Source organism: Thamnophis sirtalis, unplaced genomic scaffold, assembly GCF_051295495.1.
Source record: "Thamnophis sirtalis isolate CommonGarterSnake01/CBP01778 unplaced genomic scaffold, rThaSir2_p1.2 scaffold_2, whole genome shotgun sequence".
Classification (NCBI taxonomy): Eukaryota; Metazoa; Chordata; class Lepidosauria; order Squamata; family Natricidae; genus Thamnophis; species Thamnophis sirtalis.
The window spans coordinates 105,442,637-105,586,815 of record NW_028261382.1 but is presented as its reverse complement, the minus strand read 5'-3'; the positions used below and the strand labels follow the sequence as shown (position 1 = coordinate 105,586,815).

The window sequence follows — 144,179 nt, the reverse complement described above, 5'->3', positions numbered from 1 at the left end:
AGAGAGACAAAAAATGTGAGAGATAGAATGCATTAGAGAGAGTAAAAAGAGAGAGAAAGAAAGAGAGAGAAAGAAAGAGAGGCAAACAAAGAGAGAAAGACAAAAATACGATGTGACAGAGAATGTGTGAAAGAGAGGAAGAGGAGGAGGGGAAGGGGGGAGAGGAAAGGCAAAGGGAAGGTAACTAATGGAAAGACAATATTCCTAATTGGACATCCCATCATGATGAAGAAGAGTGTTTACAACCAATCAAGACACGTTCTGTCCTCCTTGCAGCTATCGGTATAAGCACCACCGGTACAATTTCCCCCCTTGGTTTCTTTACCCTTGCCAAACAGGATAAATGTTATTCTGAATTCCATGCAGGGGAAGACTAGCAACCTGATAATGAGGCTGGAAGAGGAACTGAATAATGCATAGTCCACAGCAGCAGAACTGAACGACCAAGGCAGGGGCCTAGGAGGGCAGGAACAATTAAGTTGCAGGCATAGCAAAAAAGTAAAGTTGTATTCCCTGGTTGATTTTTGCCCTTCTTCTTTCTCCTTCTCGTTCTGCTTCCAAATTCTGTTCTACTGCAAACTTGTTCAGGGTTAATCATCTGAAGAAGACTGGGGGGACAAAGAAGATCCTGCCAACATCTACGTTGGTGAACAAGGCAGCCTTTTAGCATTCAAGCTAAGTAATCCATGTCATATCGTTTTTATGAACGAGAAGAGATGGTCTTTGGCAGAAGTCTCCTCGTTGGACCAATAGGGCAGGTTACATCCTGCTCTCTAAGTACAGCACAAAGAAGTTTGTAAAGTTTTTCTCCCCCCTCCCCCCATTTTAACTTGAATAAAACTATTATCTCTCCAGAACAAGGATCAGCTGGTTATTAAATTTGGAAAGGTGGGGTTTCAATTCAAGACATTGATCCTTGATAAATGTTGTGGCCCGTCAGTGGTCAGCAGAGCTGGCAGCAGATTCAGACAGTGAGGAGGTTGTGGAGGAACATGGGCCAGTCCTGGAGTCTGGGGAAGGCTCTGATGAGGGCTCTGTGTCGGAGGCAGAGAGGGGGCCAGGGCCGTATGCCAGTTATCAGCTGCCTTCTGAGTCAGACATCAGTGAGGCAGAAGAACAGCTGGAGCCTGTTCCCAGTGTGCGTATGCACAGAGTTGTCAGATTAAGGGAACAGTTAAAGAACAGGGGTTGACTTGGGAGTAAGGCCACATGATGAATGGCCCCTCCCGGAGGAAATAAAAGAGGAGCGAAAGGGGAGTGGAGTTTGCAGGAGACAATTACATCTCCTGTAACAATCTCCAAAGAAACATCCATGTTCAGAGAGCCATGGTGGAGCAGTGGGTAAGAATGCAATATTGAAGGCTAATTTTGCTGATTTCCAACTGGCAGCATTTTGACAGTTCAAGTCTCAGCGACTCAAGGTTGACTCAGCCTTCCATCCTTCTGAAGTTGGTAAAATGAGGATCCAGATTGTTGGGAGCAATATGCCAACTCAGAGAGCTGCCAAGCACTGTGAAGCAGCATATAAATAACAACAACTTGCATAGAATAAAAGAGTCGGAAGGGATCTTGTAGATCATCTAGCCAACCCACTGCACAAACAGGAGACCCTACACCATTGCTGACAAGTGGTAGTCCAATCTCTTCTTGAAAGCCTTCAGTGATGAGGGATGAAAACCCTCTGAATTGGTGTGGAAGTAGGAATGGATTTCCAGAGGGGAAAAAAATGCAGACTACAGGAACCATTTGCACAACTCAGATGACTGCAATGCGCTCTACATGGGGCAGCCTTTGAAGAGTATTCGGAGACTACAACTCGTCCAGAATGCAGCCGCGCGAGCGATTGTGGGTGCACCTCGGTACACCCACGTTACACCTATCCTCCGCGAGCTGCACTGGCTACCGATCGGTCTCTGGATACGCTTCAAAGTGCTAGTCATAACTTATAAAGCCCTTCATGGTATTGGACCTGGGTACTTGAGAGACCGCCTGCTGCCAATTACCTCCCATAGACCCGTTAGATCGCACAGGGTCGGCCTCCTCCGGGTTCCGTCTACCAGCCAATGCCATCTGGCTACCACCCGGGGGAGGGCCTTCTCTGTAGCAGCTCCGGCCCTTTGGAATGAACTCCCCGCAGAGATTCGGACCTTCACCTCTCTCCAGGCCTTCCGGAAAGCCGTCAAAACCTGGCTGTGCCGGCAGGCCTGGGGTTGATGAGTTCCCCTCCCCTCTCGACTGGTATGGCTGTATGACTCTTGTGTATTTTAATTACGTTTATTGTGTTTGTATCCCCTTTTCCCCTTTTGAGTTGTTCGCCGCCCTGAGTCCCTCCCGGAGAAGGGCGGCATACAAATAAACTAAATCTTAATCTTAATCTTAATGACCCTGAGGACAGAGATAAATCTCCAAGTGGCCTCAATGACCCTCTAAAAGGATGCAAATGATCATCTGTTGCAAGAAGTATCAATCCTTCCATTCCCCACCATCCAGTCAGAGCTGAAGAAGCTTCTGGGATGAGAAGCGAAACATCTTCAGATGAAGAAACAAGGAAGTCCAGTTGCCTCTTGGGAAAAAAAAGCACCTTTGGGACAACCAGGACCAGGATGACGGAGAATCTCCACAGACATAAGAGCTGATTCTTTTCCTGAAGGAGCTAATGGCATAAATTTAGGCAGGAAGCCAAACAGATGAGAAGGAAAATAGAAGTTTGAGACTGCATCTAAATTGAGGCGGTGGAAACTTTTGAGATGTGCTTCTTTTTGTTTCCTGCTCAAGAAGATGCATCAAATTGAAGGTGCTAAACAATGACAGTCACAGATTTGGGAGCCACATGATTTTCCTTCATCTGCCTCAACATTGCAGAAGACAGAAGAGCTTTGTGTATTTGCTTATTTGCTCTGTTTCTGGGCCAAAAACGGTGTGACAATGTCCCTGCTACTGTATTATATGGGCTGTGTATCATATTACAAATAATAATGAGGAAACACCTGAGATTCTCCCAATTCCATCTCCCTTCTTCATCATTAGAAATTGGGGAATGGCATTAAATCATGTTTTAAACGTGGCAGGGAGGGCCCTATCTTTATCAAGCAATAATTGCACGTAGGAGGAAAAAAATTGCCTAGTTCGGTGACTCAAAAATGAATGCATCAGATTAACAGAGCTGGAAGGGACCTTGTAGGTCATCTAGTCCAACCCACCACTGAAACAGGAGACCCTACAACATTTCTGACAAATGATAGTCCAATCTCTTCTTGAAAGCCTTCAGTGATGAAGCTCCCACAACTTCCGAAGGCAACTTGTGTTCCATGGGTCAATTGTTCTCACTGTCTGGATTTTTTTCCCCTTATTTCTAGGTTGAATCTCTCCTTGATCACTTTCCCGACATGATTCCTTGCTGGCCTTTAGATACTTTCGATGACAGCCTCTCAAGTATTGCAACTCTGCTATCATGTCACCTCTGGTCCTTCTCTTCACTAGAGTCTAAGTACTATTGCTAGTTTGAGTAATGAAACATCTGCAAGGAAACAGTGGAAGGTCTGAGAGCACCAGGGACCCCACCGTTCAACTCTGAGCTACAAATCTGCTCTTCTATTAGTTATACAAGCCACACAGCCAAGCTAGCACTGATGATGTTACCTAGTTGGATAATGAAACATCTGCAAGAAAACATCCACGCTCAGAGAGCACCAGGGAACTCACAGTTCATCCCTGAGTTACAAATACTCTCTTCTACTAGTTACAGAAATGGATGCAGTGGCTCAGTGGCTAAGACGCTGAGCTTGCCGATCAGAAAAGTCGGCAGTTCGGTGGTTCAAATCCCTAGCACCGCATAACGGAGTGAGCTCCCGTTACTTGTCCCAGTTTCTGCCAACCTAGCAGTTCGAAAGCACGTAAAAATGCAAGTAGAAAAATAGGAACCACCTTTGGTGGGAAGGTATCAGCGTTCCGTGCACCTTCGGCATTTAGTCATGCCGGCCACATGACCACAGAGATGTCTTCAGACAGCGCTGGCTCATCGGGAACAGAGTCGGGAACAACTAGCACATATGTGCCAGAGGAACCTTTATCTTTACCTATTAATTACACAAGAGGCAGCTGAAAGAATTTCCCCCTGAACACAGAATCTGCTGTCAATGATGTTAAGAAAACTCCGGGATGAGCATCTTGCAGATGTGTCTTACCTCTGGTTCTGCTCCGCTTGGTGTCTTGATCTTGCCTGACAAGCTGTTTTCGGAAGCGTTGCGAGCTTTCGCTTCTAGAGAATGATTAAAGGAACAAAAGAAAAGAGGAAAAAAATGGAAAAAGAGCAAATCGTGCTTGGGAGAAAAGCCATTTCTGACGATCCGAGCAATAAAACGTAAAAGAGGATAGAAAAGGACCTGTGGCATATGCACACAGCTTCCCCATCGATGTCACCAATAATGGGCCTGTCACTTAATTTATTGCAGGACTGTGCTGTTGCTAGAGGATATATGATCATCTATCCTCACGTTCTCCGCTGTGTATTAGAGGAATGCGATTGTTGCTCATGAATTAAACGAAGGCATTGATTACAGAGCCCTTTCCCAAAGAAGAAAACAGTTTCTCGCCGGAGGTGTAAACGTCAGCACCACGGTCAGCTCTGTGAATCGTTGGGCTAATGCAATATTAAAGGAAGAACAATCTGTGCTGTCATAAAAACGTCTAGTTTGCTGCACTTGCAATCCTCAGAGAGTGCCATGAATTTTGCCTTTTTCCCCCTTTTTTAAAAATTGCATAGTCAGGCAGAAGACTAAGTAGATCCGGAAAGGATCTTACTAGCGAGGTACTAATACCACTCTATAAACCCCTAATAAGACCTCACCTAGAGTTCTGCATCCAGTTTTGGTCGCCAGACTATAAAATACATGTTGAGACTCTAGAAAGAGTGCGGAGAAGAGCAACCAGGATGATTAGGGGACTGGAGGCTAAAACATATGAAGAACAGTTACAGGAACTGGGCATGGCTGGTCTAGTCAAGAGAAGGACCAGGGGAGACATGATAGCAGTCTTCCAATATTTGAAGGGGAGGGGGTCAAGCTATTTTCCAAAGCACCTGAAGGCCAGACAAGGAATCATGGATGAAAACTAACCAAGGAGAGATTCAACCTAGAAACAAGGAGGAACTTTCTGACAATGAGAACAATCAACCAATGGAACAGAAGTTGCCTTCGGAAGTTGTGGGAGCTTCATCACTTGAGACTTTCAAGAAGAGATCGTTTGTCAGAAATGGTGTAGGGTCTCCTGTTTCAGCTGTGGGTTGGACTAGATGACCTACAAGGTCCCTTCCAACTCTGTTAATCTGATGCATTCATTTTTGAGTCACTGAGCTAGGCAATTTTTTTCTCCTACATGCAATTGTTGCTTGATAAAGATAGGGCCCTGCCTGCCTGCCACGTTTAAAACATAATTTAATGCCATCCCCCAATTTCTAATGATGAAGAAGGAAGACATCTTCAGATGAAGAAAGAGGGAAGTCCAGTTGTCTCCTGGAAAAAGAAAGCACCTTTGGGACATGGAGCAGGCCTGTGATCTGATTTTCTTACTTGACTTCCCTTGGCCTGCCTGCCTAGGTTGTAACTTTCTGCAGATTCCCTGGAATCGGTTCTTGTGGAAGCTTCTGTCAAGCAGGCAGATGACAGACGGGCTGATGCTTGGAGCCTGTTTTGTTGCATCAGTAGCAAAGATGCAATGAACACTCATCATCACTTTTTATGAGGCGCTTGTCCTGAAAATGATGGCACTGGAGAATGACTAGCGGCACTAAATTGCATACTGTATACATCTCCTCCGCCCATTTCCCTGCAACAGAACAACAGTTGGCTCAGCTTGTGCCATTTCTGTAGGCTTTCCTGGCTGGGAAAGGAGCCAGGTGCTTAGAGATGATGAACTGGCATTTGCTACAGAAAAGCCATTGAATCTGGAAAACACCTACCGACAACAGGACTCCTGTCCACCGTTGCTAACGAATCTGAACAGTGTCGTTTTTTAATAGACTCTCATTCATTATTTTTATTGTCTGACTCAATAAAGGCAGGCAAAGTCCCCAGGATTTCATTCCTCCATCAAAGCTCCTTGGAAAAGACGAAGCAAAATGCATCCGAGCCAGGAGCCAAATTTGCTTGGAGGTTGGGCCATCGCCAGGGTGGAAACAGCCAGGCATCCTTCAATCTGTCCAAAAAGTCTTGTTTGTTTTCAATGTGATAGTATCAGGGATGATCCTATGTAGGAAGGCCATGGACTATCCCACATAGACATAAATACCATCTGTCATGCCCCCCAGCATATAATTTTTATATACTGTGGTTGCTCTCTAGCCCCAAAGCGAAAGTTAGAATATTTTGGATGTGGGATGCGATACCCGGAAAAATATGCCGTATTTCACTTAATACTCCAAGGAAAGTTTGAAGGCAGATGAGATCCAGGCAGAAGAAGAACATCATGGCTTCAAAATCTAAGGGGACCGGCTTGGACAAAACTCAGCAGCACTGTTTTGTGTGGCTGTTGATAAAAATAGGATCGCCGACATGATCGCCAACATCTGGTGATGGATATGGAGGAAGGAGGAGGAGGAGGAGGAGGAGGAGGAGGAGGAGGAGGAGGAGGAGGAGGAGGAGAAGAAGAAGAAGAAGAAGAAGAAGAAGAAGAAGAAGAAGAAGAAGAAGAAGAAGAAGAAGAAGAAGAAACAAAAGGAGGGGGGATGGGGGAGGAGGAGAAACAGGAGGACGTGGCCAATATAGTAATCTATTAAACAATACACACAAATTAAACTTTAATTTGTTATGTTCCTGGGGGTCGAAAGCAGGTTAGTAAAGGGATGTGGTTGGTTTGTGGGAGGCTGTGAGTGACTTCTGTTTCTCTCTCTCCCTCCCTCCCTCCCTCCCTCCCCCCTCTCTCTATTTCTCTTCCCCTCCCTCCATCTCTCTCTCTCTCCTCCCCTCCATCTCTCTCTCTCTCTCTCCCTCCCGCCCTCCATCTCCCCCCCTCTCTGTCTGGAGGCCTGCTAGGGAGGACAAAAATGGGCCTGTTTTGGGCCTCCTGAGGCTTCCGTGTGTCCCGTTTTTGGCCTCCCCAGCCTCCAGAAGGTGGGTGGGAGCCAGCAGGTAGGTGGGACGATGTGGGTGAGGCAGACTCATGGTTCCGCGCTGGCTGGATTAATGGCTTCGGTGGGCCGTGTCCGGCCCCCAGGCCTTAGTTTGAGGACCCATGGTACAAACCAAGAAAATTGTGTATTGAAGGTTTCTTGGGATATTTGGTCAAACCAAAACTCATAAATCTAGTATTTCTGGTCCAATATTTGGAGGGAAGTAGAGGGAAGAATTTATTATTGAAAAGCACACAACACAGAATCATAAGACTCAAGCAGGAGGCCTTATACCATCTCAGTCAAAAAGTTGTCCAGTCTATTTTGGAAAGCCATTCTGTCAATTAATTGACCTTACAGTCACAAAATTTCTCCTTACTTCTAGGTTCGACCTCTCTTTAATAAGCTTCCACCCAGTAACTATTAATCTCACCACAGGGGCAGATTCTTGTCCAGGCTCAGAAGCTAAGCAGGGTTGAGCCTATTTAATACTAGGATGAGGTATCTCCAGGGAACATGAAGTTTATAAGCTAGGGAAGGCAAAAAATATCCTGTTGTAGATAAAGGCAGACCAGATGCATACCTTTACCGAGAGAAATCAGAACCAGAATCCGATATAGAGCTTGAAGGGACCTCGGAGGTCTTCTAGTCCAGCCACCTGCTCAAGCAAGAGATCCTAGACCATTTCAAACAAGTGCCTGTCCAGTCGCTTCTTAAAAATCTCCAGAGATGGAGCACCCACAACTTTAATACAATACAATACAATACAATACAATACAATACAATACAATACAATACAATACAAGAGTTGGAAGGGACCTTGGAGGTCCTCTAGTCCAACCCCCTACCTAGGCAGGAAACTCTATACCATTTCAGACAAATGGCTATCCAACATCTTCTTAAAAACTTCCAGTGTTGGGGCATTCACAACTTCTGGAGGCAAGGTGTTCCACTGATTAATTGTTCTAACTGTCAAGAAATTCCTCCTAGGTTCTAAGTTGCTTCTCTCCTTGATTAGTTTCCACCCATTGCTTCTTGTTCTATCCTCAGGTTCTTTGGAGAATAGCTTGACTCCCTCTTCTTCTTTGTGTCAACCCACTGAGATATTGGAAGACTGCTATCATATCTCCCCTAGTCTTTCTTTTCATTAAACTAGACATCCCCAGTTTCTGCAACCATTCTTCATATCTTTTAGCCTCCAGTCCCCTAATCATCTTGGTTGCTCTTCTCTGTACTCCACATCTTGTCTACATCATGGTGACCAAAACTGAATGCAGTATTCCAAGTGTGGCCTTACCAAGGCATTATAAAGTGGTATTAAGACTTCACGTGATCTTGATTCTATCCCTCTGTTTATGCAGCCTAGAACTGTGTTGGCTTTTTTGGCAGCTGCTGCACACGGCTGGCTCCTATTTAAATGGTTGTCCACTAGGACTCCAAGATCCCTTTCACAGTTACTACTGTTGAGCAAAGTACCACCTATACTGTACCTGTGCATTTCCTTTTTGTTGCCTAAATGTAGAACTTTACTCTTTTCACCATTGAATTTCATTTTATTAGATAGTGCCCAATGTTCCAGTTTGTCAAGATCCTTCAGTATCTTGAGCCTGTCTTCTGGAGTGTTGGCTATTCCTGCCAGCTTGGTGTCACCTGCAAATTTGATGAGTTCCCCATTTACTCCCTCATCCAAATCATTGATGAAGATGTTGAAGAGTACTGGGCCCAAAACAGAGCCTTGGGATATTCCACTGCATACTTCCCTCCATGAAGATGCAGTTCCATTGAGGACTACACGTTGAGTGCAGTTGGTCAGCCAGTTACGAATCCATCTGGTGGTGATGCTGTCTAACCCACATTCTTCTACTTTATCTAGTAGTAGGTTATGGTCTGCCTTATCAAATGCCTTACTGAAGTCCAAGTAAACTATATCGACGGCATTCCTCTGGTCCACTAATTTTGTCACATTATTAAAGAATGCAATAAGATTAGTCTGGCATGATCTGTTTTTGACAAACCCATGTTGGCTTTTGGCTATTACTTTGTTTGCTTCTGGGGGGTTCGCTAATTCGTTGTTTGATTATCTAGTTCAAATATTCCATGTGCTTATTGATTAGGGTTAGCCAAATAATCAGAATAAAATTTCTTATTCTGTAAAAGTCGCTTTGAAACGATGAGATCAGATTTTTTACAAAGAATACCGGAGGATCCATTTGAAAACCATAACTACTCTGATTTATTTATTTATTTTTAAATGCTGCATTTTAATTTTTTTAGTCCGTGATCCTGATTTACGAAGGAATATTTTTGCAGCAATAATGACATGTATATAATGCCTCTTTTTCTAAATATCTATATTTTCCTATTCACTAAACGTGTCCATAGGTTTGATTGATCTTAATGCTTCCTTTAAAAAGATAAAAGAAATATTGCTATAGTATATGCCAAATGGCCATTTCCCCCCATTAATTCCATCAATACTTTGCTAGTATAAATGCCACGTTCAACATACTTTGTTTATTTCTTGTCAAAACTGAACTCATTTCTTGCACTACAAATTTACTTGCATGGTAAATATATTATGTTTCTGGGGGTGGGGGGGAACAGTAACTGGCAGGACATTGCATTAAAATGCATAAGCATGAACAAATCGTGCAGTTCTTTGTACCTTATATTCTTCAGTCAATGCACGCCTGAAAACTTGGCCACCTTTGAAATATATCAATGCAGTCACTGAGTTGGTAAGTTGATACGAGTTCCAATGGGATAAAGATGAGAAGAAAGCAACAGAACTAAAGGAACTACCGATTTTATTTTATTTTATTTTTAGAATGCAGAAATTCAGGGATGGGAATGGGGGAAGTGGAAAAAAATTGATGACATACTCATGGCTGCCACTTTGCCTTTTTTTTCTTTTTCAATCTCCCCACTGGGGATAGCAAGGAATCTTTTAAATTTCAATTGATGAGAATTCTGCAGAGGTCCTCAACCCTATGGGCCCACACCTGGACCACGAGCCCTTCAGAACTAGGCTGCAGAAGCAGTGGGCAAGTGTGTGTGTGTGCATCCCTTCCCCCCCCCCCCCCACTTAAACAAGCAACAGGTGAGCGCAGGTTGGAAAGAAATGCCCATCTGGGTTCAGTTCCAAGTGGAAAGAAAGACACTGGAAATATGATGGCTGCTTCGAAAGTTTTTAATGATGGAGAGGACCACATGGTTTGAGGTCTTGTGGGGGAGGGGGAGAGAGAAGGGAAGAGATGCTTAGAGTCCCCTGGTTTTATGCCCTCTCTGGGATTTAGAGCCGAGGTGGCGCAGTGGTTAAATGCAGCACTGCAGGCTACTTCAGCTGACTGCAGTTCTGCAGTTCGGCTGTTCAAATCTCACCGGCTCAAGGTTGACTCAGCCTTCTATCCTTCCGAGGTGGGTAAAATGAGGACCCGGATTGTTGGGGGCAATACGCTGACTCTGTAAACCTCTTAGAGAGGGCTGAAAGCCCTATGAAGCGGTATATAAGTCTAACTGCTATTGCTATTGCTTTTGAATTTAAGCTTGTATTCTGATAGGTTGTCAAATTCCCATGTGCCCATGCAGGGGTAGCTTTGTAGGTTGTCCGTGTCCCAGGCTTGGTTGAGCCTTGCTGGGTGATGATGTAATGAAGGTGCTTTGGGCAATTCCTATTATGGCTCTGTAGATCTTTGTTATGTAGAATAGACTGGCTCAGGCCTTAATGGTCCATTGACAAAGGTGGGGGGCTGAATTTCTGCCTCACTTTTAGGGGAAATATTCTGCCCTTTTAAATATTTCCCAAAATGTCTCATTTTCCTAGGAGAAAGGCGGGTGCTCACTTCCTACATGCATACATGCCTACTCCATTTGCACGAGCATTAGATGTGTATGCCCACTGCTTGCATAATGGAGCTGCACGCATATTGTTGGCAATTCACATGGAATTGTCCCCTCTCCCCTGCCATCCGCCTGTCCACAAAGCCGGAAAGATTGGGGAACTCTGGTATAGTGTATCCGTACAGCAAGTTCAAGGGGTGGGTGGGGAGTAAAACAACAAAACACGCCGTGGCAAATGGTTCATTAGCAGGAACCATACAAAACCTGGTGGGCAGGTGCAATACAGGCACCTTTGCTTGGATGATCAGATTAACCTCCGTAACTATTTTGGGAACATCTGCAGGATTATCGTGTCGGCATTTCTTTCTTTCTTTTTGCAAGCAGGCTGGGAAAGCTTTAATACAATGCAGGCTGCTACAGCATGTATTTTCTCATGTAGAAGGTGTTGCTTTTGTTGCTTGCTTATTTTGGAAAGACCGGCTTTTTCTTTTTTTATTATTATTATTATTTATGTGCAAACATACAAAATACACACACACACACACACACACACACACACAGAACTTAGACATACACTACATTTACACAGTACACTATTATCCTTGTGTATTGTGTTAGCTTGTTGTGGCCCAGCAGGAGCCGTTGGAGCTGCCACCAGACTCCGACAGTGAGGGACCCTATGAGTCAGCTCTGGAGGATATGGAGGACCCTGGACAGGGGTCCGACTCTGAGCAGGGCACAGAGAGACTGGTTGGCCACCAGGTGGTGCCTGAGCCTTGGACCAGTGGGGAGGAGACAAGGGAGAGTGATCCAGAAGCCAGCAGTGAGTTGTTCCTGGATGCACGCCATCGAAGAGCTACTCGGCGTCAGGAACAATTACGCAATTACAGGTCAGCTAGGGGTCATTAGGCTCCTCTCCAGACTATATAAAAGACTGCTGGTGCACACGGGTCTCTTGCAGAAGTCAACGCAGGATTGAATGTCGGAGGACAGTACTGGGAGCTTGGCAGGCTGGATTGCTGCCGAGCTTTATCTGTGTTTATTGTTTGTCTGAGTTGCTGCCAAGGTCCTTATCTGTTTGTTATGTTTGGCTTTCAGCCACCGAGGTCTTTGTGCCTGTTATTAAAGGACATTCCAGTTAAGCTTGTCTCAGCTTTCGTTACTGGACGGAGGAGGGGGTCAGAACATAGCTGTACTGTGGTTCTGATGGCCTCTAACTCTGTGACTAATATCTGAAGGTTCAATGCTAGGGCATTGTCTTTTCAACCTAATCAGATGCTTTGCAGGGCAGCTAAGCCAAATTTAGAAAGCTGGCACTTCATTCCATTGACAGCTCACAAGGACTCCTTTGGGCATATTTTCCCATTCATTCTAGCTGTGTCTCCGGTAATGACTTGATTGTCCACCCATGGTGCCATTTTTGGAGATCATCTTGAAGAAGATGCAATTTTCTACTCTAATCATTTATGCTTAGGGGGTGCTGACAGCACTGATAGACATAAACACTGTCCGTGCATACCCTTGCGCATTCAGAGAGGGAAACTTCCTTAAAGGTTTACAAATATGGAACATGGTTGCCTCAGAAGAGATAAGGGACTTTTTCGCCACTCCCCCTTCTAGAAGAATGAAATATTTTGAGGAATATTTTTAAAAAGGCAGAATGTTATATTTTCAAAAGGGAGAAATGGAGAAACATGTTTTTTTAGAGGCAGAAAGCAACCCCCACTTTCCTTAATAGGCCACAGCAGATGTCAGCACTTAAGAGATAAAGAGCCTATTGAGAGGTACCGTATTTTTCGGAGTATAAAATGTACCTTTCTCCCTCAAAAAAGAAGCTGAAAATCTGGATGTGTTTTATACACTGAATACAGCAATTTTTTGCATCCTGAAACCCCGCCCTCTTCTCCAAAATGGTCGTGCATAGCTTTTAGGAGGCTTTCAGAGAGCTTCTGGGAGCTGGGGAGCGCAGAAATGAGTGAAAAACGGGCAGATGTTTGCTCAATTTCCCCCCCAACCCCCAGGAGCCCTCTATAAGCCTCCTAAAGGCTATCCATGTCCTGTTTTTGACAAGAAATGGGCCCATTTTCATGAAAAACAGGCCATTTTTTGCTCGTTTGGGGGGCACCCCCCAGGAGCACTCTACAAGTCTCCTAAAGGCTAGTCATGCCCTCTCTTTTTTTGGAAAAAAAAACCCAGGCCTGTTTTCATGAAAAACAAGCCATTTTTGGAAGCTCTGCAGAGTGCAAAAACTTTTTTTTATTTGCCTCTTCAAAACCTTGGTGCATGTTATACTCCGAAAAATATGGTAGGTAGCTCTATTCATGAGCAAAAACCCTTACCCAAGAGCCAAAACAGGACGGAAGCCACTAAGTCACAAGAGGAATTGCCCTATAACCTTTCGGAGCAGTCCAAACTTCAACCAAACTTAGCTCAGACTAACACCAAGCCTTTGTATTTCCTCTTTGCCTATAGAGCCAGCTATGACCCCTACATAACCCTACATGACGCCATAGGAATCTGGCAGCAGCCAATAGAATAAATGTTCTTGCACAGGAACAGGAAGCTCAAGTGCAAAGCCCAAGAGAAGGTATAAAAGCCAGTCGCTCTCAATTCCTTTTTGTCAGCTGCTCCAGAACCGTGTGCTTGGTGGTTCTGTTCATCGTTAAACCTTCTTTCCAATCAGCCTCCATCTTTCCAGTGTCTTTCTCCCAGCTTGGAACTGAACTGGATGGATATTTCTTCCAACATGGCAGCTAGGATGACTATCATTCAATCTCTTCTTTCATGACAATTTTTTAGGTTGAAGTGAATGGTTCAAAGGCAGGTTAAAGTTTGGCAAACTTAAAGTTTTGATGGGCAGCGATTGCCTGCTCTGGACAGGACTTCTGTGTCTGGCACTGTGTTCTGCCGCTGAATCCTCAGAATCCTACGGAGGCAGATCATGTGGGAGTGGTTCAATTGCCTAGCGTGCCTCCTGTATACCGTCCAAGTCTCACTGGCATACATCAAGGTAGTTAGCACCACCACTGTCTGACACATTGGCCAGTAGCCTGACAAATGCAGAGCTTGCCTTGGCAATTCTGCAGTTTGCCTCAATGTCAATAGTCACTGTACGGGAGAGGGTGCTGGCAAGGTATGTAAATTGATCCACTGCTTGCAGCTTTTGTCCCTTCGCTGCAATGGTGGGCTCTTGGTGTTGGGCTTTCGGAGCTGGCTGATGTATCACTTCGGACTTCTTTATGTTGATAAGGAGGCCGAAGCTGTCAGGGTACATACCAACAACAAAGCAATAAGTCACAGATCATAAATCATAAGACACAATCATAAATCATAAGATACAAACATAAATCATAAGATACAATCATAAATCATAAGATACAATCATAAATCATAAGATACAATCATAAATCATAAGATACAATCATAAATCATAAGATACCAACAGGAGAAGGTAGTAGGAAAAATGAAAAGGTGAGAAAAGATGAGAAGATGAGAAACTTGAGAAGATGAGAAGGATAATAGCACAGCCATACTGCAAAATAGTTTTAGGCATAAGAGGCTGCTGAGGGAATTAGGTGTTTAGTAGAACAATGACATGGGGGGGATCTACCTTTGTGTCTAGTTGTTTTCGTGTGCAAGGCCCTGTAGTGCACAACTTCAGTGAGATTATTTTATGTGCAAAGATGAAAAGATCTGGGATTATCTATAATGGAAGAATGGTTGGTGAAGAGCGTAGAACTTGCAAAGATGGAGAAATTGACTTATTTGGTTAAGGAAATGACAGTATCTATGTTTATTGCTCATTTGAAAGCCCTTCTCATTTGAAAATATCTTTTCTTTTAATGACCCCGTAATTCCTTACATCGGGGTGGAGTTGGGGCAACTGAATGGAGCTGAGAGTTTACTGGCCAGATGCCCTTCCTGTCGCCAATGCAGAGTTCACAACAGATAATTACTCATTGTACCCAGAGAGAGAAATACCTGCCTCTACCTAGGATCGAACTCACAGCCTCCTGAGTGTGAGGGGAGAGCTCCACCTCCAGGCCACTGCACCATTCAAAAAGCCCTTATGGATGTTTTGCGTAAAACAGGAAAAAATATTTTGTCTAATCTATGGTTTTGAGGATTATATAAATTATCAAAAGAAAAGAGACACAATATAACTTTAAAGAAAAGGATATACAGTGGTATCATGGTACTCAACACATTTTGTGGCATGAAATGTTTGTCCCCGGTACTCATCATTTGTTAGTACTCAACGCACAAGCTAGAACGTATCAATGTCAGCTGCCTTGTGACTCACTACATTATTCCTTAGAGGAAAAAAATGTTTGTTACTCCTCATTTTTGATACTAGGCTAGCTTGATTGCTCAACAGTGAGACATGGTGAAGCAGGCATATCTGTGCCTGCATTTTCTACGTCGCCTGAGAAAAGCTGATCTTCCTCCCCCTGTCCTTACCACTTTCTATAGCAGGACGATCAAGAGCCACTTGTCGTATTGCATTACTGTCTGGTTTGGAAGCATTACTGCTTCAGACAGGGGCAGAGAGTGGTGAGGACAGCAGAAATAATTATTGGTCGTTCACTCCCTTCTATCCAGGACATAGCCTATAAGCCATGCTTGAGGAGAGTCTGTGAGATTGTCTGGGATGATACACATCGTCTTCACCACCTGTTTCCCTTGTTACCTTCCGGGAGGAAGCTTCGTGGTATCCAAAGCAAAACATCCAGATTCAGTCTTAGTTTAGTTCCATGCAGCATCAACCTTGTGAATTCTCAAGTTTCTGCTTTCCGCTACGTATTCAAGATGGACAGTGATTAATATGTGTGTGTATGACAGCAGGCAACAAAATTTCATTTTTAATGTGGGCCAGTATACTCACAATAGAAAATGACAATAAAGTTTATCTTATGTTATCTTATCTTCAGAGGTGGGTTCCTACCGGCCCAGTTCGGCCCGGTTCGGCCCGGTTCAGCCCGGTTTGGCTGAGCAGGTAGTAACTCGGCCTGCCACACCCCTGTACTGGTTCTATCAACCACAACGCCATCCTGATTTTCAGTTCTGCGCATACACAGAACAATCTTTGTTGCAAAAATGTAATTTTTCCCCTTTTCTAATGTTGTCCGCATACATCTTTTTAGGTGCAAATTTTTTGCATGCCGAACTGGCAGTAATGCCAACAGCAACCCACCCTTGCTGCTCTTCTCTTCTCTTCTCATCTCATCTTATCTCATTTAACTTCATCTCATCTCATCATCTTATCTTATCTTGCCTTACCTTATCGTCTCTTATTTCTTATCTCTCACCTCACCTCACTTCACCCTATCCCATCCCATTCCATCTTATCTTAATCATCCTCGTGCTTCTCAGAACCAATTAACAACGAATACCACTGTGTCTACAACTGTGCTTATAATTACTAAGAAGAAGATTAGAGTCGCTTTTTAAAATCTTTTTTCTTTCTTCTGTATTTCGCCTCTATCTGTTTTCAGTTTGGTTTTTTTTCTTTTTCTTTTTTTCCTTCCTTCTTTGTTTTGGCTGGTATTAATTTTTTTACTTTTGTTTTTAAAGACTTCCAATAAGGAAAGGCATCTAAAAAAGAACTGTACAGCAGAAACGACATTAAAGTTTTCTAATTCAATAATTCAATTTAGTTTCTGCGTTAAATCACTCTGATTATACACCCAAACACATCAGCTCTTCAGCAATTCCGTGCTCTTATTCACTGAGCCACAACATATATTTATCTGTGACTGCCTTGCAAGATTGGGCCAATTTATGATTTTCAGCCAATTGGAATTATAATAGCAAGTCTGACAGTTCCTGTAAAATATATGGTATCACTGTACGTGAGATACAAATAACAATCTTCACAGTGATGAATTCTCAGTTTTCCTATCACCTTAGTGCATTACTTATCTCTATCATTTATTGACTTTTATTCTTCTCTTTATACATGATAATAGTAGGAAATCATCCTGGCCTAGATCTGTAGTTAAGGGATCTGAAACTGTCAGGTATAGCTTTGCTATCCAAACCTCCATTCATAGGTACGGTTTTTCTTCTGTGATGGAGCACAAATCCTGAATAGGATTCATACCTCACAGGGCGTCTGCCAGGACTCTCTGTATAAATTAGATGTTAGTTGCAAAGTCGTGTCCGATCCATTGTGACCCCATGGACAGCGTTCCTACAGGCCTTCCTGTCCTCTACTATCCCCTGGAGTCTATTAAGCTCACACCGACTGCTTCGGTGACTCCATCCACCCAACTCATTCTCTGTCGTCCCCTTCTTCTTTTGCCCTCAATCTTTCCCAGCATCAGGCTCTTCTCCAGAGAGTCCTTCCTTCTCATTAGATGGCCAAAGTCTTTGTTTCATCTTCAGGATCTGGCCTTCTAAAGAACAGCAGGTTTGATCTCCTCTAGGACTGACCGATTGGATCGCCTTGCAGTCCAAGGGACTCGCAGGAGTCTTCTCCAGCACCAGAGTTCAAAGGCCTCCATTCTTTGGCGCTCAGCCTTTCTTATGGTCCAACTTTCACAGCCATACATTGCAACTGGGAAAACCATAAACTTGACTGTTCTGACCCCCCTCGTCCCACACCAACACACTCTGAGCCAAAGATAAGTTACGGCATTTAATTAATAGACAGACAGGTCCTTGGCAGCAAACCGGCACAGACAAGCTTGAGCAGCAATCCAGCACAGATAAGCCGTGGCAGCAATCCAGCCTGCCAAGCTCACAAAAAATGTTCTCCAACATTCGTTCCTGCGTTGACTTCTGCAAGAGGGGCGTGTGCACAAGCAATCTTTTTATAGTCTGGAGAGGAGCCTAATGACCACCAGCTGAGTGCAATTACCTCCTGTAACTGCACAACTGTTCCTGATGCCTATTACCTCTTCAGTGCCGGGCACCCAGGAACAACTCACTGCTGGCGTCTGGCTCACTCTCCCTTGTCTCCTCCCCACTGGTCCAAGGCTCAGGCGCCTGCTGGTGGTCAACCAGCCTCTCTGCACCCTGCTCGGAGTTGGAACCCTGTCCAGGGTCCTCCACATCCTCCAGAGCCGACTCATAGGGCCCCTCATGGAGTCTGGTGGCAGCTCCAACGGCTCCTGCTGGGCCACAACACTTGACTATACACATTTTTGTTGGCAGGGTGATGTCTCTTCTTTTTAGGATGCTGTCTAGATTTTCCATAGCTTTCCTCCCCAAGCTTCTACATTTCTTGGCTGCAGTCCCCATCTGCAGTGATCTTGGATCTTGTGTAAATACAGAGGCCTAATATCAAAATCACTTGTAATGTTAGTACTGCTTTATGAAACTTTAGTAAGACCACACCTGGAATCCAATTTTGGTCACCACGTTACAAAAAAAGTTGTTGAGACTTTGGAAAAAGTGCAAAGAAGAGTAACGAAGATGATTAAGAGACTGGAAACTAGCAGTGACATGATAGCAGCATTCCAGTATTTTAGGGGCTGCCAGAAAGAAGAGGGGGATCAACCTATTTTCCATAGAACCAAAGGATAGGACAGGAAACAATGGAGAGAAACTAATCAAGGAGAATAGCAACCTGGAATTAAGGAGAAACTTCCTAACAGGGAGGACAATTAACCAGTGGAACAGCATGCCACCAGAAATCGTGGGTGCTCCATTAATGGAAACTTTTAAAAAGAATCTGGACAGGGACTTGTCTGAAATGGGATGGGTTGGACTAGAAGGTCCCTTCCCACTCTTATTCTGTTATTTTTTTGTTTAGTCCCATTACAGCAGCCTATCCCATCTAATCAAGGAGAGAAGGCATCCATCAGAATAGAGCTGGAAGGAGGCAAAAACAGATCGCGTGACCCCAGGACACCGCAACCGTCATAAATTTGAGCCAGTTGCCAAGTGAATTTTGATCACGTGACCATGGGGATGCTGCAATGTAGAATGAATTATTCCCATTATTCATAAAGTGCGAATGATGGTCATACGTCAGGGTTTTTTTTTTCAGTTGTAACTTTGAATGGCCACCAAATGAACTGTTGTAAGTCGAGGACGGCCTGTAATGATTATGACGGCATCTGTGAATTCAAGGGGCTCAGAAACATGCGACTGTCTTAGAAAGGAGAAAAGGCAACACTCAGTCGCAAACGCCGAGACAGTCTGATCTGTGCAGATGGTCTTTAGATGCCTGAGCTATTTTTAAAGCCTTTAAGAATTACTCATCTATGTTTAACTCTGAGAAAGGAGTGGGGGAGGGACTCCTTTTGCAAGATGTCTCAGATGTTCATGTCAGCCAGGCAGCCTAGAGGCTGGAAAATGTTAAAAAAAAAAAAGGCTGTTCAGCCAGCTTCCCCATCCATCCATTCACCATGGCATCAAGCGAGGGGAACCAACATTGGCAGCAGGACTCACCAGTGATAGGAGAACTGTGATCTTGGTTGGTTGGGTCTGAAGACACAAGTGGCCATTTTAAGCAGATAACTGTGGTGGTGGTGGTGGTGGTGGTGGTGGTGTGTGTGTGTGTGTGTTTATCTCTATCTACATCTACATTTATCACTATATATATATATATATATATATATATATATATATATGTGTGTGTGTGTGTGTGTGTGTGTGTGTGTGTGTGTGTGTGTGTGTGTGTGTGTGTGTGTGTGTATGTATATGTATATGTATATGTATATGTATATGTATATGTATATGTATATGTATATGTATATGTATATGTATATGTATATGCATGCATGCATGCATGCATGCATGCATGCATGCATGCATGCATACATACATACATACATACATACATACATACATACATACATACATATATATATATATATATATATATATATATATATATATATATATATGTTATATTTGTGCTGATAAATAAATAAAGTCCTATATAAATAAAATCAGCACAAATATAACAAATGTAATAAAAAGGCAACAGTAAAAAAAATATTGGGTTTCTGTCTGGATGGTCTCTTGTGACGAGCCGAAGGACAGAGAATGGAAGTAGTGATCTTCCTCCCATAAATGGGGCTTACCAGGGGTTGTGACACTATATATATAGTGTCACAACTCCTGGTAAGCCCCAATTATGGGAGGAAGCTAACTGCTTCCATCATCTGTCAATCCATCAACTAGTCTCCCTTTATCAGCACAAATAAAACACACACACACACACATACACACACACACACACACACACAAACACACACAAACACACACACACACACATATATTCTATATGGAGAAATTTCCTGATAGTGAGAACAATTAATCAGTGGAACAGAAGTTGCCTCCAGAAGTTGTGGATGCCCCAACACGGGAAGTCCTTAAGAAGATGTTGGATAGCCATTTGTCTGAAACGGTATAGAATTTCCTGGCTAGGCAGTGAGTTGGACTAGAAGATCTCCAAGGTCCCTTCCAACTCTGCTATTGCATTGCATTGTATTGTGTTGTATTGTATTGTATTGTATTGTATATCTATGCATATATGTCTGTCTCTGTCTGTCTCTCTCTCTCTCACTGTACCCCCCTCTCTCTCTCTTTCTCTCTCTTTCTCTCTCTCTCTCTCTCACTCGATCCATATCCCTATCCCTATCCCTATCTCTAGCTATCTCTGTCTCTGTCTCTGTCTCTGTCTTTATCGCTATATCTATCTATCTATCTATCTATCTATCTATCTATCTATCTATCTATCTATCTATCTATCTCTATGTTTATTTGATATATACCCAAAGAAGAGGGGGTCAACCTCTTCTCCAAAACACCTGAGGGCAGGACAAGAAGCAATGGGTGGAAGTTAATCAAGGAGAGAACAAGCCTAGAACTAAGGAGAAATTTCTTGAAAGAATAAGTAATGAGTTGCCTCCAAAAGTTGTGGGTACTTCCAACACTGGAGGATTTTAAGAACAGATTGGACAACCATTTGTTGGAAATCTTACAGGGTTTCCTGCCTTGAGCAGGGGATTGGACTAGAAGACCTCCAAGGTCCTTTCCAGCTCTCTTCTGATCTGATATTCCAAATGGGATTGCCCAGCATTGATTTACAGTGTTCTAACATAACTTTAAAAGGGACATGGTGGCTCAGTGGCTCTGAGCATGTTCAGTGGTTCGAGTCCCTAGCACCATGTAACGGAGTGAGCCCCTGTTACTTGTCACAGCTTCTGCCAACCTACAGTACTTCGAAAGCACACAAAAATGCAAGTAGAAAAAATAGGAACCACCTTTGGTGAGAAGGTAACAGTGTTGACCATGACCATGAAGACATCTTCGGACAGCGCTGGCTCTTCGGCTTTGAAACGGAGATGAGCACCGCCCCCTAGAGATGGAAATGGCTAGCACACATGTGCGGGGGGGACCTTCAACCTATTGGCATCTCACTCTTGGTATCTGCATGGGCAACATATATAAAACCGCCTTCTCTGTTCCGCCTTCAGAAACGCCTCTCCGCTATTGTAATATAAAACTTCAGGAACCACTGATGCAGTGCTTGTTGTCCAAGGTGATTCTTGTTTTATAGAATCCAGAGGATTAGGAACCGTTAAGTCGTTGTACATTGCCTTGAGTAAGTGTAGCTTCCAAAATCAGATTACAACTAGGGAAGGTACATTGTGTTTCAAGCATAGCCTTGTCAGCCAGAAAGGGGTGGTTGGGGGGAATTGAAAAAGAATAAAAAAAAACTGATCAGTTCTTGGAAGAAGGTTTCCACCCTTCTTGGAAAAGGCAAGGAAGAAGCTGAACATCGTAGCATAGGAGGAGGTGGAAATTCATTGGTCCCCTTTTAAAGCCAGATAGGACACAAACAAAGAAGATTTATTGTAGGGGGAAAAAGGTTAATGGAACAAACATTTTTTTCCCTCCCATTGATTTGAGCTGCCTCTGTATCACTGTCATTCAGAGTCTGAAAAAAAAACCACCTTCTTTGAGTTGCACAAAAGATCCCTTCTGCTTATATGTCCTAATTTATACTATTGTCACTCATGGGAGGCGGAAGGGAGAGCAAGGCTGGGGAACAGAGAAGAGGAGGAGGAGGAAAAGAAGGGGTAAGAGGAAGGAGAGGGGGAGGAAGAGGAGGACAGGAGGAGGGAGAAGGAGGAAGAGGGGAAGGGCAGGAGAAGCAGAAGGGGACAGGGGGAGGAGGAGGAGAAGGAAGGGAGGAGGAGGGGAATGAGAAGGAGGAGGAGGAGAAGAGAGGAGGAGGGGAGAAGGAGATAGAGACAGAGAAGGGGAAGGGGAAGGAGGAGAAAGGGGAGAAGGGGAAGGGGGAGGTAGAGGAGGAGGAGGAGAAGGAGAAGGAGAAGAAGAAGAAGAAGAAGAAGAAGAAGAAGAAGAAGAAGAAGAAGAAGAAGAAGAAGAAGAAGAAGAAGAAAGATGAGGGAGAGAAGGGGAAGGAGAAGCAGGAAGAGGAGGAAGAGGAAGGGGAGGAGGAGGAAGGGGAGAAGAAGAAGAAGAAGAAGAAGAAGAAGAAGAAGAAGAAGAAGAGGAGGAGGAGGAGGAGGAGGAGGAGGAGAAGGAGAAGGAGAAGAAGAAGAAGAAGAAGAAGAAGAAGAAGAAGAAGAAGAAGAAGAAGAAGAAGAAGAAGAAGAAGAAGAAGAAGAAGAAGAAGAAGAAGAAGAAGAAGAAAGGGGAGGGAGAGAAGGGGAAGGAGAAGGAGGAAGAGAAGGAGGAGGAGAGGAAGAGGAAGGAGGAGGGAGGTGGTGGTGGAGGAGGAGAAAGTAAGACTGGTAGTAGCAGAATATGAAAACAAATGAAAGACATCTTTTTTTAAATGAGGATAAATACCTGAAGAAACTTATGTCCCTGCTGATTGCAGCCTGCAGGGCTGTTACATTTTACAGTTTTCAGACAACAGTTATAAAAGGAAAAATATCAATAACTGGCACTGTACTCATGACACTCCTCTGATGGTTGAAAACACACATGATCTCCCAGCTCTAATAACAAAAGTCAAGGAGCACAATGGGGGGGGAACATGGGACAACAACGAAAGACAAAGAACCGAAACGAATGACAACAGGCACAACAACTTGCCTTAGGAAGGACAAGGAGGAAATTGGGATGGTAAATGGCTTCTGCTTTTGAGGATCAGCTGTTAACAGTAAAAGAAGAAGAAGAAATACATCCCCCACCAGCACTTGGTTGAGCAGCCATGAAGACCTTGGAAAAGGCATGGAGGTGTTGTCAGATCCCCCAGCGGCAAAAGTGTCAATGGTGGATGGATCCCCCAGCGGCAAAAGTGTCAACGGTGGTCTCAGAGTATCGAGACTGCATGTTGTAACTCAGAGTTTGTTGCAGCAATCACATCCAGAAAGCACGCACAGGTAATTGATTCAGCAGGATTCATTAACTTCTTTATATACATAGCAACAGAGAGAGGCATATATACAAGACCCATGCTCGTTCTTCCAATGTGGTAGAGAGAAGAGAGTGTAAGTAGGTACAAACACAGGCAGAGGAGAGAACAGTTTCAGTTCAGAGCAGCAGACTAGTTGAGAGCTCAGCACTGACTCAGAGCTCCAGAGCTAAGCCACGCCCAGGCTCCAAACTGCTTCAGCTCCCATTGGCCGACCGTGTTATTAAGCCTATTCCAGTTCATGAATAAATCGACACTGGCATATGTCTATGCTTACAAAGATTGGACAACCGTTTTTTCCATGGCAGTAAAAATTTCGACTTTGAAGTGGTAGGACAGGAAAAGGATTGACGCTATTGAACATTGGTGTTGGAGAAGACTTTTGTGAGTACTGTGGACAGGCAGGAAAGCAAACACATGAAATGTAGAACAAATTACTCTGAAGTTTTCATTCAAGGCCTACATGATTGTTCGAACCTACTCTGTGGGTGTGGCCTCCTTTGTGGGAGTGGCTTACTGCCCATGTGACCAGATGGGAATGGCTTGCCACCCATGTGACCGGATATGAAGATGCCGACGACACTTGTCAGAACCACCTTAAATTACCTCACACACAGCCCTGGCATGCATAAGAATATGATGTAAACTTGTTTTTTAAAAGGCATCTTTGGTTTGCGTTAAAACAACTTCAACACACGCAATGTTCTGATTGCACCACAAACGCAGTAGTCCTCCTTACCTTTCACAGAGACACTGAGTTTTATAAATATGAGCATGATAGTGTAGAATAATCATATCCAAGGACCAGTGGTGGGTTTCAAAAAATTTTGGAACCTCTTCTCTAGGTGTGGCCTGCTTTCCATTGGTGGAACCTCTTCTAACCGGTTCGGTAGATTTGACGAACCGGTTCTACCGAATAGGTGCGAACACCTCTGCCTTATTGTTATCTTTGTGGACCGTTCTGCTTCCCAAAATGTTATGTGTGGCCTTCGACCCTTGAAAGATTGTCAGCTTCTGCTGTGAAGAAAATAAGGATAGGAAATGCATCAGTAAATAAGATTCTCCATGAAAGAATTCTGAACCCCAGGGTGCTAAGTTTTTCATGGCCTTTAAACCTTCGTGCAGCAGAAATGTTTTGATAATAATCATAATGCCTCTGCTTGGGTCCCCAGTTCCCAATCTCCGCTAATGGAGATAGTAACCCTTCCCAGTAGATTGTGAAAATAAATTAGCTAATGGTTTTACAAGGGCACAGTATTAATTATTAAGTCAGGCTGCTGATAAAGAAAACTTCGATACTTTTTCCCTGCCTCGGATATTCTCGTTGCCTTCCACACAGAGTTGGAACGTAAAGTAGAATCTGAGGGGAAAAGAAGGACCTGGATATCTATGGGACTGTCTTCTGCCACATACCTCCCAGCGTCCGATAAGATCTCACAGGGTGGGCCTTCTCCGGGTGCCGTCAACTAGACAATGTCGTTTGGCGGCTCCTCAGGGGAGGGCCTTCTCTGTAGCTGCCCCGGCCCTATGGAACGATCTACCCCCAGAGATCCGGACCCTCCCCACTCTCTCGGCCTTCCGAAAGTCTATTAAGACCTGGCTTTTCGGGCAGGCCTGGGGCTGTTGACCTCTTAAATGAGGTCCAGCCCCACGAAGGTTGAGTGCATGTTGTGCCTTTTTAACTGCCTTGTCTCTCTATTTTTTTTAAACTTTTAGTATTCTTTTAAATTGTTTTTTTTATATATATGCCGCCCTGAGTCCTTCGTGATTGGGCGGCATATAAATTTATTAAACATTAAACATTAGGAAGAAGGGATTCACAAACTGAACGAACAGAAACTAGAAATGTTTGGTTTCGAGGTCCAATATTGATTGATTGATTGATTGATTGATTGATTGATTGATTGATCAATTGATGTCAGGCTCAAAAGAACAAGGCCACACCTTAACCTCCAATTAAACTGATTTATTGCTCAAGTCTAGACACAGGAATCTAGTCAACTAATGATTAGCGCTATTTCGGTGCTAGATAAAGGTTAACGGAAGTGAAGATGGGTTGGACATCGTCCGTTTGTGTCTATGTACTGATTCTAGGATTATTCCTCTTTTGATTCCACCTGTTGTGGCCTGTCGGCCGCCAGTCTCTCCAGCAGCTGAATCAGAGGAGGGGGAAGCGTGGGAGTCAGGATCAGCGTCAAGGCAACCTGAGAGCTCCAAGGGGGAAGAGGGAATGGAGCTGGCAGAGAGACAGACAGATGCAGAGCCTGGGCCGACCGTCAGCCCTCAGATGGAAAATCAACAGCCCCCAGATCTGATGAGGAAGAGGAGGAACAGCTGGGTCCAGTGCCTGACTCGCCGCTGTGCAGAAGGCTGAGGAGAGGAGAGCAGTGGAAATCTATGGGCCGGTCCTTAGGAAGAAAGAGCCACCGCTGCTAGTGAAGCCCCACCCTAGCTCTGGGGATCAAAGGCAGGGAGCGGAGATGAATAAGTGTGGCAGATCCAACATCTTCTTAAAGACTTCCAGTGTTGGGGCATTCACAACTTCTGGAGACAAGTTGTTCCACTGATTAATTGTTCTAACTATCAGGAAATTTCTCCTCAGTTCTAAGTTGCTTCTCTCCTGGATTAGTTTCCACACATTGCTTCTTGTCCTGCCCTCAGGTGCTTTGGAGAATAGCTTGACTCCCTCTTCTTTGTGGCAACCCCTGAGATATTGGAAGGCTGCTATCATGTCTCCCCTGGTCCTTCTTTTCATTAATGTCCTTCTCATTAAATTAAATAAGAAAAAGTCTCCTTTGAGTCAAACTTTACTTCTAGAGTCTTTGGGGACAGATCCCTGTGTGTTTCTTGGCGGATGCTAGAGGAGTGATTTGGCACTGTTTTCTTCCGTGTTTCTCTGGTTGTCTCCCATTCAAGTGTTAATTATGCCCACCTCTGCTTAGCTACTTAATTCAAGCAAGGACATCCAGGTGCTTCAACTTCCTTAAAAGGTTTATTTTAGGTAACTTCTCAAGCAGCTTGATTAGGGATAGAAAACTAATTGTACGTAATGCATTTTCCTTTGGCATCCATTCGCCCTCGTGTCAGTTTTGCATAGAGTTTGGAGGGTGTTTTTTTTATTAAAAAAAATACTAATTGAGATGTACCTTCAAAAATGCATCTTTAAAAAGTTCATTGAAGCCCTACTTGAGTAGCAAGCTGTATCAATGCATTGGGGAAGCACAAAGGGCAACAGATAACTCAATTCCAGTTGACATATCAGCCTGAGAGCTATAAAACGGATGATCTGACATTGGAATGTATCAAAGGCCAAATGCCTTAAAGAACTCGGAACTTGGATAATTCAGACCCACATAATTACTGAGTCATTCGTGTGCCGGTCCTCAAGCTAACATCAATAATTTGAGAAACAACGCTGCCACAGTGTTTACTGATTGTTACGTGGGGTAGATATGTTAGTGATCATGTTTTATATCCTTGAGTATGTCAAATTAACTAACTATCCCAGCAGCTACTTTCATAACATTTTATTATTTTACTAGCTGGATACCCATGCTATGATCAGCCTCGATAAATTGACACAGTTTGAAAATTGATGAGAAGTTATGATCAGCCTCTTCTCTCCCCTTTTCTCCGTCAGGCTGGCCCCACGGAAGCCTCTCCTATCTTATCCCCTTCTCTCCCTCAGTCTAACTCCTTAGCATCAAAGGTGGGGAGGGGGAGTAGAATGTCTAAACTCCCAGCCCTCAGGCCAGATGAGTCATGTGCTGGCCACACCCATGCCCAAGTGGCAGTTGGAACAGAATTCTTTTCATGTGGGGAGGGGGAGTAGAACATCTAACTCCTTAGCCTCAGAGTGTGTTAATAATAATATAAGAAATACTCATGATCTGATGGTCATTTGGAAAAATCTTTTCTTAGTGAGCACCTAGAAGCCAGGATGAACATATGTGCTAAATTTCAGGTTTGTAGACTTTACGGTTCTGGAGATTTTGTGATGGTATGTGAGTGGTATTTTGCTTTTATATATATAGATTTTATGTTATTATTACAAGTTTATATGGCTGCTCAACTCATACATGGGTGATGCTGGGTGGCTTATATAATTTCATTTTATCCTGATATCAGTCTTCCAATATCTGAGGGGCTGCCACAAAGAAGAGGGGGGTCAAGCTATTCTCCAAAGCACCTGAGGGCAGGACAAGAAGCAATGGGTGGAAACTAATCAAGGACAGAATCAACTTAAAACTAAGGAGAAATTTCTAAGGAGAAATAACATTGTGAGGGCTATGGAGAGTATGCACAAAAGTTTTGTAACCAAAGATAAACAATTTTATACAGAATATAATATAAAGATGTACTACTACTGGATGGTTTTAGGATGATGTAATGAAATGCCATAATATAAATTTATTCTAAATTTAGACCATCTCACATAAAAGGAAGTAATAATAGTTACTAAACATTTGTTAAACATTTATAGTCAAATAAATGTTTAACAACGACAATAATTGTATACATATGTATTAGATTGATAATATGAGATTCTATATAAATTGTAAGTGAAGACTATGGTGAGGAAGCACAAACGTTTTGTAACCAATCGACATACTGTAGGTAACTGGAAGATGGTTTTATGTTAGTCTGTGTTTGTTTGTTTAAAAATAAAATAAATATTTTTTTTTTAAAAAAAGAATAGCTTTGTTGGATATATCATATTGGCACGGCCCTGGTGAAAACTCACTCAAAATTTCATTTTAATGTATGCAGATTATTGTACATTAAAAGTGACAAAAAAAATATTATTCTATTCTATTCTTCTGCATTCCTATTCTATTTTGCATTTCTGTTCTGTTCTGTTCTACTCTACTCTATTCTGTATTCCTAATCTATTCTGCATTTCTCTTCTGTTCTATTCTATTCTGCATTCCTATTCTATTCTGTATTTCTATTCCGTTCTATTCTGTTCTGTTCTACTCTACTCTCTAAGTAGCCTTTAATACCATTAACCATGGTTGATGTGTACACTCTGGTAGGACTGAACCTCAAGGAAAGCGTTTTTTATTTCAATTAGTTTTCAATTTCAATCAATTTTCAATTTTCAAACTCATTTGATTAACCTCCATGTGAATAATGCTATGAGTCCCTAAAAGGCAAAGAGATGAAAACCACATTTCTTCACTCCAGATCGGAGTTCTCTAGCATTAAAATCCCCTTTTTTCCCCTTTTGTTTTTCTTTTTATCTCTGTAGATTTCTCTATTCCCTTCGTGCCACAAAGACTGGACTGACTGTGGGGTTTAGGAAGAGACTGCCTTCTATTTTCTTGCTGGTTTTTATTTTTCAGAATGATTCATTCAGCCTAGCTTTTATCTCATTAGACTTACTCTGTCAACTGAGGTTAATTCCTGCAGGGACTTGGGAAAAGTGTTGGCATTTTTGCTGCTAACCGGGAGATAAAAAAATGCACTCTCTTTTAGTCCCCCCAAAAAACCCCAAAGGAGTTTCAAAGCACCTGATTCTCTCGCCTTTTGGTGGGAAAGGAGATAGAATAAGCTAGTTCATGATACAATCCAATCTTGCGAATGATTTAACCATGTCCAGGTGTATCTGTCAGGGCTCTGACAGATGCCCTAATTAAATCATGAGCCTCAAGCCGGGCCCATTTTTCACTCATTTCTGCCCTCCCCAGCCCCTAGGAGCTCTCTGAAAGCCTCCTAAAGGCTACGCATGGCCATTTTTGCAAAGGGGGCGGAGTTTCAGGAGGCAAAAAAATGCTGTATTTAGTGTATAAGATGCACCCAGATTTTCAGCCTCTTTTTGAGGGAAAAAGGTGCGTCTTATACTCCAAAAATACAGTAAGTATAAGGAGGGTGAGTTGAAATCTGCTGTATTTTTAGCATCCAGAAATGCCTGTCAGACAAATTTAAACATCTCACTTTTAAGCATGAAAAAAGGCATTGGACTAGAAATATAATTTGTTTCATCATCTATTGCTGTAGATATGACGTTTTAGCAGGCCCAACTTCCTTGGTTTATTTGTCAAGCTTACATGCCCAGCAAAGAACATAAAACATGGAATAATTGGGTTGGAAGGGACCTTGGAGGTCTTCTAGTCCAGGGGTCGCCAAACTTTTGGACCTCAGGGACCACTAAATTTATAATTTTAAATCCCGTGGACCACCAATATGAATTTTTTGAAAAGATAAATAGTATTTAGTGCATTATAAAAAATGCAAATAATTTTTTCTGCGGACCACCAAAGTTTTCTCGCGGACCACCGGTTGATGACTGCTGTTGTAGTCCAACTCCCTGCCTATCTGCAGGTGACCCTATACCCATGATGGCAAACCTATGGCCCGCAGGTCAGATTCACTTAGCAGCCATGTTACCAATTTAACAAGCGCTGTTGTGGTCCGCCAGTGGCCAGCAGAGCTGGTGGCAGAGTCGGACAGTGAGGAGGTTGGGGAGGAACCTGGGCCAGTCCTGGAGTCTGGGGAAGGCTCTGATGAGGGCTCTGCATTGGAAGCAGAGATGGGGCCAGAGCCGTCTGACAGTTATCAGCTGCCTTCGGAGTCAGATGTCAGTGAGGCAGAAGAACAGCTGGAGCCTGTTCCCAGTGTGCCCATGCACAGAGCTGCCAGATGAAGGGAACAGCTAAAGAACAAGGGTAGACTTGGGAGTAAGGCCACATGTGGACGATGAATGGCCCCTCCCATAGGGAATAAAAGAGGAGCGAATGGGGAGTGGAGTTTGCAGGAGACAATTCGTTCATTCCTGCATTCTTGCCAAGTATTGCGGCGTCCGAAAGATATCGGCCTGGCCGCTCTCCAAGCCTGATCAAGGTCGGTAATTGTAAACTATCTTGAAAGACTGTGGGAGAAGAAAGACTTTGCTCGAGTGGAATTCACTGTAAACTAAATAAAAGAACGAGGAGTTGGCTTCGTGCTGCTGGGGAAGCCTAGTTCAGAACAGCTGCAGTGCTTCACTTAGCAACAATAAAAGGTGGTAAAATGGGGCAAAACTCACTTAACACATTTTCAGCAAGAGAAAATTGAGGCTCCACTGTGCAAGTTGAGAACTGCCTGTATCTAATTAGGGGCAGCTTCATATCCATGAAGCTACAAAGCTTCATATATTTGGTTACGAAAACAATCGTAAGGGGTATCTTTAAAAATGCAGGAGTGTGTTGTCTCCTCAATCTTACTCTGAATCACTCACGGAGAGCCGCTGGAGGAGGCTATGATTTTTCACTCCTTGCACCCCTCAGCTTTGTCATGTAGATCTCATCGTAACATTTTCATTACTCCAAAGAAAATAGTTAATATTTCTTTCCCCAGCATCTATTCTTGGTACCACACTGGGACATTGCCATGGCAACAGCGATAATCTGGAATTAAAGGCACGCTTGATGTTTCTTATTCTGGATGTTCAGAAGATTATTTTTATTCACTCTTCCAGCTGTAGGCAAAATTCTACCGTACAATTTCGGGTCAAAGTCAATGAGATGCGAACTGTACACACCTTGCCACAAAGCGGACAACATCCAGTCGAAAATAGCCAGAATAGAAGGAATAACAGAGTTGGAAAGGGACCTTGGAGGTCTTCTAGTCCAACCACTGGCTCAGGCCTATATCCATCAGGGTGACTCTATGGCGGAACGCGGAGCCATAGAGGTGGCGCAGTGGTTAAATGCAGCACTGCAGGCTACTTCAGCTGACTGCAGTTCTGCAGTTCGGCTGTTCAAATCCCACCGGCTCAGGGTTGACTCAGCCTTCCATCCTTCCGAGGTGGGTAAAATGAGGACCCGGATTGTTGTTGGGGGCAATATGCTGACTCTGTAAACTGCTTAGAGAGGGCTGAAAGCTCTATGAAGCGGTATATAAGTCTAACTGCTATTGCTATATTTGCCGGCATGGCAGCCTTCAGCTCTGGCGCACAAGTGCACACCGGTCAGCTAATTTTCAGCCTTCCAGAGGGCTGGGGGAGGCCATTTCCCCCCTCCCCAGGCTTCAGGAAAGCCTTCAGAGCCTGGAGAGGGGGGAAAACAGTGCAAACCAGACAGAGGTGGGTTCCTACCAGTTCGCACCAGTTCGGTAGAACCGGTTCATCAAATCTACCGAACCCGTTAGAAGAGGTTCCACCAGAAAGCAGGCCACACCTACAGAAGAGGTTCCAAAAAATTTTGAAACCCACCACTGACAGACACAGAGAGAGAGAGAGAGAGACTCACACAGAGAGAGAAAGAGAAAGAAAGGAAGAAAGAAAGAAAAGAAAAAAGAAAGAAAAAGTGAGAGAGAGATGAAAGAAAAAAAGGAAAAAGGGACAGAGATAAAAGGAAGGAGGGGGAGAGAGAGAGAGAGAGAGAGAGAGAGAGAGAGAGAGAGAGAGAACACATGGCCGGCAAGCCACTCCCACCAGGTCACATGGCTGGCAAGCCACTCCCACAAAGGAGGTCACACACACAGAGTAGGTTCCAAAAATTTTTGAAACCCATCACTGACACACACACACACACACACACACACACAGAGACTCACACAGAGAGAGAAAGAGAAAGAAAGGAAGAAAGAAAAAAAGAAGAAAGAAAGAAAAAGTGAGAGAGAGATGAAAGAAAAAAAGGAAAAAGGGACAGAGAGATAAAAGGAAGGAGAGAGAGAGAGAGAGAGAGAACACATGGCCGGCAAGCCACTCCCACCAGGTCACATGGCTGGCAAGCCACTCCCACAAAGGAGGCCACACCCACAGAGTAGGTTCGAAAAAAATTTGAAACCCACCACTGCAACCAGAAGTTCATAAACGATCCGTTTCCGCCTTCCAGAGGGTCTCCGTGGGCTGGAGAAAACTCCCTCCCCTTGTGTGTGGGGGTCACCTATGCATGCACGGGGTTGGGAGGGGGAACGCATGCATGTGCAGGTGGGTGGGGCACACGCATGCACACACACCGTTTTGGCACGCCTTTAGAAATAGGTTAGCCATCACTGCCTTATATCATTTCAGGTAAATGGTTGTCCAATCTCTTCTGAACAACTTCCATTGATGGAGCTTTCACAACGTCTAGAGGCCAGTTGTTCCACTGATTAATTGTTCTGTCTGTCAGGAAATTTATCTTTAGTTCTAGGTTGTTTCTCGCCCTGATTAGTTTCCATCTCTTGTTTCTTGTCCTGCCTTCAGGTGCTTTGGAGAATAGTTTGACTCCCTCCTCTTTGTGGCAACCCCTGAGATATTGGAACACTGCTGCCATGTCTCCCCTGGTCCTTCTTTCTATTAAACTAGACATACCCAGTTCCTGCAACCGTTCTTCGTATGTTTTAGCCTCCAGTCCTTTAATCATCTTTGTTGCTCTTCTCTGCACTCTTTCCAGAGTCTCCACATCTTTTTTTTTTACATTGTGGCAGCCAAACGTAGATGCATTATTCCAAGTGTGGTCCGTTTTCTGAACCAAGGAAATCTGAATTCTACTCAGGAAACCACACCAATTGCACCAATTCAGTACGAAGCTACATACGTATTCCATTCCTAACCGCATATTTGAATTTACAAAATTGGGCAACGCGTGCTTTTAACCTATTGTAGAGAACTCTGCGAGGCTGGAGGTCAGTAATTTTTAGTAACCCTTTCGTTTTTTTCTTGGTTTTTTTTCCTACCCTTTTACCTGAGTCATCGGAAAGCTGATGGAAGCGACATTATCTTGGCGATGCACTTTGTTATCCTGTCAGGTTCTTCTTCCTTATTCACTTCTGATATAATCTAACAAGACCACATGACCTGAGCTCCCTTGTCAAAGAAAACATTGAAATGAAGCAATTAACATTCTTCCGACGCCCCCCCCACAAAAGGTCTCTGAATAGCATGTCTGACATTTAGGGTTTGGACTTGGGAGTTGTGTTGTGGCCCAGCAGGATCCGGTGGAGCTGCTGATGGACGCGGATAGCGAGGAACCCTATGAGTCGGCTATGGAAGATGTGGAGGACCTGGGCAGGGTTCAGACTCAAGAGCAGAGACCAGAGAGGCTGGTTGCCTACCAAGAGGCACCTGAGGCATGGAGCAGTGGAGAAGAATTAAGGGAGTTTGTTCCTGACGCAAGATTACGACGGGCACAGAAGCAACAGCAACAGCTGCTTCAGAGACAAGCTCCACAGAGATCTTTAAGCCAGGTGGTTGTGGCGAAAAACTGTTCAACATGCAAAGCAGAAGCATGTTGTTTTAAGTCATGTGTTTGTTTTTGTTGATGTGTTTATGTCTTTTAAATAAAAATTAAAAAAAAAAGACTTCAACTCATTCCGTTCCCACCGAAGGGGGAAAAAAACACACACACACACCCCAAATTTGCTCCTGGCTTCTGTACCTTTTGCCTCTGAGGCTCTCCGTCTCTCCACCGTGACTGCCCTTTCAGCGATTCTTTCTCTTCTAACCCTGTAATCAGACACTGACACTAATATTCAACCTGTTCGGTTCCTGCAAGAACAAAATATCCCCCCCCCCCTCCCAAAAGAACTTCTGTACTTTCTGTCATTGGTCACGGAAGTCTGGAATGATTCATACTTGTCCAACTTATGTTTTTCTACGAATAAAATGCCAAACCATCTAAGGGAAGATTTTCTGTGGCCAGGGAAAAGGACTTATCCTGGTACCATAAAGGCACAAGGCGGCAGATCCTAAAGAAGTACAGTATTAAAAAAAACAACCCCCAAAAGAAGGGTGTAACTCAATGGTGGGTTCAAAAATTTTTGGAACCTACTGTGTGGGTGTGGCCGCCTTTGTGGGAGTGGCTTGCCGGCCATGTGACCTGGTGGGAGTGGCTTGCCGGCCATGTGTTCTCTCTCTCTCTCTCTCTCTCTCTCTCTCTCTCTCTCTCTCTCTTTCTTTTTCCTTCCTTTTGTCTCTCTGTCCCTTTTTTCTTTTCTTCTTTCATCTCTCTCTCACTCTTGCTTTCTTTTTTCTTTCTTTCTTTTTTCTTTCTTTTTTCTTCCTTTCTTTCTCTTTCTCTCTCTCTCTCTGTGTCAGTCTGTCAGTCTGCCTGTCTGTCTGTCTGTCTGTGGCAGTGGTGGGTTTCAAAATTTTTTGGAACCTCTTCTGTAGGTGTGGCCTGCTTTCCGGGTCCACTGGTGGAACCTCTTCTGGTTTGGTAGATTTGACGAACTGGTTCTACCGAATAGGTGCGAACTGGTAGGAACCCACCTCTGGTGTAACTAGAACAGGCCATGGAGATATATCTCAATCATCCAGGTCATGGTTATCCGAGAAGAGCTTTTTCAAAAGGCAATTGGACTTCCTTGGTTTTTCTCCTTGAAAACATGTCACTTCTCATCCGAGAAGCTTCTTCCGTTCTAACTGACTGAAGCAGGGAATGGAAACAATGCAAAGAATCCTTCCATTCCACACCAGTCAGCTAGAACGGAAGAAGCTTCTTGGATGAGAAGTGAAATGTTTTCAAGGGGGAAAAAAAACCATGAAAGTTGCACTTTTGGAATATCTGGGAATTACAAAGGTTGGGAAACACCTTCAGCACTTCCTGTCATTGTTCACTGAAGTCTGGAACGATTCGTACTTGTCCAACTTACAGTATATTCTTTCTATGAATAAAATGCAAAACCATCTGAGGGAGGATTTTGGGTGGCAAGGAAAAAGGACTTGTCCTGGTACCATAAAGGCACAAGTTGGCTGATCCTAAAGTAATAGCAATAGCAGTTAGACTTATATACCGCTTCATAGGGCTTTCAGCCCTCTCTAAGCGGTTTACAGAGTCAGCATATTGTCCCCAACAACAATCTGGGTCCTCATTTTACCCACCTCGGAAGGATGGAAGGCTGAGTCAACCCTGAGCCAGTGAGATTTGAACAGCCGAACTGCAGAACTGCAGTCAGCTGAAGTAGCCTGCAGTGCTGCATTTAACCACTGCGCCACCTTGGCGTACCAAGTACAGTACCACCATCACCCCCCAAAGAAAAGAAGGGTATAACTAGCATAGACTTGAGGGACTACCACATCCCTTGAGATCTAAGTGCTATTTCAACTGCTGCTGGTAGGGAATGACTGAGCTAATGGCTTCCATTTGGGAGATATTATATTGAGGCAGCCTTAAGTACCTGGGGGTGCAGAAAACTACCCATCCAATTCGATATAGCAGGTTGGGCATGCTGCAGATCCTCTCAGCCAAAGACTGTGGGAACTGGAAGCAGGGCCTTTTTTGCAGGGCCCCTGCTGTGTGGAATATTTCCCTCAGAGATTAGAATATCCCTAACCCTGTTGCCCTTTCATAAGGCTTTAAAATCCTGGCTCAGGCAAGAAACCCTATACTATTTCAGGCAAATGACTCTTCAGTCCAGTGGTGGGATTCATTTTTTTTTTACTACCGGTTCTGTGGGCGTGGCTTGGTGGGCGTGGTATGGCTTGGTGGGCGTGGCAGGGGAAGGATATGCAAAATCTCCATTCCCTCCCCTCTCCAGGGAAGGTTACTTCAAAATCCCCCTTCCCTCCCGATCAGCCGGGACTCGGGAGGCAGAGAATAGATGGGGGCGAGGCCAGCCAGAGGTGCTATTTACCGGTTCTCTGAACTACTCAAAATTTCCGCTACCGGTTCTCCGAATTTGGAGATTCTCTGAACCCGCCCTAACGTTAACTATAGGTTCTCCTGAGCCCAGGTGACCCCGTGGCAGCCCACCCTTGGAAATAAGGCCTTCTGGCTTTAGGTTGTTGACATCTGCTTTAAATAATTTGTTCTCGGACAGAGAAAGATGTAAGATAATTCTGGATAAAGTACCTTTTTCCCCCCCAAGCATTGCTGTGGATTACAGTTTGCACAAACACAAGTAGAGCAACTTATATGCATTTTTGCAGTAGGTTCCGTGAAACATTCCCCAAGTGACCTTTATTTTATTTCAGAATAAATGTGATTGAAACAGGCAGGGTCAAAATGCGTATCATCCTATGTGGAAATGTGTCCCGACACATTAAAAACACACACCAAAAAAATGGGATACATAAGGCTTAATTTTAATTCGGTTTCTGCAGATCTCTTCCATCGGAAAGTATATTGCCAAAAGCAATGTTAATTTGCATGAGAAAATGTGTCCTAAATGAGAGATTGCTTTGCCTTTTAGCTCCCCTAAGGTATCCTGTTCATATTAGAATCCCTGGCTCAATTGGGAGCCATGCCATTTTTGTTTCTGCATCTCTGTTGACACACGGAAAATAAGGAAGATTATTTCCGAGGACAAGATTATTTCGAATGCCATGACATGAATGTCAAAAAGCTTTCAGGGGACATTGATATGTACATGTGATGGATGACAGCAAGTCGGTTAATATAAGGGCTGGGCAGATGAATTGACAGTTGTCATTTTTAAGCTCAAGTGCAACTTTCTCTGCACTGTGCCACTCACTCCACTCGGCCAGTCCGTCCATTGATCTTGTTAAGAAAAAAAATATCTCTGGTTTTATGAACAAGGTACCACATTGGGAGAGTTGTTCTGACAGAGGCTTCCCAAGAGCATGAAGCAAACTCCTTGTCCATACAAAAAACCCTTTTATTAATCTACTGTGAATTCTGCTCATTCACATCCAGCAAAAGTCTTTCAAGGGAGGATTTATAGTCACAGACCTTATCTGCCTCGGAGAGCTGATAGGCCGATATCTGCAAAACTTGGCAAGGAGTCTCAGAGAGTCAAGAAACCAATTAAGCGAACTAATGGTCTCCTGCAAACTCCACTCCCCTTTCGCTCCTCTTTTATTTCCTCTGGGAGGGGCCATTCATCATCCACCTGTGGCCTTACTCCCAAGTCAACCCCTGTTCTTTAGCTGTTCCCTTCATCTGGCAACTCTGTGCATGCTTGTAACAGGCTCCAGATGTTCATCTGCCTCACTTATGTCTGACTCTGAAGGTATGGTAACTGGCATACGGCTCTGGCCCCCTCTCTGCCTCCGACACAGAGCCTCATCAGAGCCTTCCCCATACTCCAGGACTGGCCCATGTTCCTCCCCAACCGCTTCACAGTCCAATGTGCTGCCAGCTCCACTGGCTGCTGGTGGGGAAAAACAATAGTTGTTGGAATCATTCAAACACTAGAAGAGGTTTCCATAGGATGTGACCAAAAGAAAATCAAGATGATACCCATAATAGAACAGCCAAGTGTCTATTGATATGCCCTTGAAAATAGGCCAAGCTTCAATTATATACATCCTGATCTTTTCAGTATCACCTTGTAGACATCCTTGAGCAAAGAGGTGCTGAACCATTGGATATCAATGTTTGTATTACCCAGGTCAAGATTTGTCAAAGAGTTGGGGTGGCAGATGTTCCTCCTTACTGTCAAGATTTGGAGCGGACTTTTGCTGTTGCAACCATTATCCCTTCTAGGCTTGCCAATGAAGCAGGGGGGAAGTTGGAATGTAGGCTCCAGACATCAAGAAGATGAGCGTGGGAGCCAAGGACACTTCAGCAGGTGTTTGCCAAAGCCAAAGACTTTTTCTCATAACAATACAATGAGACTCAATTGGACAATATGACCTCGACTAATAAGGAGAGGGAGAATCCTTTACTTTAATTGTGCAGGTTTGCATGAGAATTAACTAGATCTGGTTTTGCCCTCCTCAGTCATGAAATGATGTACTCAATAAATTTTTGCATTCAGAGATTGGATCATCTCAACTGTGCTTGCTTTGATTGGGTTCATCCATTGGAACGTCAACACTTACCTTCACTCCATATTTCAGGGGGCTCCAACCTTGTCAACTTTATTGTCCACAATTCAATTCCATGCTGGCTGAGGAATTCTGGGAGCTGTTTTTCTTTGAAGACATTTCGCTTCTCATCCAAGAAGCTTCTTCAGCTCTGATGCCAGAATGTATCCATCTTCTGACCAGCAACCTTTGAGTTGCAGGGGTACATATCACTACGTTAGTATGTAACAAACTTCATGGCACAAGTGTCTGTCCAGATTCTCCGTCATCCAAATCATGGTTGTCCCAAAGTTGCTTTTTTTCAAGAGACAACTGAATTGTCTTTGAAGATGATTTGCTTCTCATCCAAGAAACTTCTTCTTGATGAGAAACATCTTCAGAGAAAAGCCAGAAAGGCCAGGGACCTCTTGAAAAAGCACCTTTGGGACAATCGTGCCACAAGCACCTCTTCAAAAAGAGTAACATTTTTGTGTGTCTCTCTGTTTGTGTATGTGTTTTCATCTGTGTGTGTGCAGATGAAATGCATCATTTTCTCCCAACAGAAGAGTATATATTTTAAAGCAGAACATCCTTGCGATACACACTTCCTCTTTCGCATCCCTGTTTATAAAATAAGCCCATATGCATTTGAAAACGTGCCATAAGATTTTAATGAAAAAATTAGAAAAAGTGCATTTATTTTTACAACACTACAGTATGTGATTCTCTCTCTGCATTGGTTTTTTTTTCTCTTGTTTTGTAAAGACATTGTAAAATATATACAGGGTTGCTTAGTGCATTCGTTACAAGAGAAAAGAGAAGGAAAAGGAAAAAAAAGAGAAACGAAAAGAAAATATCCAATCTCTTGCATAAATTACAGATATTTTACAGGGGTTTACTGTCAACTCGGACTTTGTAAACATTGGTCTGGTACAGTTTCCTTTCTTCAAATAAGCTGAAAATACATTGTTGTCTGCTCATCTGCCCAGGAAGTCATTCTGCTGAATCAAGTATGGCATTGGAAGGCCATGTGTTAGGTCGAGATCTCCCACAGTAGAGATGACCAAGAAAAGAATTGAAACCAAGACACAAGAATTCGTTGGGATCAACATAGTAACACAATTCAACTGGTTGCAACTTGATACACTTCACCCAACTCTTAGTTCATTGACAGCAGATTTAGTCATTCAAATCATTTTATCCACGTAGATCAGGTTTTTTGTCAACCTCACCAACTTTAAGACGGTGGACCTCAACTCCCAGTATTCCCCAGTCAGCATTGCTGGCTGAGGAATTCTGGGTGTTGAAGTCCACCCATCTTAAAGTTGCCACGGTTGAGAAACATTGATGTAGATCATTCACAATAAAAACCAACCAAGAATGTTATGGCATCTCAAAGACTCGTCTTTTAATTGGGTTCTAGCATGCCACGGCCTAGGGATTATATGCAGAACTCCTCGGACATTTTGGAAGTTTCATTGAAATTTCTCTTCCCTTTCTTTGTATGTCACACTTCAATCAGGAACATTCATATTTAAAATTAAATATTTCATTTATTTATTTTTTGATTCACATTCAACCTCTCTTTTAGAAACTCAAGGCAGCACAGCTAGCACATTTTTATCTGAGTCCCCTTCAGGGAAAAGGGCGGCATAGAAATATAATAAATTCAATTCAATTCAATCTAATTTTTTCTCCCCCAAAATGAGAACACTAGCTGCTGGATTTTTAACAAATCAGTGCTTGCAAAAGAGGACTGTCAGGCCTGCAGCCATCTTTTCTTTTGGATCTTTGGCCTGCCACACTTTCTATTAATCTACTATGCATTTTCTATTATGGGAAAATGGGAGGGGGGGATTGTACAGGGTTAGATGCTATGTAGCCATAACAACATTCTTTCTAGAAAGCCAAGGTCATCCTTTGTCTTTGCACCTCTGCACCTGATCAGAACTGGATGGGGGGAACTGCAAGCATGACAGTGGAAGATTGGACCATGTGATGGACTTGTGGGTGTGGGGGCAAGATCTTGAACTTTCAACTGGGGGGGGGAAACCAGGAAGCTTTCAGATTCGGATTTTCCCCAGATGTGCCAACATGGCTCTCTTAATAAATTGGAAATTTGAGAAATACTTTGCCTTGGACTCTGATTTACTCTTGGATGCTATTTGGAACCCTGACACAGACAATGTTTCCTGCAGCAGTCCAATTTTGCAAAATTGTTATTACCATTAAGGAAGCTAATAATTTTGATTTTTTTTAAAAAAAATATGTTTTGCATTAGTGTTTCTCAAAACTTGGCAACTTTAAGACATGCTGGCTGGAGAATTCTACAGGTTGGAAGTCCACATGTCTTAAAATTGTTTAGTTCAAGAAACAATGATTTATTTAAATGTTTATTTTCGCCATGCTCTGAATAGGAGTAATTAGTACCTACTTTCCTTCTTTTTCATGTTTTATTTTGTCTCTCTTCTATTGCTTGTTATTTTCCTTTTTTTTCCCCCTCTGCTGCGTTTTATTTCAGTTAGCTTCCATGGCTCATGATGGAATTCCTAGTCCACATCCTGTTCCATCACTACAACACACAATTCCTTTGAAGCAACAGTTTGCATGGAATTCGGGAGCATGCTGTGGTTACCATGCTTCAACTGTAGTAAGTTCTTGATTTAACAGACCCTGATTTAGTGGACTTTGAATTGACAAAATTTACCTGTACAGTATATGCTTTTGAACATCCCCAAAAAAATTCCTTCCACTTTGCCAGACAAAAAATGCAGAGGTAAAACTCCAGAATCATTTTTTATGCCTGGGTGAAATGTGTCATCATCTTCACTTAATGACCTCATAACCCCTTGCAGGATGGAGTCTGGGCAACCGAATTGTGTTTACTGGCCAGATGCCCTTCCTGACACCAATGCGGAGTTACATTCAGCAGATATATTCTCATTATGCCCAGAGAGAGAAATACCTGCCTCTACCTAGGATCGAACTCACAGCCTCCTGGTTGTGAGGCAAGAGTTCCACCTCTAGGCCATGTGTGAAATGTATAAAACGTATAAAATACACCTGTTTTAAAGCCAATTCAGATATCAAAGGCATTCTCTTTTCACAGACACCTTTCCATGCCCTTCTTGATTAAATCAAAAAGTTTTCTACACATACTTTCTGATACTTTTGGAATTGACATCAGGCAAAATTGTATTTTTCACACTTCTGGCTTTAGTACCCAATTATTCATGTCATGTGGAGTCGGAAGTCTTTTAGATGCCATGAGATTACACCCCATATTTGCTGTGCAAATTGCAAAAGCAGGGTTGTGTTTGACATGGGGAAACCATTCTAAATATCTCTCCAAAACGTGAGTCTCTAAATGTTACAGAGGCAGAATTCTGTTCATTTCTGTTTTCTCTCTGTTTTTTTTTTCTTTCTTTTCTTTTCTAAGCTCATTTCCACCAGATTTCTGCATCTGTTTTAAGGCGGTTTTGAAAAATCCATAGGACGCTTTATACTCATTTTCAAAGTCATATAGGCAATAGGTTCATTGATTCCTTTTCCTGATACAACATTTTCCCCTGGTAAATAAAATTTGGTACACCTTTTTTTTGAACTAGATTGCAAAATTTAGAAAAAGTCAGTACAACTGTATTGATTCCCATCAATACAGAAATAACGATGGGATATGTTTGTATTGACATATGAAATAGCTTACCTGGACTTAGCCAAAAAGTCAACAAGCAATTAAATCCACTTCTATCCAAAGTTCAGCTAACTCCATCACCTCCTCATTTGTGTTATTGGCTCATATGGTAATATTTCCAACCTATCTTTCCCCAGCCTGGTGCCCTTCCAGATATATAAGGGTAACAAGCTCTAGAATTCGTAGCCAACATGCATGGAAGCTTGCAGAATACAGAGGTTTCATGAAAACGTTGACACATGCATTATGACATCTGAACACATCTGGAAGATACCGATTTAGAGGAAGGTTGTTTTAACCCCTAAATTTACCTGCATTGTGTTGCAGGCAGGAAAGTCCACATCAGCATTTCCGTGGATGGTGGATGGTGTCCGCACGCTCCAGAATGGAGGTGACACCTTTTGTTCAGGATTGGGGGGTTCTTTCAAACGCAAAACTTGCCACAAACTTCGATATCTTTCACTGGATCAACATGGGAAATCCTTTTATCTCTGCTTCTCCTGGGTAGAACGGGGCGCTGAGACAAGAGATGGCAAACCAGTAATTGGGAGCCCTGCTGGATAATTTAATCCAGTCAATAAATTTCAGTAGATTTAATGGGTTCACCGTCTGATGTGTCAGAAGCAACCCGAAGTTGTGTGGCGTCTTAAAACATTAAAAATTGCTGTTTATGAAATGAGCTCTGGACTTCAGGCCACCGATATTTATCCTGGGAAGTCGGAACAGGTCGCTCAACCTCAATGTCAATACATTCACAATGCCCATCTATTTTCCTGTTTAAGCTTTCTTTCTCCGTTAAAAAATATCACTTATTTGTTTTGTTTTAAAGTTGGTTTGTTGCAAAGGAAAACATTGGCCTCGTCTTTATTTCTAAGAAAGTCTCCAGATGCCCAATGGGTATTACAAGCATTCTTTTAAAAACCCAGATTTTAGTTTGGAAATATTACTGTGTTTCCCCCAAAATAAGACAGGGTCTTATTTTCTTTTGACCCCCGAAATTAGCGCTTGGCCTTATTTTCGGGGAGGTCTTATTATTTTTGAGATGCAGGAGGCAGCGAGCGTGGTCACCTCATGGCTGCTGCTGTGTTGCAATATTTTCAGGGAGGGCTTATTTTAGCACATGCGCTCAAATGGCTGATTGGGCTTATTATCTGGGGAGGTCTTATTTTCAGGGAAACAGAGTATCACCTATTTGGAGGGGGACAAGAAAGAGAAATAGCCTGATGATTGAAAGGATAAGGCAGGGAATCCATGCTTTGTAAAAACTGATGGTGTCAAAATGGCAGCCATTTTGTGAATGGAAGGGCACACAATACAGGTAGTCCTCGAGTTATAACAACTCATTCAGTGACCATTCAAAGTGACAACGGCACTGAAAAAAAGTGATTGTTGACTGTTTTTCACACTTACGACTGTTGGAGCATTCCCCACCGGTCATGTGATGACTCATGTTTATGACAGTTGCAGTGTCCCAGGGGGGTCAGATGATCCGCTTTTGCAACCTTCTGATGAACAAAGTCAAGGGGGAATCCAGATTCACTTAAGTTAACAAATGCAATGTTTCACATAACAACTGCAGCGAGAAAAGTCGTCAAATGGGGCAGACTCAGTTAGGAAATGTTTCACTTAGCAGCATCGATTTTGGGCTCGATTGTGGTCGTAACTCGAGGACAACCTGTATGTTCATCCAAACATCCAAATAGATGAGAGAGAGAAAGAGAGACAGAGAGAGAGACAGAAAGACAGAAAGACAGAGAGAAAGAGACAGGAGAGAGAGACAGAGAGAGACAGAGACAGAGAGAGACAGAGACAGAGAGAGAGAGAGTATTTAAGGTGCCACAAGACCAATTGGTTCTTCCATTCATTTGTCTATCTGGATTCTGTGATGACTCCACTTGCCCTATTTAATGACAGGAAAATAGAGTGAACCCCATTGTTTGTTGGGTAAGGATGACATGAAAGAGCCTCAACCCAACAACTGCATCAACACAAAAACCATCTCAGCTTTCTCCAACTTGGTGCCTTTCAACTCTAACTATTCCAGTGTGGAATTTAGTTTGGACATCCTAAAGGGGAATTCCGGAGTGTTACCACCACCACCACCCCAATCAAATAAAGGAATAGATTGGAAAGGTGATATCTAACACATCCCTGCTCAGTGCAAGAATCCAAATGCAAGAATCCCTAATAGGTCCAGTCTCTGTTCTACATCTCCAACGTGTGACCCAATCTGAATCCAACAGATCACAAAGACGCTAGATTTTTTTAAAAAACCACCCAGTCTCCCACCCTGGTTTATCAACAATGGTTCAGGATGAAGAATAGTGAATTGATTAATCAAGAATTCCTTGAAAAAGAGCTTGGCCATATCGATCCTTCCTCCTCTCCAGCATGGAGAGCATTCTTACATATTTTGGTCACCTGGAGTAAAAACTAAGGCTTGTCAGTGCGCCCATTAGTGGCATGTGCTCTTTTAACTGCCTTCTCACCAGACAATTTTTTGGAAGGTAGAAAGTTGTACATCTAATATTTAAGACTTTAAGAGCCTGAGTCAAGGATAATCTAGTAGCTAGATTTTTTTCTTTCTTTCACTGGAATTACGAGATAGGTCAACCGTGAATGGCTTTTTTTGTATAGAAAACTAGACTATAACAAAGGACGGGACAACCGGTCAAATATGAACTCTCACCTCCTCAGTTCAGTGGACAACCTAGTGTTGTGGCCTGTCGGTCACTCGCTCCTGTAGCAGCAGAATCAGAGGAGGAGGACGAGGAGGCCTGGCAGTCAGGGTCAGCCTCAAGGCAAGCTGAGAGCTCCGAGGGGAAAAAGGGAGTGGAGCGGTCAGAGAGAGAGAGGCAGACAGACAGAGGCAGAGCATGGGTCAGCCCTCAGATGGAGAGTCAACAGCCCCCAGTTCTGGAGCAGAGGTGGGTTCCTACCAGTTCACACTGGTTGGTAGAACCGGTTTGTCAAATCTACCGAACCGGTTAGAAGAGGTTCCACCAGTGGACCCGGAAAGCAGGCCACACCTACAGAAGAGGTTCCAAAAAATTTTGAAACACACCACTGATCTGGAGGTGGCTGATGAGAAAGAAGAGGAACAGTTGAGTCCAGTGCCTGACACGCAGATGTGCAGAAGGCAGAGGAGAGGAGAGCAGTGGAAATCTATGGGACGGTCCTTGGGATGGAAGAGTCACTGCTGCTAGCAAAGCCCCACCCTAGCTCTGGGGATCAAAGGCAGGGGGCAGAGACAGATGTTTCTTGCAAGCAGGCAAATTGCTGGGAGGCAGAGGCAGATATTTTTCCCTTATTTTCCTCCCCAAAAGCTAGGTGCGTCTTATACTTCGGAGTGTCTTATACTCTGAAAAATACGGTAAATACATCTGTTGTGTTGACAGTACAGGAGCACACTGGCTCCAGTGGTTAGGACACTGGATAGGGGGTTAGCAAGCCTGCACTTGAGACCCAAGAGCTGCCATGTGGTGGGGCTCAGCTCTTGTCCTTTGCTCCAGCTATCCCAGGGACATGAAAGGAAACCTCAACTGAGCATCTTTGGGGCAATGGTGTTGCCACCAGCTAATCCTTTGAACCCAGAAGTGTCTCGGAGCTTCTGACACGAGTGCAGTAGTACTGACAGCAGAAATGTAATATGTTGTGGCCCATCGGCAGCCAGCAGAGCTGGCAGCAGAATCAGACAGTGAGGAGGTTGGGGAGGAACATGGGCTAGTCCTGGGGGTTGAGGAAAGCTCAGACGAGGACTCTGTTGGAGGCAGAGAGGGAGCTAGACAGCAGTGAGGCAGAAGAACATTGGAGCCTATTCCCAGTGAGCTACCAGAACACAAGAAAACAAGAAAACTTAAGAGTAAAGCCACTCCTTGGAGGTGATTGGCCTCTCCCATAGGAAATAAAAGAGGAACAAATGGGGAGTGGGCTTTTGCAGGAAACAATAAGTTCATTTGGTCCGGAAAGTTCTGTTTGTGATTATAAGAGAGACTGTGTCAAGTTTTGCTTTGCCCTGTGTTTGGAAACTAATTATCTGGCAGCGCTCCAAATGAGATAAGGTGCGTGTGGATAAACATTCCTTTGAAGGACTGTTTGCTAAAGCCTTGCTGACTGTGAATGAAAGGAATTCACAGTCATGTAAATAAAAGAGGTTTTGTCGGGATTAAGACTTTGCTTCTTGCTTTCTAAGGAAGCCTGGGTCACAACAAAATCACTCCTATTTCCTGATAAAGAAGAAAATTTACAGTCCAAAAAGTTTTTCATCAACCTTTGATCAAGAATGGAACTTCCCCCAATTTGGCGAAGAGGATTGAAAGACCATTTGTGGGAGTCCTGTTTTTCTATGCCTCAGCTGGGCAAATTCATAATAAGCCCCAGATCAGAATCCAAATGAATTTTTAAAAAAAGCAGAATTCAATTTGAAGAATTCTGTTGGGAAATTCATCGGCCTGCTTGGCCTGCGGTGAAACCTTAATGAATTCCAATCGTTACTTCAAAATGCTCCTCTAATAACATAAATTAGCATAGACGAGCTTTTAAGCATCACATGTAGGGGTTCTTTTTAATGCCTGACCGTGGCTTGTTTTCTCACCCTAATTCACACAAAACAGGTTGTATTTCTCTGCTATTCACAGCCTTCCTGCTTTCTGTAATAATTAAGATTTGGGCAAGAAACCCTAAGACAATTGCTAACATTCCAAGACAGTGAAGCCAGAAGAAAGACAGTTGAACCAACAGTCAGGAAGAAGAATCACTCAAGAAACTGTCATTGCAGCTTCTTCACTAGAACAGAATCACAGAGTTGGAAGGGACCTCGGAGGTCTTCTAGTCCAACCCCCTGCTCAGGCAGGAAACCCTTCAGACAAATGATTGTCCAATCACTTTGCCGTGTTGGAGCATTCACTGAGCAGTGGCTAGAAGGCAGCACTGCAAGCTACTTCTGCTGACCGCTGGCTGCGCTGCAGTTTGGCAGTTCAAATCTCACCAGTTCAAGGTTGACTTAGCCTCCCATCCTTCCGAGGTCAGTAAAATTGAGGACCCAGATTGTTGGGGGCAAGAGGCTGACTCTGTAAACTGCTTAGAGAGGGCTGTAAAGCACTGTAAAGCAGTATATAAGTTTAAGTGCCACTGCTATTCGAACTTCTGGAGGCAAGCTAAAGAATTCAACTCAATTCAATCCAAATAGAGCTGGAAGGGACCTTGGAGGTCTTCTAATCCAGCCCCCTGCTTAAGCAGGAGACGCTATATCATTTCAGACAAGTGACTGTCCAGTCTCTTCTTAAAATTCAGTGATGAAGCACCCACAACTTTTGAAGGAAAGCCGTTCCACTGGTTAATTGTCCTCATTGTTAGAAAGTTTATCCTTAATTCCAGTGAAAAGGGCAGATGGGTTTCTTAGTTAGCCATTAGATTTGCCTCTTCCCAAATATTTTGATCAGTCATCAATCAATCAATCAGAACAGAGCTGGAAAGGACCTTGAAGGTCTTCTAGTCCAACCTTCTTCTCAAGCAGGACACACCCTATGCTATTTCAGACTATTGGCTGTCCAGCCTCTTCTTAACATCCTGCAGTGATGAAGCACCCACAACTTCTGAAGGCAAGCCATTCCACTGATTAATTATTCTATCAGGAAGTTTCTCCTTAGTTCTAGGTTGCTTCTCTCCTTGATTAGTTTCTATCCATCGCTTCTTGTCCTGCCTTCAGGTGATTTGGAGAATAGGAATGAATAGAGTGAGCTGGAAGGGACCTTAGAGGTCTCCTAATCCAGACCCCCTGCTCAAGCAGGAGACCCTATACCATTTCAGATAAGTGTCTAGTCTCTTCTTAAAAACCTCCAGTGATGGAGCACCAGTGGTGGGATTCAGCCAGTTCGCACCTATTCGGGAGAACCGGTTGGTAACTTTCTAAACAGTTCGGAGAACCAGTTGTTGGAAGAAATCTCATTTTGGTTTTTTTCCCCTTTACAGGGCTAATCCTGTAAGGAAGGCAGGAAGGAGACATTCTGGTGTTATTTCTAGCCTCATCTTGATTGCCCTGCTTACAGAAACTGCCTCTCCGGTTAACCCTTAGTACATTGTAACAGCTAAGGTGAAGCGCCCATCAACATGAGTGATGTTGACTTGGCCACGCCCACCCAGTCACATGACCACCAAGCCCCACCTACCCTGCTGGTCATTAGGGCAGAGGACCGGTTGTTAAATTATTTGAGTCCCACCACTGTGGAGCACCCACAAAGTCTGAATTCACAACAATCCCTTCGATCGATTAATTGTTCTATCAGGAAGTTTATCCTTAGTTCTAGGTTGCTTCGTTCCTTGATTAGTTTCTATCCATTGCTTCTTTTTCCTGCCTTCTGGTGATTTGGAGAATAGGTCGACTCCCTCTTCTTTGTGGCAACCCCTGAGATATTGGAACTTTGACCTCTCCATAGCTACAACATTGAACTTTTGATAGACATATTCCAACCCGCTGTTCTCTAGCCACATTTCCCCAAGCCTGTAGATGAGCAGGAATCGAGGTGCAGGAAGGAGGGAGGGGGATACATCTCGGCGTTTATTTTTAGTTACCGTAACCATTCAATCCAGTCAGAAAAAGCAGCAGTGCTAAATCCCATCTGACTCCTTGAGCGAATTCTGCTTCCTCAAACAGAGCTAAGACAGGCGAGGGATTGCAATGCTGAATATTAATTATTGAGGGGACTGCACCATTCATCTTTCTTTGGATTCTCTTTTCTTTAAAAAAAAAATCTTTTAAAAACCCCACCACAGTATGTAGGTGTTGACATATAGGTTTGGGCCTCCGAGGTAGGAAAAGGTTGACAAGGCAATTAAGTAAAAACGGAATGCCCTGGGATTAGATCTTGTTAATCAGAATGCCCATTTATCACCAGCCAAAGAGGAGGAGAGAGGAGGAGGGGAGGGGACCTGAATGAGAGATGAACTGAGAAATAAATTCGGTGGGTATTTTCCCCCAAAACCACTGAAAGCCAGCGCGGAATAGATGGGGGCCAGATTTGAGCCGCCTGGGTTCCATACGATTTGTCAACTGGATGTGTTAATCCACTCATGGATTATCATGGCTGAATGGGATGGCCAAATTCACACGGTAGTGTAACTATCTTGCCCACTGGGATTGGCTTGAGCCAGCAGAGTAGATATGGCGTGGACCCTGTCAGTCAAGGAATTCTCATCGGGTCCAGAAAAAGGGCCTTTTCTGCTGTGGCCCCTGCCCTTTGAGATTATCTATCTATCTATCTATCTATCTATCTATCTATCTATCTATCTATCTATCTATCTATCTATCTATCTATCTATCTATCTATCTATCTATATATCCATATCCATATCCATATCCATATCCATATCCATAGCATCTATATCTATCTATATCTATATCTATCTATATATCTATCATCTATCATCCATCCATCCATCCATCCATCATCGTCTGTCTATCTGTCTGTCTGTCTGTCTGTCTGTCTATCTATCTATCTATCTATCTATCTATCTATCTATCTATCTATCTATCTATCTATCATCTATCATCCAGCATCCATCCATCATCTGTCTGTCTGTCTGTCTGTCTATCTATCATTTATCATCCAGCATCCATCCAGCATCTGTCTGTCTGTCTGTCTGTCTGTCTGTCTGTCTGTCTATCTATCTATCTATCTATCTATCTATCTATCTATCTATCTATCTATCATCATCATCTATCATCCAGCATCCATCCATCCATCCATCCATCCATCCATCCATCCATGTATCTATCATCTATATATCTGTCTGTCTGTCTGTCTGTCTGTCTGTCTGTCTGTCTATCTATCTATCTATCTATCTATCTATCTATCTATCTATCTATCTATCAATCATCTATCTGAGGGGGCCTTGGTGCTCTCTGAGCTTTCTTGTTTTCTTGCAGACATTGTGGTTTGCCAAAGAATCACAGAAGCTTTGTTTGTTATAATCAAAGTTTCGTTTTTCCGTATTCTGACGTTGCTTTGTTCCTTCGGATGTGCTGTAAATCATTTTCTCTGATTGCTATAATCAACTCTTTGGAGACGGAGCAATATTTCTAATCAAATTTGAGGCATCGGCTTCAATAATCAACTTAGCATATCCGCTGCCATCCTGTAATAGAAACTCCACTGTATTGTATGCTTTAATTGCACTTTAATTATTTGCAAATCCCACTCAGAGGAATTGGAGGAACTTTTTTTTAACTTTAATTTAGCGAACAAATCATAAAAGTAAATAACAAAAGGAATCCCATGGCACCCTCAATCATTAATTAATTTTATGCACCTCTCAAAATCTCATGAAGTTTTAGCTCCTCTAATTTTCAAGGTTATGGGTATTTTGTTTTGTTTTTTTAAAAATGATGCTGCCAAAAAAAGGGATTTCTGTTCTTCATCATCCTAAAATGAAGCTGTGTTACATATACCTTGCTGAAATCAGTAACGTGTTGATTGATGTTTCCAAGGTGCTTTGGACATCAAAACAGTATTAAAATATACATTTTTAAAGTCCATAATATTACTGGAAGACGTGTATTCCAGCATCTCCAGAAGTTGTGAATGCTCCAACACTGGAAGTTTTTAAGAAGAGATTGGACAACCATTTGTCTGAAATGGTATAGGTTTCCTCCCTGAGCAGAGGGATGGACTAGAAGACCTCCAAGGTCCCTTCCAACTCTATTATTCTGTATTCTATTATCTCTTTCTAAATGGCTTGCCATTGTGGAGATGTTTAATGTCTTTATTCAGATATTAATATAAACACAATAAAAGAGACATGATAGCAGTGTTCCAATATCTCAGGGGCTTCCACAAAGAAGAGGGAGTCAAACTATTCTCCAAGGCACCTGAGGGTAGAACAAGACGCAATGGGTGGAAATTAATCAAGGAGAGAAGCAACTTAGAACTGAGGAGAAATTTCCTGACCGTTAGAAAAATTAATCAGTGGAACAACTTGCCTCCAGAAGTTGTGAATGCCCCAACACTGGAAGTCTTTAAGAAGATGTTGGATAGCCATTTGTCTGGAACGGAATAGGGTTTCCTGCCTAGGCAGGGGGTTGGACTAGAAGACCTCCAAGGTCCCTTCCAACTCTGCTATTGTATTGTAATGTATCGTAAAAGAAAAATCTATTGTAAATTTCAGATTTCTACTATATCTTTTATCATTCTTCTCTTTTATCTTTTATCATTGTTCTATGGGCCTCTCTTTTCATACTACAGACAGTCCTCAACTTATAACAGTTCATTCAGTGACCGTCAAAAGTTACAATGGCACTAAAAAAGGGTCTCAGGATTGTTTTTTCACATTTATGACCATTGCAGTATCCCCCTCAGTCATGTGACCAAAACTCAGACCCTTGGCAACTGGCAACTCATATTTATGACGGTGGCAATATTCCGGGATCGTGTGATCACTTTTTGTGACCTTCTGACAAACAAAATCAATGGAGAAGCCATATTCCCTTAACAACCCCGTGACTAACTCAGTGGTAGTCAACCTGGTCCCTACCAGGCTTCCCTGAAGGCTCCGAAGGGCGAAAAACGACCTTTGAGCAACCTGGAAGTGACTTCCGGTGTGTCCATAGGGCCGGTTTTAGTCCTCCAGAGCCTTCAGGGGCGTTCAGGAGGCTCCCCCGAAGGCTTCAGAGGGGGAAAAACAACCGTACAAGCTACCCTGGCAAATGGCTCCGCGTGCCACCTGTGCCACACATGCCATAGATTCACCACCATGGGTATAGGTCAGGGGTGGGTTTCGACCGGTTCGCACCGGTCCCTGCGATCCGGTTGGTCGCCGAACCCGGAAGTAAGTAACTTCCGGGAACGGCGAAGCCCCCCCCCCCGCTCGCACTCGCACACCCGCCCCCTCTCCTTACCCGGTTTTTACGAATTCTGCGCTTCCACGCATGCGCAGAACGCATACAGCGCCTGCGCGATCCTCCAGGAGCAGCTGGAGCATCGCGCAGATGCTAGTGCGCATGCGCGCACCACGTGCGTGCGCGAGGACGCCGCGTGCGTGCGCGAGGACGCTGCCGGCCTCGTTCCAACCGAACCGGTTGGAACGGGGCGAGAAACCCACCCCTGGTATAGGTTCTCCTGCTCGAGTAAGGGGCTGGACTAGAAGACTTCCAAGGTCCCTTCCAGATCTATTCTATTCTATTCTATTCTAACAGCAATGCTGGACTTCTTCAGACTAAGGAAGATCTTCAGAAGGAAACACATTTCTAGATGAAATTTGGGAAACGTTTTTTGAGGAGGGTTGTCAAAAGATCCCCCCTTTAGAACCTAATCTCTGTAGGGAAATGTTTCTTGCTGAGATTTTTTTCCAATCAGTTGCTTGCACATAAGAAGTAAGAGGAAGCTTAGCTAGTAATATCCTCAGCACATGGTGCTCTGCGTGTAGTTGTGGAACAAGGCGACTGTGTGAACAGAGAACCTGAGGATCACAAGGTAGTCTAATGTGAACCAGGACTTATTTTCCAAATATCTACAAGTAAGGCCTACTCTCTCTCTCACGCGTCTCTTACATTTCTACACCAGAGGTGTCAAACTCCTGGCCCGCGGGCCGGATCTGGCCCGCCGGGTGTTCAGATCTGGCCCATGGGACCGCCCTGGAAACAGTGAAGGATTGGCCCATGGTGCCTCTGCCAGTGAAAACAGGGCTCCGGCGGGCTGCGTGTGGCCCTCGCAAGCTCCGTTTTCACTGGCAGAGGGTTGCAGGAGGCTGTCGCAGCTGAAAACGGAGCTCGGGAGCCCATTTTCGCGAACAGAGCACTCGGACCACCACAGGTGCCCCTGACATGAGTGATGTCAAGCTGGCCATGCCCAGACGACCCCCCCCCCCCCCGGTCAAACACAACCCTGATGTGGCCCTCAATGAAATTGAGTTTGACACCCCTATTCTACAGCATTCAATTTGATAGATGCCTTTATCCTGGTCAGTACAACCTGATTCATAAGTATTTAGGTGATCAGGCCTCAGGGAGACTAATTAATAGCACTTAGTGCACCCAGAACTATGGTTTATGAGGAGCTACCATGGAGAAACCCCTCGTAAACTAGTTTATGGCTGCACGGGTTGAGTGATCCTGTTGTAGACATACTGAATTACCCACCTAAACAAGAACAGGGATTCCTGCAGAGACCCAGGGGGGAAGCCTCATCTTGTGGGTTGTTTATTTAGGACTCACGTTTTTCCTTCCTACGTTCTTTTGTTTCTCACTGCACCCTGACAATCTTCTCGGGATGGGGATCTTTGGATCATGACAAAGTCTCCTCGGAGGTATATTTTTGTGAAGGGAATTCCAACGAGAGTCCGGCGTTATGCTCATCTAGTTAAAGCAACTCCATGTAAAATCAATCGTTGGAAGCAGAATCGTTCTGGCAATTGCCTATATTAACTGAGCCAGGGAAGGAGGGAAAGAAGGAAAGAAGGTGAATAGGAGGAGAGAGGGAGGAAGGAAGGAAGGAAGGAAGGAAGGAAGGAAGGAAGGAAGGAAGGAAGGAAGATGAATAGGAGGAAGTCGGAGGGGGGAATGTGAATAGGAGGGGAGAAGGAAGGAGGGAGGGAAGAAGATGGATGGGAAGATGGAGGGAGGGAAAGGAAGGAAGGAAGGAAGGAAGGAAGGAAGATGACTAGGAGGATGGAGGGAAGACACCCCTACTCCTAGAAGAATGAAATATTTTGAGTACTATTAAAAAGGAATAATATTATATTTCCCTGGATGAGAAATGGAGAAGCATATTCTTGGAAAGCAGACCCCACCTTTCTTAATAGACCTCAGCAGATGTCAGCACTTAAGAGATGAAGAGATAGCTAGCTCTATTCATAAGCATTAGCCCTCAGCCACAATAGGTATTGCCCAATGAACCCCTTCATTGCATCAGCCAAACTTCCACCAAGCTTGTCTCAGACAACCTGCAGAGCTAGCTAGGATCCCTACCACAGCCAATAGAATACATGTTCTTGCACGGGAACAGGAAGCTCAAGTTCAGAACTCAAAGAAGGTGGTATAAATACCCCTCACTCTCAACTCTGTGCGGTCAGCTGCCCAGAACCATGTGCTTGGTGGCTACGCTTCACCATTAAACCTTCTTTCCAATCAGCCTCCAGCCTCCATTTTGTCTCCAGTGCCTTTCTCCCTGCTTGGAACTGAATCAGATGGATATTTCTTCCAATAGAAGGAAGGAAGGAAGGAAGGAAGGAAGGAAGGAAGGGAGGGAGGGAGGGAGGGAGGGAGGGAGGGAGGGAGGAAACTTGGCCTACATGCATATCTTTAGCAAGTCAAAGCACAAAGCATTGGGGAATCCTTCCTGAGACCAAGTAGCATTTTTTTCCCTACTAGTATTAGAATTCATATCAGTTTCTATTTTTATTAAAAACAAGGGGTACCCTGTCTTCTTTTGCGAGGAAATAAAAAAATATTCATCCACTTCCGTGTACCAGTCTTGTTCAAGCATTCCCAGATAGAATTCCTGTGCACGCAGGTACAGCTTGTTCACCGACAAACACACAAAAAAACACCCTGCAGGCACACTCAGGGCATTCGCACCGAGGAAAATTAACACCGAAACCCGACGTTTTTTTTTAACCCAGTGGTTCCCAAACTTGGCAACTTTAAGACTTGTGGACTTCAACTCCCAGCAGAGCTGGCTGGAGAATTCTGGGTGTTGAAGTCCACAAGTCTTAAAGTTGCCAAGTTTTGGGAACCACTGTTTTAACCCAAAGGCGAAATAAATAAGACACACCCACCCCTTCCAATAAATAAATAAATAAATAAACACCCATCCGTTCTGACCGTTTCTAAAATCGCGCCTACATACACACACCGAGAGCTGTACAAAGCCTGGCGGATATTGGATACACCAACGGAAAGTGAAAAGAAAAATCATTTTAGAAAATCCATACTTGGCTTCCATTCGAGCAGTTTCTTCCATCATCGTTTTCCTCCCGTATGTTCATAACGCATATCCGTTTTTACAAAATGCATGCTTGTATTTTTTTTTCCAAATATATATATGTATATATTTATATATTTTTCCGTAAGGATTTGACCTGGCAAGCAAAAAAAGTATCCTTCCTTTTTCCTGCCTTGTTCTCAAAGAAGAAATTCTTTGTAAAAAAAAAGTTAATACGGTCTAATACATTTCTAGCGTTTAAAAAAAAAACAGAAAGAGAGAACTGACAATGGTTCGCTCGGTATATGGGACCATTTATGGTGCATGCTTGATTCAGCAAAATAAAAAAAGAAGAATAGAAAGAAATCGAGGAAAACTGATTTCTGTTTTAACCTCTTTCTAACCGCCTCCGGTTTTCTTCCTTTTAATTTCCCTCTTTTGGATCCAAAAAGCAGGCCAGGAAAAAGTAAAACAATTTCCCCAAAGGAAGAAGAGATAGAAAATCAAATCGACATAATACCTGATGCTTCGATAGAGATACCGTTTGTTAGTGGCATGACACTAGCAGTGGAATTGTGCGCGTGCACCCGTAACCCACACACTCAACACTCGCATACACAGCCCCAGCTCACATACATCACGACCTGCTCGTGAAGGAGAAGAAAGAGGTTTTGGGGTTTTGTTTTTGTTTTTTAGGTCAAGCGTGCCAAAGGGCACGAGAAAGCTCACAGGTGCGTAACTTTGGAATTGAAATACCCACTTCCCATCACCTCAAAATCTCGGATCGCGGAGGGAAGGTTAAATTGTAAGGCATTAATTTTTGCTGGAAAATAAAAGTCTAGGTCCATGCTTCGTGCGCCAGAGCTGAGTTCAGAGGAGTGCTCTCCTTCCCTTGAATATGTAGTTTTCTCTCTCTCTCTCTCTCTCTCTCTCTCTCTCGAATTTAAGCTAACCTCGCTCTGGTTCACTCGAGGAATTGTTTTTTTGTTTTAGAAAATAATAATCTTAGGAAACAAACATCACCCATCCGCCCCCACCCACCCCCCACAAAACCCCGCCAAGGAAATGCCTTTCAGATAGATTTGCGCCGTCTCATCAACCTGTGATGGTCCGTAAAGCTGTGCAATCCAGGGGAGATCGAACTGATGGGGGAGGGAAAGAGGCTGTTTTTTAATGTGCTTGGTGAGATCTCCTCGATCTTGTAGGAGATGGAGTGAAAGTATTGGAGGTTCAGCTTGGAGCTGAAGGAATTTTGGTGGGAAACCACCCGGCTGGTGTATTCGTGGGACCTGTAACACATGCAGGAACAATCGGACTGAAGATCCGTCACCTCGGCCTTGTACCGCGGGCGGCCATGTTGAGAGTCTTCTTGAATGTGGACCACCATGCTGCTCCGGTTTCCCGCCATGGAGGCCCTCTCCTCGGCCTCCCGCCTCTCTTCTTCGATGTTCATGAACAACCTGAGGACAACCAGATTGAGAAAGGCTCCGATGACAGTTAACCCCACCAGGATGTACATAAAGCTAAAGGCCACGTAGAGCGGCTTCCTCTGAAGGGCTCCTTTCGTCTGAAGGGCCACGTAGTCCCCGAACCCGATTGTAGTCAATGTGATGAAACAGTAGTAGAAGGCCTGGAAGAAAGTCCACTCTTCGCAGTGAGAGAAGGCAGCTGCTCCGATGCAGAGAGTCCCGATACAGGAGAAGAAGCCGACGGCCACCATGTTCTCCATGGAGACGTCGGTGGTCCTCATCCGGCAACACTTTTTCATCCGTTGCAAGAGGTACTTGACAAATGTGTTCATGCGTTCGCCAAGGCTCTGGAACATGACAAGGGTGAGTGGGATGCCCAAGGCAGCGTAGCACATGCAGAAGGCCTTCCCCGCATTCGTCCCAGGGGCGGCGTGGCCATAACCTGTAGAAACAAAAGGACAACATGTATAAGTGACGGAAGAGAGGGACAGGGATGATTGCAATCAGGGGTGGGCCAGAAGGATGAGGGTGACTAGAGCCCTTGAGGTATGAGGAAAGTACGGAATGTTTGGGGCTCTTTGTAGGGTTGGAAAGAAGTGTTCCGATATCTCAGGGGTTTCCACAAAGAAGAGGGAGTCAAACTATTCTCCATGGCACCTGAGGGTAGAACAAGAATCAATGGGTGGAAACTAATCAAGGAGAGAAGCAACCTAGAATTGAGGATAAATTTCCTGACAATTAGAACAATTAATCAGTGGAACAGAAGTTGCCTCCAGAAGTTTGAATGCCCCAACATTGGAAGTCTTTAAGAAGATGTTGGATAGCCATTTGTCTGAAATGATATAAGGTTTCCTGCCTAGGCAGGGGGTTGGACTAGAAGCCCCCTTTGTTACTCTTCTCTAATAATCCAGGTAGCAGTTTCCACATGCCAGTGGAGGCTTAGTTATGGTAATTCAAGTTTTATTTATTTATGAAATTTATTTGCGGCTCATGACTCTGGGAAGCTTACAACATAATTCCCGCCCCTGCCCCCCAGAAATTATAGCCAAATATGACTTGTCTATGGAGATTCTTGGTCATCCAGGTCATGGTTGTCCCAAAAGTCATTTTTCAAGAGCTAACTGGACTTCCTGGTTTTTCTTTGAAGACATTTTGCTTCTCGTCCAATAAGCTCTGAAGAAACCTCTTGGATGAGAAGTGAAACATCTTCAGAGAAAAGCCAGAAAGTCCAGATGGCTCTTGAAAAAGCACCTTTGGGACAAGTATAATTTGCTTTGGTCAATGCAATGTAAAACTATTTTTGACTCGAACCAAAGAACTCCCTTGAAAAAGTTCTCCAAGAAACAGCTTCTTGCAGGCATACAAAGTTTGACTGTCCCAACCTCTAGATTTTCTCTTTCTGTCCCGTAGCTGAGCTGATTTCCACCAAATCTTCTCTAAAAGTGAATTTCAGGGCAAAGGAAATGCTGTTTGGAACATATATTTTATTTGTAAAATTTCCTATGATTTCTTTTATTGATTACGTGCTAAGAGGTTATTGTCAACTCTTAATGACCACAGAGGTACATTCTCTCCAATATTCATTACAGCAGGGGTGTCAAACTCAATTTCATTGAGGGCCACATCAGGGCTGTGGTTGACCTCAGGGGGGAGCGTGGCCAACTGGGTGGGTGTGGCCAACTGGGTGGGAGTGACCAGCTTGACGCCACTCCCCCAAAGTGGTGGCATGTTTCCTCTTCCCATTGGGTAGACTGGGCCAAAGCAAAATGGGCCGGCCCCTTACATTTTCCAGGACAGCCCTGTGGGCCGGATCTGACCACACCATGGGCCACATCTGGCCACGGCCCTTGTGTTTGACAGCCCTGATTTACAGACTGCTTTTCTGCAAGGGTATGCTTAAAGCGGTGGACAATTTACAGCAAATAAATCAAGTGTCGTTTTCATTTTTCACTGGGAGATTGGATGATCACCAAGTTCCAGTTTTTCACACTGTATGACTCTGAAACAAAAATTAATTGTGAAACTTACTACCAGCGAGGAGACTGTAGAAGATGCCAACAGCTGGCTGACTTTCCCCATGCTTAGAAGCCAAGTAAGATCAGATCTGTTTAGTAGTTTGGAAATATTAGGACAGCACTCTACAGTGGGAAGAGACAAAACCAGTGATGGGATTCAGCCGGTTCGCACCTATTTGGGAGAACCAGTTGTTAACTTCCTAAGCAGTTCGGAGAATTGGTTGTTGAAAGAAATCTCCTTTTGGTTTTTTCCACTTTACAGGGCTAATCCTGCAAGGAAGGCAGGAGGGAAACATTCTGGTGTTGTTTCTAGCCTCCTCTTTATTGACCTGCTTACAGAAACTGCCTCTCTGGTTAACCCTTATTACATTGTAGCAGCTAAGGTGAAGCGTCCATCGACCTGAGTGACGTTGAGCTGGCCATACCCACACGATCACATGACCACTAAACCATGCATACCCAGCTGGTCATTATGGCTGTTAAATTATTTGAATCCCACCACTGGACAAAACTACCCCCGGAAGAAGAGAATAACAAATAATTTCTTCATTATCACCAAGAAAAACTGGGCCGTTGTCTTCAGGCACTCATTAAGGATCAAAGTGAACTCAAGCACATGTTTATCTTTAGGACAATAAGGCACCACCAGTTACAAACTCCGAATGTCCCTTTAAAGAAACCTATAAATAGCTGGCTTAAAAACCTCTGAGGTAGGAACAATTATTCCAACTGTTATTCTTGGGAAGACTACAAAGTGCATGATATGAGCAAAACACAAGTGTGTTTTGTAAGCTGTAAACTGAGCAAAAAAAATTGAACACAGTAGAATTACAAAGGGAGCCAACTTATTTTGATGTGAGCAGTGGTGGGTTTCAAATTTTTTTACAACCTCTTCTGTAGGTGTGGCCTGCTTTGTGGGAGTGGCTTGCCAGCCATGTGACTGGTGGGAGTGGCTTGCCAGCCATGTGACTGGGTGGGCATGGCCAACTTGTAAAATGTGGTGAAACTCATTTAACAACGCTCTTGCTTAGCAACCAAAATGTTGATTCAGAAACTCTGGCATTTGAAGCACGCAAGTCTTAAAGCTGTCAAGTTACAAGACCCTTGCACCCCTAACCCTTTAGAAAAAAAACCCAGGGGTGTTCAAACTTGACAGCTTTAAGACTTGTGGACTTCAACTCCCAGAATTCCTCCTCCAGTCATGTTGGCTCGGGAACTCTGGCATTGAAGTGTGCAAGTCTTAAAGCTGTCAAGTTACAAGACCCTTGCACCCCTAACCCTTTAGAAAAAAATCCCAGGGATGTTCAAACTTGACAGCTTTAAGACTTGTGGACTTCAACTCCCAGAATTCCTCCTCTCGCTCTTCATCTTGATGATGTGCAGACGGGCGGGGGGAGGGAGCTGGAACCGGTTCTAAACATTGCTAGTTGCTTCAGGTTTGATGTTCTCCTACTTCGAAATAATGCATTGGCGTTTGATCAATCTGAGATGTAAATAAAATAAAAACTCATTAAAAAAAAAACCAAGCCATCCATGCATTTTGGCTCAATGGAGAGGAATTGACAGTGCTTTCCCCTTAGGAATTCGTGGAATTCCATTTGCAGAACAAGACAATTTGAAGTGGCATGAGATCATCTGCCTTGACATCATCATGCATATTTGTCGATCAAATGCCTCCATCTAAATGTTGGCCTGGGTGGCCAAGCCAACTCTGAGAAAAACATAAGTAGAACTGATGTGATTAAGAACATCATTAAGAATACACTTCAAGGCACATTTCCACAAGGGGCCAATTGGACCGAGCTCCAGGTGCCTTTTTCCCCCCACCCCCCAAAAATATGGGAGGGGTTGGATGAAAGCAGAAGCTAATGAGGTCAGGATTATATATTCAGTATCTCATGTCTTGTCTTGTCTCATCTAAGTCTGCCCTGATACAGCCCAGTAACTATGAAAGGAATTCACATGAGTCTGAACATCAGGAAGGAATGTGAGGCTGGATTCACATCGCATGGCAGGCAAGATCTGAATGGAGCTGACAGGTTAGTAGAGCAACATCTAACCAAGGATGGTGATTTGGGGGGGGGGAAGCGAATACTCAGGCTTTGAATGACAGGCTACTGGGAAATCTCTGAGTGGTAGGCCAGACTACGAAGTCAACATCTCAAAGTAAGAAGATAAGAATTAATGACTTCCATGTTATGGCCAAGAAAACTACAAAGACTTGGTAGCTGAGTTTTGACGTCAGCTGGCGTTGAGCTGAACTCAATAGCTTTTATCGTTGTGGTCCAGCATACAGGTGCTCTTGACTTGTGGGCAGTTGCTTAGCAACCATTCAAAGTTACAATGGACCTCCCCAGGTGATACTTCTGGCCCAACTGTCAAGGCTCCAGCTAACAGGTCCCACAGATCAGAACTCTGAGACTTGGCTCCTTCTCAAAGATCTTCTTTATTGAGAACATCATATCAGCACAGCTTCAAAGGAAAACTAACTCTGAATCTTTCCCGCCATTACAGTATAATGAGACTAGGAAATAAGCCCATCCCCAAGTGTTACAGGTCATGTTGGCCAATTCCCAAGTGTTACAGGTCATGTTGGCCAATTGGGTTAATTGGCAGGCTCTCCAAGCACTCCTTCCCCAACCTTATCCGTTGCCAGCAGAGATGACCTTGATTCTCACAAGAAAGCTCTCTGTTGTATCTAGTAAGGCATTCCAACCTCCTTCTCGACTTCCCTCTCTGTGTGGCAACTGAGGAACAGAAAGATGGCTGCTGCCAGGTTCAGTTCGAAGTTGACACCAGTTCCAACGACTACCCTCATTACCCTGCAGACACCTGATTTGGGGCACTTGATAACTGGTCCATATTTTACAAACTATCATGAGCAGGTTCTTCCTCCAAGATAGTTGGAGTTTTCAATTGACTCACCTGTAACCTGAACTTAATAATGGGGAGGAACATAATAGTGATGGTGAGCATAGCAATGATTGGGCACTATCTAATAAAATGAAATGCAATGGTGAAAAGAGTAAGGTTCTACATTTAGGCAAGAAAAATGAAATGCACAGGTACAGTATAGGTGGTACCTTGCTCAATAGTAGTAACTATGAGAGGGATCTTGGAATCCTAATGGACAAGCATTTTAAGTATGAGTCAGCAGTGTTCAGCCAAAAAAGCCAACACAGTTCTAGGCTACATAAACAGAGGGACAGAATCAAGATCACATGAAGTGTTAATACCACTTTATAAGGCCTTGGTAAGACCACACTTGGAATACGGCATCCAGTTTTGGTCTCCACGATGTAGAAAAGATGTGGAGACTCTGGGAAGAGAGCAGAGAAGAGCAACAAAGATGATTAGGGGACTGGAGGCTAAAACATATGAAGAACTGTTGCAGGAACTGAGTATGTCTAGTTTAATAGAAAGAAGGACTAGGGGAGACATGATAGCAGTGTTCCAATATCTCAGGGGTTGCCACAAATAAAAGAGAGTCAAACTATTCTCCAAGGCGCCTGAGGGTAGAACAAGAAGCAATGGGTGGAAACTAATCAAGGAGAGAAGCAACCTAGAACTGAGGAGAAATTTCCTGACAGTTAGAACAATTAATCAGTGGAACAGCTTGCCTCCAGAAGTTGTGAATGCCCCAACACTGGAAATCTTTAAGAAGATGCTGGATAGCCATTTGTCTGGAACGGCATAGGGTTTCCTGCCTAGACAGTGGGTTGGACTAGAAGACCTCCAAGGTCCCTTCCAACTCTGCTATTGTATTGTATTGTATTAATGATAATGATAGAAGGAAAACAAACTCTACCGCATCATCTCCTTGCCCTAGCAGCTTTGAGAGCTGCAGTCAGAGAACAGCAGCCCTGTCTTCCTTTTAAGGAGATTAAAAGAAAAGCATCAATCTTATGATTTAATGATCAATTTCATTAAAAACAAGGGAAAGGATAACCTTCTTGTAGCTTGCATTGCCAAATGCCCCATTACAATAGAATCGAATAAGGCATTTAGTGTTGATAAATATCCAAACTGTGTCTCCAATAGAATTCTAAGGTGGGGGGGGGGATCTCAGACACAGATCTGACGGGTGGGATCTGGGCTCCAATAGCTTGAGAGAGCATAATCCAGTGATGGCTAAACTTTTTATTGTTGGGTGCCAAAAACTTGAGCATGCACACTCAATAGAGCATGTGTGCCTGCCAGCACCCACATTGCAAAGCGTGCTCCACATGTGCATGTATGCACAACCCTCCGCGCCCCCCCCCCCCCACATGTACCACACTGCCGGTGCAGTGCTCACCACCAAGATAGCAATAGCAATAGCAGTTAGACTTATATACCGCTTCATAGGGCTTTCAGCCCTCTCTAAGTGGTTTACAGAGTCAGCATATTGCCCCCAACAATCCGGGTCCTCATTTCACCCACCTCGGAAGGATGGAAGGCTGAGTCAACCTTGAAGGCCAAGGGAAAGCCGTTTTTGCCCTCCCCAGACTCCAGCAAAGCCTCCAGAGCCTGGGGAGGGAGAAAAATGGGCCTACCAGGCCTACCGGAAGTTCTGAAACAGACCACTTCCAGCCTCCAGAGGGCTTCCAGGAGGCTGGGGGGGGGATTTTCGCCCTCCCCACACTCCAGGAAATCCTCCAGTGTCTGGGGAGGGAGAAAAATGAGCCTACCGGGCATGCGCAAGTATGCGCATGCAATAATGTACACATGTGTGCCAGCAGCCATAATGCAAAGCATGCACAACCCCCCTCCACACATGGGCTGCACTGCCGGTGCACTTCTCACCACCAAGCCGAGCTTGGTATTTCCTCAAGGGGGCTGGGGAAGGCTGTATTTGCCAGGAAAGCCTCCAGAGCCAGAGGAAGGCAAAATATAGGCCTATCAGAAGTTTGGAAACTGATCATTTCTGGCTTCCAGAGGGCCTCTTTACGGCCGAGGGAGATTGTCTTCACCAGGCTCTGGAAGCTCTCCTGGAGCCTAAGGAGGGTGAAAACAGCCCGGCACTCGGAAGAGACTGAAAATCAGCTGGCCAACATGCACATGCACGCTGGAGCTGAGATAGCGCAACGGCTTGCATGCCCGCAGAGATGGGTCCACGTGCCCACCAGAGGTATGCATGCCACAGGTTCAGCATCATGGGCATAAACCACACAAGACTTCAGTTAGCGCTGAAATGATAAATTTTGAATACATAAGTCAGAAGTAGGTTAGGTCTCCTCCGGATTCCATCTGCCAGCCAATGTCGGCTGGCGACTCCCCGGGGGAGAGCCTTCTCTGTTGCAGCTCCGGCCCTCTGGAACGAGCTCCCTGTTGAGATCCGGACCCTTACTACCCTCCCGGCCTTCCGCAAAGCCACCAAGTCCTGGCTGTTCCAGCAGACCGGGGGGGGGGGGATCTGAGAAACATCTACCTCCACGGAAATTGTGAATGTTGGTTTTGTTTTTAATATGTTGTCTTTGTCTCGTTTTCCCCCTTTCCCTTGTCTTTTGTGAGCCGCCCGGAGTCCTCCGGGAGTGGGCGGCATACAAGACAAATAAATAGATAGATAGATAGATAGATAGATAGATAGATAGATAGATAGATAGATAGATAGATAGATAGATAGATGATTGATAGATAGATAGATAGATAGATAGATAGATAGATAGATAGATAGATAGATAGATAGATAGATAAAGTCACTGAGACCATTAGGAGACACGTCCCCAAAATAAAGTCATAAAGGAATTGGAATTCGTGGAAACAAAGGTATCTGAACACAAATCCAGGAACACACAATTCTGAGTTTGCCTGTGAGATAACGAGATGGCTGGGTGGAGTCATTGAAGCAGTCGTCGTGAGCTTAAATGGACTGCAGAGGATGGTAGAGGACAGGAAGGCCTGGAGGAACGTTGTCCATGGGGTCGCAATGGGTCGGACATGACTTCACAACCAACAACAACGACAAGCCTTGTACTTCCTGCACATTCAGGTAGCACACTGTCCATTCAAATTTCCTCTCCCTGAAGGCACTCTTCTTCTCTTGCAGTCATAAAAGTGTGCATCTTCACTCCTAACACAGTTCCTCTGGAACCAAAACGGGCTGTTTTTTTTCCACACACGCCAAAATTGATGACATGCACACAGGATCATCAAGGAGTCCTTTAAGTAGAAATAATTGCAATCTTTCCCAAGGAATGGAATGTTTTTTCCACACTTTGCCTTAAGGTTGGATACATCCAAAAAACGAAACATTCTCTCTCTCTTTTTTTTAAAAAGGAATGAAATCTGAAAATTTTCATGCAAAGGCATGAAATGTTTTAACACCTTTTGCCTCCTTGAGAGTGGAGCTGCTTCTCAAAGTCATTTCTCTGCCTCTCTTTTGCTTCCTTTGACCTTGTGCTGATCTTCAGTCCTGGGGTGAGGCATCTGTTTTGGTATACAAGCTTGCCATGACATCACCCACACCAAATTTAGCAACGTCTCATCCTCAGCAAAAACTGAGTGAATCACCAGATCCAGGCAGGACTTGGTGGAGGTGCGAGCAAATGAGGGCAAGATTTTCAAGGGTGAGAAAAGCAAAACGATCCAAGGTGAAGAAGACAACCAAAGAGAAGAAATGTCATCTACGTTTTATTTATTTATTTATTTATTTTCATTTCAACCTTGGTGTAAATATTTCCTTTTTAATGTCTCAAGCAACAACCTCACCTGCATGGCTAATCATCAGAGATTATGGCAGCTTCGGTCTACAACATTTGAAAGGATCCACAATTGGACATGGACAGGACCCAAATCTGGATTGGTCACCGGGATCAGAGATTTTTAAGGCTATTCATGCAAAAAAAAAGCATTGACAAAAAACGGGCCCGTTTTTGCAAAAAACAAGCCATTTTTTTGCTCATTTCTCCCCCCCCAGGCACTCTGCAAGCCTCTCCAAGGCTATTCATGCCTTTTTTTAAAAGGGGGGGGAGCCCGTTTTCAAGAAAAATGGGCCATTTTGGGGAGGTTTGCAGAGTGCAAAAGCTTTTGTTCCCCCTTTCGGAAAACTCTTTAACTGATTGGTGAGGATTAGATTGATCAAGTGCTGTGGCAGCAGAAAGAAAGTCTTAGGTGCTGCAGATTGTCAGCGATTTCCTTCTCCAGCACATGGATAAATACACCTGGAAACATCTATCTAACTACCTAACTACCTACCTACCTACCTACCTACTCTCTCTCTCTCTCTCTCTCTCTCTCTCTCTCCCTCCCTCCCTCTCTCCCTCCCTCCCTCTCCCTACCTATCTACTGTATTTCTCTCTCCCCCACTCTATCTACCTACATACCTACCCACTCTCTATATATATTTCTCTCTCTCTATCCCTCTGCCTACCAATCTACCTACGCTCTCTCTCTCTCCTTACCTATCTACTGTATTTCTCTCTCTATTTCTATTTTTCTCTCTCTATCCCACTACGTACCTACCTACACCCTCTCTCTCCCCCTACCTAACTGTATTTCTCTATCTCTATTTCTCTTTATCTACCTACCTACCTGACTACTGTCTCTCCCTACCTACCTACTGTATTTCTCTCTCCCTCTCTTTCCCTCTATCAACCTACCTACTTTTTTAAAAATTTCCCTCTTCAAAACCTTGGTGCATCTTATACTCCAGTGCGTCTTACACGCCGAAAAATACAGTAGTTTCCACCTATTCCTTCTTGTCCTGTCTTCAGGTGCTTTGAAGAATAGCTTGACTCTCTCTTCATTGGAGGCAGCCCCTGAGATATTGGAACTGCTGTCATGTCATCCCTAGTCGTTCTTTTCACGTATTACAACCAACTGTAGAATAACAATAGAGATGTTGAAGTGGTCGAAACTTTGAGTGACTATCAACAATAAATGAACCTTTAGTTAAGAAATACACTGCAGACTAGCACTTGGTAGGATAGCAATGACAGCTTTGGAAAAGATACTCAGATGCCAGGATGTGTCTACGCTTACAAAGATGAAAATCAAGAAGACAGTGCCTTTCTCAGTGATGTTCTATAAAGGGAAAGTTGGACTTTGAAGAAATGGGATACAAAGAGTATTGATGCTTTTGAACTTTGCTGTTAGATAAGGCCCCTGAGAATGCCATGCATAGCCATTAAAACACACAAACGGATAGCAAAATGAATCGATCCAGAGACACTTCAGGCCGGCTCAAATGAACAGGCTCTAATTATCATATTTTGGACATGTTATGCAAAAACACATCTCCCTAGAGAGGTCCATAGTGCTGGAAGGAAAGGGAATTGGACAATTGGCAGCAAAAGAGAGTGGGTTAGATTACAGAAATGATGAGTACACTTTTGGAAGACCTGGAGAGCCAGGTTGGACAGAGGTCATCCCAAAGAAGATCTATCTATATGAATAGAAAATAGAGCAGAAGAGAAGAGAAGAAAAGAAAAGTCTCTGGAGGCCCTCTGGAAGCCGGAAATAGTCCCGTTTTTGGCTTTCCAGAATTTCTGGAACACCCGTTTTTCATCCTCCCCAGGCTCTGGAGGCTTTCTTTTTTTTTTTTTTAATTTATTTTATCAATTTCATATATACATTCACAATTATATGATCTCATAACTGTTATTAATAATATGTATTTATAACAATTTTCCCTACTGTTAACAATATACTTGAAGATTGCTTTTTTAATACCCCATAGATCCATCTTATCTTACAACGGTCCTACTTCTTCTTCCCTCCCTCCCTCTTTCCTTCCCTCGTTTCTTCTCTCCTACTCCCCTTCCTTCCCTCCCTCCTTCCCCTTCTCTCCTTCCCTCCTTCCTTCCCTCCTTCCTTCCTTCCCTCCTTTCTTTTCTCCTTCTCTCCTTCCTTTCCCCCTTCCTTTCCTCCTTCCTTCCCCCCTTACTTTTCTCCTACATTCCCTCCTTCCTTCCTTCCTTTCTTCTCTCCTTCTCTTCTTCCTTCCCTCCTTCCTTCCCTGTTCCTTCCCTCCTTCCTTCCCTCTGGAGGCTTTCTTCGAGCTTCCAGGAGGGTGCAAATGTCCTCCCCTGGGCTCCAGAAGAGCTCCAGAATCTGGAACTGGGCCTGTTTTCAGACTTCCAGAACTTTCAGGAGGCCCATTTTTCACCCTCCTCAGGCTCCGGAGGTTTTCCTTGAACCTCCAGGAGGGCAAAAACAGTCTCCCCAAAAATGTGCCTGTTTCTGGACTTCCAGAACTTCTGGGAGGCCTGTTTTTTGCCCTCCCAGAGTCTCCCTGCATTTACCTGGCATCTACCGGTTCAGCAAACCAGAAGTAAAATTAGCAGTTGGTTTGCCCGAACTGATCCGAACCAGCTGAATCCCACCCCGGCCAGGTCTCTCCACATCATCTGATCCTGCACTGCTTCTTTGAGTTGTTCTATGCTCTGGCTGGTGTCTACTCCCTATTATTTAAGCAATTATAGTCATGACCTCTGTCTTTTCTGGAGTGGTAATGGCCACCTTAGATTACTGCATTCATTCACTATTAGTCCCAAATTATCCTTAGCTGCCAGCTCAGCTATGAATCTGCTAATAATACTTCAACACCTGCTATGAGACAATCTTTTTTTCTGAATTCAGAGGCTCGTCCAGAAGGAAATCCCTCCAATATCAAAAAGATTCAATGCATTAGGAAAGGATAATCTTGGCTCAGAAAGTCCCATTTGTCTTCCTGAGGACATCAGGGAAAACATAGATTGCACTTAACAAGCAAGAAAGGAAAACTTATGCTCAGTGTGACTAGAGGCTTTCAATTGTCCTTGCCCTGGCAACACTAATACTTTCCATTTTCATTTGAATCGGTTCCACCACAAAACCGCGTAAAGGGCGCTTGACGAAACCGCGTAGCTGACGTCATCACAGCGTGACAACAGCGCGGAGAAAAAAGCACGCTGTAAATGCTAAACCTAAAATTAACCCCTAAACCTAAACCTAACCCCCCTAAACCTAATCCTAAACCTAACCCTAAACCTAACCCTTAACCTAACCCTAACCCTAAACCTAACCCTAACCCTAACCCTAAACCTAAACCTAAACCTAACCCTTAACCTAATGCTAAACCTAATCCTAACCCTTAACCTAACCCTAAACCTAACCCTAACCCTTAACCTAACTCTAAACCTAACCCTAACCCTTAACCTAACCCTAAAGCTAACCCTAAAGCTAACCCTAAACCTAACCCTTACCTTAAGTTGAATCGGCTTGCTTTCAAAGCGCTATTTAAAGTCCCCTTCTTTCTCCGCGCTCACTGTTGTCGCCCTGCTGATGACGTCAGCGACGCGGTTTAATCAGGCAAGCTTTAGTCAAGCGCGGTTTTGTCATGCCACGATTTGAATCTTCTCCCTGATAATCACCATGCTTTCAAACAACAGCATGAAAATACTCCAAGCTTATATCAAGAATGGAGCTGCTGTTGAAATCCATCTCTCCCATATTTCTCAGGCTTCATGGAAACTGGCCAAATGTCACCCAATCTTGTTTCTTTGGCAGAAGGTTCCGGAACCTTCATTTCCATTTACCCTATCTATTTTTCTTCCTAATTTGAGTCTTCCACATTCACATCTTCCATTTTTTGACATCAGAAGGATCCAGTGTGGTATGGTAGTGAAGCTTTTCGACTAGGATAGGAAGGAGTTAGGTTCAAGACCACTCTTTGCCATGACAGCTTACTGGGTAACTTAGGGCAAAGCACTCTCTTTCAGCCCAACTCTCGAGGTTGTTGAAGTGTGGGAGGAGGGGAGGAGGAGGAGGAGGAAGGAGGAAAAGGAAGGAGGAGGAGGAGGGAGGAGGAGGAGGAAAAGGAGGAGGAGGAGGAGGAGGAGAAAGAGGAGTAAGGAGAAGGAGGAGGAAGGAAGAGGAGGAAGAAGAAAAGAGGAGGGAGGAGGAAAAGGAGGAGGAAAAGGAGGAGAAGGAGGAGGAAGAGGAAGAAGAAGAGGAGGAGAAAGAGGAGTGAGGAGGAGGAGGAGGAAAGAGGAGGAAGAGGAAAAGGAGAAGAAGAGGAGGAGGAGGAGGAAGAGTAGGAGGAGGAGGAGAAAGAGGAGTAAGGAGGAGGAGAAGGAGGAAAGAGGAGGAGGAAAAGGAGAAGAAGAAGAGGAGGAGAAAGAGGAGTGAGGAGGAGGAGGAGGAAAGAGGAGGAGGAGGAAAAGGAGAAGAAGAGGAGGAGGAGGAGGAGGAGGAGAAAAGAAGAAGAGGAGGAGGATGAATAGGAGGAGGAGGAAGGAGGAGGAGGTAGAAGAAGAAGAGGAGGGGTGAGGAGGAGGAAAAGGAGGAGAAGAAAGGAGTAAGGAGGAGGAGGAGGAAGAAGAAGGAGAAGGAAGAGGAGGAGGAGGAGGAGGAGGAGGAGGAGGAGGAGGAGGAGGAGGAGGAGATGGTGGAGGTGGAAAGCTTTATTTCTAAATACCACACATGAACATCTGTTAACCTTGGTGTTTGACTGGTAATGATTCCCCCATCACTATATTGCAGATGTTGTCAGGCACAAGCAAACTGGACAGACCCACTTGCGAAAGGTCCTAGACAACAACGTTATTGTGTTCTGCCTAGATTACAAGAGTTGTCTTAGCATTCCCTTGGGCATAACCAGATACGGTTCCATGAGTTTTAGGGAGGTTCAGGCAGCTGCACAAGGACTCAAGGCTAGCTCCCTGCTTGACCCCACCTCTCTGCCTAGCTGGAGTTTTTTCAACGGGTTTTCATGTATGTATCGGGGAAAGGAAAGGAAACGGTGATACTACCTTGCCAATCAATGATTCAAATGGACCACATAGTTGTTTGAGTCCAGCTCATAATGGACCTGGGACATTCTGATCTGAGAAAGTTTGGTTTCTCGAGGTGAGGTGTCACTTCCTAAATGGATTATAGAGAATTCTGGGTCAGATCTTCACCCCAAATGACCAGCTGAGCAACCAAGCCAATTTCTTTCTGCCATCAGTTCCCAAAGGGTCTTTGGCTCTGATCAAAACAACACAGATATGTTTTGTGCAAGAGTCACTTGCTTTTAGTGTCTTAAAATAGGAAGGCACCTCTTGTGGGGATATAGATGTGCTAGACAAATAAGAAATAATAATTATCCCCAAAGCCCATTTATAGGAAGAAGAAGAAAAAAAGGCCAAATCCGAGCCAACATTTCTCAAAAGATCTTTTTCGCTAAGCAAAATTTAGCATTTTCTCCCCGCTCGGCTTGACACCCACTGCTTAAGGGGCAGAAAACACTCTGCAGAGAATTTCCTGGGCCTTTATAGGAAGAATCAGTGACTGTTTTAAAGATAATTGACTGTTCGGTGCATTCTTTTTTTCCTCCAATGCCTGAGGTCTTTTGGCATTTTATGACAGCATATTGATTTGCAAATGTAGAGGAAGTTATGCTTCTGCATTTCTTATTTGCTAAGTTATGACTTACAGTCAAGGCAACCAACAACACACACACACACACACAAAAAAAACCCTTCCAAATCTTTTGCCTGCGAGGATGTTGACAAGCTTCAGTTCACATTCTGGGGAACACAAAATCCATAAATACAGAATGTCCTTTCCAGATCTTGCTCTTCGTTCAGTGTAGTTGGGGGGGGGATCAACCACAGTAACTCCTGTGCATTTTGTTACTTCCCTCCCCCCAATCTACTTTATAATTTTGTCTTATAATTTTATGGTAGCCGACCAGGAGATCCATGCAGAGGACATGGTCATGTATCCCACACAAAACACTAGCTGGATACCCATGCTCCGCTACAAAACTATATAATCAGGCTTGATAAATAGACACTTAACAGCTTGAAAATTAATGAGTAGTTATGATCGGCCTCTCCTCCCAGCTTCTCTCCTTCAGGCTTCCCCACAGAAGCCTCTCCTATCCCCTTCTCTCCCTCAGTCTTGCCCCACAGAAGCCTCTCCTTTCCCCTTCTCTCTCTCAGGCTTGCCCCACAGAAGCTTCTCCTATCTTATCCCCTTCTCTCCCTCAATCTAACTGCTTAGCATCAGAGCATTTTTCAGGTGGGGAGGGGAAGTAGAATGTCTAAACTTCCAGCTCTCAGCCCGGATGAATCACATACTGGCCATGTCCATGCCCAAGTGGCAGTTGGGACAGAATTCTTTTCATGTGGGGAGGGGGAGTAGAACGTCTAACTCCTTAGCATAAGAGCATGTTAATAATGATATAAGAAATACTAATGATCTGATGGTCATTTCAAAAAATCCTTTCTTAGCAAACACCTAGAAGCCAAGAGGAACATACATGGCAAATTTCAAGTTTGTAGGCTTTACGGTTCTGGAGATGTCGTGATGATGCATGAGTGGTATTTCGCTTTTATATAGATAGATTACAGCTCGGATTGACTGTTACATCTGGCAAATTGACTTTGTTGACTCTTCCCTGTGAACATCCTTGTTATCAATATGAAGAGCTCAGAAATATTTTCAGAAACAAAAAAGTGTGAACAAAGTAAGGTTAGCCTTTGGATCTAGAAGGTTCCAAAACTCAAAATCTGTCAACAAGAAAAGACTACTCCATGACTTTCGACTAATCTCTGGGTGTGGTGGTGAGAAAAGTAAGGTCCTGCACTTCAGCAGGAAAAACCAAATGTATAAGTACAAAATAGTTGGTACCTGGCTCAACAGGAGTAACTGTGAAAGGGATCTTGGAGTCCTAATGGACCACCACTTGTATGAAGAACGGTTGCAAGAACTGGGTATGTCTAGTTTAATGGAAATAAGGACTAGGGTTGACATGATAGCAGTATTCCAGTATTTGAGGGGCTGCCACAAAGAAGAGGGGGGTCAACCTATTTTCCAAAGCACCAGAGGGCAAAACAAGAAACAATGGGAGGAAACTAATCAAGGAAAGAAGCAACCTGGAATTAAAGAGAAACTTCCTGACAGTTAGAACAATTAATCGGTGGAACAGCTTGCCTCCAGAAGTTGTGAATGCTCCAACACTGGAGGTTTTTAAGAAGATGTTGGATAACCATTTGTCTGAAGTGGTGTAGGATTTCCTGCCTAATCTCTCTTCCCCACCACCCAAGACTGAAGTTGAAGCTCAAATACTGTGGCCACCAAATGAGAAGAGAGGATTCAGTGAGGTTGGGAAAGATTGACGGCAAAAGTGGAAAGGGACAACAGAGAATGGGATAGCTAGATCGTTTCATTGATGCAAGGAAGATGAATCTGGGCAAACACCAGGAGACAGTGGAGGATAGGGAGGGCTGGTGTGCTATGGTTTGTGGGGTCAAGAAGAGATGGACATGACTTAGTGACTGTGCAACCATAATCACAATAATGTTGCCCAAGAATACAATCAAGTCAGGAAGAGAAAGGACCAACTGTCAAGAGTTTGTTGCAGCAATCACATCCAGAAAGCACACACAGGTAACTGATTCAGCAGGATTCATTAACTTCTCTTTATATATAATATAACACATGAAGTAAATATACAATACCAAAAGCAGGTTTTCCAACAAGGTAGTAAATACAAGCAAACACAGGTAGGGAGAGGGGAGAACAGTTTCAGTTTCAGTTCAGAGCAGCAGACTAGTTTGGAGCTCAGCACAGACTCAGAGCTACAGAGCTAAGCCACGCCCAGGCTCCCAAACTGTTTCAGCTCCCATTGGCTGACCTTGTTACAAACTGGCAGCAGCCCATCACTGATGCTACAATAACACTGCCGTTCTAGAGAGGAATTGTGTTTCAGAGTCATTAACTGGTAAGTTCCTGTCCCTTTTTCTCACCCTCTGAAACTGTGACAAAAATCTTTATTACTTCAGAGGTTGTATTCAGGCGGTTCTCTCCGGTTTTGGGCGAATGGGTACAGGCGGCTGCGGGAGGGTCCACCCATCCGTATCGATGAAATGCGTGAGCACTGCGCATACGCAGAAGGCAGTACGCATGTGCAGAGGTAGCGCATGGGAGCAAAGCGGGTGGGCACGCATGCTCCCATGTGCAAACTGGTCGGGAAGGTAAGTGAATCCCACCAATGTATTATTTATTTCTTTTTTTTCCTCCAAAAGGAAGAAAAGAAACAAGGAGCTTTCCATTAGTGAAAGTTCACTGACTTTGCTTTTTTCATCGGAAGAGATTCTTATTAGCCTCCATGTTCTCTCGCTGCCACATCCCCTCAGGGCTCAGAGCTTCAAAAACTGTTTGGGGATTCATGTTTCTGGGGGTCAAGGAGGAGCCAGAGAAGGCTTCCCAGATGCGGTTGACCCAAACTCTCTCCAGCTTTGCATTTTCCCCTCTGCCGCATAATCTATTCTTGCCCCGAAGGGGAAAACATTTAGTTTGATAAAGTTTAAGTGCTGAGATGAAGTCACTCCCTGACAGTTCAGGTTTCTATTTCAGTTCAGCGCACCCACAATTTAAGGAGACTGGGAATTTAAGCCAAATGCGTCCATTATCCACGCGGCTAAACAAAGTTTGGCTAACCTCCGTTGTTCACCGCTCTAGGAATCTGTTCAACTGTGTGCACATCTGGTGTGCTTAAGTTATCAAGTTATCATTTCTTTTCACAGAGAATCAGCATTAAAATTGAAAGTCTCCTTTGACTCAAGCAGAACTCTTGGTGAAGGTCTCCATGAAGATCTCCAGGTAGTTTTCTTGGCTGCAATACAAGCTTTCTGGAGTCTCTCTCTTTCTGTCCTCCCCCCTCTCCTTCTCCCTTGATCCCTTTACCTCCCCTTTCCCTCTGTCCCTCTCCTTTTCCCTCTCTCTTTCCCCCTTCTCCCTCTCCCTTTCTCCCTTCCCCTCTCTTCCTCTCCCTTTCCCTCTCTCACTCTTCTTCTCCCTTTCCCCCTTTCCCTCTCCCTTTCCCTCTTTCCCCCTCCCTTTTTCCTCTCTTTTCCCTCTCCCTTTCTCGTTTCCCCTTCTCCCTTTTCCTTTCCCTTCTCCCTTTCCCTCTCTCCTTTTCCCTCTATCCCTCTCCCTTTCCTTCTCTCTTTCCCTCTCTCCCTCTTCTTCTCCCTCTTCTTTCCCTCTCTTCCTCTCCCTTTCCCTCTCTTCCTCTCCCTTTCCCTCTCTCTTCTTCTCCCTTTCCCTCTTTCCCTTTCCTTCTCCCTTTCCCTCTTTCCCCCCTCTCTTTTTCCTCTCTTTTCCCTCTCCCTTTCTCCCTCTCCCTCTCTCCCTTCTCCCTTCTCCCTTTCCCTCTCTCCTTTTCCCTCTATTGCTCTCCCTTTCCCTTTCCTTCTCCTTTTCATTCTCCCTTTCCATCTCTCCCTCTCCCTATCTTCCCTCTCACTTTCTCCCTCTCTCCTTCCCTTTCTCCCTTTCCCTTTCCCTTTCCCTCTCTCCCTCTTCTTCTCCCTCTCCTTTTCCCTCTCTTCCTCTCCATTTCCCTCTCTTCCTCTCCCTTTCCCTCTCTCACTCTTCTTCTCCCTTTCCCTCTTTCCCTTTCCTTCTCCCTTTCCCTCTTCCCCCCTCCCCTTTTCCTCTCTTTTCTCTCTCCCTTTCTCCCTCTCTCCCTTCTCCCTTTCCCTCTCTCCTTTTCCCTCTATCCCTTTCCCTTTCCTTCTCCCTTTCCTTCTCCCTTTCCCGCTCTCCCTCTCTTCCCTCTCACATTCTCCCTCTCTCCTTCCTTTTCTCCCGTTTCCCTTTCCCTCTCTCCCTCTTCTTCTCCCTCTCCTTTTCCCTCTCTTCCTCACCCTCTACCTTTCCCTCTCTCCCTTTCCCTATTTATGTTTGTTCTCTAACCCACATGCAGGTTTTTCTTGTCTTGTGATCAGAGATGGTATTCTGCCGGTTCAGTTCGGATCGGTTCGCCCAAACCGGTAGTGGGAATCACAGCTGGCCACGCCCACCCACCCCGGCTCTATGGCGTCCCATTTAAGCCCTTTTTTTAGCCAAAGCGCATGCATGGAAGGCTGAGTGCATGCATGGACATGGTGTGTGTGAGTGAAGTGAGTATGCGAGTGAGTGAATACCACTCTTGCTTGTAATGCCGAACATGTAACTTTCCATGACTCTTTGCATTGCTCATAGCTTTTGTCTCAATTGTGAGGTTAGTGTCCACGTTTTGCCAACATATGTTAGAGCAGGTAGCACACACGGATTGAACACTTTTCTTTCCAGGCCTAGAGGGAGGTTGTTCTTGAAAATTATGCTTAGCTTGCCAACTGCCTGCCAACCACATTTAACACACCCTTCAATTTCCTTTGTTGTATCACTTGGCCAAAATATATGTAAAGGTAAAGGTTCCCCTCGCACATATGTGCTAGTCATTCCTGACTCTTAAGGGCTCATCTTAATGCTCATCTCCATTTCAAAGCTGAAGAGCCAGCGCTGTCTGTGGTCGTGTGGCCGGCATGACTAAACACCAAAGGTTCATGGAACGCTGTTACCTTCCCACCAAAGGTGGTCCCTATTTTTCTACTTGCATTTTATGTACTTTTGAACTGCTAGGTTGGCAGAAGCTGGGACAAGTAACAGGAGCTCACTTCGTTACTTTGCACTAGGGATTCGAACCATCAAAATGCTGACCTTTCTGATCAACAAGCTCAGCGACTTAGCCACTGAGCCACTGTGTTCCTTTCATAAAGTATATGTCGTGGTCTACTATGTCTCATTGTTCTCCAGATACATTTTTTTTTCTTCCTTGGGTGAATTTATTAAACATAACCTTCTTCAGGTTTATTTTTAAGCTGAACAGTTCTCCTGCTTTGTGCAACTCTTGTTGCGTAGTAAGACGAAGAAGATTATTGATAACTCCCAGCTGCCAATACTAAGCCACATCGCCTGCTTGGAGTGAAACAGGCTGACACCCAGACATCTCTACTCATAAAGCAGTTGTGAAAAATGATTTTGACACTCAATACAATACAATACAATAGCAGAGTTGGAAGGGACCTTGGAGGTCTTCTAGTCCAACCCCCTGCCTAGGCAGGAAACCCTATACCATTTCAGACAAATGGCTATCCAACATCTTCTTAAAGACTTCCAATGTTGGGGCATTCACAACTTCTGGAGGCAACTTCTGTTCCACTGATTCATTGTTCTAACTGTCAGGAAATTTCTCCCCAGTTCTAAGTTGCTTCTCTCCTTGATTAGTTTCCACCCATTGCTTCTTGCTCTACCCTCAGGTGCCCTGGAGAATAGTTTGACTTCCTCTTCTTTGTGGCAACCACTGAGATATTGGAAGACTGCTATCATGTCTCCCACTGGTCCTTCTTTTTATTAAACTAGACATACCCAGTTCCTGCAACCGTTCTTCATATGTTTTAGTCTCCAGTCCCTTAATCATCTTTGTTGCTCTTCTCTGCACTCTTTCCAGAGTCTCCACATCTTTTCTACATCGTGGCGACCAAAGCTGGATTCAGTATTCCCAGTGTGGCCTTACCAAGGCATTACAAAGTGGCATTAATGCTTCACATGATCTTGATTCTATCCCTCTGTTGATGCAGCCTAGAACTGTGTTGGCTTTTTTGGCAGCTGCTGCAAACTGCTGGCTCATATTTAAATGGTTGTCCACTAGGACTCCAAGATCCCTTTTACAGTTACTACTGTTGAGCCAGGTACCACCTAAACTGTTCCTGTGCATTTCGTTTTTGTTGCCTAAATGTAGGACCTTACTCTTTTCACCATTGAATTTCATTTCATTAGATAGTGCCCAATGTTCAAGTTTGTCAAGAGGTGGAAGAGATGGAAACAATGCTGGATAGAAAATGGCCCCCCACGATGTTGAAACTATCCCTGCATCTTGGAAAAACCACAAAAAAGACCAGCCCTTTACGATATGGACAACACTGAACTGAATTTGCAAATGAGTGGCGCTGTGGCCTAGAGGTGGAGCTGCCACCTCACAATCGGGAGGCTGTGAGTTCGATCCTAGATAGAGAAAGCTATTTCTCTCTCTGGCCACAATGAGAATATATCTGCTGAACAAAACTCTGCATTTGCAACAGGAAGGGCATCTGGCCACTCAACTCAATTCAGTTGCCCAGACTCCACCCTACTAGTTTGCTTCATGCTCTTGGGAAGCCTAGGTCAGAACACAAAGATGAAAACAAAAGTGAGAAACACAAGCAAGCTACAAATACCTAAACAGCTTCACACAGAAAAGAAAATGGTACTGTTCTTAGTTGAAATTACTAGCAAAAGAAAGAATAATGGGATGCAACTCCATTAAATATAATTTGGGCTGAATATTAGAGCTATCTATGGTGGGGGGAGCAAAAGAAGTCCATATAGAATAGAACAGCATTCGTTATGGGCCTTCCGGAAAGCCGTCAAAACCTTGCTGTGCCGGCAGGCCTGGGGTTGATGAGTTCCCCTCCCCTCTCGACTTGTATGGCTGTGTGACTCTTGTGTATTTTAATTACGTGTATTGTGTTTGTATCCCCTTTCCCCCTTTTGAGTTGTTCGCCGCCCTGAGTCCCTCCCGGAGAAGGGCGGCATACAAATAAACTAAATCTTAATCTTAATCTTAATCTTAAATGTGATTGGACACACAAGGAATTTGCCACCTGTGCAGAAGCTCTCAGTGGGCATACAAGCAACAAGTAATAAATTATGATCATAGTCATCATAAAATACATTCAGCATAAATCACGAGACACAACACTCGGTGATAGTCCTAGGAGACTAAATAAGCAGTCAACCTAAATCTTATTAGGATGCTAAATAAAACTATTAATATAAATCATAAGATAGGCACAAGCAACAGAGTTATAGTCGTAAGAAGATAAGGAATAAGGAATAGAAAAGATGAGAAGGCTACTGCTCCATTAGGTAGTTTGACAGTGTTGTGGGAATTAGTTGTTTAGCAAAATGATGGCATGGGGTGAAAGTCTGTCTTTGTGTCTAGTTTTGGTTTATAGAGCATCGATTGAGGGGGGAAAATTGAAACAGTTTATGTCCAGGAAGTGAGGGGTCTGTAGATATATTCCCAGCCAGTGGTGGGTTGCAAATTTTTCTACTACCGGTTCGGGCGCACTCCCATGCGCACACAATGCTTCTGCACTTGCAGAGAAGCTTTTGCACATGCACAGAAGTGTCCTGGCAGGTGGGTGTGGCCTTCCGCTTCCGCTACTACTGGTTTGGCTGAACCGGGCCAAAGCAGGAGGAACCCACCACTGTTCCCAGCCCTCTTTCTGGCTCGTGCAGTATACAGATCCTCAAAGAAAAGCAGACTGGGAGCAATTGTTTTTTTCTGCAATTCTAACTATCCATTGTTATCAGTGGTGAAATTCAATTTTATTTTTACTACCGGTTCTGTGGGTGTGGTTTGGTGGGCGTGGCAGGGGAAGCATACTATAAAATCCCCATTCCCTCCCGATCAGCTGGGACTCGAGCAGAGGTGGGTTCCTACCAGTTCGCACCTATTCGGTAGAACCAGTTCATCAAATCTACCGAACCAGTTAGAAGAGGTTCCACCAGTGGACCCGGAAAGCAGGCCACACCTACAGAAGAGGTTCCAAAAAATTTTGAAACCCACCACTGGTCCTTGGATATGATTATTCTACACTATCATGCTCCTATTTATAAAACTCAGTGCCTCTGTGAAAGGTAAGGATGACTACTGCATTTGTGGTGCAATCAGAACATTGCGTGTGTTGAAGTTGTTTTAACGCAAACCAAAGATGCCTTTTAAAAAGCAAGTTTACATCCTATTCTTATGCATGCCAGTGCTGTGTGTGAGGTAATTTAAGGTGGTTCTGACAAATGTTGTCAGCATCTTCATATCCAGTCACATGGGCGGCAAGCCACTCCCATCCGGTCACATGGGCGGCAAGCCACTCCCACAAAGGAGGCCACACCCACAGAGTAGGTTCAAACAATTTTTGAAACCCACCACTGGACTCGGGAGGCAGAGAATAGATGGGGGTGGGGCGAGTCAGAGGTGGTATTTACCGGTTCTCTGAACTACTCAAAATTTCCGCTACCGGTTCTCCGGGAACTTTTCTTGCCTAAATGTAGAACCTTACTTTTAGATTAGTTTCCATCCATCCTTTCTTGTCATGCCTTCTAGTGCTTTAGAAAATAAGTTGACCCCCCTCCTCTTTGGGGCAGCCCCCCAAATACTGGAATACTGCTATCATGTCACCCCTAATCCTTCTTTTCTCCAGAGTAGACATAACCAATTTCCACAACTATGTCTTCATTTTTAGATTCCATGCCTTTAATCATCTTAGTTGCTCTTCTCTGCATTTTTCCCAAAGTCTCAATATATAAAATAATAACAAAGGAGGAAAATAACACAGTGAAGAAAATAAATCAAATAACAGAATAACTCAGAATGACAAAGGGGGAACAAAAACAAATCCAAAATCAGATAAATAAATAAAATGGAGGGAATTATTAGTTTGCAACTTGTTTAACCGGAGAGCCCTCTTGTCAGGCCAGCAGCCATATTTTCTTTTGGGTCTTTGGCCTGCCCCACTTTCTATTATTCTACTATGCCTTTTCTATTGTGGGGAAATGGGAGTGGGGATCGTATGGAGTTAGATGCTATGTAGCCATAACAACATTCTTTCTAGAAAGCCAAGGTCATCCTTTATCTCTGCACCTCTGCACCTGAGCAGAACTGGACGGGTGGAACTGCCAGCATGGCAGTGGGAGATTGGACCATGTGAAGGGCTTGTGGGTGTGGGGGCAAGATCTTGGACTTTCAACTGGGTGGGGAAAACTGGGAAGCTTTCAGATTCGGGTTTTCCCAGACGTGCCAATATGACTCTCTTACTAAATTGGAACTTTGAGAAATACTTTGCCTCGGACTCTGATTTACTTTTGGATGCTATTTGGAACCCTGACATCTCTCTTGCATTCTCCATTTAAATCATCATTTTAAATCAAGCCCTCTTCCTCCCCACCCACCCTAGGCAATCCTTTGAAGTTCGGCTCCTTAATCAGCCGACATGCAAGTGTTGGCCACTATTCATAGCACTGATTATTCTCGTAATTAAGTGGCGTTATTAGCAGCAGCAGCATCCCACGTTCCTTGCTTAATTAACTGGTCAGTTAATGAGGTTTTAAAGATCATTAATCAGATCTGTTACTATATTGGTTCTTCTTCTTCTCCTGCAGTGAGCTGCTGCAACTTGGGTCTGACACTTGGCAAAGGATTCTGCTTAATTTTCAGTATGAATATCCCATACCGGTAGTCTTCCGCTTATCACCGCAATTGAGCCCAAATATTCTCTTTCTAAATGAAATGTTGGTCAAGTGAGTTTTGCCCCATTATACGGCTGTCAGGGCTCCAACGGATGCCCTAATTAAACGATGAGCCTCGAAAGCTTCAAAAGAAATCCAGTTATTTATTAGGACAATATGTCAGCACGTACCCAAGTGAAGCCAGCTCTGACCCCATGAAATTTACGACCCAATTATGACCTTGTTTTTCCCCCTTCCCCTAGGGTGTGTCATAAATCACATTCTCCAACAGAGCACTTCCGCAGGCTGTAGAGATCATGCCCCTCTGGCTGTTGCAGGTAACCTGGGATACAGCCTTGAGAAAGGAGTGCATGGAATGTGCTTCTGGTTGTGGTTGCCATGCTGCGTCACTAGTTTCCCCCCCCCCATGCCTATGGCAACTCAAGAGGGATGCTTTGCGAGTTGACAACTACCTTTCTTGCCATGGTTGTTAAGTGAATCCCCGCAGTTGTTAAGCTAGTTGTTAAGTGAATCTGGTTTCCCCGTTGATTTTGCCTGTCACATCACATGACCCCAGGACATTGAAACCGTCATGAATACGAGCCAAGCATCTGAATTTTGATCACGTGACCCTACTGAGGATGCTGCAATGGTTGTAAGTGTGAAAAGGGCTCAGTGCTGTTGTAACTTCGAAGGTCACTAAATGAACTGTTGTAAATTGAGGACTACCTATATACATGTGGTTCCAGGGTCTGTATTTCCCTGCTCTCCCAATGGAGAAGACTTAAAGAAGAGAAGAAAGAGCCGCTACCAAGGAAATGCCAGCAGCTTGGACTTCCCAGATTCTGTTACCAATGTTATTGCAGTAAAAATAATCCTGACCTATATGACGTTGATTTCCTCATCTGATCTACCTTGTTGGGCTGACACAAAGACTAAGCCAATTCAGTTTCGTTGGTTGATATACTTCACTACACTGCTGGGCACAAAGAATCGGGACTGGACATCAAATTCTGGTTAATTCCATCATGCCGATTCATAAGTATTTTTGGTCAACATTAAAATGGCACTAGATAAGCGTCAACAGCATTCAAAAGGGGGCTGCACTAAGACAGATGGTGGAAACACGATGAGTCTAAGCTGATGACTTGCTTGATTCCACCTGCCCTTCTCCTACATTATGCTTGCTAATAGCTCCCATCATAATTTTGCTCATGCCAATTTATGTTCACCCAACAACACCAGCACTAAGCTGGGCTTTTATTACCACCATCTCAGGGGTGGGTTCCTGCCAGTTCTAATCTCTTCTATAGAAGAGGTTCCACAAATCTACAGTGCCATTTAGAACCGGTTCCAGCTCCCTCCCCCCGTCCGTCTGCACATCATCAAGATGAAGAGCGAGAGGAGGAATTCTGGGAGTTGAAGTCCACAAGTCTTAAAGCTGTCAAGTTTGAACATCCCTGGGGTTTCTTTTTCTAAAGGTTTAGGGGTGCAAGGGTCTTGTAACTTGACAGCTTTAAGACTTGCGTGCTTTAAATGCCAGAGTTCCTGAGCCAACATTTTGGTTGCTAAGCAAGAGCATTGTTAAGTGAGTTTCGCCAGATTTTACAAGTCGGCCACGCTCACCCAGTCACATGGCTGGCAAGCCACTCCCACAAAGCAGGCCACACCTACAGAAGAGGTTCTAAAAAAAATTGAAACCCACCACTGCGCCATCTGAACATTTGTCCAGGATGCCAACAGTTTTGTCCCTCTCCCCCTAAAGTTATTTTAGAATTTAGAATTTAATAGAATTTGTATGCCACCCAATCCCTTGGGACTCTGGGCGGCTTACAGAGCAAGATTAAAAAGCAAGATTAAAAAAAATTAAAACTTAAGAATAAAAATACAGTTGTTAAAATTACACACCATCCATTCTATGTAAGTGGGGCTGGACATTAATCAACAGCCCCAAAACGCTTCACCAGCAATCAACACTCAGATGAGCATAGATGAATGCCAACGTTTACATCAGACCAACAATCAAGAAGTAAACAATACCCCAATCAAGGAATTGCCAAAGACGCCAACAGTAAACAGCCCAACCAAAGAACCTCCAAGACCATTCCCACTAACCCTGACAAGGCAAGCCATGAGAATATAAAGAGAGAGCAAACCCCACTTCCTTCTAGCACTGATGATGTTCCCTAGTTGAATAACAAAACATCTGCAAGAAAACAACCAAGCTCAGAGAGCACCAAGGACCACTCACAGTCTTTCCCATCCATCCATCCATCCATCATCTGTCTGTCTGTCTACCTATCTACCTATCAATCTACCTATCTAATCTATCCAGCTATCCATCGTCTGTCTGTCTGTCTGTCTGTCTGTCTGTCTTTCTTTCTTTCTTTCTTTCTTTCTTTCTTTCTATCTATCTATCTATCTTTCTATCTATCTATCTATCTATCTCTATTTCTATCTCGTCTACCTACCTACCTACCTACCTACCTACCTACCTACCTACCTACCTAACTAACTAACTAACTAACTAACTAACTAACAATTAGCAATTGCAATAGCATTTAGACTTATATACTGCTTCATAGTGCTTTACAGCACTTTCTAAGTGGTTTTCAGAGTCAGTATATTGCTCCCAATATAAGGCTGGAAGACTGAGTCAGCCTTGAGCCTGGTGAGATTCCAATTGCCAAATTGCAGGCAGCCAGCAGGCAGCAGAAGTAGCCTGCAATACTGCATTCTAACCACTGCACCATCTATCTATCTATCTATCTATCTATCTATCTATCTATCTATCTATCTATCTATCTATCTATCTATCTAATCTACCTACCTACCTACCTACCTACTTACAATACATACATACATACATACATACATACATACATACATACATACATACATACATACATAATCTATCTATCTTCCATCTATCTTTCTATTACATCTATCTATCGGTCTATTTATCTATCTATCCCCTCTTTTTACAATAGTTTTGCTGAAAAAAAGCATTTAGTTCTATTTTTCAGCAAACCATTGGTGTCCTTAACAACTGTAGCATTCACTTAATGATTGCCACAAAAAAAATTGACTGGCACATTATACAATTGTCATGACTTATGACCATGATTGGCAAATCCCATTACATTCATAAGTTGAGGATTACCTGTAATTACACTTTTGGACAAAACCATCAAGCCTCTTCCCCTTTAGATATCTGGCATGTTATTTTCTCCAGATGCAAAGCACAAAGTCATTTATTAATTTTCTCAATGTTTTCTAAGAAAAAAACCTCAAGAGTTTCACCAATCTACTTACTGGTGGGCGGGGGGGGGGAATGAAGTGAATAACCAAATCTGACCATATGAAGAAGGGAAGGAAGGAGGGAATGTAGGAGAGAAGGAAGGGGGGAAGGAAGGGGGAAAGGAAGGAGAGAAGGAGAAAAGAAAGGAGGGAAGGAAGGAAGGAGGGAAGGAAGGAGGGAAGGAGAGAAGGAGGGAAGGGGAAGGAGGGAGGGAAGGAAGGGGAGTAGGAGAAGAAACGAGGGAAGGAAAGAGGGAGGGAGGGAAGAAGTAGTAGGACCGTTGTAAGATAAGATGGATCTATGGGATGGTAAGAAAGCAATCTTCAAGTATATTGTTAACAGTAGGGAAAAATTGTTATAAATACATATTATTAATAACAGTTATGAGATCATATAATTGTGAATGTATATATGAAATTGATAAAATAAAATAAAAAATAAAAAAAAATCTGACCATATGTTACCGCTTGTTGAATTTTATGGCTTAACTGAAGTTATTAGTTCTCAGCTGCAGCTTCTCTGTGCTAATTTTATATATTGCGGGGATTATATTGACTTTATTGGTCTCCATCGATCATCCTTTTTGACAGCTCCACACTGAAATTGCATTGCAAAATAAGTCATTGCGTAAATATAGAACAGGTTTGGTTAATTGCACTGAGCCTCAAAGTCTTCTAAATCTAAAAATTTGGATACAAAAAAAATGAATTGAACCTAATGGAGAAACTTATTCATGTTAGGGAAATTAGTACATCAGGTACATGGGTTTAATATCCAGAATCTGCATGCCAAAGTAGTTTGGGAGGAGTCCTTGATGCTCTCTGAGCTCGTTTTCTTCTAGACGTTTCATTACCCAAACTAGGTAACATCATCAGTGAGAAATGTCTGCAAGAAAACAAGCTCTCAGAGTTCCAAATAGCATCCAAAAGTAAATTAGAGTCCAAGGCAAAGGATTGCTCGAAGTTCCAATTTATTAAGAGAGCCATGTTGGCACATCTGGGAAAACCCAAATCTGAAGGCTTCCTGGTTTCCCCCACCCAGTTGAAAGTTCAAGATCTTGCCCCCACACCCACAAGTCCATCCCATGGTCCAATCTCCCACTGCCCTGCTGGCAGTTCCACCCGTCCAGTTCCGGTCAGGTGCAGAGGTGCAGAGACAAAGGATGACCTTGGCTTTCTAGAAAGAATGTTGTTATGGCTACATAGCATCTAACGCCATGCAATCCCTCGTCCCATTTCCCCACAATAGAAAACGCATAGTAGAATAATAGAAAGTGGGGCAAGCTTGAGATCCATAAGAAAATATGGCTGCAGGCCTGACACAAGCGAGCTCAAAGAGAACCAAGGGTCCCTCCTGTCAACCTTGAGCTACAAATATTATCCTTAAATTAAAGTAGTTTGTTTTACCCAAAGATGCAATTTTGGAATTGTAGCCGCAAGAAGGACTTTGGAGGTCTTTTAATCCAATTCTGCCCGAGGCAAAAATCCTCACCTTTTTACCTGAAAGCCCCTAAGGATGAAACACTCTCAAGTTGATGAACTAGTCCTCATGTAACCTTGTGATAAAATAAATGTAAGACAAAACACATCCACGAAGACACACACACACACACATACACACACACAAACACACCCCTACTGATTCTGAGCTACATTGTGGATTATTTATAAATAATAGACTGCAAAAACTATAGATTGCAAATTATAAATTAGATAAAGGTAAAGGTTTCCTACGCACATCTGTGCTAGTCATTCCCAACTGTAGGGGGCAGTGCTCATCTCCGTTTCAAAGCCAAAAAGCTAGCGCTGTCTGAAGACATCTCCAATTACCTCGCAATTACCTCCCAAAGACCCATTAGATCACACAGGTTGGGCCTCCAATGTCATCTGGCTACTACCTGGGGGAGGGCCTTCTCTGTGGCGGCTCCAGCCCTTTGGAACGAGCTCCCCGCAGAGATTCGGACCCTCACCTCTCTCCCGGCCTTCCGAAAAGCCGTTAAAACCTGGCTGTGTCGGCAGGCCTGGGGTCGATGAGTTCCCTTCCCCTCTCGAATCGTGTGGCTGTTGGTTGTTTTTACATGCCCTGTATTTTTTGTGTAGTTTTTGTGTTTCCCTTCCCCTCCTTGGGTTTGTGCGCCACCCTGAGTCCCGCTGGGAATAGGGCGGCATATAAATAAAATGAAACTCGAAACTCGAAACTCCATGGTCATCTAGCCGGCATGACCCAATGCCGAAGGTGCACCGTAACACTGTTACCTTCCCACCAAAGCTGGTCTTTATTTTTCTACTTGTGTTTTTACGTGCTTTCGAACTGCTAGGTTGGCAGAAGCTGGGACAAATAACAGGAGCTCACTCCATTACGCGGCACTAAGGATTCGAACCGCTGAACTGCCAACCTTTCTGATCGACAAGCTCAGCGTCTTAGCCACTGAGTCACCATGTCCTTAAATTATAAACTATAGATTGGAAAAAAAGCTATGCCTTAAGAAACTTTTGAAACTCTTGTGTTGTTTCTGCTACCTTATAGCAACCTCAAAGAAAACAGCATTGTACTTCAGCATTTTTTTTTAATAAAAAAAATCAAGCAATACTAGACTCTTTCAGTTTTTTAATCTAACAAAGGTCTAGCCCTAGAGGGATACCATTAAGATATGGGAAAAGAAAGAAAAAAAAGAAAGAAAAAAGAAAGAAAACAAGTCTAAAAGAAAAGAGACTTCATGGGGATATCATCGCGCTTGGAACAGAACTGCTGCAAATCAATAAGGCTTAAATTCAACCTATTCCAAATAGGATTAAATTCAAAATTTGATTTTATTGCCTTGCCCATGATCCAATCTGAGTTTTGAAGCATGGTTTGCTTTCTTTAGTTGACTTCATCTGAGCAAAAGCAATTCTCTCAAGCTTGCTAAAAGCTTAAAAAAATCACAACTGGTCCCTTCCATGGATTGAAATGATAAACTGCAAGCAGCTGAAGAACAGGTGGCTCAGTTGGACTGCAGCTGTGAAGAGCCACACCTGCCATAGAAGCTAGAAAAATGTATTTGTTCCGTTATTCCTGGCTTCCATTCTCTTTTCTTGCTCCCCCCCACATCTCAAATACCATATTTTTCAGATTATAAGATGTACCTCCCCCCTCCCTGAAAAGAGGGTGAAAATTTGGGTGCGTCTTATACACTGAATCCTCCCATTCCCCTCCATCCAGTCAGAGCTGAAGAAGCTTCTTGGAGCAGAAGCGAAACGTCTTCAAAAGAAAGAACAAGAAAGTCCAGTTTGTCTATCCCCACCCCCCTCGTTCCCTAAACCCTATCGTAAAATGTATGAAGAGCGCTGTCGTTCATTCCTGCTTTACATCAACACCCTCTTAGCATAACATAGCAACCTGCCTGGAAAAAAGCAACATCCAACGTTAACCAAAATTCGCACGGAGAGTCTTATAAATAGCCACAATCTTGGGAGCACCCAAACAACCAGCCTCCCACACAATGAGCATTTGAATTTGATGTGGCATCTCAAGACTGCTCACTTCTTCCTGGAGGAATATCCTGAGCCTCGGCTGGAGTATATCTCCTGTTCCAAAGGGTTCTGGCCCAAAACACAGTTTGCAGACAGAAGTCGGTTTTCAAAGGCTGCCATTGCCAGTCATAAAGCACCGAGGAGAAAGTGGATTAACTAGGGATGTGATGGTGAAGCTACGGCACATCTGCCACAGGTGCCACGCACAGCCCTCTCTGCAGGCACGCAAGCCATCGCCCAGCCAAGCTTCACCACGCATGCACGCACGCCTCCCACAGGCCAGCTGATTTTCGGGTCTCTGCCACACATGCATGTGTGGAGCAGGAGGGGGAGTCACAGGTGCCTGCATGGGCATTGAGAGACCGCCTACTGCCAATTACCTCCACTCGACCAATTAGATCCCATAGATTAGGCCTCCTCCGAGTTCCATCAGCCGGTCAATGTTGACTGGCAACCACGCGGAGGAGAGCCTTCTCGGTGGCAGCTCCGACCCTATGGAACGAACTCCCCGTGGAGATTCGTACCCTCACCACCCTCCAGACCTTCCGCATAGCCCTTAAAACCTGGCTGTCCCGACAGGCCTGGGGCTAAAGACCTTAATCCCACCCGAATTGTATGAATGTTGTGCTTTTAACAATGTATTGTCTTATGTGTTTAACTTGTTTTGTCCTCCCTCCCTTTGAACTGTGAGCCGCCCTGAGTCCCCCCAGGGAAAAGGGCGGCATAAAAATAAAATACCTATACCTATACCTATACCTATACCTATACCTATACCTATACCATTGGGGGGTATGGGGGGCAGTGCCCCCCCGGACCCATTTTTGGTCCCAGGAGGCTTCAAATAGGCATGGGACACACATGTGGGAGGAGTGCGAGAGGTGTCACGTGCATGTGGGGGGGGGAGTGCCATGGGTGTCTTGGGCACATACACAATGGTGAGGTGCATTGCATTATGGGCGTGGGCACACATGGACACCCAATTTTGGCACACCAGGAGAAAAAGGTTAGCCATTGCTGATTTAGGCGGTGACATGATAGCAGTGTTCCAATATCTCAGAGGTTGCCACAAAGAAGAGGGAGTCAAACTATTCTCCAGGGCACCTGAGGGCAGGACAAGAAACAATGGGTGGAAACTAATCAAGGAGAGAAGCAATGTTGAGACTCTAGAAAGAGTGCAGAGAAGAGCAACAAGGATGATTAGGGGACTTGAGGCTAAAACATATGAAGAACGGTTGCAGGAACTGAGTATGTCTAGTTTAATGAAAAGAAGAACCAGGGGAGACATGATAGCAGTCTTCCAATATCTCAGGGGTTGCCACAAAGAAGAGGGAGTCATGCTATTCTCCAAGGCACCTGAGGACACGACAAGAAACAATGGGTGGAAACTAAATCAAGAAGAGAAGCAACTTAGAACTGAGGAGAAATTTCCTGACAGTCAGAACAGTTAATCAGTGGAACACCTTGCCTCCAGAAGTTGTGAATGCTCCAACACTGGAAGTTTTTAAGATGATGTTGGACAACCATTTGTCTGAGGTGGCGTAGGGTTTCAGGAGGTTGGACTAGAAGACCTCCAAGGTCCCTTCCAACTCTGTTATTCCATCCCATTCATTAAAACAACCTCTCTGTACCTCATTTTTCTCCAAAGTTACCCCAACAGGCAAAACCTCTTTGCTTTTGGAAATAAATAAATCTCCTTTCCTGAAACCTGTCTGGATTTCATTCTGATTTATACTTGGTATGTGTTTATAACCAGCTTGAATTAGGACCCCAAATTCTTCTTCTGAGAGAAGTTAGTAACTCTAACTTCGAGACCGCCTACTGCCACGTACCTCCCAGCGGCCAGTAAGATCCCACAGATTGGGCCTCCTTCAGATGCCGTCAGCCAGACAGTGTCGGCTGACAGGCCCCCAGAGGAGAGCCTTCTCTGTGGCTGCTCCGACTCTTTGGAATCAGCTACCCCTAGAGATCCGGACCATACGAGCCGAGGTGGCGCAGTGGTTAGGGTGCAGTACTGCAGGCCACTTCAGCTGACTGCTATCTGCAGTTCAGCGGTTCAAATCTCACCGGCTCAAGGTTGACTCAGCCTTCCATCCTTCCAAGGTGGGTGAAATGAGGACCCAGACTGTGGGGGCAATATGCTGACTCTGTAAACCGCTTAGAGAGGGCTGAAAGCCCTATGAAGCGGTATATAAGTCTAACTGCTATTGCTATACCCACTCGCATGGCCTTCAGGAAAGCTCTTAAAACCTGGCTGTTCTGGCAGGCCTGGGGCTGTTGACCTCATTGTTGAGGTCCAGCCCCGATTAGAATGAATGCATGTGGTTTTATGATTTTAAACTGTCTTTTTCTTTTTCTCTCTCTCTTTTTTCTTCTTTTTGTAAGCCGCCCGGAGTCCTTCGGGATTGGGCGGCATATAAATTTTAATAATAAATCAATAAATAATAAACTGCTAGTCGCCTAGATGTTGCAGTGCACAGTTCAATAGTCCTGGAAATCAATGACTTAGGCACAAATCCAAGATGATTACATCTCATTATGGCACAGAACCTCATTATTCTATCAATAAATTCGGATTATTGAGGAAAGGAGCAGAAACAGCATTCTCCTTTGTGCCCTAAATGTAGCTGTTCGGACTCAATTATAGGATCCTGGTAAAATTCCCAGATTTCCTTCCATTATTGCTTTTAAAGCAAAGGGCTGTCGTCCCATTTGAAAACAGCACGGAAGTTCAAAACACCTGCCTCAATCACCATTATTATGGTGATGATTAGTACTATCTGGAACACAAAAGCAAAAAGTAACAGCTGGACAGCTGCTTTGAATAAAATGTTTTTACGACCTGGGAAACTATTGGAATGGAACATATATACATGCAAACAAAACCAACATCCACATTTTATGGTTCAATCAACCAGAATAGAGTTGGAAGGGACCTTGGAGGTCTTCTAGTCCAGCCCCCCTGCTTAAGCAGGAGATGTTATATCATTCTAGACAAGCGGCTGTCCAGTCTCCTCTTAAAATCTTCCAATGATGAAGCACCCACAACTTCTGAAGGGAACTTGTTCCACTAGTTAATTATTCTCATTTTTAGGAAGTTTCTCCTTAATTCCAGTGAAAAGTGCAGATTGGATTTTAGTTAGGCATAAATAGCAATAGCAGTTAGACTTATATACCGCTTCATAGGGCTTTCAGCCCTCTCTAAGCAGTTTACAGAGTCAGCGTATTGCCCCCAACAACAATCCGGGTCCTCATTTTACCCACCTCGGAAGGCTGGAAGGCTGAGTCAACCCTGAGCCGGTGAGATTTGAACAGCTGAACTGCAGAACTGCAGAACTGCAGTCAGCTGAAGTAGCCTGCAGTGCTGCATTTAACCACTGCGCCACCTTGGCTCTTCCCAAAGATTTTAATCAGTCATCAATCAATCAATCCGAATAGAGCTGGAAGGGACCTTGGAGGTCTTCTAGTCCAACCCTCTTCTCAAACAGGAGACCCTACACCCATGATGGTGAAACCTGTGGCACGCGGAGCCATTTCTGAGGGCATGCGAGGCGTTGCCCCGTCAGCTCCAGTGCGCATGTGCATGCTGGCCAGCTGATTTTCAGCCTTGATTTTTCTGCCGCTTTTCACCTTCCAGAGACTTCCCTGAAGCTCGCGGAGGGCGAAAAACCACCCAACGTGGAAACCGAAAGTTCGCGAACAGAATGGGATGAAAGGGAAAAAAGGAGGAAGGAGGAGGAAGAAAGGATGGGGGAAGAAGTAGAAGGATTCGGGGGAAGAAGGACAATGAGGAGGGGAAAGAGGAAGAGAGTGGGAGGAAGGAGGAAGGAGGGAGGAGAGTGGGAGGAAGGAGGAAGGAGGAGGAAGAAAGGATGGAGGAAGAAGTAGAAGGATTCGGGGGAAGAAGGACAATGAGGATGGGAGAGAGGAAGAGAGTGGGAGGAAGGAGGAAGGAGGGAGGAGAGTGGGAGGAAGAAGGAAGGAGGAGGAAGAAGGGATGGAGGAAGAAGTAGAAGGGGGAAGAAGGACAATGAGGAGGGAAAAGGAGGAAGAGAGTGGGAGGAAGGAGGAAGGAGAGTGGGAGGAAGGAGGAAGCAGAGTACAAGGAAGGAGGAGGAAAAAAGGATGGAGGAAGAAGTAGAAGGACAATGAGGAGGGAAAAGGAGGAAGAGAGTGGGATGAAGGAGGAAGGAGGAAGGAGAGTGGGAAGAAGGAGGAAGGAGAGTGGGAGGAAGGAGGAAGCAGAGTGCAAGGAAGGAGGAAGGAGGAGGAAGAAGGGATGGAGGAAGAAGTAGAAGGGGGAAGAAGGACAATGAGGAGGGAAAAGGAGGAAGAGAGTGGGAGGAAGGAGGAAGGAGGAAGGAGAGTGGGAGGAAGGAGGAAGCAGAGTGCAAGGAAGGAGGAAGGAGGAAGGAGGAGGAAGAAAGGATGGAGGAAGAAGTAGAAGGATTTGGGGGAAGGAGGACAATGAGGAGGGGAAAGGAGGAAGAGAGTGAGGGAAAAGCGGAAAAAGAAAAAGGAGGAAAGCGAAGGAGGCGGAGGAGGGGAGAAGAGGAGGAGATAGTGAAGAGAGGGAGGAGGAGGAAGAAGGAAATAGAAGAGGAGGAAGAGGAGGAGGAAGGAGAAGAATCTGTTTGCTAAGTATCAATGTGCTTGAGAGAATTCAGTTTTGCAAAACAGTGAGTCTCTCTCTCAACATTCAGACATGGGAGCGTAACACTGTCCTCTTGACCTCTGTCAACAACGCCTTCCGTAAGCCAGTCTCTCTACGGTCGTAATTTAGCTCCTCTGACAACTAGCCTGTCATTATTAAAATGCCAGGAAAGGAATCCACTCCTTGACCTCTGCAAGGTTGATCTCGTTTGGCAAGGTTGAATCTCAATAGAAAAAGAAAATCGAGTTTCAGGAAACGGTTCTCCACCCTTTTAATCAGATGGAATAAGCCAGGCATGGGCAAGAGACCGAGACTGGACTGGGCAACGCCGTGAATCCCAGCCTCTCCTGCAATCAAATGTCCGAGTCTGACGTCAAGCCAGAATAGTCTCCTTGTTGTATACTCTGCCATAAATAGCCCCAAAATTTTTCCCCGAACTGCACAGTGAACTCAGGAAAACTCAATGCCTGTCCTGAATTTTACCATCTCTGCACGTCTCATCCATTCACTACACACTGCCTTTACTACTCACTGTTCTGACCGAGGCTTCCCAAGAGCCTGAAGCAAACTCCTTCTCCCGACAAAAAAAACCCTTGTATTAATTTGCTGTGAATTCTGCTCATTCACATCCAGCAAAGTCTTTCAAGGGAGGATTTATAGTCACAGACCTTATCTGGCTTGGAGAGCTGCCAGGCCAGTATATCTGCAGAACTGGGCAAGGAGTCTCAGAGAGTCACGAACCAATTAAGTGAACTAATTGTCTCCTGCAAACTCCACTCCCTTGTTGCTCCTCTTTTATTTCCTCTGGGAGGGGCCATTCATCATCCACCTGTGGCCTTACTCCTAAGTCGACCCCAGTTCTTTAGCTGTTCCCTTCGTCTGGCAACTCTGCACATGCGCACACTGGGAACAGGTTCCAGCTGTTTGTCTGCCTCACTGGTGTCTGACTCTGAAGGCAGCTGATAACTAGCATATGGCTCTGGCTCCCCCTCTGCCTCCGACACAGAGCCCTCATCAGAGCCTTCCCCAGACTCCTCTCCAACCTCCTCACTGTCCGAATCAGCTGCTGGTGAGCCACAACCCTCACAAAACCAATACATCTTCCCACAAGCCATCAGCCCCCAGATGGGCATAAATTAACTCCAAGATTTACATAAGACCAACCATCCAGAAGTAAGCAATGCCCCAGTCAAGGAACTGACAAACTTGCTAACAGTGAACAGTCCAACCAAATAATCTCCAAGACCACTCCCACTAACACGGACAGGGCAAGCCACTAGGCCTGTCTAACTGGCAGCCCAATGGTCACGTGCAGGCCACGCCCACCCCAGCTCCACAAAGGAAAAAAACATCACGATACATCACAATACCTGATGTGATCAAGTTTGACATACGTGCACGAGAATATAAAATGATGATGTTATCTAGTTTGGTAATGAAATGTCTGCAAGAAAACCAAATTTGGAAAGCACAAAGGTCCCCTCAATCTATCTATCTGCCTGCCTGCCTGCCTGCCTGCCTGCCTGCCTGCCTGCCTATCTATCTATCTATCTATCTATCTATCTATCTATCTATCTATCTATCTATCTATCTATCTATCTATCTATCTATCTATCCATCCATCCATCCATCCATCCATACATACATACATACATACATACATACATACATACATACATATACATACATCATACATACATACATACATACATACATATTCTAGCTATCTATCTGTCTATCTATCATCTATCTGTCTATCTATCATCTATCTATTATCTGTCTATCAATCATTTATCTATCTATCTAATTATCTATCTATCATCTATCTATTAATCATCTATCTATCATCTATGTATCTATCATCTATCTATCATTTATCTATCATCTATCTATCTATATCATCTATCTATCATCTATCAATCATCTATCTATCTATCTATCCATCCATCTATCATCTATCTATCTATCTATCATCTATCTGTCTATCTATTTATCTAACATCTATCATCTATCATCTATGTATCTATCATGTCTGTCTATCTATCTATCTATCATCTATCTATCTATCTATCTATCTATCTATCTATCTATCTATCTATCTATCATCGTCTGTCTGTCTGTCTGTCTATCTATGTATGCATCTATGTATCTATGTATCCATCTATCTATCTATCTATCTATCTATCTATCTATCTATCTATCTATCTATCTATCTATCTAAGGGACACGGTGGCTCAGTGGCTAAGACACTGTGCTTGTTGATCAGAAAGGTCGGCAGTTCAGCAGATCAAATCCCTAGCACTGCGTAATGGAGCGAGCGCCCATTACTTGTCCCAGCTTCTCCCAACCTACCAGTTCGAAAGGACATAAAAATGCAAGTAGAAAAATAGGAACCACCTTTGGTGGGAAGGTAACAGTGTCCTGTGCACCTTTGGCATTTAGTCATGCTGGCCACATGACCATGGAGACGTCTTCGGACAGCGCTGGCTCTTCTTTGAAGCTACTCTTCCAGTTTCTGGTGCTCCCCCATGCGTGAAGACCAACTGGCCAGCATGCCAGAACCTGGAAGAGCAATGGGTGACAGCTGGCATGAGAGATGGCTCTGAGTGCCACTTCCGCCATGTGTGCCATGGGTTTGCCATCATGGGTACAGGGCCTCCTGCTTGAGCAGGGGGGGTTGGACTAGAAGACTTCCAAGGTCCCTTCTAACTCTGCTAATGTTCTATGTTCTGTCTTAACTCCAACTGAGAAAGGAACACAGTCTTACAGCCAGCTATAACCAAAGCTACTCTAAGTGTTCATAAAGAAGTTTTAGCAGCTGCCTTGGCAAGCAATAACAGTCAGAAAAACTGGTGTGGATCTACTCTCATCTTCATCTACGTTGTTGTCTAAGTCCTTCAGGCCTGCGGGAAATGCTTTAAAAGCAGAGAAGTGGGGAAATTGAGCTCTGCGTAAAACAGAATGGATAGAGTCATCAATAGCTTGATTGCATTAGTCGAGGTTGACTTACCAAATGCAAAAGAGGAAGAAAACTCTGAAACTCACACACACACACACACAAAACCCCTATCACCGAACCTTTGCGGTGTGTTGCTCAACAACAACAACGCTTCATTTTTATAGATTCCCCTCCTCCCCCTCCTTTACCTCAAGCGACCTTCAGATCATTCCTAATCACATCTTGTTGTCCAGGGGAAGGGGGTAAAATATATCAGCCAGCAATTTAGATAATAATTGAAGAGATGGCTCTTCAACCAGTTAAAAATCTAGATTCAAAGATTTGTTAAAATGCCCTGCTCTTTTTCCCTTTGTTCAGCTCTCTGCTTCCTGAAAGACTGTAGAAATTCTCAGTCATCCAGGTCGTGGTGTGTTTTGAAGAAGCAACTGTGTCAAAGTTTGTTGCAGCAATCGCATACAGGAAGCACACACAGGTAACTGATTCAACAGGATTCATTAACTTCTCTTTATATATATCAAACATACAGTACCAAAAGCAGGTTCTAGCAATAGCAATAGCAGTTAGACTTATATACCACTTCATAGGGCTTTCAGTCCTCTCTAAGCGGTTTACAGAGTCAGCCCCCACAGTCTGGGTCCACATTTTACCCACCTTGGAAGGATGGAAGGCTGGGTCAACCTTGAGCCGGTGAGATTTGAACCGCCGAACTGCAGCTTAGCAGTCAGCTGAAGTGGCTGCAGTACTGCACTCTAACCACTGCGCCACCTCGGCACATTGGTTCTTCCAACGTGATAGAGGGAACAAGCAAAGAGGACTTCTCTTTGTTTCAGTTTCAGTTCAGAGCAACAGACTAGTTTTGAGCTCAGCACAGGCTCTGAGTTATAGTACAGAACAGTGGAGCTGAGCCACGCCCAGGCTCCTAGCTGTCTCCTTGTTGCTTACACAGCAAATACTGTTTCAGTTTCCAAACAGCCCACACTGGCTGGCTTAGTTGCTATGCCTATTCATTGGCTGACCTTGTTACCATGTCTTTTCCAATCATGAACTCCGTAATACACTGACAGGCTGAACTTTCTTTGTTTTTTCTTGAAGACATTTTAGAAGCTTCTTCTGTTCTGGATGAGAAGCAAAACGTCTTCAAGGAAAAAGGAAGGAAGTCCAGTGGCCTCTTGAAAAAGTACCTTTGGGGCCCCTTCCTGAAGGCTTCTTGAAAATTTGGTGTTGCAACCAACACGGTTCTAGCTAGCATGGCCAATAAGAAGAGGACAATGGAAGCTGAAGTATCTAGAGGAGGGATGTCAAACTCGATTTCATTGAGGACCACATCAGAGTTGTGTTTGACCTTGGGAGGCCAGGGTGGGGATGGCCAGTTCAACATCACCTTGTTGGGGGCTCCTGTGGTTTCCCCTGTGATCTGCCAGTGAAAATAAGCTCCCAAGCTCCGTTTTCAGCTGTGATGGCCTTCTGCAACCTTCTGCCAGTGAAAATGGAACTTGGGAGTGCCACCCGTAGCCCTTGCGAGTTCTATTTTTGGCTGGGATGGCCTCCTGCAACCCTCTGCCAGCAAAAACAGAGATCAGAAGCGCTGCAGGCAGCCCCCTGGGGCGCCATTTTGGCTGGGAGAGGCACCAGGGGGCGGTCCTTCACTGTTTCCGTGGTGGCCCCATGGGCCAGATCTAAGCACTCTGTGGGTCGAATCTAGCCCCCGGGCCTTGAGTTTGACACTCCTGTTTTAACAGAATCTTACAAATCTGAAGGACATCTCTCCCTCTTGCCTTTACATCCTAAGAAACTAGGGAGGGTTCCTTCTGAGATGTTTGCCTTGTCCCTATTCCTTCTGTGGGCTCAGCTGTTTCTTATCTGACTGTTGTCTAGTCTGCAGTTCCTCCTCCCGTCTCCCAAGTCCATTCATACATGCCATTCCAGGCCAACAGATAGAGCAAGGAGGGGCTGGAGGTGGAGTTATGCCATGCTGACTCCAAAGATTACCCCAAAATAATGTGTGATCATCCCCACGTGATCACATATAATGTGGTCATAGGGGGATGGTCTCCATATGATGGGGATCATCATATTTAATGTGATCATCAAATAATGTGATCCCCAATAGAAAAGCTACCTATTAGTCTCCGAATCCGCTTCAAGGCGCTGGTCGTTACCTATAAAGCCCTACATGGCATCAGACCTGGGTACCTGAGAGACCGCCTCCTGCCGATTACCTCTCTCAGACCAATTAGATCGCACAGGTTGTGTCTCCTCCGGATTCCATCTGCCAGCCAATGTCGGCTGGCGACTCCCCAGGGGGAGAGCCTTCTCTGTTGCAGCTCCGGCCCTCTGGAACGAGCTCCCTGTTGAGATCCGGACCCTTACTACCCTCCCGGTCTTCCACAAAGCCATCAAGTCCTGGCTGTTCCAGCAGGCTGGGGGGAGCTGAGAAGCTTCTACCTCCACGGAAATTGTGAATGTTGGTTTTGTTTTTAATATGTTATCTTTGTCTCGTTCCCCCCTTCCCTTGTCTTTTGTGAGCCACCCGGAGTCCTCCGGGAGTGGGCGGCATACAAGACAAATAAATAAATAAATAAACAAACAAACAAACAAATAAATAAATAAATAAATAAATAAATAAATAAATAAAAGGATTCCTATTGTACCCTATCACCTTCTCTTGACCCGTCAATATCAAGCAAGAAATGCAAATGATATAGGACATCTGTTCTTCATTCATCCCTTTCCTGATTTGTCTCCTTAGTCACTCTTTACTCATCTCTTACTCATACATTACTAAACTATTATTAGGGAGAAAGTCACGCTTGTAGGAAAGTGACCCATGTTCCAAGCCAGGGTTTCAAAATGCTCTGGGCACATTGAGAAATATTGATTTTGCTTAAGGAGCAGAGGGCTCACCAACATTCAGGATGGCTTTCTGCCCACTTGTTCTGTGCTCGAAGCACCAAACAAGAGAGCTTCCTCAAATGTTAACATTCAAGGAAAGCTGAAATAGCTTCTCAAGAACTCCTTCGTGGTTCTTGTATGAAGTTCCTCTTCTAACATTGCAACAGAAGCCCAGAAGATTAAAATGAAGATTTCATTGTCGTCGTCACCGTCACCATCGCCATCACCACCATCATCATCACCTTATAAGGCTGTCCAAGCTTCGTACTACATTTAACCTATCTATCTATCACTGGAACGCGGTGGCTCAGTGGCAAAAATGCTGGAGTTGTTGATCAGAGAGGTCGGCAGTTTGGCAGTTCGAATCCCTAGCACTGCGTAATGGAGTGAGCTCCCGTTATTTGTCCCAGTTTCTGCCTACTTAGCAGTTCGAAAGCATGGGAAAAATGCAAGTAGAAAAATAGGGACCACATTGGTGGGAAGATAACAGCGTTTCGTGTGCCTTTGGTGTTTAGTCATGCCAGCCACATGACCATGGAGATATCTTCGGACAATGCTGGATCTTCGGCTTTGAAACGGAGATGAGCTGCCCCCTAGATTCAGAAATGACTAGCACATATGTGCGAGGGGAACCTTTACCTTTACCTTCACCTATCTACACAAGTGCAACAGCTCATGGATCTGGATAAAACCACTAATCTGAAGTCCTTGGTCTTTACTGAGCTTAGTTGTACTACTTACTTACTGGGGTGGGGATGGGATGGGATGGGATGGGATGGGAATGGGGATAGGGTAGGGTAGGGTAGGGTAGGGTAGGGTAGGGTAGGGTAGAATAGAATAGAATAGAATAGAATGCAGAATGGGGTGGGGATGGGAATGGGGGTAGGGTAGGGTAGAGTAGGGTAGGAACAGAATAGAGTAGAATAGAATAAAATTGAGTAGAATAGAATACAATCAGAGTTGGAAAGGACCTTGGAGGTCTTCCAGTCCAACTCCCTGCCCAGGCAGGAAACCCTACACAACTTCAGACAAATGGTTGTCCAATTTCTTCTTAAAAACTACCATTGTTGCAGCATTCACAATTTCTGGAGGCAAGCTGTTTCATTGATTAATTGTTCTGTCAGGAAGTTTCTCCTTAGTTCTAGATTGCTTCTCTCCTTGATTAGTTTCTATGCATTGCTTCTTACCCTGCTTTCTGGTGCTTTGGGGAACAGTTTGACTGCCTCTTCTTTGTGGCCTCTACCGAACTGGTGCGAACTGGTAGGAACCCACCTCTGAGTTGGACTAATAACCACAAGCAGTCTGTGGCGTCTCTACTTTTTTCAGAGAACTGTCCTGCCATCTCCGCCACCTTTGCAGTCTTCTGACATGTTCGGAATGGATTATTTCAACAAACCATCATCCAGGAGTTTTGGAATCCAAGGGCCCATAACTCATCGGGATACATTTTTATTTGTGTCATTTGCTTAAATTGCTTCCTTCAGGTTGGGATGGCTTATACTCCTTTATGCTGAAGCCGTTAAGTTGGCAATTCGTAAGGTTTTATGAGGTCTTCCCGGAGCCCCTCCAATTCACTTTCCTCCCCTTAATGATGTTTAAAATTGTGAGCATTTTTCTATTAACCTCATCTCGTGTTGGAATTGAACCAATTTTTTTTTGTAATATTCATTTCTTGCCTCGCAAGACGAGGCTGAAGCTGCCGTACCTAAAGATGAAGCAGGAACATAAGCAGGGTTGACAAAAAAGCCAGAAATCTTATCGAAAAGATCCCTTCAGGAGATAGATAAAAAGGACCCAAGGACAGTTTTCCCCTACGCCATCACTCTGCTAAACAACTGTCCTGCAACTGTTCATCATATGCTTTAGCCTGCAGTCCCCTAATCATCTTGGTTGCTCTTCTCGACACCCTTTCTAGAGTCTTAATATCTTTTTAATAGTGTGGTGACCAAAACTGGATGCAGTCTTCTAGATCTGGTCTTACTCAGTGGTGGGATTCACTTACCTTCGCTACTGGTTCACAAAGGTGAGCGCACTGATTGATGACCGATCAAAACCTTGGGGAAGAGCCAAATCTAATGGCTAACTAAACCCAATCTGCACGTTACACCGAAATGTAAACAGTCCCACCATCGATCAAATTCTGGAAGAATTGAGATTTTGTGTTGTACTTTTTGACCACAACAGGCCATGAATGAGTTGTAAATCAACTGTTGACAGACAGCCAACTCTTAAATAAACAGAACCACAAGCAAAGCGGTCAACCAGCACTATTTTAACAGGCGTTACGAAACCTCTATACCCTATCTCGCTAATAACCATATCTTTCCGGACTTCTGAATCCTGAGACAGAAGATGACAGAAGAAATTATGTTGATGCCTTCCCGGCAATTGATATGTGTGTAATCTTTTCTTCCCAGGCTTTCATCTTGTCAAGGATGGGGCAGAATAGGTCCCTTCTCTTCTTACATCCCTGCCACAACAGACTCTGAATTGTCAAATCAAAGCGTAAAAGGGAACGAGGATCTTGTTGGTACCTTCACAAATATTTCAAGGGCGGAGATCCGTTTCGAGGGGTAATAAATCCTACTCCAGGAAAATGTTGCGAATCGGTACATTAGCAAAACAGCGACAAACGTCGTTTCACTGAGCGTTGATGTTGGGGAAATTGGCCCAATTACAGGCAGTCCACGACTTAACAATAGTTCATTTAGTGACCATTAGAAGTTGCTGTGAAGACTCGGGGCATGGCACAAAGGCAACACAGCCAGAGAACTGGTATGAGTCCCTTTATTGGCACCAACTGTGCTCCCGACGTCCCTTTCACTCTCCGGCCTGGAGGAAAGCTCTCTTCCATAAACCTGCAGCCCAAACGCTGTAAGCAGAATGATGGCAATCAATCACTCCAGCAGGACAAGATAGGAAGTCCCAGGAGCAAAAGTTAATCCCAGCAAGACGAGATAAACACACAGAAAAGTCATAAATACTTCAAACAGTTGAGAGGAATGCCAGGAATGCAGGCCACAACTCTACACTAGGAGAACTCAGTGTTTGTTGCTGACAAACACCCCTCCCAACTGCCTCTCCTTTAAACTCCATCCCCAGGTGTGCCTTGGGAATGGAATGGGGACCTTTTCCTTCCTCGTAAGCCACACAACCCCCATTGCTCTCTTCTGTGTTCTTCCCTAGGATGAGGAGGGGGTGGGCCTTGGTCTTCACCTGGACCCCCTCTCCCTTGTTCTGTCTCTCCCCCGCTCTGCCCCGCCGGACTTTGCTCTTCCCCAGTTTCCTCCCTCTAACGGAGCCGCTCTCCTGCTCTATGCCAGCTGTTCGTCTTCCATCTCAGAGTCAGACTCCAATGGGGGCATGAAAAAAGTGACACGATCATTTTTACGCTTATGACCATTGCAGAATCCCCGTGATTATGCGATTGAAATCCCGATGCTTGACAATTACTTCATAGTGATCTAGGATCACATGATCCCCTTTTTTTGGGGGGGGGAGGCTTCTGACGAGCAAAATCAATGGAGAATCCAGATTCCCTTAACAACCCTGTTACTAACTTAACAATGGCAGTGATTCACATAACAACCGTGGGCAGAAAAGGTTGCAAAATGAGCCAAAAGCTACTTAACAAATGTTTCGCTCAGCTACAGAAATTTTGGGCTCACTTGGGGGGTCGTACGATGAGGACAAATCTTTAGAAGGAAATTAAGCCTTTGATCTTTTTTCTCTGAATATTAGGCTTTTTACCCCCTCTGGATAATAACACACGTATTATAAAGATTAATAGTGTAAATTCGAATGAATAAAAAAGCAGGCTTAGCACTTAGCTTTTAGACTTGTATACCGCTTCACAGTGCTTTACAGCTCTCTCTGAGCCAGGGGTGTCAAACTCAATTTCAGTGAGGGCCACATCAGGGCTATGTTGACCCTTGGAGAGCTGGGGGGCAGAGATGGGTTCCTACCGGTTCAGACCTGTTCAGCCAAGTAGGTAGTAACTCAGCCGGCCATGCGCACGAACCGGTTCTATCAGCAACCCCATCGGTGCCGCCATTTTGTTTTTTGCCTCTGCACATGCACAGAAGCAATTTTTTATTTGTCCGCATAGTGGGTATCAAGCATGGACATGTGCCCAAAGCACATCACTGAGCGAACCAGCAGTAAAAGAAGCTGGATCCCACCCCTGCCAGGTGGGCATGGCCAACTTGGTGGGTGTGGTTAACTGAGTGGGCATGGCCACCTTGATGCCATTCACTGGGTGTGGCTGACTGGGTGGGTGTGGCTGACTGGGTGGGTGTGGCCATCTTGACGCCATTCCCCGAACTGCTGGCATGTTTGCTGTTCGCACTGGGGAGGCCAGGCCGAAGCCAATGTTTCCTCTTTGCATTGGGTAGACGTAGACTGGGTAGACAAAGTGATGTGGACTGGCCCCTTACATTTTCCAGGACAGCCTCCCGAGCCAGATCTGACCATATCACAGGCCGGATGTGGCCTGTGGGCCTTCTGTTTGACACCCCTTTTCTAAGCGGTTTGCAGAATCAGCCTCTTGCCCCCAACAATCTGGTTCCTCATTTTACCAACCTCGGAAGGATGGAAGACTGAGTCAACCTTGAGCCTAGCGAGATTTGAACTGCCAAATTGCAGGCAAACGGCAGTCAGCAGAAGTAGCCCGCAGTACTGCATTCTCACCACTGCGCCACCACGGCTCAGTCAAATGAATAGCATTTCCATATACTCCAGCCAAACTTAGTTCTCATTAAAATGCTGATGCCACAAATCTTGCAGCACTGAATAAAACAAATAGCAATAGCAGTTAGACTTATAGACCGCTTCATATGGCTTTCAGCCCTCTCTAAGCGGTTTTACAGAGTCAGCATATTGCCCCCAACAACAATCCGGGTCCTCATTTTACCCACCTCGGAAGGATGGAAGGCTGAGTCAACCCTGAGCCAGTGAGATTTGAACAGCCAAACTGCAGAACTGCAGTCAGCTGAAGTAGCCTGCAGTGCTGCATTTAACCACTGCACCACCTCGGCACAAAGATACCTTGGAGGTGAAACTTATCAACAATACAAGACCTAACTAGAGTTTGAAACACCAGGCTCCTTGGCTTGGTTTAAGTTTCTTGCCTGCCCTTTGGTTTCACCTTAATGCGCCTGCATTAAAGTATAAAAGTTATAAATGTTTTTCCCCCCAGCCTGCCTGAAGCTATAATTATTTCTCCACTGAAAGCATCTTTTAGAGTCATCCAAACATCACTGTGCCAAATTAAGGGTGGTGAGGACAAGCTTTACATCACTTCAACAAAGGCCAGGTGATGACATGAAGAAACATGAAGTCACCAGTGCAGAAATGGCCCAGAGGTCAGTTTTACTTTCGGTACTATAAATTACAGCTTTAACAGAGCAAGACAAAATTTATAGGGCTGCCATAAACTGCAAAGGAGAAGGTATTCTGAACAGAGAGTGCAATCCAGTGGTGGGTTTCAAAAATTTTTATAACCTCTTCGGTAGGTGTGGCCTGCTTTGTGGGAGTGGCTTACTGGCCATGTGACTGGGTGGGAGTAGCTTGCCAGCCATGTGACTGGGTGGGCATGGCCAACTTGTAAAATGTGGTGAAACTCACTTAACAACACTCTTGCTTAGCAACCAAAATGTTGGTTCAGAAACTCTGGCATTTGAAGCACACAAGTCTTAAAGCTGTCAAGTTACAAGACCCTTGCACCCCTAACCCTTTAGAAAAAAAACTCCAGGGGTGTTCAAACTTGACAGCTTTAAGACTTGTGGACTTCAACTCCCAGAATTCCTCCTCTCTCTCTTCATCTTGATGATGTGCGGACGGGCGGGGGGGAGGGAGCTGGAACCGGTTCTAAACAGCTCTGTGGATTTGTGGAACCTCTTCTATAGAAGAGGTTAGAACTGGCAGGAACCCACCCCTGGCGCAATCTAACCAACCCCAATTATAGCAGTAGCACTTAGACTTATATACCGCTTCACAGTGCTTTACGACCCTCTCTAAGCAGTTTACAGAATCAGCATATTTCCCCCGTCAATTTGGGTCATCATTTTACCGACCTCGGAAGGATGAAAGGCTGAGTCAACTTGTAAAGTTAAAGAGCTAAAGAATTCAATCAGAATAGAGCTCGAAGGAACATTGGAGGTCTTCTAGTCCAGCCCCCTGCTTAAGCAGGAGATGCTATATCATTTCAGACAAGTGACTGTCCAGTCTCTTCTTAAAATCCTCCAGTGAAGAAGCACCCACAACTTCTGAAGGCAAGCTCTTCCAGTAGTTAATTGTCCTCACTGTTAGGAAGTTTCTCCTTGATTTCCATGAAAAGTGCAGCTTGGTTTTTAGTTAGCCATTAGATTTGGCTCTTCCCAAAGACTTTGATCAGTCATCAATCAATCAATCAGAATAGAGCTGGAAGGGGCTTTGGAGGTGTTCTAGTCCAACCCTCTTCACAAGCAGGAGACCCTATACTATTTCAGACTAGTGGCTGTCCAATCTCTTCTTAAAAACCTCCAGTGATGGAGCATCCACAAGTTCTGAAAGCAAGTCCTCCCATTGGTTACTTGGTCTCACTATTAGGAAATTTCTCTTTAATTCCAGGTTGTTTCTCTCCTTGATTAGTTTCCATTCATTGTTTCTTGCCTTGCCTTCTGGTGCTTTGGAGAATAGGTTGAGCCCCACATCTCTGGGGCAGCCCCTCAACTACTGGAACACTGCTATCATATCCGCCCTATTCCTTCTTTTCTCTAGACTAGCCAAACTCAAATCCTGCAACCCTTCTTCATATGTTTTAGTCTCCAAGCCTTTAATCATCTTAGTTCCTCTTCTTTGCACTTTTTCCAAAGTCTCAACATCTTTTCTGTAATGTAGTGACTGAAACTGGATGCAGTATTCTAGATGCGGTCTTACTATGGCTTTATAAATTTTATACAGGCTTACTAAGGCTTTATAAATTCAGTGGTGAAAAGATTAAGGTTCTACATTTAAGCAAGAAAAATGAAATGCACAGGTACAGTATAGGTGGTACCTTGCTCAATAGAAGTAACTGTGAGAGGGATCTTGGAGTCCTTGTGGACAACCATTTAAATACGAGCCAGCCGTGTACAGCAGCTGCCAAAATAGCCAACACAGTTCTAGGCTGCATCAACAGAAGGAGAGAATCAAGATCATGTGAAGTGTTAATACCACTTTATAATGCCTTGGTAAGGCCACACTTGGAATACTGCATTCAGTTTTGGTCACCACGATGTAGAAAAGATGTGGAGACTCTAGAAAGAGTGCAGAGAAGAGCAACAAAGAGGATTAGGGGACTGGAGACTAAAACATATGAAGAACGGTTGCAGGAACTGGGTATGTCTAGTTTAATGAAAAGAAGGACTAGGGGAGACATGACAGCATAGTTCCAAAATCTCAGGGGCTGCCTCAGAGTAGAGGGAGTGAAACTATTCTCCAAAGCACCTGAGGGTAGGACAAGAAGCAATGGGTGGAAATTAATCAAGGAGAGAAGCAACTTAGAACTAAAGAGAAATTTTGTGACAGTTAGAAAAATTAATCAAGGGAACAAATTGCTTCCAGAAGTTGTGAATACTCCAAAACTGGAAGTTTTAAAGAAGATATTGGATAACCATTTGGCTGAAGTGGTGTAGGGTTTCCTGCCTAAGCAGGAGGTTGGGCTAGAAGACCTCCAAGGTTCCTTCCAACTCTGTTATTCTAAATTCTAATTCATGAGACTGCAGCTCCCACGTTGTTCCATTTTATCAACCTGTTATAAACTTGATCAAATGCCTTACATGACATCAACATCATTCTCTGGGTCTTTTAATTTAACCCGCTTTGTCAAATGGAAAAAGCAGTAGGCTATTTTAACAAGCCATGCTGGTTTCTAAGTAATTAGTTTGTTCCTTTTTAAATGCTTACAAATCCACTGCTTGTTTATCTTCTTTAGATTTTCTGAGGATTTGATGTCACGCTGACTGGTTTATAGTTTCCTTTCCTTAAAGATGGGAAAGCATTGGCTCTTCTAGCACTTCTGCCATACTTCAGAAATGCTCAAAGATTACTGTCAGTAATTTGAGATGACATTCAGGGAGATCGCATTTACCAGTTCGTTAAGCAACAGAAGTAACCACAAAATTCTCAGTTTCTTTTTTCTCTTGACCCATTCTCTATTTTCATTCATTCAGTCACTTCATTTATATAACCACTGTAAGCTCTCTGGGTTGCTAACAGCATTTAAAATCAAGATAAAATATAAAGTATCAATGCATATAATAGCGACTGCGGTAGAACCAATTTGCCACAAGTAAAAATTTTACGGGCTCCCACTAAGAGACTGAACCTCATGTGAACCTTTTCTTTATATATTTATTTATTTATTCAATTTGTTTTAAGATTAGATCCTCGTTCATTTCCTCTCTACAACCACCTCAATGTACTTTTATGAATGGTCACACATTGTTGTCTTCAGCCCACATTCATTCAGCACCCATTATTCATCTATAGTTATTTCTTTCAACAGGATGACACAAAGTGATGGGAAATCGTGAGATTACCTATCTGTAAGGTAATCCTTAAGATCTCTTTCTGCTCATCCCACAGATCTGGTAAGGCAGGTGCATTCCAGGTCCACCTTATTAGTCAATGTCAATTTGTGAAACCAAGGTTGCATCTTCTCCATCATGGCGCCTGTGTCCTTCAAGAAGGTTGAGAAGATCTGGCTTGTCCTCCAGGCTGGATCAGAATGCTAGATGACCCCAGCATAGGTGTGGTATGGATTGAATTTGGTGGTACTTGAGTTACTGCACTAGGTTCACTTCAGTTTTGTCTTTTCGTTTGAGGAATATTTTATTATATTGTTTTCATTTTCTGTAATTAGCTGCTCCAAAAATTGTGAGTACAGATAATAGATAGATAGATAGATGGATGGATGGATGGATGGATGGATGGATGGATGGATGGAAGATCGATAGAGATTATTGATTGACTGAATGATTGATTGAATATAGTAGGTAGGTAGGCAGACAGACAGACAGACAGACAGATGAAATTATTGATTGATTGAATGATTGTTTGAATAGATAGATAGATAGATAGATAGATAGATAGATAGATAGATAGATGATAGATAGATAGATAGATAGATAGATAGATAGATAGATAGATAGATAGATAGATAGATAGATAGATAGATAGTTGGATGGATGGATGATAAAGATTATTGATTGATTGATTGATTGACTGAATTATTGACTGACTGACTGATTGATTGATTGATTGATTGATTGAATAAGATGATAGATAGATAGATAGATAGATAGATAGATAGATAGATAGATAGATAGATAGATAGATAGATAGATAGATAGATAGATAGATAGATAGATAGATGATTGATAGAAGATAAATCACAAATAGATAGATATGGTATTGATTTATTGATGATAGATAGATAGATAGATGGATGGATGGATGGATGGATGGATGGATGGATGGATGGATGGATAGATAGATAGATAGATAGATAGATAGATAGATAGATAGATAGATATAGAGGTAGGTAGGTAGGTAGGTAGGTAGGTAGGTAGGTAGGTAGATAGATAGATAGATAGATAGATAGATAGATAGATGATTGATTGATAGATAGATAGATAGATAGATAGATAGATAGATAGATAGATAGATAGATAGATAGATAGATAGATCTGTGTGTTTTCTAAATAAATTGAATAAATCTGAATACAATAGTGCACATACATTCACATTATGTTACGCAACCCCAGGAGGCATCGTGTCCTTGTTTTATTCCCTGCTCAAAGATGACTCTTTCTTTGCTAAGCCTTTCACTTATTCTCATCTTGCTTATATCTCCATTATGTTCCACTCAGTGCTTGCTGTAACCAATTCTGCGCACTTCTGTGGCACTCTAAAATGTAATCCTTTTCATTCTGACCGAAGTAGCTTCCACTCTCTCTCTCTTCATGCCCAGGTCCTATTCATTGTCTGGAGAGATTAATCTAACTTCCAAAATTGTTTCAAGCTGGGCCTGCGTTTTCTTTTTCTGCAGTTGATCTGTATCTCGCTCTGGTTTTGTTCCTCCTCCTCCTCCTCCTCCTCCTCCTCCTCCTCCTCCTCCTCCTCCTCCTCCTTCTTATATATCTAGTTAGCTAGTGCCTCAGTATCAGTGGTGGGTTTCAAAAATAGTTTGAACCTACTCTGTGGGTGTGGCCTCCTTTGTGGGAGTGGCTTGCCACCCATGTGACCAGATGGGAGTGGCTTGCCGCCCACGTGACCGGATATGAAGATGCCAACGACACTTGTCAGAACCACCTTAAATTACCTCACACACAGCACTGGCATGCATAAGAATAGGATGTAAACTTGTTTTTTAAAGGGCATCTTTGGTTTGCGTTAAAACAACTTCAACACACGCAATGTTCTGATTGCATCACAAATGCAGTAGTCATCCTTACCTTTCACAGAGGCCCTGAGTTTTATAAATGTGAGCATGATAGTGTAGAATAATCATATCCAAGGACCAGTGGTGGGTTTCAAAAAAATTTGGGACCTCTTCTGTAGGTGTGGCCTGCTTTCCGGGTCCACTGGTGGAACCTCTTCTAACCGGTTTGGTAGATTTGACGAACCGGTTCTACCGAATAGGTGCGAACTGGTAGGAACCCACCTCTGCTCAGTATCTACCAAATGATTCCTCCCACAATCTTCCATCTGGATCCAAACAACCATGGTTTGAAGCCAGTGGTGGGATTCAAGTAATTTAACAACCGGTTCTCTGCCCTAATGATTCCTTCCAACAACCAGTTCACCAAACTGCTCAGAAAGTTAACAAACCGGTTCTCCCGAAGTGGGGCAAACTGGCTGAATCCCACCACTCTTGGAGGCTTATATTCACCCCTTTACCATGTAAATCTGTTCTGACCTAGGCTTCCCCAAAAATCACAAGGCAGAGTCCTGTTCCCGACAAAACGCCTTTTATTAAACAAATGTAAATTCAATACAATACAATAGCAGAGTTGGAAGGGACCTTGGAGTTCTTCTAGTCCAACCCCCTGCCTAGCCAGGAAACCCTATATCATTTCAGACAAATGGCTATCCAACATCTTCTTAAAGACTTCCAATGTTGGGGCATTCACAACTTCTGGAGGCAAGTTGTTCCACTGATTAATTGTTCTAACTGTCAGGAAATTTCTCCTCAGTTCTAAGTTGCTTCTCTTCCTGATTAGTTTCCACCCACTGCTTCTTGTTCTGCCCTCAGATACTTTGGAGAATAGTTTTGACTCCCTCTTCTTTGTGGCAACCCCTGAGATATTGGAAATCTGCTATCATGCCTTCTTTTCATTAAACTAGACATACCCAGTTCCTGCAACTGTACTTCATATGTTTTAGCCACCAGTCCCCTAATCATCTTTGTTGCTCTTCTCTGCACTGGTTAATTCCACTGGTTAATTGTTCTAAATGTCAGGAAATTTCTCCTTAGTTCTAGGTTGCTTCTCTCCTTGATTAGTTTCCACCCATATGTTTTAGTCTCCAGTCCCCTAATCATCTTTGTTCCTCTCATTCACATTCAGCAAAGCCTGGCAAACAGTCTTTCAAAAGGCGGGGGTGGGGGTATGGATCAGGGGGGCACGTGGGTGAGAGGGCATGGGGGCAGGGGCGCAGGGGTGGGGGCCCACCCATGATTTCCACTACCAGTTCAGGTGAACTGGTCCGAACTAGCTGAATGCCACCTCTGTTCTTAAAGTGCCTCGGTCTTCTGAGCAAATTTCTTAGCCGTGGCCTCAACATAGCAACTCATAAAGTCCACACTTAGCCTCAGGCCTTAACGTACTTAATCAATAGTCAGTATCCCAGGCAGATCATCAAATCCCATCTAATAAAACCCATACAATGGTTGGCAACACAACTGAGAATAGAAAGGGCTTCGCCAGAAGCTACAAAATCTACAATGGAGATTTTATTAAGTCTCTCCAGGCAGAGCCTGGGATGCATCTGGGATGTCATCACTGAAAAGGCTACATACTTAATAGACATCTACCCACTACTCTCTGTAGAAGGGAACAGCAATCTTGGCTTTGTTCATAGGCTTCTCTCCAAAGTTTTCACTAGGTACGGCTAGAAGAGTGAACTAGTGATCTCCTTCATACAAAAGATATTTTCAATGGTTGTTTTTTTCCTGGAGTAGTCAACACATCTATTATTTAGTTTTATCGATCGTCCACCTTATGGAAGAAATCTAAGCAGAGTAACAGTAGGAGAAGAAAACTGAAAATAAATGAAGTGAAACCACCTCGTGCCTTCTAACATGGCAAACAAGGCTTGGCAGTGGAGACATAAAAGTTTGTTGGGAATGGATGCAACTCTGATACCGTACTGGAACGGTATCCGGTGCTCCGGGCAGGCTCCCAGTATGCCCGTACCGGGGCGTATCGCCTGCAACCCACCACTGACACACACACATCCATCTTTTTTGTTTGAATTATAACTCTTGCGTAGCTGTAATGAAGGGGAAAAGAGTTTGAGAAAGAATTGCAGTGAAGGAAGGCAGGAAACTACAATTAATATCACTCCCAACTTCACAATGATATTGAAAAGTCATCCATTATCTTATAGGATATTAGCTTATAACCCAGCATTGCCCAGATATTTATTTATAGGGGGAAAATGTCTGGACCAAACATAATTTCTAATGTTGGATTTTCTCTCTTACCAGAAGGAGCCTCCTTGTGAAGCCTTTACCATGGGAAATCTACTGTGCTGTACAGTAGAAGTCATTTTATGGCAGTACGGTAGAAGCCATTTTAAGGCATAACAGGCTGTATCTTAACAGAACACAAAACCTGAGGAGTTTTAGGAGTGTCTTACCCCCACAATATTTTTTTCCAGACAGTAAGTCATCTGTGTATTAAGTTTGGTTGAAATTGCTCGAGGTGTTCCAGAGTTATGTTGGAATATACACACACCCAGCCATTTTTATATATATATATATAGAAGAAAAGGAGGAGGAGGAGGAGGAGGAGGAGGAGGAGGAGGAGGAGATGATGATGAAGAAGAAGAAGAAGAAGAAGAAGAAGAAGAAGAAGAAGAAGAAGAAGAAGAAGAAATAATCAAGCATTTCCAGCGCCAAAGCATGTCCCATCTCTTCTGCGATGCCAAATCCAGGGAAGAGAAATAGGATTTGCAGGGATTTGTAATTGTGGATAATCAGCTGGCTCTGGTGGGCCTCAACATTTCATTTCCATCTAAATCTGGGCTGTCCAACTTTGGTGACTTCAAGACCTATGGACTTCAACTCCCAGAGTTCCCCAGCCAGCATGGGGAATGGCTGGCTGAGGAATTCTGGGAATTGAAGTCCATAGGTCTTGAAGTTGCTAAGGTTGGACCCTCCTGATCTAACCAGAAAGGAAAGGACGTAGTCAAGGAGAAAGGCTACCCCTCTTCTGCAGTCCCAGCTACACAAAAACACGCAGCTGCTTCTTCCCTTCCCCTCGGCTGCCTCATTGCCTTGGCTTCCAGCCTGCTCCTCACCACCTGAGTCAGGCTTGTGAGTCAATCATGGGTGAAGGGAAGGACAGATGGAGGATCGGATAGGAAGGAAGGGATTGTTTCATTCCTTCTGTCTAAAAATTGGCTCCCTGACATGATTTAAGGTCTCTCAAAAGGGCATTCTTTGTGCCCGGGTCAAACTGCAACTCCAGATTCACAGAGGAGTAATGCACTATTAATTAAAGCTTCCACAGAGGCAATTTACACATATACTGGTGACATTACTGTTTCTCTTTCTGTTTTTATCTTTCTACCCCTTTTTCAATATGGGGAGGGTTATGTGTTGACATCAAACTTGTGATACGCATTTGGTCAGTTCCAATCAACCCAGGTTTGCTCAATTATTGTCAACTCAAAATTCCGAGTAGAAGATCAAGCAGGGGGGCAGTTTCAAATTTTTTTACTACCAGTTCATTGGGCGTGGCTAGATGGGGAGGGGCGTGCGACTGAGTGGGCAGGGCCAGCTTGACATCACTCACACTCACTCAGTTACATGCCCTCCTCACCAAGCCATGTCCACCGAAACAGTGGCACAAAGTTTTGACTGGGGGGGGGGACGGGACTCCAGCCTCGCCAGAGTTAAGGGAGCACCTGCAAACTACCCAATAAGGGGAAAAAAAGATTTTGTCTTCCCTGGCCCCTAGGAACACTGTGTAGGTTTCAGCAGGGCTGGGGGAAGGGGAAAATGCCCCCATTTTTTTGCGAACTACATGGGGCAGCCCTTGAAGAGCATTCGGAGACTTCAGCTTGTCCAGAATGCAGCCGCGCGAGCGATTGTGGGTGCACCCCGGTACACCCACGTTACACCTATCCTCTGCGAGCTGCACTGGCTGCCTATTGGTCTTCAGATATGCTTCAAGGTGCTAGTTGTCACTTATAAAGCCCTCCATGGTATTGGACCTGGGTACTTGAGAGACCGCCTGCTGCCAATTACCTCCAACAGACCTATTAGATCCCACAGATTAGGCCTCCTCCGAATTCCATCTACTAGCCAATGCCGTTTGGCTACCACCCGGAGGAGGGCCTTCTCTGTGGCTGCTCCGGCCCTCTGGAACGAGCTCCCCGTGGAGATTCGGACTATCACCACCCTTCAGGCTTTCCGCAAAGCCCTTAAAACCTGGCTGTTCCAACAGGCCTGGGGCTGATGTGTTCCCTGTCCCCACTCGAATTGTGTGGTTGTTGATTGTTTTTTAAATTGTTGTAGTTGTTTGTCCGTTGTCTTTCCTCCTGTTTGTATTCCCTCCCCTTACTTTGGTTTGTGAGCCACCCTGAGTCCCTCTGGGAATAGGGCGGCATAGAAGTGCAATCAAATCAAATCAAATCAAAATGCCCCATCTCTGGGACCTCTCTGGGACTGGCATGTGCACACCATTAAAAAAGTGTGGGGAATTACATTTTTCAATAAAGATAGTTCTGTGCATGTGCAGAACAGAAAATAAATAGCAATAGCAGTTAGACTTATCTACCGCTTCATAGGGCTTTCAGCCCTCTCTAAGCGGTTTACCGAGACAGCATATCGCCCCCACAGTCTGGGTCCTCATTTCACCCACCTCGGAAGGATGGAAGGCTGAGTCAACCCTGAGCCGGTGAGATTTGAACCGCTGAACTGCAGATAACAGTCAGCTGAAGTGGCCTGCAGTACTGCACCCTAACCACTGCGCCACCTCGGCTCTAAAGATGGCAGCGCTGAGGATAGAACCGGTACGGTCCAGTGTCTGCTGGAGTTACTACCTATTTGGTTGAACTGAACCGTATCAGTAGGAACCCGTCTCTGAGGTCAAGGTCTACACTTCCAAAATGGATAGGACCAACTTTTGGAAATGGGGGATTCCAGACTCTTAGAATCATAGGGTTGGAAGGAGCCACTGAAGCCATCAAGTTCAACGTGGCTTGGTGCAGAGATCCAACTGAAATTAGCTCTTGATGAAGATTCTCAATCATCCATGTAAAGTTGTCTGGAGGTTGAGTCGGTTGCTATGATTCAACCTTCAGATATCTAAGACAGATGGCTGTCAAGCTGTACAGATTAAAAAAGATTTTTAATGACCTTGAGGCCTCTGTAGCCTAAATAAATGAAGTCTAAGCATTTTTAAACCCAGAACTTCCAGATAATATTCACAACAGGGGTGGGATTCAATTTTTATTTTACTACCAGTTCTCTGGGCAGGGCTAGGTGGGTGTGGCATGGTTTGGTGGGCATGGCTTGATGGGCATGGCTTGGTGGGCCTGGCAGGGGAAGGATAGTCTAAAATCCACATTCCCTCCCCACTCCAGGGGAAGGTTACTGCAAAATCCCCATTTCCTCCCGATCAGCTGGGACTCGGGAGGCAGAGGATAGAGGGGGATGGGGCCAGGGGTGGGTTCCTAACCAGTTTACTTCGGGTTCGCTCAGACACATCTGGGAGGGTAGGTGGAGAAAATAATGCTTCTGCCGGATTATTTAATTGGGGAAATTTACAGTACCAGAATTACTCTGTATTACTCTGTAGTTGATGGTTTTGATGGGGAATTGGAAAAACATAAGGAAAGCTATTAGTGGCTTGTGGTTCAGATAACTGTTAACTCCAGCTATTAGGTCTCTTAAAATTGTTGGTTCAAAGGAAAAAGCATTTTTTTAAAAAATATTTTATTAAAAATTAGCAATTGCGAAAGTAAAACTAATACAAACTAAAAGAACTAAAAGGATAGAAGGAGAAATAGAGAGCGCAGAAAAGAAAAGTAGAAAGAAAAACAGAAAAGAAAAAGTTAAGAATTTAATAAAGAAAAAGAAAATAAATATATAAAATGACTTCCCCCTTAATCAGAAGTATAAACAATTGTAGTAACTCTACAATGTATTATCTCTTATTTATAAATCAATCCTTAAAGTCTCGTTGTTTCAGTCCTTATCAAAAATGTCTAGTAAGGGATACAAACGTATCTATTTTAACCTTGGTCAAATAAACCAATTTTTTATTCTTTCCTTTTACTTTTAATGATCTTTATTCCCTTCAAATAGTGTCCTAGAAATTGATTTCTTTCCATTTTTATCTTTGTCCTTTCTCACAAAATTCTTCAAAACTTTAACTAGTCTCTTTTGTAAATCCAACACAGGAAATTTATTCATGTCATTGTCCGATTTGTTATTTGTATATCCCTTTTAATTATTAAGACATTATCCGGTTTCTTTGGTACGTCAATTGTGGCATCTTTTTCCATATCATGATTGTAGCTTATCATTTTTAAATTCACTTTCAGATCAGTCTCAATCTTGTCTGATATAATTTGTTTCTCTTCCATAACTTCTTTGAATCATCATCTATCTATAGCAGCAGACACTCTTAAAATTAACTTCTGTTTTTTTTTGTTCAAAAATATCCTTCAATATGTTTAACACTAAAATATTTTGCTTCATTCTGTATTTGTAAATCAAATTTAAGTGATCTTCTCCTTTGATTGTAATTTTTAGTTCTTTCTGGTTCCTTCAAGGATCCAGGCTTCAGAGTCTCATCTTATCATGGGGAGTCCTACATCCTATCATGTATCAACAAAATTCCAAAAGTAAATAAATCATGAGTCCAAGTAGCATTTTTTCCGGCTAATATCATTTTACATACTATTTATTGTGGGCAGTCCTGAATTTACGAACACAATTGGAATGGGAATTTCCATTGCTAAACAAGATGGTTGCTAAGCGAATCATTCCCAATTTTTATGTCCTTTATTTTTGCTCCGGTTGTTAAGCGAATCATGCCATTGTGCGGCAAATACGGCTTCCCCCAATGACTTCGCTTATCAAAAACTGGCTGCAAAAATTGCAAATTGTGAATGTGTGACCCTGGGACACTGTGACTGTTGCGAATACACGCCAGTTGCCAAATGCCCAAATTTTGATCGTGTGACCACGAGGAATTGGTGACGGCCACGCCATTCTCAGCTTTTTTGTACTCTTGAGCCAACATGAGATGGATGTGACTAGGAATTTACCGTATTTTTCAGAGTATAAGAAGCACCTTTTTCCCTCAAAAAAGAAGGTGAAAATCTGGGTGCGTCTTATACACTGAATACAGCATTTTTGGCCTCCAGAAACTTTGCCCTCTTTGCAAAAATGGTCGTGCATAGCCTTTAGTAGGCTTCCAGAGTGCTCCTGGGGGCTGGGGAGGGCAAAGATAGGAAAAAATGGACTGTTTTTTGCTCGTTTTTGCTGCCCCCGCCCCAGCCCCCAGGAGCACTTTATAAGCCTCCTAAAGGCTATTCATGCCCTTTTTTTGACAAAAAATGGGGGCATTTTTGGGAGGTCGGCAGAGTGCAAAAACCTTTTTAAAAAATTTGTCTCTTCAAAATCTTGGTGTGTCTTATTCTCCAGTGCATCTTATACTCCGAAAAATACAGTAAACCATGATGTTTTGTGGCTTGCGAGATTTTTTGTTTTTGTTTTTAGAATCTGTTAAATGCAAGACTGCCTCCTTATTTTAGAAACCGGTATATTTTTATCACCTTGGCTTCTTGGGTAAGATTTTTTTTCTTCAAAGAACGGATGTCTATATTTGCACCTGGATTTGTGATGTGTGGTTTTTCAGAAAAGGGAAAGAAAAACAACAACAACAACAACAACAAAGAAAAGACAATTCAGCCTGTGTTTACACAGCTGAAAGGGATGTTCTGTGTGTGCTTTGTTTATCAGAGCCTTGTTATTAACCCTTGAACTATTTTTAATTAATCAAGACCGAAATAGAACAGCAGGGACAGCTGCGAGCAAATTCCAGTGTGCAAACCAGCAAAATCCTACCTTTTCTCCTAAAAGAATACAATTTTCATGAGTTGTTTTTCTTTCTTATTTTGAAGGTGGCAAAATATTCAGTGCCAATGATTGTACACAGAACTTGAGTAATGTACGCAAGTAAATAGTATATGAACTCAACAATCCACAAATTCACTCAAGAAATTATAAACTCATACTGTAAGTGTGTTTCTCTCTCTCTCTCTTCCTTCCTTCCTTTTTTCTTTTTTCTTTCCCTCTTTTGTTCTTCCTTTCTCTTTCTTATTTTCTCTTTCTTCCTCTAGCTCCCTTCCTTACTTTGTTTTTCTTTGTCTCTCTTAGTCTCTCTCTTCTTTCTTTTCTTTCTCTTTCTCTCTTTTGTTCTTCCTTCCTTCCTTCCTTCCTTTCTCTCATTTTTTCCTTTTTCTTGTTTTTCTTTCTCGCTCTCTCTCTCTCTTCCTTCCTCTCTCTCTCTCTTTTTCTCTCCCCCCCCCCCGCACTCTCTCTCCGTAACTTCTTTCAATCAGAATTGAGCTGGAAGGGACCTTGGAGGTCTTCAAGTCCAACCCCCGACTCAAGCAAGAGACCCTATACAATTTGAAACAAGTGAATTGAAGCCTCTGAATTATTTTATTATTTTGATTGTTATTATTTATTCATCTTTTATGCCACCCATCACCGCTATAAAATGACTCTTATTCAACTGGGCATCCACTGCATTGGAAGAATTTCTCCAACAAAACCTCCAAAGATCGCAACATTTTGGCAAGTCAACCAAGCAGAAGAAGACTACAGATACTCCACGATTTATAGGAGTTCATTTAGTGAGCATTCAAAGTTACAACACTTTGTTTTTCACACTTACAACTGTTGCAGCATTCCCATGGTCACATGATCAAAATTCAGCCGCTTGGCAACCGTTTCATATTTATGACAATTGCCGTGTCTCGGAATCATGTGATCCCCTTCTGCTGAGTCCGAAGGCGGGGTAAAATGTGTCATTAGTCTCAGATGCCTTTGTGTCCACAAGAGATCTAAGTCCAACCCACCTTGAATTCCTTGTATTTTTATCTCCCGCTAATTTCCCTTGGCTGTTAGTAGGTCAGATTCTTGTGGAGACCTTAAGCTTGCAATAAACCTTAATAGTCACTTGAACAGCCTGGATTTCCCAATTTCCCATGCTTGACAAATAAAGGAGAAGCCAGATTCATTTAACAACCTTGTTACTAACTTAACAACTGCAGTGATTCACTTAACAACTCTGGCAAGAAAGGCGGCAAAATAGGGCAAAACTCTATTAACTACTGTCTCGCTTAGCAACATAAATTTTGGGCTCAATTGTGGTCATAAGTCAAGGACTACCTGTGCTTCATGAGCTGTTGTTTTCCACTAAGGCAACACATTACACTCTAGGTAGTCCTTGACTTCCAACCATTCAGTTAGTGACCATTTGAAATTACAACATCGTTGAAAAAAGTCACTTATGACCATTTTTCACACTTACAACCACTACAGCATCCCCATGGTCATGTGATCAGAATTCAGACACTTGACAACTGACTAATATTTATGATGGTTGCAGTGCCCCGGCGCCATGTGGTCACTTTTTGCGACCTTCTGACCAGCAAAGTCAATGGGGAATCCAGAGTCACTTAATAACCGTGTGACTCACTTAACAACTGTGGCAAGAAAGGTCGTAAGATTAGGCAAAACTCACTTAACAACTGTCTGGTTTAGCCCCAGGAATTTGGGTCTCCATTTTGGTCATTAGTCAAGGACCAACCGTTTCTCAGCTGAGCAGCTCCTGTCAACATGTCCCAACCTCCTAAATTGCTAACGTCTTCTCATCCTTCTTTCCTTCCTTCCTTTTTTTCTCAAATTAAGAGGTGCACTTAAATTCCTTAGCAGTTTATTTTTAGCACAAGCGTGTCAGAAATCCTTGGGGCTTTTGTGTGTGTGTGTGTGTGTGTTTTTGCATGAGTTAGCGGGAAGAAAAGCTGCCCAGAGCCCCTTCTTATGCACAAGAGGCAAGCGACCTTTTGGAAGGTTAAAAGAGGGCTGGAATCGCAGCCCGATAGAAGGACTCAACTGGAGCAAATCCACCAAATTTTCCAGGCCAGAGAACGATTATCCTACAAGCAACTGGTGCATTTCCTCTATTCCCCCAGATACTTTCGGCTCGCCAGGAGCATCCTTGTATTACCACGGGTTAACCAAATGCCACAACGGAAGAGAAGATTGGTTTTGAATGTAAGCCGGATCTGGAATAAGGACGGAGGGCAGAGTGAGAATTTAAAAAAAAAAAACTGGCAAATGTCTTCCTTTTTATATTGTTTTTAAGACTTATATCTTGCTTGTCCTCCAGGCGCTCGATCTGCATCTCCTCAGCCACTAAACTCCTGAGTTGTGTCAGACAAAGAGAAAGAATAGAACAGAACAGAACAGAATAGAATAGCAGAGTTGGAAGGGACCTTGGAGGTCTTCTAGTCCAACCCCCTGCCTAGGCAGGAAACCCTACATTGTTTCAGACAAATGGCTATCCAACATCTTCTTAAAGACTTCCAGTGTTGGGGCATTCACAACTTCTGGAGGCAACTTCTGTTCCACTGATTAATTGTTCTAACTGTCAGGAAATTTCCCTGGGAAAAGTTTGAACCTGGGTTTTCCTAATCTGAGTCCAACCCTTTAACCACTAGGCCACATTGTCAAGGCGTTCCAATGAGCTGTTGTTGGAAAAATCAAGTTGAAGTTCCAGAAGCTAAGACATTAGACTGGGAGGGGAGTTTAAGATTTCAAACCAGAGTACCCTAGTTATTTTGATCAGGTGGTTAAGGTGCTGTCATAAAAACCAGGAGATGATGAGTTCTAGTTCCACCCCAGACATGAAAACTGGGTGGTTTGGGGGTCAATTGGCAAAAGACTATGAGTTCTAGTGTTGCCCTAGGCATGGAAGCTGACTGGGTGAGTTTGGGTCAATTACCAGGTGACAGTGAGTTCTAGTTCCAACTTAGGCATGAAAGATGGCTGGATGACTTTAGGCCAATCACCAGGAGATGGTGAGTTCTAGTCCTGTCTAAGCCATGAAAATTGGCTGGGTGGCTTTGGTTCAATCACTAGGTGACAGTGAGTTCTAGTTGCAATTTAGGCATGAAAGATGACTGGATGACTTTAGACCAATCACCAGGAGGTGGTGAGTTCTAGTCCTGCTTTAGGCATGAAAGCCAGGTGGGTGACATTGGGCTAATCACCAGGAGATAGTGAGTTCTAGTCTTAGCCATAAAAATTGGCTGGGTGGCTTTAGGTCAATCCCCAGGAGATAATCCCATCTTATCCATGTAAGCAAGCTGAGTGACTTTGGGCCAGTTATTCTCTCTTAGTCAAACCCACCTCACAGGGTTGTTGTGAGGAAAATAAGAGGAGGAAGGGAGTATGTGCCACCTTGAGTTGGTTATAAAAAATAAAGATTGTATATAAATAAATGAATACATTCTCTCTCCCTCCCTCCCTCCCCTCCTCTCTCTCTCCCTCTCTCTCCCTTCCCTCTCTCTCTTTCTTTCTCTCTTCCTCCCTCCTCTCTCTTTCTTTCTTTCTCTCTCTTTCTCTTTCTCCCTCCCTCCTGCTCTCTCCCTCCTCTCTCTCTCTACCTCCCTCCTCTCTCTCTCTCTCCCTCCCTCCTCTCTCTTTCTTTCTCCCTCCCTCTCTCTCCCTCCCTCCTCTCTCTCTCTCTCTCTCTCTCTCTCTCTCTCACACACACACACACACACACACACATACACACACACACACACACACACACGATTTATACTATATTTAAAGAATCAGAATGAATTATACAAAAGGAAGCACATACCAGAGGGGGAAATAGTAGTAATGGGTTCAATATATATAATTCATTCAGGCTGCAAGTATATAATTTGGTTGCTGTTTGCAGGCAACATTTTTGTGTCCTTTCACTTCACACAGGAATCAACACTGGGTAGTTTGTTTCAGAGCAGATTCTTCTAACGGATGACCTGATCCAAACATTATCCTAATGTGATTTACCCACTTTTCGTAAATAACTATGGGGTGCATTTTGCAATGTGAATTACTTTTCTTTATGCGAAGTGCAGTCACTCCTATTGTGAATCTGCCAGCAATGTGATGATGTGCCAGCCAGGGCATTATGATTTATTTAGTTAACCATTTTTTAAAAATTGTGAAAAGGGCCATTAGTAAAGGTTCCCCTTGCACATGCGTGCTAGTCGTTCCCAACTCTAGGGGGCGGTGCTCATCTCCGTTTCAAAGCCAAAGAGCCAGCGCTATCCGAAGACATCTCCGTGGTCATGTGGCCGGCAGGACTAAATGCCAAGAACGCTGTTACCTTCCCACCAAAAGTGGCTCCTATTTTTCTACTTGCATTTTTACGTGCTTTCGAACTGTTAGGTTGGCAGAAGCTGGGACAAGTCACGGGAGCTCACTCTGTTATGTGGCACTAGGGATTCGAACCATCAATCTGCTGACCTTTCTGACCCACAAGCTCAGTGTCTTAGCCACTGAGCCACCACTTGAGATTAGTATTTTGAGATTAGCAGCAATTGAAGAAGAGAAGAAGAAGTGATGGGTGGAAACAACCTCGACATATGAATTATATCTGAGGTGAGATCTGGGGGTGGATGGGAGAATTAATAACTCAGCTAGTCTGTACAGTCCTTCAGTGAACATAACAGTATGGAGGCTATCTCCAAAGTTCATATAGAGAATAAATGATACCAGTGGCCAGAATTGCTGGCCCGCAGATTTGGACAATATTGAGGTTGGAGAGGAACCTGGGCCAGTCTTGGAGTCTGGGAAAGGCTCTGATGAGGGCTCTGTGTCGGAGGCAGAGAGGGGGCCAGACAGTGGTGGGTTTCAAAAATTGTTCGAACCTACTCTGTGGGTGTGGCATCCTTTGTGGGAGTGGCTTGCCGCCCATGTGACCGGATGGGAGTGGCTTGCCGCCCATGTGACCGGATATGAAGATGCTGACAACACTTGTCAGAACCACCTTAAATTACCTCACACACAGCACTGGCATGCATAAGAATAGGATGTAAACTTGTTTTTTAAAAGGCATCTTTGGTTTGCATTAAAACAACTTCAACACACGCAATGTTCTGATTGCACCACAGACGCAGAAGTCATCCTTACCTTTCACAGAGGCACTGAGTTTTATAAATATGAGCATGATAGTGTAGAATAATCATATCCAAGGACCAGTGGTGGGTCTCAAAAATTTTTGGAACCTCTTCTGTAGGTGTGGCCTGCTTTCTGGGTCCACTGGTGGAACCTCTTCTAACCGGTTCGGTAGATTTGACGAACCGGTTCTACCGAATAGGTGCGAACTGATAGGAACCCACCTCTGGGGCCAGAGCTGTTGCAGAAAATGACAGACATAGATGTCTTGGGGTGCAAGGAGAAGTTTATTGGAAGCCAAGTTCAGAAAACTAGCCCAAGGCTGGTATTGCAAGTTCTGAACAACCTTCATTATCGAAGCACGCGTTCTTATACATTCTCAAAAGCGGCGCAACACAGAAACACTTAACTCATTTCTTATTGGTTACCTTGAGGAAAAAGCCTTATAAGTAGATAGGGTCTTACTTCTCCTTTTGTCTTGGGCCATAGGTACTCACTACGTGTCTCTATGCGAACTTTAGCTGAACCCTGTGGTTTGACAAGAGGATATTTAGTGGAACATTTACTGGACTTCTGTGGTTGAAGGCTGATGACATTTCCCTGTCTTCTTACAAACAGGCTTTTTATCTGTCCCTTATGCCACGTCTTGTTTTTATATTTTGATCCACGTTTTATTCTGATTTAGAGCTGTATGCCAGTTGTCAGCTGCCTTCGGAGTCAGACATCAGTGAGGCAGAAGAACAGCTGGAGTCTGTCCCCAGTGTGCGCATGTGCAGAGTTGCCAGATGAAGGGAACAGCTAAAGAACTGGGCTCGACTTGGGAGTAAGGCCACAGGTGGACGATGAATGGCCCCTCCCAGAGGGAATAAAAGAGGAGCAAAAGGGGAGTGGAGTTTGCAGGAGACAATTAATTCGCTTAATTGGTTTGTGACTCTCCGAGACTCCTTGCCAAGTTTTGCAGTTATCAGCCTGGCAGCTCTCCAAGCCAGATAAGGTCTGTGACTGTAAATCCTCCCTTGAAAAACTTTGCTGGAGGTGAATGAGCAGAATTCACAATAAACTAATAAAAGGGGGTTTTGTCGGGACAAGGAGTATGCTTCATGCTCTTGGGAAGCCTAGGTCAGAACAGATACAACAACGATGCACTCCTTTGGTCTCCCTATCACTCTTTCTACACACACACACACACACACACACACACACACACTGAATTTCTGCTCGGAAACCCATTTAGCAAATTATCTATTATCTCCCTTGGTGGTGGAGGCAAGAAATCTCTCTCCCTTTAATGGGTAATTTTATGGCTACTAATAACATTTGTAGCTAAGATAATGAGAAAGATAATCAAACCACATGCTTTAAGGCAGACGCCAGTAGCCGCAGGCCCAGTTAGGCGAGGAAGCTGCACCCTCCTGCATACTGTGTGAGTTTCCTGCGGAGTTGCGGAGCTGCCGCATGAAGCTTTGAAGTCGAACATGAATTGGGCATCCAGCGGAATGAATGACTGGAGCCTGGGAGCTTTAGGGCTGAGTCAGCATTGCATAGTAGCTTTTGAAGTCAGACTGTATTTCTTTTCTAGGCTGATTGATGGCTTGCTACTTCTTCAATGTAACCCTCCAGCCAGCCCTGGAAGCTGAACACGGGGGCAGGAGGACATGGTCAGAGAGGCATTTTGCTCTGCCACCCAAGGTTCTTCCAGGTAGATCAACACACGCCACACGCACAGAGCATCCGTAAAATCACATGGCATTGCTGTCTTTTATAGCCTTATCAAAGTGTATATCTTAGAAAATCAGAAATAAATCAGTGTGCCAATGAATTTTTAGAAAGGGAGGGAGGGGGAAGAAGGGAGGGAGGGAGGGAGGGAGGGAGGGAGGGAGGGAGGGAGGGAGGGAGGGAGGAAGGAAGGAAGGAAGGAAGGAAGGAAGGAAGGAAGGAAGGAAGGAAGGAAAGAGGGAAGATGATGGGGAGAGATGTGGTAGGTAGGTAGGTAGGTAGGTAGGTAGGTAGGTAGGAAGGAAGGAAGGAAGGAAGGAAGGAAGGAAGGAAGGAAGGAAGGAAGGAAGGGAAGGAAGGAAGGAAGGAAGATGTTGGGGAGGAATGAAGGATGGAAGGAGGATGAGAAAGAGAAAAAAGAGGAGGGAAGGAAGGAGGAAGAAAGAAAGAAAGAAAGAAAGAAAGAAAGAAAGAAAGAAAGAAAGAAAGAAAGAAAGAAAGAAGGAAGGAAGGAAGAAAAGATGATGGGGAGGGATGAAGGATGGAAGGATGAGAAAGAGAAAAAAGAGGAGGGAGGGAAGGAAGAAGGAAGGAAGGAGGATGGTGGGGAGGATGAAGGATGGAAGGAGGATGAGAAAGAGAAAAAAGAGAAGGGAAGGAAGGAGGAAGGAAGGAAGGAGGAAAGAAAGAAGGAAGAAAGAAAGAAAGAGAAAGAAAGAAAGAAAGAAAGAAAGAAAGAAAGAAAGAAAGAAAGAAAGAAAGAAAGAAAATGATGGGGAGGGATGAAGGATGGGAGGAGGATGAGAAAGAGAAAAAAGAGAAGGGAAGGAAGGAGGAAGGAAGGAAGGATGAAAAAAGAAAAAAGGAAGGAAAGAAGGAAAGAAGAAAGGAAGGAAGGAAGTAAAGAAGATGATGGGGAGGAATGAATGAATGAATGAATGAATGAATGAATGAAGGAAGGAAGGAAGGAAGGAAGGAAGGAAGGATCATATGACTCTGGGGATGCTGTGATGGTCACAAGTGTGGGAACTGTTTGTAAATCATTTTTTTCAGTGCTGCCATAACTTTGAACAATTGCGAAATAAATGATTGTAAGTTGAGCAGCACTGTAACCTAAGTCTCCCCTGAGATCGTCTGTTTCTTATATCGGAATTGATTTAAGTGCTTCCTATTTTTTCAATGTTTATCATCACTCCAACCATTAGACAGTGTATACATCTTCAGCTACTCCTGAGGTTGCCATTCCCCTTCCCTTCTTGCATATCCCGTTGCCGGCCAGGCCTTCCTCTCCCCCCACCCCCCACCCATCCCCAGCTTGTCAGTCCCATCTACTCAGCATCTCTCCAGGCCGAAGGCTCTTGATTCACAGCCTCCTCTTCTTCTCCCCACGTTACAAAGGCTTGAACACTTGAAGTCTCTCCCCCCCCTCCACCCCACCCCATCCTTTTCATGCCTGACATATTTCATTTTTCAGCTCAGTCCTTTCTGGGAGAGAGGAGCCTTTGACTCTGCAAATCGAAGCATCTACTCTGTCAAGAGAGAAATCGGGACTGACATGAATGGGTTTACTGATATTCCTGGATTTATTTCACTCGGGCAGAAATTCTATGGTGGGCTGAGATGATCTCAAGCGACGAGAACGCTTGAAGAAACAAAAATGGCAGGAATTGCAAAACGCCAGACAAAAAAAGAAAGCCTGAAACCTAGTCCTAATTTTACAATTGCACTGCCCATTGAGGTGTCCCGGGGTTGTGTGAACCCCTTCTATGACCTTCTGACAAGCAAACTCAATGTAGATGACCAGGCTGAGTCCGAAGGTGGGGTCAAATGTGTCATTTGTCTCAAGTGCTTTCATGGCCACAAGAAATCCAAGTCCAACCCACTTTGCATTCCTTCTAGTCTTATCTTCCACTAGTTTCCCTTGACTGTTAGTAGTTCAGATTCTTGTAGAGACCTTAAGCTTGCCCACAGAAATCCAAGTCCAACCCATCTTGCATTCCTTCTAGTCTTATCTTCCACTAGTTTCCCTTGACTGTTAGTAGTTCAGATTCTTGTAGAGACCTTAAGCTTGCCCACAAGAAATCCAAGTCCAACCCATCTTGCATTCCTTCTAGTCTTATCTTCCACTAGTTTCCCTTGACTGTTAGTAGTTCAGATTCTTGTAGAGACCTTAAGTTTGCCCACAAGAAATCCAAGTCCAACCACCTTGAATTCCTTCTATTCTTATCTTCCACTAGTTTCCCTTGACTGTTAGTAGTTCAGATTCTTGTAGAGACCTTAAGCCTGTCCTCAAGAAATCCATCCAACCCACTTTGAATTCCTTCTATTCTTATCTTCACTAGAACTGCCTGGATTTCTCGATTTCCCACCCCTGACAGATAAAGGGGAGGCCAGATCCACTTAACAACTGTCTTACTAACTTAGCTAACTTAACAACTGCCGTGATTCACTTAACAACTGTGGCAAGAAGAGAGAAGTAGAGAGGAGTCATAATTCAGGATGAAAGCGATGTTCTCGAGTTAAATGGTGAAGGAAATAGAAGTGGATGCAAAAAAAAACCCCATGTACTATCATCTTAGATATCAGCTATATTTCTGGAGCAAAGGGGATATATCAATGACGGCACTACGGTTACATTGAACTGTTCAAAACTAATAACTGTGAGAGGGAATTTTGGAGTCCTAATGGATGATCACTTAAACACGAGCCAGCTGTGTGGGTCAAATATGTCATCAGTCTTGAGTCCCTTCGCACGAGAGATCTAAGTCCAGCCCACCTTGAATTCCTTCTATTCTTATCTCCCGCTAGTTTCCTTTGACTGTGAGTAGTTCAGATTCTTCTAGAGAGTTGTAGCTTGCAGCAAATCTTTACACTCATCTGAACTGAGATATTGCAATACTGCTATCATGTCATCCCCTATAATTTCTTTTCATTAAACTAGGCGGGATACAAATAAATAAATAAAACACTGCACCTCAGTTCTACCTCCTTAAAATTTGCTACAACTCGTTGTGGAGCAATGAAGAAATACACCCTTGCCACCTCAACAATTATACAAGAAATAATTGTCCAAAGAGGGGGAAATTCATTTTTAAAACGTGTGGTGTTTTAAACATTTTTTAATAAAAGCAAATATTTGGTATATTTGATAACGCCATTTCAGTTCTAAGATGTACTGCTCTATCCATTCCTTTTCATTTACATAAATAAGGCGAAATGCTTAATTTCCGTTTCTCACTTTAATTCTTTTCAAAAAAAAATTTTTTTTTTGCCATAGTTATATAAACATTTTGTTAATGTTTGGAAGTTTGCCATCGGAAGATTATGCAACATTAAATTGGCTAGAGAACTACAACTCACTATCTCTTCTGAAACTGCTTACTTTACTGAGATGATAATGATATTTCTATTTAAAAAAGGGGGATAACTTGCATATAAAGGAAAAGAATTGTTGCTACGTTTTGGCTTCACTCCAGTATTGCAGTGGTGCATTTTATAAGACATTTTATAAGGCCTTGGCATGAAAAAGATGTGGTGGCTCAGTGGCTAGGATGCTGAGCTTGTCGATCAGAAAGGTCGGCAGTTTGGCGTTTGAATCCCTAATACCGCGGATGAGCTCCCGTTACTTGTCCCAGCTTCTGTCAACCAAGCAGTTCGAAAGCATGGAAAAAAATGCAAGTAAAATAGGAACCACTTTGGTGGGAAGTTAACAGCGTTCCAAGCGCCTTAGAACATACTGTATGTATGAGAGGAAACTTTACCTTTACCTTATTCACATTTGCATCTGTTTTTGGTTGACATGATATCAAAAAAGATGTTGAGATTCTAGAAAGAGTGCAGAGAAGAGCAACAAAGATGATTAGGGGACTGGAGACTAAAACATATGAAGAACGGTTGCAGGAACTGGGTATGTCTAGTTTAATGAAAAGAAGGACTAGGGGAGACATGATAGTAGTGTTCCAATATCTCAGGGGTTGCCACAAAGAAGGGGGAGTCAAGCTATTCTCCAAAGCACCTGAGGGTAGGACAAGAAGCAATGGATGGAAATTAATCAAGGAGAGAAGCAACTTAGAACTGAGGAGAAATTTCCTGACAGTTAGAACAATCAATCAGTGGAACAGCTTGCCTCCAGAACTTGATGAAGCCCCAACACTGGAAGTGTTTAAGAAGATGTTGGATAGCCATTTGTCTGAAACGGTATAGCGTTTCCCTGCCTAGGCAGGGGGTTGGACTAAAAGACCTCCAAACCTCTTCTGTAGGTGTGGCCTGCTTTCTGGGTCCACTGGTAGAACCTAACCGGTTCAATAGATTTGACGAACCGGTTCTACCGAATAGGTGCGAACCTGCAGGAACCCACCTCTGGAAGGGCTGGACCTACTAAACAGGTAGCCAAGCTAAGTGTCTCAAGGACCCCATCCCATCAGTGAGTGAGAGTAATTGCTTTGGCGGGCCATATGTGGCCCAGGGGCTGCAGTTTGTGGATCTCTGGATTTAGTGCAATATAAAAATTGCAAAAATGCAAATATTTTTCTCCGGACCACCAAAATTTTCTCATGGGCCACCAGTGGTCCATGGACCACCAGTTGGTGACCGCTGGACTAGAAGATCTCCAAAGTTCCATTCCAACTCTTATTCCGATATTCTGATCTAAACATTATCCAAGAGAACTTGGATTTGAGACACCAGACGAACTGGCCTTCCTTGCAAAATGTCAGCATTGCTTAAAGAAATAATTTAAGGTCCTGGTGACATCTTTTTGGGATCCTACCAGTGGTGGGTTTCAAATTTGTTCGAACCTACTCTGTGGGTGTGGCCTCCTTTGTGGGAGTGGCTTGCCACCCATGTGACCGGATATGAAGATGCCGACGACACTTGTCAGAACCACCTTAAATGACCTCACACACAGCACTGGCATGCATAAGAATAGGATGTAAACTTCTTTTTTAAAAGGCATCTTTGGTTTGCGTTAAAACAACTTCAACACACGCAATGTTCTGATTGCACCACAAACGCAGAAGTCATCCTTACCTTTCACAGAGGCACTGAGTTTTATAAATATGAGCATGATAGTGTAGAATAATCATATCCAAGGACCAGTGGTGGGTTTCAAAAAATTTTGGAACCTCTTCTGTAGGTGTGGCCTGCTTTCTGGGTCCACTGGTGGAACCTCTTCTAACCGGTTCGGTAGATTGGACGAACCGGTTCTACCGAATAGGTGCGAACTGGTAGGAACCCACCTCTGGATCCTATACTTCCATTCTTGTAAAAAAAAAAATAGAAAAACTTACAAGAACTGTAATCCCCGCAACTTTTTTTGTGCATGAGAGAAAGAGAAACGTGCATTATCCTAGCAATATGTCATTCTGAACAGCTCCAGCCCAGGGCATTCTTTCCTGAGTTGGATCAACAAGGATTACCTCATATTGTAGGCTATTAATATCACAGCCTTTCATGGATGATATCCTTGGCCACATAGGATGTTGGTTTTTTTTGTCAGCTATTATATCATCCATCAGAGTCATCATTGCATTTACCTTCCCAGCAAAAGACTTTTGCGTTTCCCCTTCTGTAACGCAAAGAAGCTTACTTCAAAAAGTGCAGTGTGGACTTTGATAGTAGATCGATCCTTTAGAAGTGATCAAATAACACAACTTGAGGGTTGCAAATATCCTGTTTCCTTGAAAATAAGACCCAACCGGAAAATTAATCCTCGCATGATTTTTCAGGATGCGTGTCATATAAGCCCTACCTTCAAAATAAGCCCCAGTTATGGTTGTCAACCAGATGGATGCATTTAGTACTGTATTTCCTGAATATAAGACCTAACCAAAAAATAAGCCCTCATTGGTATTTATTCGATTTGTAGGCCACCCTATTCCCCGAAGGGACTCAGGGCGGCTGAACAAAAAACCAAGGGAAGGGGAACAAATACAGAAAAGTAAGACAAATGAGACAGTAATACAACAATTTAAAAAACACAACAAGCACAACAGTTCGAGTAGGGGGGGGGACTCAACCCCAGGCTTGCTGGGACAGCCAGGTCTTAACGGCTGTTCGGAAGGCCTGAAGGGTGGCGAGGGTCCGAATCTCCACGGGGAGCTCATTCCAAAGGGGCGGAGCAGCCACAGAGAAGCCACACATGGAGCAAAAATTACCTAAGTCCCAGTCTTATTTTGGTATATCACTATTATCTCCTGGCAGACTATCTTCTGGGAATGAACCAGTTCACTCTGACTTCAGCTGTGCCCCGCCTGTCCCTGCACTATACTCACCTATATTTTGAGCATGAGCTCAGCGAACCAATTGTTAAACCAATAGGATCCCACCCCTATTTCCAGATACAAATTAGGACTAAAATCTAATGAAAACAATCTAAAATGGAATTGGAATAAAATACAATAATTTAATATAGAGAGAAATATAATACGATAAAATTAAATTTCGGTGCCGCCACTACAATCTACCCCCATCAGTCCCACATATGCAGCTGGGTTCCACCACAAAACTGCGAAGCCTTATCCGCGCCGACATAAGAATCTTGGTTATTCTATGGACCGAGATCTCTCGATGTCTTCTGATCTTGCATTATACTTTGTGTTGTTTTATGCTCTAGCTGGTGTCAACTTTGCATAGGGCAGCCAAGCTAAAAACTTCAGGAACAGCTAGAGAGAAGAGATAATTTGCAAGAGTAATACCTGTTGTCTCCTCCATTAAATTAATTGCTTTCAAGAAAGTTTGATTGCCCAAAAATATAAGCCACGTGGGATACTTTAAAACTGAGTACCATACAGCCTTCTTGCAGATGGAGAGTCATATCCTCAAGAGTTAGTACCTTCTGACTATTTACAGATTTCAGAATATCATTTGAACACTTTCCGGTTGTATTAGAAAAAGGCATTTCAGAACACAGGGAGAATGGCCTAGAACAGTGGCGGCAAACCTTTTTCTTACAGCGTGCCAAAATTGCACTCAGTCTCCCCGCCCAACTGTGCATGCACGCAAAATCCCCCCTCCTTCCCGTGCATGTCCGTGCAACCCCTCCCCAGGCTCCGGTGTTCAGTTTCTTCCACTTTCTCCAAACCATCAGTCACATCTAGTCCATTCAGAATACAGTCCAATTCAGAGGTGTCAACTCGGCTTCCAAATTTCTCTTCATCCCCTGGTAGCAAAACTGGATTTTGTGGGCATTTATAAGCCCACAGATGTTGCAATCAGAATAAATTATGGAAATTGCAAAATTAAACTGTCCAAATTGGCAGTCTCTAAACCTTAGGAAATTTAGGGGCTGTCTGCTTTGAGCCCTAGCATGCCTAATGGCATAATTTACTTATTATACCTTCTCCCGATACTGTATTTTTCCATTAGCAAATAAGCACTCAGTGCAGTAGATAAATAAATAAATGTTTTTTTTTTAAAAAATGAAGGCATAATTAACAAAGGATTTCATTAAAACAGATCTGAATACCTTTTCTGAAAGTGGAGAGGAGGGGAAGCACTGAAATTGCAAGGAAGTGAAAGAGACGGTTTAACAGATTAACAGAGTTGGAATGGACCTTGTGGGTCATCTAGTCTAACCCCCCCCAGCCCAAGCAGGAGACCCGATCCCATTTCTGACAGATGGCAGTCCAGTCTCTTCTTGAAAGCCTCCAGTGATGAAGCTCCCACAACTTCCAAAGGCAGCTTCTTTCCCCTTTGGTTGATTGTTCTCACTGTCAGAAAATTCCTCCTTATTTCTAGGTTGAATCTCTCCTTGATCAGTTTTCATCCATTATTCTTTGTCTGGCCTTCAGGTGCTTTGGAAAATAGCTTGACACCCCCACCCTCCTCTCTGTGACATCCCCTCAAATATTGGAAGAGGCTCTCATGTCTCCTCTGGTCCTTCTCTTCACTAGACTAGCCATGCCCAGTTCCGGCAATCGTTCATCATATGTTTTAGACTCCAGTCCCCTAATCAATAGCAATATCAATAGCAGTTAGACTTATATACCGCTTCATAGGGCTTTCAGCCCTCTCTAAGCGGTTTACAGAGTCAGCATATCGCCCCCACAGTCTGGGTCCTCATTTCACCCACCTCGGAAGGATGGAAGGCTGAGTCAACCTTGTGCCGGTGAGATTAGAACCGCTGAACTGCAGATAACAGTCAGCTGAAGCGGCCTGCAGTACTGCACCCTAACCACTGGGCCACCTCGGCTCTAATCATCCCAGTTGCTCTTCTCTGCACATTTTCTAGAGTCTCAACATCTTTTTTATAGTGTAGTGACCAAAACAGGATACGGTATTCTAGGTGTGGTCTTACTAAGGCTTTATAGAGTGGTATTAGGACCTCATGTGACGCTGAGTGAATCACTCAGTTAATGCAATTTAGGATTGCAATAGGCCTTTTTTGGCTGCTGCCACACACTGCTGGCTCATATTTAGCTGGTTGTCCACTGAGACTCCAAGATCCAAAAAAACTCAGTGTTTTTTGGTCATATGTGACCAACAGGCCATTTTCTTGACTTAGAATAGTTCAATTAGTGACTGTTTGAAGTTAAAAACAGCACTGAAAAAAGTGACTTTAAAAAGGGATGGCCCTCAGCTGACGTGACCCACCCCTGACCCCTCACAAGTTTTATCACAAGACCCTTACCTGATGTGGCCCACACAGGGTCCCTCACCTCTTCATTCTCCTGTCTTCTTCCTTCCCCTCTTTCCTTCTTTTTCCTCCCTTGCTCTCTTCCCTTCTTTTTCTTTGCCTTTCCTCTTCCCCTTTTCCCTTCCTTGCCCCTTCTTCCATGCTCCAAAGCAAAAGGGGAAACATTTCTCCTCTGGTTTTGCTTTTAGTTCGTTTTGTTCCGAACTACTCAAAACCGTTTCTCCAGAACTGGTCAGAATCTGCTGAATGCCATCTCTGCACCTGGGTCATAACAGAGGCAAATGTCAGGGTTCAAAGTAACACCCCCTGTCAGGCCTGCAGTTATATCCCTTCTAGGATCTTTGGCCTGCCACACTCTCTCTTATTTCATTATGCTGTTTCATTAGTGTAGTAATAGCAATAACAGCAATAACAGTAGACTTATATACCGCTTCATAGGCCTTTCAGGCCTCTCTAAGCGGTTTACAGAGAGTCAGCATATTGCCCCCAACAATCCGGGTCCTCATTTTACCCACCTCGGAAGGATGGAAGGCTGAGTCAACCCTGAGCCGGTGAGATTTGAACCGCTGACCTGCTGATCTAGCAGTAGCCTGCAGTGCTGCATTTAACCACTGCGCCACCTTGGCTCTTGGTAGTAGTTGGGAGGGGGGAATAGAAAGGAGTAGAATTGTGGAATGTGTTGTTGTCATTCTTTTCTAGAAGCCCAAGGTCATCTTTTGTCTTGCCACCTCTGCATATGACCGGAACCAGCTGGGTGAAGATGCCAGCGTGGAAGAAGAGGATTGGACCATGTGATGGATTTGTGGGTGTGGGGACAAGATCATGAACTTTCAACCGGGTGGGAATCCGATGTTACTTCCAGAATTGGGATTAACACAGATGTGCCTAAGATGTCTGACTTATTAAATTGGAACTTTAAGGATTGTTTTGCCTTGGACTCTGATTTAATTCTGCATGATACTTGGAACGCTGACACCCCCAATGAAAGAAGACTTCCAGGCCCAGGCGTGGCCCCCTTGCACCCTGCTTTTGGCTTGGACGGCCTCCTGCAGCACCCTGTCAACCAAAACAGGGCAGGAGGCCCCACACAAGTCCCCCTGGAGCCCCGTTTTCAGCCTGGACAGCCTCCTGCAGCACCCTGCTGGCCAAAATGGGGCAGGAGGCCCCACACAAGTCCCCCTAGAGCCCTGTTTTCAGCCCAGACAGCTTCCTGCAGCACCCTGCCAGCCAAAATGGGCAGGGGGGGTGCCACTAGCCCCCTGTGCCCCATTTTGGCTGCCAAAAGCACCACGGGCCAATCGTTTGCTGTTTCCAGGCAGACCCCCATGGGACGGATCCGACCATCTGGCAAGGAAAATGGAGCAAAACTCATTTAACAAATGTCTCCATTTTGGGCCTCTGTTGTATGGGTAGTTCTTGACTTACAGCCGTTCATTTAAGCGACCGTTTGTAGTTTCAGCGGTACTGAAAAAAAGCTATTAATGACCGTTTTTCTCACTTAATGCCGTTGCACCATCCCTTTGATCACACAATCAGAATTCAGATGCTTGACAACTGGTTCATATTTATGACAGTTGCTGGGTCCCAAGATCACGTGGTCCCCTTTTGCGACCGTCTGACAAGCAAAGTCCACGGTAGGGGCAGATTCACTTCACCGTGCTACTAATTTAGCAACTTCAGTGACTCACTTAACAAATAGGGCAAGAAAAGTCATAATATGGGCCAAACTCTCTTAACAAATTTCTCACTTAACAACGTAGATGTTGGGCTCAATTGTGGTCATAAGTTGAGGACTTCCAGTACACAATTTCAACGAGAAACAGACCAAAGTTGGTCAGTCCGACTGTTGATTATGAGAGTTGAAAGTCTCTTCGGCCACCCAGTCCCCACCAGATGTTTTTTACCTACTCTAATCCATAGCCAGCAGCACTAATCACATCTGGAAGAGGACTATGTTTGGGTCCATTGGGCCCCATCAATTAAACATCTAAGATCCAGGAGAATCTTGAAAGTCCTCCTTGTCTATCGCAGAGACTACATGCAAGAATGAGCATGCAGCCCAACTCATGATTAAGGCATGATGTCATTATGCAAATAACATGAGGCATATAATTAGCATCAGGGCTATCATGTCCCACTTTCTCTTCAATCCCCACCCACCTCCATCTTCACACGAGCCAATATGGTGTCTACCACGGTGTCTCAAGGATAGGGAAAATTTAGGAAAGGGTTCACCAAAAAAGGAATATGGTACAAAGATGAAGATCGCTTACCTTTCCTTAAATTTATGTTTCAGGAGGAAGGGGGGAAATAAGGGAGGGAGAGAGGAAGAGAGAAAGGAAGAAAGGAGATAGACAGGAAGGGAAGTAGGGAGGGAGGGAAGAAAGAAGGAAAGAAGGAAAGAGAGAGGGGGGAGGAAAGTAGGGAGGGAGGGGAAAGAAAGGAAGGAGATAGAGGGGAGGAGGGAGGGAAGTGGGGTGGGAAGAAAGGAGGAAAGAAAGGGAGAGAGGGAAGTAGAGAGGGAGAGAAAAGAAATGAAGGAGATAATAAGGGAAGTAGAAAGGGAGGGGAAAAGGAAGGAGACAGAGAGGAGGGAGGAAGAGAGGAGGGAGGGAGCAGGGAAAGAAAGAAATAGAGAGGAAGGGAGGAAAGAAGGAAAGAAGAAGGAAAGAAGGAGATAGAGAGGAAGGGAAGTAGGGAGGATAGAAAGAAGGAAAGAGAGATAGAGAGGAAGGGAAGTAGGGAGGGAAGGGAAAAGCAAGGAAGGAGTTAGAGCGGATGGAGGGAGGGAGGAAAGAAGGAAATAGAGGGGAAGGGAAGTAGGGAGGGAGAAAAGAAGGAAAGAAAGATAGAGAGGGAAGTAGGGAGGGAGGGGAAAAAGAAAGGAAGAAGATAGGAAGGGAAGTAGAGAGGGAGGGAAAAGGAAGGAGATATAGAGGAGGGAGAGAGAGGGGAAAGAAATAGAGAGGAAGAGAGGGAGGAAAGAAGGAAAAAAGGAAAGAAGAAAATAGAGAGGGAGGGAAATAGGGAGAGGGGGAGGGAAAAAGGAGGGAAGGAGATAGAGAGGAGCGAGGGAAGGAAGGAAGGAGGGAGGGAGGGAGAAAGGAGGGAGGGAGAAAGGAGGGAAGTCCTTCCATCCAGAGAGGCACAGTCACATAACATTGTTGGGAAGAAGTGTGCATTAAGCCTTGATTTTCCATATTCTTAATTCCTAGGCGATTCATAATTTAGGGAAATACAATCCTCATGGATTCTCTCCACTTTATGAAAATGTACCCCTAAAAATCCAGTTGGTAGAAAAAGAAGCAGAGGAAACATCCCTCTGCCCAAGCACAGGTCACCGCTGGCAGTATATTCCTGGACAAGTTCGCAAGCTGCCTGTACCCGTTCAACCAAATCATTCATAAGGCAAGCAGATGCATTGGCACATCTGGCACACCTGATTAGGCTTCCTGATTAAACTTCATGTTGACTGTTTAGTGATATTTTTCCCCCCTGACTTAATGCACAAACGCCCGGCTGCTTAACTAGTGTAAGGATCAGTTTCAATAGAAATTCAGGAATGGTGTTAATTTGGAAATCAAATTAGATGTGTTGTATAAACATTGTTGTATAAACACATCCACTGGGTGTAGCGTAACAGTGCCACTGTCTTTGGAGAACATGAAAGGAGAATCTGAAAGTATTGAGTAAATCAATTCCTTCCTTCTTCTCATTCCCATTTCCTTCCTTTCTTCTTTCCTTCTTTCCCTGCTACTCATTCCATTCTCCTTCCTTCCTCCCTCCCATCTTCTTATTCCAATTTCCTTCCTTTCTTCTTTCTTTCTTTCCCTCCTTCTATTTATTCCCTTCTCCTTCCTTCCTTCCTTCCTTCCTTCCTTCCTTCCTTCCTTCTTCTCATCCCCATCTCATTCCTTTCTCCTTTCCTTCTTTCCCTCCTTCTATTTATTCCCTTCTCCTTCCTTCCTTCCTTCTTCTCATCCCCATCTCATTCCTTTCTCCTTTCCTTCTTTCCCTCCTTCTATTTATTCCCTTCTCCTTCCTTCCTTCCTTCCTTCCTTCCTTCCTTCTTCTCATCCCCATCTCATTCCTTTCTCCTTTCCTTCTTTCCCTCCTTCTATTCATTCCCTTCTTCCTTCTTTCCTTCTTTCCTTCCTTCCTTCCTTCCTTCCTTTCTTCTTCCTTCCAGCAGAACAAGCAAGCTCCAGGTTTCCTCTACTACAAAGTTATGAATTTGAGACAAGCGTTCATGTAGGCTGAAATAACTATAAATAAATATTACAGATCATATGTTGCTTATGGTTCTATGCCACCATTTGAAAACTGTTCACATAAAAATAGGAATTCATTAGGTCCAGGAAACATTCTGGAGGGAGGTGTGCATCCAATGAAATCTTCAGAACAGTTTATTCACTGCTAACTAAAGTCTTATGGATTTCCTTCCTTCCTTCCTAAATCTGATTCAACTTATTAAGATTTAAGCCTTCCGAATATTATTATTATATACTTTATTCATTAAACATGAAACTCAGTCAGCTGAACATTTAAAAATGTATCACAAATAACATTGACTGGCACTGACGGTTGATACGGGTTGCTGCCAGCATCCTAGGTATCAACCAAGTATTTTCTTAAAATGTATGATGAATCATTATTATTACGTGGTTAATCTTTGGTGAGATTCACAGCCTTTGGGGCTGGTTGGTAGCTCAACAGCTCGAGTCCTAACCAAGGACCTAGGAGCTGTTAAGGTAACGTTGGAGGATATAAGCTATTCCAAGTAGGGTGGTTTTTTGTAGAATCAGAATGTTCAAGTTTGATAAATTTAAAATTTCCAAATAGCAAGGTAGCCCTTTAGGTATTGCTCCAAGGGCTCCAGTTACAATTGGGACAACACTAAATTTCTTTTTCCACAGTTGCTCAACTTCAATTTGCAAGTCCCGGTACTTTGTGGTTTTTTTTTTTTGGCTGTTTATCTTCAATTCGTGCATCCCCAGGTATTGCGATGTCAACAAACCAAACTTTTTTCTTTTCAACTATTGTTATGTCAGGTGTGTTGTAGGCCTAGTGCCTGTCAGTCTGACTTCTGAAGTCCCACAAGAACTTGACTTTCTCATTTTCTAAAACCTTCTCAATCTGATGTTCCCAGTGGTTTTTCCTGTACTTAAATCCAAACTTTTGGCACAATTTCCAATGAATGATCTTAGCAACGCGGTCATGGCGTTGTAGGTAGTCAGTTTGTGAAAATTTGCTGCACCCACTGAGCAAGTGGTCGACTGTCTCATCTTTCTCATTACAGAGGTGACATTTGCTGTTGGTGGTAACATGTTGAAATTTTGCCTTCATGCAGTTTGTGGCTAAAGCTTGTTCTTGAGCTGCCAAAATAAAGCCTTCTGTTTCTTTTTTCAGTGCTCCTGATCTTAATCAGTTCCACGTTAGTTTTTGGTCAGCTTTGCCTTCAATACTTTTCAAGTATTGGCCATGCATAGCTTTGCTTTCCCAATTTTCAGCTCACTTCTCAACTACGTCTTTCTTATATTCAGCTTATTATAATTATAATTATTATTATTATTATTATACAATTATATCACAGTGGCCACTTGTTTCGCCGGATTTGGCATTGGTTACAATTCGGGCCCCACCCAGGGGCCTAGGACGTCATAATGTATTTTCGTAATATGCGTGCAGATCCAAGCAGTGTGGCTTTTTGCATTTGACTGATGGTGATTTTGTCAATTTTTAACTGTTTTAAATGTAATTCCAGTGCTTTTGGAATAGCACCCAGTGTGCCAATTACCACTGGAATTACCACTGCTGGTTTGTGCCATTATTATTATTATTAATTATCATCATCATCATCATCATCATCATTATATACTTTATTCATTAAACATGAATCTGTCAACTGAACATTCAAAAATGCATCACAAATACCATTGACTGGTGCTAATGGTTGACACAAGTTGCTGCCAGCATCCTAGGTATCAAATTTTATTATTATCATTATCATTATCATTATCATTATCATTATCATTATCATTATCATTATCATTATCATTATCAGTAGTAGTAGTAGTAGTAGTAGTAGTAGTAGTAGTAGTAGTAGTAGTAGTGTTTCATTCCTTTCTGCTCCCAATCTTGAATAAGAATCAGATCTAGAAATTACAAGTAGATGTATTCATAGACGAGACTTAAACTTAAATTCTAGTGTCCCAACACAATGAAATGCAACATTTTTTCTCATTAAGCCACAAAATGGTTTTTTTTTATTCTGGACCCAGGGGGCTTCTCAACTGAAAAACTGAGAGCAAACAATGTCTTCAAGGTGAGTTTAAAAATAGAATAGAATAAAAATAGAAACACGTTTTTTTTAAAAACCCAACAGCAAACCAAACACTCAACAAAAGCAGCACCCTTCATGTCAACAACCAGTTTTTTTCAACTTGAAAAGTGTTTTTTTTTCCTCCTAAAGTCAAAAAAGAACGCAAGAAAAATGTATGGGAGGGAGGAAGACATATCCACCCATGAAAGCTAATCTATTTCAGTTCTTCTTAAATTGACGTCATTCACGTAGCGATAAATGAAGATCTAGCACATACATTCCCACAGCTTGGCTAGTTGGTTAATGCTGGTTAGTTGTACAAACCTAACCCATTTCATCAGTGTATGCCACCACGGACCTGGGTGTTGTTCAAACAGAGTCATGGATTGTGAATTCTGCAGGACTGGAAATTAAACCATGATTACTTCGCCATTGATTTTGATAGGTTCCACAGGCAACTAATTTCACAATGAGGATTGATGCATCCTCATCGCAAGGTTGACTCAGCCTCCCATCCTTCTGAGGTGGACCCAAATGAGGAGCCAGATTGTTGGGGGCAAGAGGCTGACTCTGCAAACCACTTAGAGAGAGATGTAGAGCACTGTAAAGTGGTATATAAGTCTAAGTGCTATTGCTAGTGCTATCCTTGGCCAACAAAGAAGTTATGCATTGATTTAAGGCAGAATGATATCAGGCACCACCATGTGAATGTTCAAGGCTTATATTGGTTGGTCCAGCTTTTTGGGCTCACTGGAGAAGAGCCTAATGCTGGGAAAGATTGAGGACAAAATCAGAAGAGGATGACAGAGAATGAGGTGGCTGGATGGAGTCACTGAAGCAGCCGGCGTGAGTTTAAATGGACTCAAGAGGATGGTAGAAGACAGGAAGGCCTGGAGGAATGTTGTCCATGGGATCACAATGGGTTGGACGTGACTTTGCAACTAACAACAACAACCAGTATTTTGTATCACAGGAATATTCAGACAGTTCAGGAGCCTGGACACTATATCACTGTTGCTTCCTAAAAACCATTATACATAGCAATAATGTCTTGATTTGGAAGGTGGAAGCCATTGGTAACTCTTTCTATCAAGGTTTGGCATTTCTATGTCCTTCATAACATCTAGTGGCCAAGGGACCTTCTCTCTCCTATTATCAACCAGTGATATCTGGGAGACTTGGGATGCTCCATTTTGCATCTCTAAAGCAGTGACATCCCAGGGAATTTAGGAGACATGTCTTCTCTCTAGCTATGTGGTCCATATTCAGGATAGAGTTGGGGCGACTAGATGGAGCTGAGCATTTACTGGCCAGATGCCCTTCCTGACACCTATATGGAGTTGACAGCAGATATATTTTTTCTTTGCATTCTAGGGGAGAAACATCTGCTCCTACCTAGGATTGAAGTCTCAACCTTCCAAGTGGAGGCAGGTATCTTCACCACTTGGCTACTACGCCACTCAATAGATAAATAGACAAAGAATGGAATTCCATAGTTGGATTCTATATTGTGTACAGAAAAGTCTTCCTTTTATCATTCTGGTTTTCTGCATTATTTTTCTACAATGAAGTGAGAGAACAACTTATTTCCAGTCCCTTTTCTGTATGGCTTTATAGATTACAACTGTATTTCCCTTCAAAATCTATAATTACCTGCAGGAGTTACCTTTTCTATAAATTGTTTTAAGTTCCCATCTGTAACATCCACTGAAACTATCTAGACTTTTGAAACTTACAGTTAAAATGTTGGATGGCTAGGTATATACGCCGTATATTATTCACACCCTTGATGGAGCCTTGCCAGGTTGTGGCATACAGGATTGCTTGCAATCTTGGCCACTTTGGTGAGTTTTGGTTTTGTGGTTAACACAATGGGGAAATTCCAGCTACATTCCAGAGGCACAGAAGCTAAGCATTTCACATCTCCTGCTAAAATGAACAGCTCAGAAATGTTGAGGGCAGCAAGCTTCCAACAAATAGCGCGATCGGCACAAAAGATTTCCCCCCCCCCTTTTGTTGTTCAACTCTTATTATCTGTGTTATTAACTTAATAGCCAACCCAAATGAAAGCAAGCTACTGGATAAATGCTTTAGTGAGAGGCGCTGTAAAAGGGCCACTAAGTGGAATTAATAGAAAAATTAAAGCACCATAAAAAGAAGCAGCTGGAATGCTTATTTTTAACTTGATCTTCTGAGCCTCTCCACTAATAAACACACATTGAGGCCAGTCCTCAACCATTCAGACCGCAAATTCACAGGGAACTTTCATAAGAGAGGCACTGCTGTGTAAGAACGAAGGGAATCGACACACGCATGTGACACAGACAAAACTTTCTCCCCCACCCACCCCCAATGAAGACACCCATTACAGAAGTGTGTTAGATCGTCCATCCGGTTAGCGATCCGTTGCCACAGGTAAGAACATCAACACGTAAACCTAAGGAAAGTGGCAGCTGTGCTGTTTGTCGCGCTGACAATTCTAATTAAGATGAAACGGACCTTCCTTTCGAAAACAGGCAGCGTTTCCATGTATTAATAACCTTGTTGGTGCAACAAGACCAAACAGTCATATGATAATTTCCATCTTGATTAATCACACAATTCTATTTGTTCACCTCCCGCCCAATAGAATCCAGCTGAGGAATAATTAACCAGTCATATCTTGGGACTGCCACAGGTAGCAGCAATATCCTAATAAGACATATCTGTTGGCTTTTAAAACATACGCATCTTGTAATGGAGCCACTACAAAAATGGTTAGAGACGGCATCCCCACCACTTCAATACTTTAATGCTCTTTTGCCAACTTCTTTTTAACCGGGAGTTTCGGGCGGATGGGATTGATAGACCGACATTTACTTTAAACTGAGAAAGGGAAGTTTGCCTGGTGCCAACTGCCAATTCTACTGCACTAAAAAGAGTTTATTTAACTCTTTTTTAAAGAGTTCAACTGTTGAAAAAGAAAATATTCCCGGCGTTGTTATATTGCTCGACGGCTGACTGTTTTCTTTTTCACAAGAAGTGATAGAAATTATGAGCCTGTAATTAGGATAGTCGTAAAGACTTTCTGGACAATTCACCTCCTTCCCAAAATAAGTGATCAGAAGGTGCGGTTAAAAGTATAACACTGAGTAAGTTCTTTGTATCCCAACAAGACTTCAGCTCAGATATAACATCTTCCAAACTATCCATTTGTAAAGATTTTGTAGTTAGCGCATTGAAAATGAGCTTATAATAATAGCCCAGGAACAATCAGGGAAGTTGGTAAATGTTTTCCCTAAGATGTTATCAAGCTTAAACAAATAAAAAAAAGAAACTTGCAGCTCAAATCCTTCTAACACCTCTCCCCCAAATGATAGGAGTCTGAGAAGTAGTTCCCAGGGTTTATAGGTAGGAATAAGCAGGCCTAATTGTTTTGAAAAGTTGCTGTGCTGAATATTCTTCTCTAAATAAGTATTTTTGTGTCAGGGATCCATGCCAACGAATAATGCCAGAAGCATTTCCTTAGCATTTTTGAGGAAGCACGTTCTTGATTCGTGTTGCTTCCCAGACATGGGTGGGGAGAGACGGAAGCAACAGTTAATTTCCCCTGAAAGCTTTCTGGTCCCTGTTTTTACTCCCCGCTTAGTTCTTTTGCAATGGAGAAAACGCTCCCCAGGAATATGGGCAAAGTGGGAAAGACTTGAGCATCAGTTTGGGAAATTCAAATTGTCTGGCCGTTTTAAGGAAGGGGGAGACTCTTGGCGGTAACCCCAGAACTTCAAGGAAGGGTGAAAACTTCAGCCTGGCATCCAAGGATTTCCTTGACTTCAACCCTACAGTTGGCCAACCCTTAAACTCAGCTTGAGGCGCACCTGACCCTTCTTATTTCTTCCTTGCCTTCGGCTCCACCTGTCCATTGCTCAGCCCAAACTTGGCCTCCCCCCTCAACCAAGGCCATCCCCACCCTAGCCCCGAGAAGGGGACTTACCGATGGTGGTGATGACTGTAATGGCAAAGTAGAAAGAGCCGGCAAATTTCCACTGGACGCCGGCCCGGTGGGGCTCCGACTGCATGATGATCTCTTCCAGTTGCTGGTAGTCGTCGCTGGTGATGTTGTATTTCCCCTTCAGCCGGGTCTCCTCGGCTTTCAGCTGCTCCTCCTCGCGCAGCTCGTGCTCCGACTCGAGGGCGTCGAAGACCGCCGCCCCCACCAGCAGGTAAGTGAACGTGCAGATGATCAGCGAGAGAGTCCGCACGTTCTGCCTCTTCATGGCCGCCAGGAAGGGCCCGCCGCGGAGGGGACCATGTCCCCCCCTGGCCGCCCGCGGATCCGACAGGGTGGCCGCGAGGCAGCCGCCCCGCCAGGCGAGCAGCGCGGGGCGGCGGCGGCGGCGGCGACGACGTGCAATAGGGCTCCCTCGGCACGGCGGCTGTCCTTGGTGCTGAATCGGCGGCGGCTGCTCGTCCTCCTGCGAGGCGGAGAGGCAGAGGAGGCTGCTGGAGCGTCTGGCGAGCGGGAGGCGCAGCCGGCAAACCGCGCGCAAGAGCTGCGCCAAGCAAGCCGTCCCGGCGCGCAGGGCCATCAACGGCGCCTCTCCTTAACAAGCCAGCTTGGAGCCGTCGGGAAAGGGAAGGAGGAAAGCGCCGGCCCGCGTGGCCCGCAGCCTGAGCTACAGCTTTCTCTCGCCCAGCCTCGCCAAAGACGCCCACTCTTGGCAAACTCCCGGCCCCCGCCGAGCCGGGGGCGCGGAGAACTCCCGGACTCTACTTCTCTTTCTCTTTCTTTCCTTCCTTCTTTCTTTCTTTTCTTTCTTTGTCTCTGTCTCTTCTCCTCGCTTCTCTTTCCTGCCTTTCCAAAGCTTGGTTACTCCAGGGTTACTAAGCCCCGGGAGGGGTGGAAGGATGCGGAGGTCCCATCAGAGGGGCTTAAAGGAGGTACTCCTTCATTGGGTAGAGGGAGAGGCAGAGGGGAGAGGAGACCCATCCGAAAGACGGCCGAGAGGCACACCTCTTCCAGCCCCGGCACGGTTGGGCTGTCTCTCCAGAAGCAGCCGGCGGGTGGCCAGCGGTTGCCCACTCCAATGGTGATTTTTTTTTTCTCCCCGAGGAGGCCTCCCCTGCATCGGCCAGGCGGTTCCCGGACCTCGGAGGGAACGGAGAGAGAACTTCCGGGACTGACCACAGCTTGCAAAGCCCGCGACTGCCTTAGATCCTCCTCCTCCTCCTCTTCCTCCTCCTCCCGCCCCTCCCGAAAAAGTGTTGGGGGAACGAGATGCAAATACTCGCCAGGCAGGAGCACAGGAGCCGGAGATCAGCCCACGGGGAACGCCGCCCCGGGGCAGCAGCTGCTATTCCAAAGGACTCCTGCGCTCAAAGCCTTGGGGAAGCTGAGCATCCCTCTACAAACGGGGAAGCTCCGTTCTCCAACCTGACCTCCTGAATCCCCCAAATCTGGTCTGGCCTGGGGGTGGGAAGGGAAGAGGCAGTGGCGGAGTATTGGGAGCGCCCAATCCCCCTGGGGCAAATGTTGGGTTCCCTCTTTGCTCTTTCCTCCTCCTTCCCCGCTCGGTCCGTTCAACCTCCCCTCTGGCTTAACCCAACTTTGGAGATACTTGCTCCACTAGGGAAGAAGCTGGAGCGGGGAAGGGGGCGGGGGGCGGGGGAGGGAGAAGGGAGGCGGGAGAGCCCGAAGGAAGAGAGCCGCCCCTCTCGGCCGGCCCTGGCTGGCGCTGGGGCCGCTGAACAAAAGAAACGTTCTCCGGAGCTCGGGGGGGGCAAAAGCGACTTCGGCGGAGCTGAAGGGAACGGAGTCCGCCCGGGGGCCGCCGCTCGGCCTGCCTGCAGCCACCTCGGCGGAGGGCGAGGCAACGCTCATCGATCAGAGCGGCTGGGGAGTCCGCGGAGACAGGTGTGCGTGCGGGAGGCTCGGTTCGGGCGGTTGCATTCTGCAGAAGGGCTCGCCCCCTCCCTCCCCAAAGGAGAGAAAGGGAGGGGGGAGGGAGAGACAGAGGGAGAAAGAGCAGTGAAGAGGAGGAGGAAGAGGAGGAGGATGGCCGAGCGATCCCTGGCTTGGAGTCGCTTGCAAAAACGAGTGATCGCCCGTTGTGACCCCCCCCCCTTCCTGCCGCCTCCGCCCCTTTCCTCTCCTCCCCTCTCCTTTCCTTCTTTCCTTTCCTGTCCTCTCCTTTCCTCCCCTCTCCTTTCTTTTCCTTCTTTCCTTTCCTTTCCCTTTCCCTTTCCCTTTCTCCTTTCCCTTTCGCAGGCAACAGAAACGAGGGACGGTCTGGTTTGAATCCTGCAGCAGCTTTCCGGGGTTTCCTGCTGTGGGTGGAAAGAGAAGACACCAACATTAGGGAACGCGGGAGAAGGGGGGGGTTGCTGGTTCTTCTCCCCACCCGTCCATCCCTCGACCGCCCTCCCCTCCCCTTCGCCAGGGAAGTCTGGAGGAATCCGGGGCGTTTGCAGGAGTGAAGCTTCCTAGGCGCGAAGGGAAGACTCCCGCCTTCCCTTTTCCAGCCTCGGCGGCCCTTCCAGGATGGAGACCGTGGGGCATGAAGGGGGCGGGGGCGGGGTGGGCAGGCAGCTGGGGAGGAAACCGCCTCTCCCCTTCGGGGTCGACTCGTGCTTCAGTCTCAGAGTTGAGATGGAGTAGGGAG

General features: G+C 44.1%; 1 protein-coding gene across 1 annotated transcript; it reads right to left on the bottom strand.

Annotated features, from left to right (window-relative positions):
- Window positions 1–55,636: 55,636 nt before the first annotated feature.
- On the bottom strand, window positions 55,637–141,809 carry KCNK9 (potassium two pore domain channel subfamily K member 9). The gene is made up of 2 exons (XM_014065755.2): window positions 141,512–141,809; window positions 55,637–56,475 (listed from the first exon to the last, which is right to left on the bottom strand). Exons 1-2 carry the CDS (start codon window positions 141,792–141,794, stop codon window positions 55,637–55,639), a joined length of 1,122 nt encoding a protein of 373 aa, XP_013921230.2. The 5' UTR covers window positions 141,795–141,809.
- Window positions 141,810–144,179: the final 2,370 nt, after the last annotated feature.

Bases quoted from the DNA above. Each gene is read 5' to 3' on its own strand.
- KCNK9 (XM_014065755.2), bottom strand. From the start codon at position 141,794: ATGAAGAGGCAGAACGTGCGGACTCTCTCGCTGATCATCTGCACGTTC. The intron at 56,476-141,511 runs GTAAGTCCCCTT...TTGTTTCTACAG, and splicing joins TACAGTCATCACCACCATCG to GTTATGGCCACGCCGCCCCT.